The sequence below is a fragment of the Vanellus vanellus genome (assembly GCF_965231255.1).
Source record: "Vanellus vanellus genome assembly, chromosome: 6".
NCBI classification, from domain to species: domain Eukaryota; kingdom Metazoa; phylum Chordata; class Aves; order Charadriiformes; family Charadriidae; genus Vanellus; species Vanellus vanellus.
Genome location: NC_138911.1, coordinates 52,914,043 through 53,033,905, shown reverse-complemented (window position 1 = coordinate 53,033,905; position 119,863 = coordinate 52,914,043). Strand labels below are relative to the sequence as shown.

At 41.6% G+C, this 119,863-nt stretch overlaps 1 protein-coding gene across 1 annotated transcript; it reads right to left on the bottom strand.

The window, feature by feature from the left end:
* Positions 1–55,722: 55,722 nt before the first annotated feature.
* Positions 55,723–119,623, bottom strand: KCNK13 (potassium two pore domain channel subfamily K member 13; the record flags this gene model as incomplete). Its single annotated transcript, XM_082485437.1, has 2 exons — positions 55,723–56,615; positions 119,284–119,623. The coding sequence occupies 2 exons, from the start codon at positions 119,621–119,623 to the stop codon at positions 55,723–55,725; spliced, it is 1,233 nt and encodes a 410-aa protein (XP_082341563.1).
* Between the last annotated feature and the right edge of the window lie 240 nt (positions 119,624–119,863).

The window sequence follows — 119,863 nt, the reverse complement described above, 5'->3', positions numbered from 1 at the left end:
TTCAGAGTAGACAAGGATTTGCCATTTCAAAAAGTGCCTGATGTTGAGTGTCGGATTTAAGTTGTTTCTAATTAATTTCCTGGAGGTCTGGCTCCAAACTCAGCTCAGAGCTAAAAGTAAAATAAGGAGCATATTTCTCTCCTTCTCTCCCAAACCCAGAGTGTCATACAAGCCTTAGCTGACCTAGCATACATTTTATGTTTGTGCTGTGGAAAAAAAAGAAACCAAAAACAAACCCAGATCTGGAAGTATCAAAGACAGGGTCTGCCTGTAAGATTAGTTTTATACTTTCATCAGACAAAGTTGAAAGATGAAAACATTGTTTAACATGTATTTAGCTTACTAAAGTCACTTCTGACCAGAGGTAAAAAATGCTCAATTTGAAGAAAGATTAACAACTCAGTTCTTCTAGGTGTGCTAGGAGTATGTATGTGTGTGCAAAAGATAAGGTAGCTGTGCAACTCTGCATCCAGGGATGGAATTTGAGAAGGAGCTTATGGCAGGACAAGTTGTGGAGGAAAGGTAGCAGTGCCCAGGCTATGTATTGCAAGGGAAATAATGGAAAACAACTGCTCGGACCTTTCCAACTATATTAGTAGTATATTTGGTAGAAAATACACATTAAGAACAAATCATGCATTGTAAGAAAGAGTGCCATGACAACATGACAATATTCCTCTGCAAATGCACATGTGATATTTTATGGTTAGAAGTAAATTTCATCAAATAGTTTAACATTTTTAGACTCTCACTCTCATTCCCGTGATTCTCAAATAGAAATTGCCAGCAGAGGTCTTCATGTGTATCTGTGCTTCTGTCTTCATGAAGAGATGCGCTTTTTGCTCTAAGGTTATAATCTTTTTCCCCTTTGTTACTCATTTCTTGTTTGCTGTTGCTCTTATTGACAGTGCACATCTATGCAGTGGTGATACAATCTAAGTCAACAGTCTCCCTACACAAAAAGGTCACAGCTGCAGGGAAAAATAAGCGATACTTATAGGCCAGTTTAGCCCTAGATACATAATAAAGCGAGAGACTAAACAATGACAGAATGGGATGTGATGATACAAATCACCAAGAAGGAAATATTTAACATTGCAAAAACCAATAATAAATAGAAAAGAAAAAAAGATCACAGCAGTATTTAAAAGTATGTCAGGATATATACATGGCAAGGGTTGAGAAAAATGAACAATAGAAGAATATAACCACTAGGAAGTGGGAGGTAAATAGGAATATCAGGATGACAGAAGAAAGCCAAAGATAACGTTACTTTACAGAAAAAGCTGTCTTTTGAGATGAGCTGTCATCTGAGATGAGTCTGTGGAGTATTCTTCTAAACAGAGTATTGGAATACGGACATTTAAATGGACAACGAGCCAGATGTTTGGGCACGCACCACTGGCAATGTCCCACCCTGGCCTTGAGTGGCTCTGGGTACAGAGGAGGGACTTTCTGCTTCTCAGCAGTATGTGGCACATCGTTTCCTTCTGCCGAAGCCTGCTTTCTTGGAACCTCCCTGTCAACAGGAATGACTCGCTTTGTGGTCTTTTCAGCTTAGGATGCTCCTTGTGTAAATAAAGAATTGGTCATACAGTATGAGTAACATTTGAAAATGGATCTCTTGAGCATATTTAATTGAGACAATACAGCACTATTGCAATGAAATAAATTCAGTTCAGTCTACAACACCTGGAAGCACACTGCATGGTTTGTGTTGCACAGTCCCACAGTTCTCCCCCCTTTTCTGCATTTAGGTGGTTGTTGGAAACCATTTGTTTGTACTATATTATAGTTATTCTGGGCAATTGTATTGCCTATGGCTCTGTAAACTCCTTAAAAACAGTTATTAATGACTCTGACTACAGCTATTTACATAATGACCGCAGAGTTTTCTCAGGAAGTGCCCTCTGAACATGAAAATCTCTCCTCATGTTGCCTGTGTGGTCCCTCAGCTCTGACTGACTCCAAACATCACTTCAGGTTCTCATGTGGTGCAAAAGTACACAAAGAACGAACTGTGAAAAACGGAGCTTTCAAGAGGTGGTGTTATTTTGTTTACACAAAATCCATAAGTACCCCTCGAGGCACTCTCCCTGCATCCTCCTGTCTTGCAGCTGGCCTGTGGGCCCACAGGTGTGGGGCTGTGGCCAGACGGAAGAGTCCCTGCCCAGCTGGTTGGAGTTGGCCCCAGTCACGCAGCAGGTCTGCTGGGGGAAGAGCCTTGATGGCTTCTGTGGGGCAGGGTTACAGAAAAGGTCACAGAAAACAGTCAAGGAGAACCTACCAAATTTCCTTAGTTCTTTAACAGCACCGTCAATCTGTTTCATAGTTCATTCTTCTGTCCAATTTAAGCTTGGAAGTTTCAGGGTATAAGTAAGGACTTCAGTGCATTTTCCTACTAGGTCCAGGCTTTCGTCTGTTCAGAGTGGAGCACAGTTACTACTTTGTAAATTAGAAGCGCGTTCAAGTTTGTGTTACAGCAATTAGATGGGAATTCCCACTGTTTCCCTAGAAGCTAGACAACAACTCTCTCACATTGCTTTTGATTTCCACTGTTACCCCACCTGCACTCTGCTCTGAATGTGAGACTTTGTATGTAGATGAAATGGTTTTCTTCTCTACAGTATGGGTGACAAATAACATTCTTTTGTCTCTTCATTACATCGCCTTCATAATGAGACACTCTTTGCCTTTTTTTTTTCCCTGAAGCATTGTTCCTCCAGAGAAACACGTGAGTCCTTGGAAGTGAGCATCCCAACAAAGGCGAGATCCCTGTGCAAGGACTAGGGTAAATGCAAACCATCTAAAAGCAAATTGATTTCACAGCAGAAGTGGCTAAATAGGACACTTCTCTGAAACCTAGACACCAACAGTGTGTTCCCAGAAAGCTGATAAGTTTCATGAATATCAGAGTGAAAAATTCTCAAATTTTTATCCTGGTCTATTTTTTAAAGATGACAGACTTCTATAACAGATAGTACAGAGCATATCTTAAACACAGCACACCACCTGTGAATCTTGTTCTGTTTTCCTAGGGGAGCCCACACACTCAATTCAAGGTCATGATTTCCAAGAGATGACAAGAGAAAGAATTCACAGTTATATGATTCCAGAGGATTTTGGTGGGTGTTGGAAGCCCAGCTTGGCATTTCCCCATTTGAGGATCTAGACTGATGGCCTTTATCTCTATAGAAACAACAAATTGCCCTGTACTAGTATGAATCATACTCAGGCAGAGGGGAAGTTGGCATGTTACTTTAAGTAATTATCATAACTAGCTAAAACTCTTAATATAAAATATCTGTTCTTTATCCCAGAAAAATCTGTAGCCTGTATAGCTATGGTCTTTTTCACTTATGCTTAGATCCCAAACTATTAATATGCTGTCTTTAAAACATAAGGAAATTTAAAAATAATCTAATATGACTCATTGCCTTGTAAGGAGACTCTCTTTTTATTAACTAACTGCAATCTGTGTTTCGCCAAGGTATTTGGAGTAGCTGATCTGTCTTTCACCTCATGACTAGGTTATTGGTTATACCACAACAGAATAAATGGTGTCAGAATAAATGGTACACAAATGATGTATTTGTATAATGAAGGGCAGCACTGCCAATTAAGGCTTGCGTGGACTTCATTGAAAGTCTGCAAATTGTTCAATATCTTAAGCAAGAAAAACTAGAAGCAGGAATCTCTAGAGCAGGAATTATAGAATCATAGAATTGCTGAGGTTGGAAGGGACCTTTAAGATCATCAAGTCCAACCATTAACCTACCCTGACAAAACCACTTCTAAACCATGTCCATAAGTACCACATCTACCCTTTTTTTAAACACTTCCAGGGATGGCGAATCCACCACCTCCCTGGGCAGCCTATTCCAATGTTTAATAACCCTTTCAGTGCAAAAATGTTTCCTAATATCCAATCTAAACCTCCCCTGACATAACTTGAACCCATTTCCTCTCATCCTATCACTTGTCACCAGGGAGAAGAGGTCAGCCCCCACCTCTCTACAACCTCTTTTCAGGTACTTGTAGAGTGTGATAAGATCTCCCCTCAGCCTCCTCTTCTCCAGGCTAAACAACCCCAGTTCCCTCAGTCGTTCCTCATAAGATTTGTCCTCCAGACCCCTCACCAGCTTTGTAGCCCTTCTCTGGACACGCTCCAACACCTCAATGTCCTTGTAGTGAGGGGCCCAAAACTGAACACAGTACTCGAGGTGGGGCCTCACCAGTGCCGAGTACAGGGGGATGATCACTTCCCTAGTCCTGCTCACCACACTATTCCTGATACGGGCTAGAATGCTGTTGGCCTTCTCGGCCACCTGGGCACACTGCCAGCTCATATTCAGCCAGCTGTCCACCAACACCTCCAAGTCCTTTTCTGCCGGGCAGCTTTCGAGCCACTCCGCCCCAATCCTGTAGTGCTGCATGGGGTTGTTGTGACCCAAGTGCGGGACTCGGCACTTGGCCTTGTTGAACCTCATACCATTGGCCTCAGCCCATCGGTCCAGCCTGTCCAGTTCCCTCTGCAGAGCCATCCTACCCTCAAGCAGATCAACAAGCCCGCCTAGCTTAGTATCATCTGCGAACTTACTGAGGGTGCATTCGATCCCCTCATCCAGATCACTGATAAAGATATTAAAGAGAACAGGCCCCAGCACCAAGCCCTGGGGGGACACAACTTGTGACCGGACACCAACTGGATTTAACTCCATTCACCACCACTCTCTGGGCATGACCATCCAGCCAGTTTTTTACCCAGCGAAGAGTATACCTGTCCAGGCCATGAGCAGCCAGTTTCCCCAGGAGAATGCTGTGGGAAACGGTGTCAAAAGCTTTGCAAAAATCCAGGTAGATAACATCTACAGCTTTTCCCTCATCCACCAAGTGGGTCACCTTATCATAGAAGGAGATCGGGTTTGTCAGGCATGACCTGCCTTTCACAAACCCATGCTGACTGGGCTTGATCACCCTGTTCTCCTGCATGTGCTATGTAATGGCACTGAAGATGATCTGTTCCATGACCTTCCCAGGCACCGAGGTCAGACTGACTGGCCTGTAGTTCCCTGGATCCTCCTTCCGGCCCTTCTTGTGGATGGGTGTCACATTTGTCAACCTCCAGTCAGCTGGGACCTCCCCGGTTTTCCAGGACTGCTCATAAATGATGCAAAGTGGCCTGGTGAGCACTTCTGCCATCTCCCTCAGTACCCTTGGGTGGATCCCACCTGGCCCTATAGATTTGTGCACCTCCAGGTGCTGAAGCAGGTCCCTCACCATTTCCCTTTGGATTACAGGGGCTTCATTCTGCTCCCCATCCCTGTTTTCTAGCTCAGGGGTCTGGGTACTCAGGGAACAACTGGTCCTACTGCTGAAGGCTGAAGCAAAGACAGCATTAAGTACCTCAGCCTTTTCCTAATCCTTGGTCATGATGTTACCGGCCCCATCTACTAGAGGACAGAGATTATCCTTAGTCCTCTTTTTATTGCTAATATATTTATAGAAACTTTTTTTGTTGTCCTTGACAACAGAAGACAGGTTTAGTTCTAGCTGGGCTTTGGCCCTCCTGATTTTTTCCCTATGTAGCCTTACTACCTCTTTGTAGTCCTCTTGAGTGGCCTGCCCTTCCTTCCAAAGGCCATAAATCCTCTTTTTTTCCCAGAGTTGCAACCCTAGCTCCCTGTTCAGCCAGGCCGGTCTTTTTCCCCAACAGCTTGTCTTTTGGCACATGGGAACAGCCCGCTCCCATGCCTTTAAGACTTCCTTCTTGAAAAACATCCAGGCTTCCTGGGCTCCTTTTCCCTGGAGGACTGCCTCCCAGGGGACTTTGTCAACCAGGCTCCTGAAAAGCCCAAAGTCCGCCCTCTGGAAGTCCAAGGTAGCAGTTCTGCTGACCCCCTCCTTGCTTCTCCCAGAGTCGAAAACTATAATTTCATGATCACAATCAGGAGGATTTACCAACCCAAGCAGACGTATGTTTCAGAGATCCTACTGCCAGTTAAAAAGTGATTGGCTATGTAATTACGGATATGATTATGAATATTAGATCAACAGGCTGACAATAATCATGGTAGCCAGATTTTAGTCTCTGGCAGAAATGAGATTAACAATTGAGGAGTTCTCTCATGGAGACTAACCAGATTTCCTGTACGACATAAGCATTCTTTATTAAGCTTGTCAAACGAAAAGGCCACAAGACATCCTGAAATAGCAGTTCTAAGAAAACTATCATTTCATCTGTTTTTCTTTCTCTGAATAGGTCAATGTCTGATGTTCTTCTCTGCCTGTTCTATAGGCTACTCACAGTGTGGAATGGGAGCCAGGTTTGATGAGCGATCCAGACCTAGCAGGGAAGGTAGCAGATCTGGATCACTTCCAGGTGAGGTATCTCATCTGGATGTGGAGCAGGGCAACTCATGCAGGTACTGGACAAGCAGTGGGAGGCTGGTGCACGGGCTGTTCTGGGCAGCAGCCAGGTTTGAATTGCAGTGTCAGAAGTCACCAATGTCCCATGCCAAGCATGCAGAGGTTTTGGCTGAAGGCACAGCAGCCTCTGCGGAGGCAGCCAGCACCATTCACTTGAGGATCTGCATGTCCATAGCACCAGGTATCTTCTGTTCCTGACAGTTTGCAGAGTCCAAACATATAGAAGGCCATATTGGCCACCTCGTTGTTAACCCTGGCAATGTGGAGAAGCTCTCAAGTCCTTTGTCTACACAGCTAATTGAAAATAAATCACCACTGTCTGAGCATGAATACAACACTCAGGACCAGAACTGGATTTGGTCATTGGGCTAATTCAAATGTCTGAAAGCAAATTTACACCAGGGCTGACTGTAAGAGTACGCCTGCAGTAAGCCGTGGCCAAGGCTAAGAGTTCAGATGAAAGTCTAGGAGCAGCAATAATACAAATACTGGAAGTTTTCTCAATAAAAAAAGTGGAACTCTATTACAGGCCTGTAAATTCTTTTAGTTAAGATTAGGAGCATGGGACCAGAAACATTTCATGCTGCTTAAGGATTGTTATTGAACAGCTATTGTTACAATTAGCCTTAATAGAAAAATCCTCCCAAAAGCATATTTTATTTTTTTCTGAACTCTGCCTTTAGCTCAGTTATTCATTTCCTATCTAATTACCAAGTCATATTTCCTCTTCATTACAAATCCCCTGCTATTTTATCCCTTATAAAGAGCTAGTCGGAATTTTTACATTCCTACAGATATATGCCTAACACGTAAATTGCTTCAGGAATTCACTTGGGGCGGTTTAAGCAAAGCTCATTAATTTACTTGCCTACACACTTCTCTGCAGCTGGGAGTGCAGGTGCACGCAAACACTGGTGACCCCATCTTACAAGGTGCTAGACACTCCTTTCCCTGCTTTCACTGCAACCAGCCCGGTGCTGCCTGGCAAGCACCAACTCAGTGAGTACCTTCATTAGCAGCTGCCTCAGAGAAGGAAAATACCAAGTTAGTGTCGAGACTGGAGTTAGCATCAATACTGGTGTTTCTCCTGACTGTGGGATGGCACATTTGGGAACTTCACAAGGATTTGCAGGACTGATGTTGATCTGCAAGCCAGCAGATACCATTTGGCGCTCTCCTTTCCACTGCTCACTCTCTCTCTCTAAGTTACACAGTTGGACTCTTATTCTTTGCTCCTTTTCCAAATTACTGGGACACGGGGTGTCTCTTTGTAGTTTCTGTTCCCTTATCTGTGTGGGAAATTCTTAAGCAGAAAAATCCGTGGAGGCTGAAAGGCTGTATAGAGATACTATGGCATGAAGTCCCCTGGACTTCTGCTACTGACTGCTTTTGGAAGCATGACTAGATCTTTGACCTGACCTGGTGTGGCACAGCTTCATTAAGGCATCTTCCATAGATATTTTTGTCTTAGCTTTTAGTGCATTGTAATATACAGGCTGGCTTCTATACAGGATAATTTTTAAATGAGCATATACTGCTACCACAAAGACACTCACATATTTTCTTCTCTGCTTCATGAGAAATAAAAGTTCGTTCCTAGCCACAGAAAGCATAGCACTATGCAATGAAGGATTCTTTTTGTTTCATTAACAATTCTGTTTTAGGAAGTCTACAAGGGATCCATGTTCAGGTAGCACCGCTTTAGTAAAGGGATGCCCAGGAATGACCAAGCCCTGCCTTAAGAGGTCTCTGGTTTGCAAGTTGTTTCTGAGGAGCAGAAGCCAACTTGTGGGACAGAAGACAAAGAAGTGAGTTCGCAGGGTTGGTTTCCTACAAAAAGCTTATACTAACACAGGAGAAATGAGGGAAAACAACCCCTGCCCATACCATGCAGGCTTGTGAGGGGCAGGAGAATGGGCTAAAATAATCTAATCCTTTTCCCTGCTGGCACTGGTGGTTGAAGCATGTGCTCACTTAAGTCACCAGAGTCAGCTCAGAGCAGAGCCGCATTCCTGTCTCCGGGGCTGGCAGCCACAGCACCCATCTGTCCTGAGTCAGGCATGGCCAGGGCTCGGCTGCCTCTGTCCTCAGGAAATTTAATTCTGGAGTCAAGCAAAACTTTACCTTGTGCATCAGAATCAAAGAGTTACCAAGCAGATAACATATACCAACCAGTTCAAAAAGCTGGAAGGGGCTGTTTGGGTAATGAAATCCAGTCCCTACGATCCCAGGCAGCCACACAATAGGCATTTAGTTCACTGCATTCTCCAGAGCATCCCCTCTGCGCCATAGCTCTGGGCTGGAAATATTTCCCCATATCCTGTGATAAGCATAACTTCTTTTGTACACACTACCAAAAGTCCACAAGGCTGTAACATGCCATGGCAAAAAGGCACAGGAGATACAGAGAGAATCACCACAGCCTGAGGTCCCTGCAGCAGTGGGGCTTTATTGGGTGAACATGCCAATCTGATCTAGAAACTGATGGCAGCTCATCCACCCTTCAGTTTCGGTTTAAATCTACAGATTCTTCCTTTTGTCACACGGGGACATGGAATTTCAGTGACTGTTTTCTCCCTGTAAATTGCATGGATGGTTTTATTACTGTGCCTGTTCCCATCTTTTTTTGCCTCTGCTTAGAAGCTGTCAAACAGCTTCTTACCCAACCACTTCTGACTGCAAATTCCCGATTGTTTGCTTGCATTTGATTTGGTTTCTTACACAAAGCCACAGCCAGAAACCACATCCACAAATGAGAGAACAGGTCTGTCTTGCTAATTAGCGCCCTGCCAATTTATCATATTTTACCAAGCCTAAGCTCCCGGCACAAGTGGCCACGTTATACTCTAAATTTGCCCAAGAGATCAAATTGAAACTACAGTGGTTCTTTCTCAAAAAAGGGAAAATTAAAATTAAAGCATATGTCAAAGATGTTCTGAGGCCCTCTGTCGCACCTAACTACATTATTCCTATTGATTCGTCTAGAGTGCATGAAGCACGCCTAAGCTGTGGCACGGAGTCAATATGAAGTCTGTCAGGAGGAAACTGAACTGTGGAAAGACAAAATGATGGGCAGATGAGCATCAGCCCCCACATTCCCCAGCACTGCAAGCAAACCACAGGGGCACGTGTTGCTCAGGCAGCTAACGCTGATCTCTTGGCAGGGGCTGTGCTAGAAGGCACATGTGTGGGGGGCAGAGAGCCTGTCACGAGCAGAAGTGCCTGTACAAATGACCACCCAGAGGAAACTATAAGACAGTGATGAAGCCCAACAGGGGCAGTGCTGACACTCCCAACCTTTCGGTTGACTTTCTGCTTTATACATTAGTCCCACAGAGATCAGCCCAAGCTTCCCAGGTAACATGCTCTTTCCCACAGCTGGGGTCAGGGCAGCCAGCTCTCTCCCTGCAGTGTCTGGGTGTTGTCTTCCCATTAGGACGAAAAGCACAACTGTGGTAATACAAGGGCTTTTATATTTTGTTGACCCCTGACCTTGCAGCAGCTGCTGCTACTGTCATAGCACCAAGGTGCAAACTCTGAGCTAGAGATGCAACCTGAAGGAATAACTCATTCCTGTAGCAGCAACTTCAAAGCCTTCAGTGTGGAGTGAGGAACGAAGGAAGGAGCACGCCACAGGAGAGCGGGTCCCAGGATTTTGTGGTAGAAGATGTTGGTGCATCTGCCTGTCTGTGGGAGATGTGAGAGTGCTTTGTGGTAAACTGCAGTGAACCACCTTATGTCTTTTTCAGACCTCTAGAAATCACTCCGAGAAGTTAGCACAAGTACATCCCAGCAGGCGTATGTGCCACTACTGCTCATGATGCCAGCTGGGGAGAGCATTTGGATTTGAAACACTGAGGAAGGACTGAACTGCCTCACAAAACTGGGACAGCCATGCCGTGAACATCTTGCACCCCAGGTCCCCAGCCACTCTGCAACATCTGTTACTTCTCACTACATGCTGTGGTGTCGATTTTTATTGCTTTGTTTTCACACAAATAAACAGCTTGAAGAATAGGTGACTGATGCTGGAAAAACAGTTCTGTTTTGTATAATTTTACCAAGTTTGTACATCTCCTTAAACATTGGAGGAAATTTTACATACAGGTGCAGAGCTCCAGACCTCTGGAGCTGGGGTGTGGACAAGAATGCCAAAAAGGGATCAGCAGGGCACAAACATACAGTTGTCCCCCCCCGAAGTGTAGCTACATTGCAGTTGGTAGCAAATGGTGCCATCCATTGGCACAGTGTGGAGAATGGAGGCTTTTAGAGAGAGGATTTCCCTGCTCAAAGGCAAAACCACTCACTTAGATAACTAAAAAGAGCATTCATGTCAATCTGATGCCATTATGTTTAATGGAGCTGAATGTGTGACTTCTGCTGAAATAAAATAGTCTTACAGCAGTGGGAGGAGAGAGAGACACACATTTCATGTTGTAGCAGCCTCATGGGAAGGAGGACAAGACTATAGATGCTGCGAGCCTAATCACAGAACTGTGGTTATTTTGTGCATTGCAAAAGTGAACATGGGATTGATATTTACATAAATTCCCTGGGGGAGCTGAGCAAAGGCAGAGTGACTGGCTTCCCTGCCAGCACAGCCCAACAGGCATGCTCATCTCTGGTTGCCTTTTCTTTCCTTCGTGATTTCTGTTTGCTTCCAGTGTCATTCCATTTCAGAGCCTTTGCAGTGCGGGTTTGGTAAGATTAACCGTCCCAGCACAACAACTTATCTCCTAAAATTTCAGAACTTTTTAAATGAATAGGTTAATAAATTGTTGTTTGGATTCTCTGGTCAGAGGGATAAGTATGAATTTCCCTTTTCCATTCCCATACACAGTCTATGTTGGACTAATGCACAGCAGAAAACTGGAAGCAAAGGAAAATGCTCCTCCTCCCCCTTAGCACATGGCCAGGGTCTCACTCTCTAACTCCACACAAGATCTTTCAGTAGGGTAAGGTTTGACTCTTACTTTTCCCCACTGAAAGGTATCCAGCCAACACTGACCCTCTGGTCCCTATAGGGCAAGACTTGATAGTATGAGTAACAGTTAGATCCACAAAGGATTCGTGTGCCCAAATTCACACAAATGGCCATAGCACAACAATACAGAAAGTCCAAGATGCTAAACTCTAACCACAGTTGTTACCCAGCACTGGAGGAGCCTGGAGTAATTTCCATGGTCATGTCCTCAAAGTGGGTCCATAAGAAGCTACATTTTGGCTGAGCACCTGGCTTACACAGTAGGGCATTTAGATGCTGCTCCAGCTGTTTTGTCTGCAGGTGGAGCATATCTGATTGGGCTTGGGACAGAGTGGACCTGGGATCAACAGCATCTCCCAGCTACCCTCCAAATGTGGCAGTGGCTGCAGCACTTTGCGCACATGCTGTTAACACTGGTTTGCCTTGGATGATGAACAGATGTGCTCTTTTTCTGCCTACCCTTAAAGCCATAAACAAATCTGTACTCGTAGGTGAGATGGTGAGGTAAGAACAGCTAAAAACAGCCTCTCATAAAAGTTACCCAAAATCCTGGTATTTATGGTATGCAGATTATAGATATGCTGTTACTCCCCTAGATCAAAGTCCATCATAGCCCAATTAGCAATTGTGACCTTGCTTTTAGTGCCACGTACGTGGGCCACATCAGTAGTGATGTTGGTACAGGGCAGGAAACATCCCAAACTGAATGCAAAATAGACATTAGCCTCTGGTCATCTTCCACACGATTCACACCACTTTTGGAGGAACTAACGTAGCTCCCATCTGGCTTGGTAGCATGGCTCACTACAATCACTTGTTCCTCAGTGCATTTTTTCACCATACCATTCAAGTAAATTTTGGAACAATAGATGATAATGTGACTGTCAGTCAGCTTTTTCTCTTCTGTTATAGTTATGGGTCTCTGTTCAGTTCCTTATTACTCGAGAAATTTTGGGGGTTTTATGACTATTTAATTAATCCCATTATTTTCTGAATTACAAATCTCATTTTCAATGTCTCCATTTATCAGGGTGGCAAACCACTCAATTAGTTTTACAGTACAGAATTCCCATAAGGTCTGATTATTATAGATCAGCTCTGCATCACTGTGTTGCATCTATCACTTGAGGCTCAATCATTTCAATAACCAGCAGGAAAAGAAAGCATTTTGTATTTAAATTACATCATTTTGGTCCCAGTTCAACAGAGCATTTAAGCCCGTGCTTATGGGCTAGGAGGTCACCAGGACTCAGAATGTGTTTCAGCAAATGAATGATGCATTGCTGTGTCAGGGAAGGACCTGAAAGAGCTCAGCTGTATTAAAACAGTGTATCTGCCCCTTACAGAACGCGCCACACAGGAGAGCTGTGATGCACCTCCAGCAAAGTTGCTTGTCTTACAAGTATTGCACAGATGCTCTCTGCAGGAGTTAGGGGATGCTGATAGAGTCAGCAGCAGCATTTTCATCTGATTCATGTTTCTGAGGGTCTTGGCCCCAGATCAGTACAGCATGAACACATGCTTAAATCCCGCTGCAGATAATTGGGCTGAAATCCATGCGGACCTGAAAGTACACGCTAGCTGGTATTGCTGCCTCCCACTGCAGCCCTGCAGGGCTGCGTGTTAGCTCTCCTGTAGACTTCAGTGGGAGGTACTGGAGCCCTGTAGTGGCTTACTCCTACTCTAAGGCTGACAATCTTAACACATTTTCTTCAGAAAAATATTTGTTTCTTTGTGAGCTTCTGTTCAAAGAAGGAAGGGAGAGCCATTAAAAGCTGCTTTGTGTGTACCCTCCACAGCACTATTTTATCCAGTGAGGTGTACTATGGCAACTGCCAATGTGGATCTCAGGGTACAGGAGATCCGCTGAAGACTGGCAAAGCCTGTGAAACCTCGTCTGTGCCAAAATGTAGCAAATGCCATTCAAAACCTGCATCTGACTGTGGCAGCCTGTAAAAGTCTCAAAGGATGCCACCCAAATTAACTCACTGTTTTATTAACAATTATAATCCTTGGAACTTATTCAGTACCTTGCAGTTAGTAGACTAAAATGCTATAATCAAATTAAAATTCCCAAATTCCTTTTCTACAGTATGGACAAGTTACTGCAAAGCAAGATAGCATGTGAGTTTACAACATGGAAGTGTTGGAGAGCTGGTTCCTCAACAGCAGGGTTTGAACGACATTGCAGTCCCTGCAGGCTTGGCAGCTGGAGTGGAGAGCCATGTGGCTGCTTGTTCTACCCTAGCATACTCCCTGGTAATCCACCTGCTCTGCACTGGCTGAGCCGTGAAGGAACAACTGTGATGCCCATGTCATGGGAGCAAACCTGGGAATGGACTACTAGATCTCATACCCAAGCCTGCAACTCTCTCCTTTGGATCTAAGAGGACAGACATAAAAGGTTTTCTTCTGAGAGGATGAGAAAAATGTTTTTTTGCTTTGTTTGGTTTGTTTTTTGTTTTGTTTTGTTTTTTTTTTACTGCCTGTAATACAAAGTTCTGACATTTTTTTTCTCAGGGAACGCCTCACTCAACCTTGCCAGGAGGTGCTGCATCAGTATAGCATTATCAAATCAGCTTGTATTTGATAAGATGTCTCCAGTTCCTCAGACTATGGGTAAATGTTCTATGAAGAAAGGAAACAGTACTTTTTTACCCTTCACTTATTTATTAGTGTTAGGACTTCACTGGGCATAAAAGCAGATGACCCACTGGCATGAATACCTATTTAAACATTTAATCTGTATCAAGATGTGGGCCAGTCAGTGATTTCATCCCTATGGATCTCAGCTTGACCTTTCTTATGAAATCCTGTCAGCTCCAAGGATCACTGTGTACTTTGTCTGTGGTCTTGTTGCTCCCATGCGGTGTACTTGTGACTTGAAGATTACAGTCAGGTGCAGAAAATACTTATTTAACATGTATCCTGAGCCAGATCCTGCAAGGACACCACGTGCTCCCACATCTTGCTGAGATTCTCATTTTGTAAATCTCTCAATGGAATCATACGACAGCTGCAAATTTAGGGGAAAAAAAGTCTTGTCATTTGGACTCCAGTGAGAGCCTTTTGCAGGTCTTGGCTGCATTGGTCTGACTTAACTCCCCTCATTTGATGAATCAGAGCATCCACTTCATAGAGAAGCCCTGGCACAGTGCTGTCAAAGCAGTGAGATGTATTTGGGAATAACCAGTTGGGACCAAAGTGCTCAGACTTCTGTTTAGTTACAGTCTACATGTCAGTGTGCTGCTCCTGCAGTTCTGAACAGCCCCTTCTGGAGGGCTTTTGGTTTTGTCCAGGGACTTTCAAAACTAACCATTAAGGTCACAGCTACTATGAGAAGAGCTTGTGCCTTTGATGCTTCAACAACTAAGCACACTGATTCCTGAGTGAAATGCACTCTGCTGTTGAATCATGTAGGCTGTATTACCAGGGTTTCTCCCGGACAAGACTGCATTTCCTACTCTCTTCAGCTTTTGTATTTATTAGTCTTAAGAGTCTCAAAGTCTTCAAATCATCAGACAGAAAGGCAAGAACCCACTGGAATGGAGTAGAAGTTAATATACTGTCTCAATAATTATACTCATTTGGGAAGACAATTTTTAAAATTAATTAAATTAATTTTTAAATTTAATTTAATTTTGTCCATAAAATCAATCAAAAGCACTTAATGCACAATTGCAGTGCATAAATGCTATTACCAGTGCTTTTCTTCCACAGGACCCAGTGAGTGCTACAAAAATAAGCTACAATAATCCATTCTACAGGTGAGGAAACTGAATTATAGAGACCTTAAGTTACCTCTCTAAACCACTGCTCTGAACCAACATCATCCAGACAAAGTCCAGGCTTTATAATTCCATATCTGATGCACCATAGTGCCTGAAGTACTAATCACATATAGAAAAGCAATAGAGTTGTGCTCCAAGCCACAGATTTCACATCTCAGTTTGGAGCGCAGCCTACCCATTTCCCAAGCCTCAGGTTCATTGGTGTGTTTGTTTCCAGGTGTGCTGGAAGCTCCCAACTGAAGGCCACTAAATGCAAAATGCAGTGCTGCTTGAGTGCCGAGGTCTGATTTTTCCAAGGTCCAAGGGAAAATGAGAATGAAACGGGTAGTCTGTGTCCTGATTTGGGTCTGCACATCTGAAATTGATCAATTAAAGCATCTAAAGACTCAAGATTCATCTGGACTGAAAGTGAGCCAGGACCAGAAGATACATCTAAGGGTGTGATTTTGCACATTCTCTGGCTCTGGCCTTTTGGTTAGGGCCTGCTAGGATTTCTGCTGCTCTGGTGGATAGACCTTTCTTTTCCCCAATGCTTGGAGTATGGCCAAGAGCCCTCCCTTCCTCTGGCAGAGAGCTGCTGTTCCAGTCTGAGTGGTCTTGACAAGCTGTGTCCTGAGACAGCTTGCACTTCGACTGACTATGGTTTGAGGATCCCTAGAGATGGATATATTGTCTCATAATGCAGAATTAAACACGAAGCAAATCACTGATCTGGTAAGAATCTACTCAAGTAGCTCAAGTTCCTTCAAAGTATTTTCACAAATAAATTTGCACTGGCAGGCTTGCTAACCCTGTATATTCATGCCCATGAAGTCATGAAGCTGCTGTAAACTCCTTATTCTGTGCTGCGGCTAATTTAATAAAAATGCAGTTGCATGTATGTGTTGATCAGTCCAGGTCTGAAGTATTATTGTGTGATATATGGATCTACTGTTAATGATCACAGACCATGATAGTGGGTATGATTACATGAACACTTCCTACAGTCTCTTCCAGCTGCAAGGGTATTCAACAGCTAACCTGTTAAAATAGGTGAGCTATTATGAACTCAGATAACCACAAAAAATACACATTGTTGCACCCTCATTGAGGAAAGAACTCAAATAACTCGCAAAAGGGAACTGTGAAAAAGCCACACAGCCAAAACATGCACATGGATTTATTCATTGTACAGTGGGAAGATAAAATCTCATCTGCTTTTATACTTCAAGCACAACAAGCCTCATTAGGAGTCCATACACAGCTCATAGCAAGCTATAGACTCAAAAAGAGTCGGTGTACATCAAGGGAGGTGTAAAGGCCATTGTCAGTCAGCAAAGCTATAATTAATCATGATCATATTCTCTGGTGACTAATTGGGAATTAAATTATGATTTTATTCTTGTTTTTCAAACAAACCATGGCATCTTTAAATTGCTGAAAGGAAATATTAGCTGTGATCTTAAGTTATTGAAATGCAGTGATATATTCTGGTATTTAGTGTTATAATTTCCGTGTTTGTTTGAAATCATTTACTGCCCATGGCTCACTCTTGAACAGATGGCAGAGATTTTTGTTTCTGAATGTTGCTATGATGACGGAGGGTCAAGAATCCCTCAGTTACAGCAAACCATTGCAAAGGGCAACAGCGACTAGAAAGTAAGTATTGTTGCTTTCCTTTCCTGCGGAGGCAACCAACCAACCAACCACTTTCTGCATGAGCCAGAGCGTGTGCTTATGGCAAGACAGCCAGCCTCTGCTGCTGGCCGTGCACCTCTTTGCTTCCCCCTGTGGTACATGTGGAAGATGGAGGTACAGAGACATTCAATGGGATAAATACGTTTTGGCTACACAAGTAAGATGTCGATTCCCAGAATATTGGCTTGATTAGAGACACCTTGTTGGACAACACTTGTTTTTACAATTGAAGATTAACACTATCAGTCACAATAAAACCTTTACTTAGTCACGAATATCCCCAAATATAGACCCCGAGAAGAGGATTCTAAGGCTTATAAAATGGGACCTAACAGATGACTCATTTGTGTATTTGTTAGAAAAAAATTGAACATTTCTGTTTAAAGAACATCCAGTATTCTTGGTATTGTAGGAAATAATTGCCTAGACAGGCCCAGTGGTTTGGATCAATGCAACAGCCATTATATCACTGGGTACGTTCTGTAATTATTCTATATTTAAACAGTGGCTAGAGTCTCACCCTCTCCCCCCCATCCTGATCAAAGCTACCTGCATATAATGATATCTCTCAAAGCCTCCCTTCTCCTACCATACATGCTGCCAGAAAGCCTTGTTGTACCTTTTCTCACAAGCCCAAGTATGCTTGCTTTTTGCATCAAGTAAGTTTTCTGCCCAAACAGAACACAGCTGCTGCACTGTGGCCTCTCGCCTGAACCCACAGGAGGAACTGCTGCTCTCACACCCTTCATCAGTGCTACACCATCTCACCTATGCAATTCAGCTCCTGCTCCTGCTACCTCCCTCCCTGGACTTTTCTTCACTGTACAAAATCTGCCCCCATGTCCCAGACTGCCTCCGTTCCCCCCTATCACACAAAACACAGCAGTTGGTGTGCTTTTTGGACCATCAGCCTTGCTTTTGTTCTCATGGTACATTTTAGAGGGAGATCTTCCTCAGCTAAGAGCCAAAAGGGACTTTGGCACTTGCTCATGATGCAGAGCCTGTGGCACACATGGGCTGCTTCAAGGAACCAGCTGTGCCAGGAAGAGCCCGTAAGGCTGATGCATTTTTTCCTCCCTGCACTGTGCCTTTCAGTGCAGGTCACCCTGCTCTTGTCTCAATACAAAGACCACAGCAGAAGAGGCCACCATGCTGCTGCTGCTGCCACTCTTTCACCTCTCAGGACGGTGAGGAAAGAGTAAGAGGCAAAGCAAACCCCAGCTTTTGCTGTGTCCCACCGAGGACGCTGTGCCTTGCAGGGTGCTGCCAAAGCAGCAGAAAGGCTGCTGCAGGCAAGGGCCTGAGCGGGCAAGCGGAGGTGCACGTATGGCAAACTAAGAGACCTGCCACCATTAGAGGTACTGGTCAAAGCACCTCACTGAAGGGAATGGGGTTACTGCTGTCACCAGTGTACAGCATTTTGGTGTATTTGTCTGAGGACAAGACTTCCCCTTTTTCAAATTGCCATAGAACAAATTGCCTGCATGAAACAAGGGGTTTGGAGGCTTTACTCAGAAGGGGAAGATTTGCTTCTTGCCAAGCAGATATAGCTTTCACCTGCATTGCCTAATTAGCTTCTGTGTTGTTTCAGAACCTGATACATCCCATATCCGATAAAGTCATTCCTGTTTCCATATCATGCTTCAATTGCCCCAGTTTGCAGGAAGTATTTGGATGTTAAATTTGATTTAAGCCATTATGTTTCATTTTTATTGAGAATCTTAGACTCACCATTTATTTAGCTGCTTCAGTTGCTTGTATGGCAGGTTGCCCATTGCCAAGGCATCTGAGCACCTCATCAACCAGTTTAAAAATCGGCAGACTGACAAGCCCCAAATCCTGAGAGACAGGGCCAGATTTTACAGAGGGCGATTCATCTTTCAGTTGACAACTTCCAGCTGCTGATATTGGGCGGTTTAGTCCTCTGTATCGACAGCACAAATGTCTCAGCCCATCTTAGCAACTTTATGCAATATGAAGATATAATGTCTAAACTAGCTGATCCCTGATGCGAAAGGGCCTGCCAGTGTTTATTGGTAATATCACGAAGGCCACGTACTTTCTCTAGCGCCACTGGTAGCCCTTGACATCAGTGACATGGAGCAGAGGCAGAGGTGTCTCTGTGTGTCATTTTCTTCATCCATGGTATCAAGATTACAAATCAAGACTGAGTCTGAGACATCTTGTAATGAAGCAGCATGGCTGGGGGCTGCAAGGAAGAGCATGGTGCTTTCCTTACAGCCTCAAAGACACAAAATCAGGGTGTAGGTTGTGGGAGATCCTGGGACTGATTTCTAATTATCCTGATGGCAGTCTACTCTCCAAACAGTGTTGCTGAGAGGCAGAATCATTTCACCAGACTGTAAAATGCATGAACAGCAGACAAGATTTATGACACATTGTGTGTGAGCAATGAAGTTGTTTTAGTAGTTACAAACATTGTCGGATACAATGAGTAACTGAGATTTTCCAAAATTAGGGTATTTTGTAAAGTTATCCTTAGAAAGCCTCAGAACCATTAAAAAGAACTGCAAAATCAAATTAAGGACTTCAGAGTAGATTCACAAAGCATGCTTAATGTTAGTTTTAGACAACTATATAAGAAATTTAGATTCTCAAAATGAATTTTCTGTTACTACCCAGCCCTTGAAGACATATAAAACAAATCCAGTAAACACACAGCCTATGGGTATGTGGACAACAACCAAGGTCTGAGTGGCATCCAGCCTCTTCAAGCCTACGAACTGGTGGTACAGAGTCCTCCCTAGCTCACACTGCTTACAGAACCTTCATCTGACAAGCTAAGAGCATTACAATGTCAAAACACCACACATTTGGGAAAAGGTAGTATCACCCTTTTGGGGCAATGCTTAGGGCAGTCTCCATGAAGATTTGCTACATTCTATGACAGTGTACTTGCACAAGCTATAAAGCATATGGGAACATCGGCATCAAAACTGCCAAACACTCCCGAGGCATTGTCCGATGTTTCTGGTGATTCCTGCTCTCCTCACCAGCTGCTACGATGGCTACGCCAGAGCATTAGCCCCGCATAGGGCCATGATCTGAATTTGGGGCTGCTCCTGCGCAGCTTCCTGTCCCCACCAAACCTAACTTTTAAGACAAGGCTGACAAATAAGCATTAGGGCTGTGGGTGCCGAGGGGAATTTGCAAGCTGGTATTCGCATCTGTGCCTGCCCAAATGCTGTCGAGAATCTGGGTGTGAGGCTGTCCCCCGCTCACAGGGCAAACACACCATTTCAGCCTCAAGAGTCAATGTCACAGAAGATAAAAAATCAATAGCATGACTGAATAGCAGGATCTGGGTTCTAAGAGTCGCATAAATTTTATAGCACAAGTGACTACTGACATAAACAGCTGCTGAGTTCTATAAATCCCTGTATAAATGTTTCACAGGATTGGGCCCCCAATTGCCTGCTTAGTGCCAAAAGACTTGCTTGTCACGCACTGACTTAATTCTTGCACTTTTTTTTAAATTTCATCATTGCCTTTAAAATATATAGGAAGAAGATGCTTTAAAACTGTTTACATTGCATAGGAAGAAGATGTTTTAAAACTGTTTACATTACTATTATTTGAAGCATAATTAATATTAAATTTGAGCAGGATGATGAAATCGAGCAGAAAGTAACCCTGATTTTGGATAAATTAACTTCCTAATACCTTCAGTTAGGGAGGGAAAAGCCGATTATTTGTGTTCTACAACCTTTTATAGTGTTTTATTCAAAATCCAATTCAATCACAGCTACATGCAGGCACACAGACTCCATACAAGCTTGACTATTGCTAGCAAAAATTGAAAATCCGTTCAACTAGTTATTCCTAGCGTAGCAGTATAATTTTTTTTAAAGTCTTAGCTCAAGGATATTAAAGTTACCACATGGAAAAATAATTCTATTGGATAACTAACCAAAACCAACTAAAGTGACTTTCTGCCTCTGGACCTGCCTACTTGCCTTCTTTAAATTAACAGCTTCTCAACTCAAATCAAAATACTTCCTAGTGTAAAAGCCACCTGTCCTGTTTATTCACACCTAGCAGGGTGAATAGTTCGCTTAGTAGGCTCAAAAGGAAATCATTGTAAGCATCATCTGCAGCTGGACAAAGGTTGCCCCAGGGCTCTCTGAAAGTCTTTCCTGTCTATGTCTTTCTGAGTCACAATGTGTCCAACGTAGCCAGAAGGTTTGGGGCAGCGGCAGAGCAGACGGAGCAGTGGTCCATTAGCCAGGAGAGCCAGGTGCTGCTTGCTGCAATTCATCTGTTGCATGGCCCTGGCCAAGATACTTCTTGCCCTACCTCCTCCACAGCTTGTCTGGTGCTAGGACAGGGTGTTTGTGCAGCAGGGGCTGGATGCAGCAGAATGAGCAAGGATCCTTCCTGAAGCCATGGAGCAGAGGAACAGGTTTGCCTTACCTGTCAGAGCTGGAGGAGGCCTTTCCACCTCTTGGAGGTGTTCACAGACCAAACAGTAACTCATGAAGTGAGGCTGGGGACAGCTTTCAATATCCTTGAAAGGCTGGGATGTTCACCTGAACAATTCAGAACTTTCCAGCCTACAGGACAGAGATGGGCAGCACTCTGTAACATTGTTCTCCACAACATGGTCTCCTTTACTCTTTTCTTCCAAAACTGTTTTCTCTTTCCAAACATTAAGTACAAATCATATGGAAAATATAGTACAGAGGGCAGGAGGTACAGCTGCCTGCCAGGAATCAGGATAGGAAAGGACTTGCTTGGGAGCAAGAGCCAGGTCCCTTTGCATACAAGGAAAATCATAGAATCATAGAATATCTCAAGTTGGAAGAGACCCATAAGGATCATCAAATCAACTCCCCGCTCCTCGCAGGACTACTTAAAACTGAACCATATGACTAAGGGCATTATCCAGATGCTCTTTGAACTCTGACAGGCTTGGTACTGTGACCGCTTCCCTGGGGAGCCTATTCCAGTGACCAACCACTCTCTTAGTGGCGAACCTTTTCTTAATGCCTAATCTGAACTTCCCCTGATGCAGCTTCATTTCAGTTCCTCGTGTCCTATTGCTGGTCACCAGAGAGAGGAGGTCAGCACCCCCCTAGCACATTCAATTTCTGCATCCAGATCAGTTACAAAAACATTAAAGAAAACTGGCCCTAAAATTGAGCCCCCCAAAATTCCAAAGAGTCTCTCATAACCCCATGAGCACAGAGATTTAACTAATTTTCCAGCTAATCCTAACAGTACTTAATTTAAGGCAGTCTTTCTAAGTTCTGTACTAAGCTATCTCACTGGTAGAGATCTGGGTGTGAAGTGTCAACAGAAGATTCAACTTTCACATTGTTTACTGTAAGTTCAGTTTATAAAAGCCACCTGTTTTGGTATGTACAAGTGATCAGTCCCATTTTGGCTTGGTTTCATAATGCTTTTACTAATGTAATCTTCATTTCACCTAGGCTGTCTGGTTTACTTTTAAATAAGAAAGTCTGTGCTAATACTCTGTTCAGAGAAAATAAGACTTACTCTTAGTGTAACTTGCAACTATTTTTATTAGGCAACCCATGAATCATAGAATTATAGAATCATTTTAGTTGGAAAAGACCTTTAAGATCATCAAGTCCAACAATTAACCTTGCACTGTCAAGTTACCACTAAACCATGTCCCTCAGCACTACCTGTCCCTGTCTTTTAAATACCTCCAGAGATGGTGACTCAACCACTTCCCTGGGCAGCCTGTTCCAATGGTTGACAACCCTTTCTGTGAATAACTTTTTCCTAATACCCAATCTAAACCTCCCCTGGCACAACTTGAGGCCATCTCCTCTTGTCGTATCATCTGTTACTTGGGAGAAGAGACCAAGCCCCACCTTGCTACAACCTCCTTTTAGGTAGTTGTAGAGAGCGATAAGGTCTCCCCTCAGCCTCCTTTTCTCCAGGCTGAACAACCCCAGTTCCCTCAGCTGCTCCTCATAAGACTTGTTCTCTAGACCCTTCACCAGCTTTGTAGCCCTTCTGTGGACAAAATCTCAATGTCTTTCTTGTAGTGAAGGGCCCAAAACTGAACACAGTATTCAAGGTGTGACCTCACCAGTGCCAAGTACAGGGGGATGTTGACTTCCCTAGTTCTGCTGGCCACACTATTTCTGATACACGCCAGGATGCTATTGGCCTTCTTGGCCACCTGGGCACACTGCTGGCTCATATTCAGCTGGGTGTCGACCAACACCCCCAGGTCCTTTCCCACTGAGAAGCTTTCCAGCCACTCTTCCCCAAGCCTGTAGAATTGCATGGGGTTGTTGTGACCCAGGTGTGGGACCCGGCACTTGGCCTTGTTGAGCCTCGTACCATTGGCCTTGGCCCACCAATACAGACTGTCCAGATCCCCTTGTATAGCCTTCCTATCCGCAAGAAGATCAACAATCCCACCTAACTTACAGAGGGTGCACTCGATCCCCTTGTCCAGACAGTTGTTAAAGATGTAAGAGAACAGGCCCCAATACCGAGCCCTGGGGAACACACAGTGAAGAACTTGGAGAAGACAACATACCTTTGCCCTAATATTCTTCTAATTTTCTTGAGGCAAATTCAAATTACAAGAAATCACAGAAGGGGCATCACATTGTAAATTCAAAGAAAAATTTCACCCTTTTTATGCCCTAGACTATCTTTTAAAGGAGAATGTCTAATGCAGGTTCCATTTAAAAATACTTTACTGAATACCTACTGAAGCTGCTAAGCCAAGCACAGAACTGTTAGAAATTCTAGGTCATCTGATCATGATTTTCTGTCCTTATTCAGGTACATTAGGCAAATTTTTTTTCTTATTTCATATGAGTTTTGGAAGAGTTCAACAGCCCCAGTCAGAGTCCTATCTCTGCAAATAAACATCTGTCTAAACTGTCTATAAGTACCTAATGAAACCAAAGACCAGGCCCCGCCCTGGCTCAAAGCAGATGAAGCATACCTACATGGGTATGTCAATAACTAATTAGGGCAAATCAGTGTAATTCCTTTCTACAAGAGGGGACCTTCTAGCTAAGGGAGAAGAGGTAGAGACCATACATCTTTGCAAAACTCTGATGCCATCTTTCCACAATATTTTCCTAAGCAATCTAGGGAAATGCGGCCCAAATGAGACTGCTTAAAGGTGAATCAGAACTGACTGAAAATTGTGTCAGAGACTTGGGCTGTTCTGATCTCATGGGTTGTTTCTGAATAGTGCATGGCAGAAGCAGCCAGGACCTGAGGGCAGAGATATTGAGAGCAGTCAGGCTGGGGCTCCCTCACCCAAAGTTCTCTGGAAATAGCATCATGAGGCTGTCTGTCTCACTGAGAGCAAAGGTAGCTGTTGCTCAAACAGGACAGTCCTGCATTGCATAAATAATTCTAAAAGACCATTATTTTATACTTTCCTTTGTATACAAGAAAATGTGTGCATCAGATGTCAGGAGTGATTATGTTAATTAGATGAATGATTAGGTCAGATCAATGATTGTAAAGCCTCACAGCAATTTACAGATTAAATGGAACAAATTTTCCACCTAATTTTCCTCCATCCAGGTTCAAAAACATAGCTAATATTTTATGTAACTAAATTCCTTAAACTGAGGCATTTGGAACCTAGCCAAATATCTTTAAATTAGATGAGATTAACTAACGGTATCCTAGTACAGTTTTGGAGTTCCAAGTTTATACTGCACAAGGAGCTGTGCTTGTAACATTGACAGTGTGCAGAACACTTCACGATGGTACATAGCTTGCCCTACACTGCAGAGCTCCTGTTTGTGATGGCACATAGCTAAGACAGTTTGGGAACCCCCGGTGTAAAATTAAGGACTTGAAATCCAGAGTAACAGCCTGTAACACTAATGATGATCATTAACACTTCTCACTCATCATTTTGCCTACAGTAAACTATGACATACTGCAAACATGGGATTAAATTTTAATGAACCAGTGCCAAACCCTCCCCCTTCCCACATGTTAAAACTGGAAAGCTGAAGTGGTAAGCACTGACTATATAGTTGCTGGAGCTCAGGGGAAATATATAACAGTATGTCTTTCCCAGAGACTGTCATATGAGCTTAAATTCTCCTCGTTCAACTTAACATTAGTCATCTGCCAATTTCATTACCCATGAGTAAAACTTGGAATTGTGTGTGTAGTTAAGGCAGTAATATAAGGAGACTTTATAGCATAGAACAAATAATGCAGTATTGAACTACAAGTATTTTTACCAAGAACTTTTTATAACAAAAGCCAAAGCTGAGAAAACTTGCTTGAAACCAAGTACTGATGGCAGACTGACTGCAGCACACCAACATAGCAAGTGTCTGTGCCAAAGCAATCTTGTGCTGCTTTGGAGTGTCCCATACTACAACATCAGCCTTTCAGCCCCTAAATTACCCATACAGTGTATATGTGTGTATGCATTTCTGTACTTATTGATAGTGCTCAGAAGCTACCTATTGGGGTTTTTTACTACTCCAGGGTAACACTAGGGAACACAAAAAGACAGTTTTTGTTCTGTAGCAGGTTACATTTAAGTTCCTCCAGGGGCAATAGACACCTTCACATCCCTCTGAATGGGTCACCTGCACCCTTTTCCTATGTGTGAAGCAATGTCCTACTGCTATGCAACATATGGCTTTGCAGCTTTGTAGTGCAAAGAACAGTTTTTAAGCTGAACATTTTTCAGGTTCAAGTCCCGATAGCCTCAAATTGCATGTGACCCTGGGCAGCTCATAGGTGCGCTGAAGGCACTGTTCACAGCCATAGAGAAAGATGCTTCTTTCCCCTCTCAAATGCTGTGGTGGCAACTGTTACCAAGAAACCAAACCAGGGGGAAGTGTATAAACATCAAAATCAAGTTCCAGCTTTTCGTAGCCACTTGCAAGATTACATAAATCAGTATATTGCTGCTTCCTTGAATCAAATGATTTCATGCCCACCATATAAATTTTAGGTCTGCTACCACCTCTAAATGAACTGAGCTGGGGCAGAACAGGAACATGCAGAGATCACTGCTTCAAAGCAATAAAACTATCCTTTGGATGAAGTATGTGCATCTGTTATACTATGAGAAATCAGAAAGCAGTAACTGAAATCCACAGTACAGTCAGACACCTTAAAATGAAATGATTAATAATTTAGTCAGAGTTCATAAAACTTAGAAGGATGCTTTATCAGAAGACACTGAAATACCTTTGCTCTTTTTACTACTGCTGCGATCACCTTACTGAAGTAGTATCACATGTCATCTTGCCTTATAAGAAAAATGAGTACTTTGCCACCAGCTTTGCAAAGTGTGTAGCTGAAAGGGATACAGGTGTTTACATAGGTGTAACAGAAAATAATTTATTAGAAATGAAAATGTGTTTTCCCTGTAAATTTGGAGGATGGGGAAACAGGCAATTCAGTGAGACTTTTCTCAGCCAGCTAGAATACCAAATGATGAGAGTGAAGATGGTTCAGTGCTTTTTCCACAGAAACATCCCAATTAAAGTAGCACTAGCCTTATTCTCCACTGCTTTTCTCTTAAGCACTTGGTGTAGATGTTTAAATGGCACACTCAACCCATAAAACTTCAATGCATTGTTTCTTTTACACAGAACAAAGAAAGATAGTAACATCCATCTGAACAGGACCATTCAATATTAGACATGACAATTTTCTAAGCAATATAAAATGTATTGTTTCTGGACAAGTGAAATACATTATAGACAAGTTTCCCGATAAGCAGATTATTTCATAGTTATCCATTAATAGAATTCAGACAGTCTTCTTGAAGGCATCTTGCATGGGTTGCTGCCAGACACAGATTTGAATATGTCATTCATCTGATCCAGTATTATAGTACTCTTTCCCCATAAAGATAAATGAAAGTCCTAGTTGTTTATTCTGGGATTTTTATGGGGAGTGGGTGCATGGAATGAGACAAGGAGTTGGAGGATTTATGGTTTTGACGTTTTTGTCTCAAGATCACACAATCACAGAATCACAGAATAGTCAGGGTTGGAAAGGACCTCTGGAGATCATCTAGTCCAACCCCCCTGCCAGAGCAGGGTCACCTACAGTAGGTTGCACAGGACAGCGTCCAGGCGGGTTTTGAATGTCTCCAGAGTGGGAGACTCCACAACCTCTCTGGGCAGCCTGTTCCAGTGCTCCACTACCCTCAAAGTGAAGAAGTTCCTCCTCATGTTAAGATGGAACTTCCTATGTTCAAGCTTGTGCCCATTACCCCTCGTCCTATCAATGGGCACCACTGAAAACAGACTCCTCCCATCCCTCTGGCATCCTCCCTTTAAGTATTTGAAAGCATTAATAAGATCCCCCCTCATTCTTCTTTTCTCTAGACTAAAAAGACCTAAGTTCCTCAGCCTTTCCTCATATGAAAGATGTTCTAATCCCCTAATCATCTTCGTAGCCCTTTGCTGGACCCTCTCCAGCAGATCCCTGTCTTTCTTGAACTGGGGAGCCCAGAACTGGACGCAGTACTCCAGATGCGGCCTCACCAAGGCAGAGTAGAGGGGGAGAATGACCTTCCTCGACCTGCTGGCCACTCTCTTCTTGATGCACCCCAGGATGCCATTGGCCCTCTTGGCCGCCAGGGCACATTGCTGGCTCATGGTCATCCTGTTGTCCACCAGGACTCCCAGGTCCCTTTCCACAGAGCTGCTCTCCAGGAGGTCAGCCCCCAACCTGTACTGATGCGTGGGGTTATTCCTCCCCAGATGCAGTACCCTACATTTACCCTTGTTGAATTTCATTAGGTTCCTCTCTGCCCAACTCTCCAGCCTGTCCAGGTCACGCTGTAAAGCAGCACAGCCTTCTGGCGTGTCAGCTACTCCTCCCAGTTTAGTTTCATCAGCAAACTTGCTGATGGTACACTCTATCCCTTCATCCAGATCATCGATGAATATATTGAACAGGACTGGACCCAGTACTGACCCCTGAGGGACACCACTTGTTACTGACCTCCAACTAGACTCTGCACCACTAACCACAACCCTCTGAGCTCTATCTGTCAGCCAGTTCTCAATCCACCCCACTGTCCATTCATCTAGCCCGCACTTCCTAAGCTTGCATGTGAGGATGATGTGGGAGACAGTGTCGAAAGCCTTGCCAAAGTCAAGGTAGACAACATCCACTGCCCTCCCCTCATCCACCCATCTAGTCACTTCATCATAGAATGCTATCAGATTAGTCAGACACAACTTCCCCTTAGTGAATCCATGTTGACTACTTCTAATAACCTTCTTTTCATCCAGGTGCTTTGAGATGATACCCAGCACAAACTGTTCCATCATCTTTCCAGGGATGGAGGTGAGGTTGACCGGCCTGTAGTTTCCAGTAGGAAACTGTAGTAGGATGCTCCCTACCACCTCTTAATTTCAAATGCATTACATTTCTAATAGAAATAGTTTAACTGCCCTTCAGGGAAAAAAAAAGAAAATCATCACCAAATCCAAAGTATTTCAACCCTTAAAGTCATTGGAATTTGGAATTTAGGTACAGCAAAATAAAAGAAAATTATTACATTGTGATAACATTTTCCCTACACAAGTCTTGACATTCTTTAAAACATTGATTCAGTGAGGCATTATTTTAAAAGAGAGATGGACATGACAACAGATTTTGGAACCAGACACACATATGTTGGAATTGGATGGGATCATCATGCCCAGGATGCCTTTATACAGCTTAATTGAGTAACAACAGAAGCAAAGCTATGACAGGCACCAGAGCTGCCTGCACAAGCCTGCCAGAAAACTTTGATATTAACTCTTGCATCTAGGGCATGCCACAATGTTTATACTGAAATTGTTACTCAGACTCACTGTACTGAGGGGGAAGGGGGCCACTAGAGTGACTGCAATGACAGAATTTGTGGCAAACCTCAGAATCAGTGAACTGCAGCCCTTCAAGCATGATATCATCACGTCCAGCAGTGAATGAAAGAAAAGACAAAGCACAGACAAAATCTAAATCAGCTTTTTTCACCTTTCAATAACTAGCTGAAGAACAATTTGGAAAGAAGCAATGGATCTGAAGAATCAGAGGCCTGAGATATCCCATCTGTTGGAGCATAATCTAATTACCAGATGATAGGCTACTCTAGGGTAGGTCTTTTTCTCCCTCTTTTTTATTGCACCTGTATTACATATTAGTATTTGTATAGACTATTTAAACAGTCACAGTGCAATAACTTGACCTTTTAGGTAACCTAGCAGATTTTAAGGCCTTGTTCCGGTGGAAATAAGTGTCTATATATGAAAACTGGACTGTCAGCAAGACACTCCTTGGAGAAGGAAGAAAACAGCTTGAACACTTGGGTACAGGCACAACTTGAAGCTAGATCTCTTGAAAGCAGAGTATATACTGCAACCATAGGAGCTATAAGATCACTATCAAGGCTAGTGATAAGAAAGGGTTTGGTTTTCTAATTGCTCAGTTGTGACCATTTGGCCAACATCTACATTGGCCTACATCAACATGTAACCAGTGGTGTCCCCCAGGGGTCAATACTCGGTCCAATCTTGTTCAATATATCCATTAATGACCTGGATGAGGGGACAGAGTGTATCCTCAGCAAGTTTGCTGATGATACCAAACTGGATGGTGTGGCTGACACTCCAGACGGCCACGCTGCCATCCAGCGTGACCTGGACAGGCTGGAGAGCTGCGCAGAGAAGAACCTAATGAGGTTCAACAAAAGCAAGTGCAAGGTTCTGCACCTGGGGAGGAAGAATGCAAAGCACCAGTATAGGTTAGGGGCGGATCTGCTGGGAAGTAGTTCTGAGGAGAAGGATCTGGGGGTCCTGGTAGACAGTAAATTATCCATGACCCAGTAATGTGCCCTTGTTGCCAAAAAGGTCAATGGAATCCTGGGCTGCATAGGGAAGAGTAGGTCGAAGGAGATCATTCTCCCCCTCTACTCTGCACTGGTGAGGCCATAACTGGAATACTGTGTCCAGTTTTGGGCTCCCTGGTTCAAGAGGGACAGGGAACTGATGGAGCGAGTCCAGCAAAGGGCAACTAAGATGATTGAGGGATTGGAGCATCTCCCTTATGAGGAAAGGCTGAGAGAGCTGGGACTCTTTAGCCTGGAGAAGAGAAGGCTGAGGGGAGACCTTATTGTGGCATACAAGTATCTAAAGGGTGGGTGGAAGGAGGATGGAGCCAGGCTCTTTTCAGTGGTTCCCAGTGACAGGACGAGGAGCAATAGGCACAAGTTGGAACATAGGAAGTTCTGTTCAAATACACGGAAAAACTTCTTTACGGTGAGGGTGACAGAGCACTGGCACAGGCTGCCCAGGGAGGTTGAGGAGTCCCCTTCTCTGGAGATTTTCAAGACCCGCCTGGATGCAGTCCTGAGTAATGTGCTCTAGGCAATCCTGCTTTAGCAGGGGAGTTGGACTAGATGATCTCTAGAGGTCCCTTCCAACTCTGAAACTCCATGATTCCGTGATCTGAATTTTATGACCGAGACAATCAAAATTGGTATTTTTTTCTTGTCAATGTACTGTTCTGTTGAACTTCCATTACCTGAGAAGGTAATTAAGGAAATAAGTGAAGTACCAAGCAATAGATCACCATGATACCAGGAGTTGGCTCTGAGGAGAGGCAGGCTCAGGAAGAGGGTTCCCACACAGTTGGAGCTGTATGGTGAGAGCACAAACACAGCTGCAGAGGTGCCCAAGTGGGAAATGAAGCTGGTGGGGTTGAAGGCTGCATATGACAAATGAGGGCAGTGTAACACACCTTACTGCTGGGACCTGCTGCTAGTCTTACGTAGACAAGCCAGGAGTTCCTGGACCAACAGGAGCCAATGGGGAGGCACCGTTAATACAGGGCACAGGAACGCCACCTGGAGAGCAGCGCAAAGTAATTATAGCTGTTCCAGCCAAGTCAGCCTAAACGAAGACACAGCTGAAGTGCCTCTATGCAAATGCACGGAGCATGGGGAACAAAGAGGAAGAGCTAGAGATGTGTACACACCTCCAAGGCTACGATCTCATTGGCATCGTAGGAACTTGGTGGGATGACTCCTATGACTGGAGTGTTGGCATGGAAGGCTACAGGCTCTTCAGGAGAGACAGCCAATGGAAATGAGGAGGCAGTGTTGCCTTATATGTCAAGGAGCAGCTGGAATGCATGGACCTCAGCCTAGGGATGGATAAAGAGCCAACGGAGAGCCTATGGGTCAGAGTTAAAGGGAAATCGGGAGCAGGGGACATTACACTGGGGGTCTGCTACAGGGCACCTGACCAAGAAGACCGAGTGGATGAAGCCCTCTATAGACAGATAGGGGCCGCATCATGTTCACAGACCCTCGTGACTTCAACCACCCCGACATCTGTTGGAAGGGTAACACAGCCAGGCATAGGCAATCCAGGAGGTTCTTGGATTGCATTGAGGACAACTTCCTTCTCCAAGTGGTTGAGGAGCCAACGAGGAGAGGAGCTATGCTGGACCTTGTTCTTACCAACAAGGAGGGGCTGGTAGACAGTGTCAAACTCAAGGGTAGCCTGGACTATAGTGACCATGAAATGGTTGAGTTTGAGATCCTCAAGGCAGCAAGGAAGGTGCACAGCAGGCTGACCACCCCGGACTTTGGGAGAGCTGACTTTGGCCTCTTGAAGAATCTGCTTGGTGTAGTGCCATGGGATGAAGCGCTGGTGGGAAGCGGGGTCCAAGAAAGTTGGTTAATATTCAAGGACCACCTCTTCCAAGCTCAGGAGCAATGCATCCCTACAAGGAGGAAGGCAGGCAGAAAAGCCAGGAGGCCTGCATGGATGAACAAGGAGCTCCTGGACATGACCAAAAGGAAAAAGGAGGCCTATAGGGAGTGGAAACAGGGGCAGGTAGCCTGGGAGGTATACAGAGGAATCGTTCGAGCAGCCAGGGATCGGGTTAGACAAGCTAAAGCCCAGATAGAACTAAATCTGGCCAGGGACATCAAGACAAACAAAAAATCCTTCTTTAAGTATATCACTGAGAAAAGAAAGACTAGGGAAACTGTGGGCCCTCTCTGGAAGGAAACACAAGAACTGGTTACCCGGGACAGAGACAGACCTGAGGTACTCAATGACTTTTTTGCCTCAGTCTTCACTGGCAAGGACTGCAGCTGCACTGCCCATGACACAGAATGCAAAGGCAAGGACTGGGAAAATAGAGAACCACCCACTGTAGGTGAAGATCAAGTGTGAGACCACCTGAAGAATCTGAAGGTGCACAAGTCCATGGGACCTGATGAGATACATCCACAGGTCCTGAGGGAACCGGCAGATGAAGTCGCTAAGCCACTAGCCATCATATTTGAGAAGTTGTGGAGGTCTGGCGAGGTTCCTGCCAACTGGAAAAGGGGAAACATAACCCCGATTTTCAAAAAGGGAAAGAAGGAAGACCCAGGGAACTACAGGCCAGTCAGTCTCACCTCTGTGCCTGGCAAGATCACGGAGCAGATCCTCCTGGAAACTCTGCTGAGGCACATAGAAAACAAGGAGGTGATTGGTGACAGCCAGCATGGCTTCATCAAGGGCAAGTCATGCCTAACAAATTTGGTGGCCTTCTACAAAGGGGTTACAGCGGTAGTGGACAAGGGAAGACCAACTGATGTCATCTACTTGGACTTGTGCAAAGCATTTCACACTGTCCCACATGATATCCTTGTCGCTAAATTGAAGAGACATGGATTCGACAAATTGACCACTCGGTGGATAAAGAACTGCCTGGACAGTCGCACTCAAAGAGTTGCAGTCAACGGCTCAATGTCCAAGTGGACAGCAGTGACGAGTGGTGTTCCTCAGGGGTCAGTACTGGGGCCTGTACTGTTCAACATCTTTGTTGGCGACACGGACAATGGGGTCGAGTGCACCCTCAGCAAGTTTGCCGATGATACCAAGCTGTTTGGTGAGGTAGACAGGCTGGAGGGGAGGGACGCCATCCAGAGGGACCTGGACAAGCTGGAGAGGTGGGCCCAAGCCAACCTCATGCAATTCAACAAGGCCAAGTGCAAGGTCTTACATCTGGGTCAGGGCAATCCCAAGCACAAATACAGCCTTGGCAGGGAATGGCTGGAGAGCAGCCCTGAGGAGAAGGACCTGAGGGTGCTGATTGACGAGAAGCTCAACGTGAGCCAGCAATGTGCTATTGCAGCCCGGAAAGCCAACCGTATCCTGGGATGCATCAAAAGAAGTGTGGCCAGCAGGTCAAAGGAGGTGATTCTGCCCCTCTACTCCACTCTCGGGAGACCCCACCTGGAGTACTCTAGCTCTGGAGTCCCTAACATAAGAAGGACATGGACCTGCTGGAGCATGTCCAGAGGAGAGCCACGAGGATGATCTGAGGGCTAGAGCATTTGTCCTATGAAGAGAGGCTGAAAGAATTTGGGCTGTTCAGCCTGGAGAAGAGTAGGCTCCGGGGAGATCTTATTGCAGCCTTCGAGTACCTAAAGGGGGCCTACAGGAGAGCTGGGGAAGGACTTTTACTAGGGCATGTCGCAATAGGACAAGGGGGAATGGCTTTAAACTAGAAGAGGGCAGGTTCAGATTGAATATTAGGAAGAATTTTTTCACTTTGAGGGTGGTAAGGCACTGGAACAGGCTGCCCAGAGAGGTTATTGAGGCCTCATCCCTGGAGGTGTTCAATGCCAGGCTGGATGTGGCCTTGGGCAACCTGTTCTAGTGGGAGGTGTCCCTGCCTATGGCAGGGGGGTTAGAACTCGATGATCATCAAGGTCCTTTCCAACATAAACCATTCTATGATTCTATGACCATGACATTTAAGTCTGGCATAGTGACTTCCTAGTTGATACAGGGAAAAATAGAGAAAGGATTGGAAGTTACATGGTGAGAGCAGAGCTGGACTAAAGGGCTGTTGCAGATCTAGTCTGTAGTTGGCAAGGGCATGGAAGGTTTGTTTAGTTTTGCATAATCCCTAGCTCAAAAATGTCTCACTAAGCCTGAGTGTTGCAGAAGTGTTTCCACATCCACTATGAAACATTGGCGTAAGCGTAGAGCACTTGAAGGAAGAGATGGCACATCTGTCCATTGGAGCAAAATGGAACTGGAGCAGACAGCTGCTGCTGTTTCACCATAGTTAGCAGAAAAAAAAGCATCTCCAAGTGACATCAGAGAAGAATATTGTTGTTCAGTAACAGAGATTTTCAAACTTATAGCCTATGGTTAACACAGGCTACTTGGAACTATGTAGCACTCGCCACCATACTTCAGCTGCCTCTCTATGAATGCATATTTGAAGAGTTCAGTTAGTTAATGGGACATCCATAAGCAAGAGGAAGAGGAAGGCAACAGTTTCCTTCTGAAGTGTTTGTCTGAGGAGCAGAAAACACAAATGAGTGATTTAGTAAGAGATGGAATGAGCTCCCTCACCCTTATGGGCCCCATTTTGTAACTATCGGAGCCGAGCCGCTCTCTGACGGCCCAAAGTACCATTGTGTCTTTTTCCCTAGACTCAGATAATTTCTGCCAAGAAAATATTTGGTTGAGCCACTTGAGATTGATGAGATTTCTGAGTCTTGTCAGGAAGAGAAGTAGCTGCTATACTTGGTGAACTGAAATTGAAGGGTCTTACTTTGATAAGCAAAGACAGTCCAGGCTGCTGGGGAAAAAAAAATAATTTCTATAGCTCATTGGCTTCAAAATGCTTCATTAATAAATATAGTTTTGAATTTCACTTGTTTCATATTCAGAAGAGATGGTCTAGCAAGGCCTAAGGATGTTTAGCCAGTTCCTGTCTTTACCACAACATGTGCGCTAGCGTAATGATTAGCACAGAGCCACTTGGCTGTTTCGAGTTCTGATCCTTGCAGACATGACCTTTACTTTTAATGTCTTATAAGGATTTTCCTCTTCCCTCCCCACAACACAACACCCAGAAACTTGTCTATCATCCCTACCCATAGCCCAGTATGTCTGCTAGAACTGGAGTTTGATCAGATCATCTCTCAGATGGTTTGAATGATTCCTTACCAAATACGAGCACAGGCCACTCCAGAGAAACACCAATAAGTATGATGTAAATGCAGAATACTTAATACACTTTATCCAAGTATGGATGTAACCCATTACTGCACATGGTTAAATTTAATTCTCCTCCCTGAGAAGAGTGAGGTAGAGTGGACTGAAAGCCAATGTTCTCAGAAGAGGTAATCGCTAGTGACAACAAAAGAGAAATGTCTTAAATACACCAGGGAACCACAAGCACTGTGGTGCATTATTAAAGCAAGTGCTAGTAAGGTGTCTAAACCAACTTGTCAAGAAGCAGAATATCTACAAATTACTTTGCAGCTTTATGACATATTCTAAGAATATTAGAGCTATTATAGATCAAAGCTATTTTCACAAAATGTGTGCTTAAAATAGTGCTGCTTTAGGGATAATTGTGAAAGTACAATAAGTGTCTGATTATATAGTTAATGGCCAGATACAGGTATTCTTTTAATATTGGAAAGCGTGTTTGGTTTGCTTTTACATTTTTGTTGCAAGTGGAATTGCTTGACTTTGTGCTATATTGATAAAGCTAGAGCAAAGTTAACTCATACTGCTTGAATGAAAGGTAAGCATTTTTGAAGTAGGATGATCAGATTTTTGTCCCCTGTCACTAAGAAATTTCAGATGGCCATGACATGCTGCATTGTGATAACCACAAAGTGCTAGGTGGACACAGGTTTCTTAAAGGGCCTGCATTTAAATGAAATTGTCATCCATTTTTCTACTACAGATGCTTCTGTGTCCAGGACATGAAATGGTAGAGTAAGCAATTTTAAGTATTTTTACCATAGAACTTGTCTGCTACCAAGTCACTGAGAGGCAAACAATTCTGAAAGTTTGGAGGACAGCTACACAGAAGTAAAACCAGCGAACGCATGGAAAAGGATTATGCAAGGTGAACATATTAAAATTTTTTTTAGAGCTAATATAAGGCACACACATACATGCAAAAGATAAATCATGCAGTTTTCAAGGAAGTTTAGCTGAATATGTCTCTGAGATGTATCTCAATCATTCCTCTTGCACAGTCTGGGCTATGAGCTTAAACTGGGGATTTCAGTTCAGCCTCATTTCCTAGACTGCTACAGAAACAATATGAAAAAAGCATTGCCTTACACAGTGCTGCCATTTAATCTATTTAGTATTATCATTCTCTTAACATTTGGCTATCATCCCAGGAAAAGCACATAGATAAGGGAAACATTTGCAAAATAAACAAAGAAGAGAAACCTTGGAGGAGTTAATTCAAATAAACTAAACTGGACTCTTTTCTGCAGGAGTCTTAGAAAATCCACTTGCATAAATTCAAGCAACTTTAATATCTTGGAACAAGCGGATGTTTTTACTGTAGGTGTGACAGTAGTATGTGCAAATAAATCCACTGCTAGTTTTTAAATTAGCTATCTGGACAACAATGGCAATGAAAATGCAACCCTTAAACACATTAGCAGATTGCCTGTACATACAGTAATTGCATGGGCAGAATCCCTAGACACTTCGTGCTCTGGTTCTCAGCTCACAATAAAACACAGGCTGTTGGATCTTTACTCTGCTGTTTTCCCTACTGCGTCACGCCTGAAACTCTTACCTGAACATACCCCAGAAATCCTCAGTGTTGTTACTTTTACAGTTACTTCTTCTTGGAGGGCAAGAAAAAATATCCATTATTTTAGACTGTGTGCTTATAGACTTGCAAAGATGTGCACTCTAAAACTACATAGACATTGTCACCTGTAAAATTGGCAACTCCAAAGAAAAATACTAAATTTTGTCTAAGGCAGAAGACTTGAGGTCAAATCACATGACTCAATATAACTTTTTCCTGTAGCTGTTCCCAGAGAAGACAGAATGAAGTATTCTGTATTTTCTGTAAATAAAGAATGGAAAGGAGAAAAATGTTTCCTTGCTCTTTTTGAGGTCATCTGTCCCATCACAAATTCCATTTAAACAGGTTACAATAACCCTGGTGTAATAATCATGGAGAAATGGAACCTTCAATCATCTCCTCTTCAATCCAGCATTTTAATTTAGAAGCAGAAGACTGCAGTACAGGAAGATATGGAAACTCATTCTGCTCCTGTACATCAGATAATTAATTCATAAGGGTGCTACATCTGCTATATGTAGTGGGAAGAGGGAGTGCCATAAATGCAGAGGAAACTGCCAGTGTACTAAGTAGCAAATTTCCATTAAAAAATAATGGTCAAGAAAGGTAAATGAGACCATTTATATTTATTTTCATCAGCAACAAGTGGTTTTAAATTATCACAGTGGCACTGGCATGCTATGAAAATGTCTGAGTCAATCAGGAAGTAATCAGTAAATTGTGGGAGTCTTAAAAGTAAAAAAGAGGACAAGTTTAGCAGGAAGGTCTGGGAAATTTGACATGAAGGACAATTCTCCTCCCAGATACTCTCAGTATCGGTAAAAACAAATCCATTCTCAAAAGTTAGTTTAATCTATTTGACTACCCCTTAGAGTAAGAACAAGGCTTTCAGACATAAGAGTAACCAGGCAATATAGAAAATATACAAGCTGAAAAAAAACCCACCCAAAATCTGCCTCGCTACTTCATTAGGACTGCACTAATAAGGACTAACAAAAAACAGTCACCCAAATAAATGTCAGAAGTAACACTTTTAATTGGAAAAAAATCACAGAACTTGTGGTTATTTCATCCGAAGACTGAGATTCTTAGAACTGAAAAGACCAAAAAAACCCAACAACCCCAACAAAAGAGGTTACTCACTAAAGGAAGCCAAGTTAGAATGCAAACAAATTAAGAGTACAAAAACTACTGCATAGCCTCTTTTATGATCTTCCGTTATCACGCTAGTGCACTGGCTTTGTCTGAAGATCTAATATTTTGGATAAGCTTTCAATTCCAACTCTAAAGTTCATGGGAATTTATGAAGATTCAGTGTCTGGAAGGCAGGATCCTAAACTTGGTATTTGAACATACCAAAAAGAGTAAAGGGGCAGAGCATGAAGCTTCAATACCTGTAGCTTCCCAGAAGCTCCTCTAGTCTTGTTGGTATTGATATGAGGAAAGGTAATGTCAGGTAATGACAAGCTAGCGTCATGTACTCAAAGCTATTATCATACAAGCCTGCTGCTCAATGTAAAGCACAATACACTCTTAACAGAGGACTTGTGGGTTGGTATCAATTGCACTGTAAATGAGGAACAGGGAGAGGAAATGAAAATAATATTAAGTTCAAAGGTACTGAAAGCCAATGAATGAAGAACAACCAGATTCACACCGACATTTACATGCATTTGTCTAGTCTCAGTTCGGTAAGTACTTATCAGGCCTGCTCCATCATCAATCCATCATGCCACAGACAGTGCTACAGTCAAGACAGAAATGGAGCTCTTTTTTTTGCTGTGCTAGCACAGCAGAGTCTTTCACCACCCCTGCTATTCACTAAAATAGATCACATAGAATTTTATGTCTTAGAACAAACCCTTTCTTGGTCAAAAACAAATGGCAGTTGAGTAACGCCTCCACTGTGACATTAGTTATTGCCTTTCCTCTGTATAATTGTACTAGGAGGATAAAGAAATTGAAGGTGTGAAACATGCTGAGTGGAGGCTATGGGACTGAGCTCTGCTATGACCTATGCTGCAGCACTGGTCCCCCAGCTTTCCCTGGCTGTGCATAAGTGGCACAACCAGAGACAGGGCTTGAGACCTACACTTACCTCCAGGTTTTCTTCAAAAGGAAGTGGTGGCACAAGTGAAGGGAGTGATGTGAGCTGCTCTGCAACAAGTCTCAAGCAAAGCCTGGTGTGGAAGAAAGGGTGACCTGAACTGTGGGACGTAGTAGGGAGAGCTCTTGTCCCACCATAACCTCAACAATGACAACAGCAGTATCAGAGAGGTTAGTTTTCAGATAAATGAGTACCTGGAAGCACCCTTAACAGACCTTCTCCTCACCAGTTTGCCTAATTCTCCTTTGAAATAATTTGAATTTTTTCATCAGTTACTAATTGGAGAACTTTTCAGACCTGTAGTAACATTTTTCTAAGACACATATAACCCAAAGAAAGCAGTCCATGACCCCATGACTAAGACACTAACCTGGGATATAGGAGTCTGCTCTTTAGAAGAACAAAAATCAGGTTGGATCACTTGTTTCCAACAGGGATTTCAATCTGAGTATTTGTCCTCCTCTTACACGAAGTCAATGCATTTTCCTTCAGCATTTTTTATCTTATACCAAGCAAAGCAGGAGGAGAGGCCTTCAGGAATCTGTAAAACACAAACCCCAGGTTAGGCTCTGTGAAAAGTGTAGATCATTTGCTTCCCACATGGGAACTGCATTCTCCCCCGACTCACCACTGATACCATATTTGTCAGGAGCACAAACTCAGCTGTGTAAGAATAACTTCTGAAATAGAACTGAAGACATAAAAATCATCTTAATTATAGCGAGTGAGTTTCAATGAAGAGAAACATCTGCCTTTTGGCAAACAGCATGCGTGGATTTGACACATCACATAAGAAGGAACAAGCGTCTCATTTAGCTGTTTGCTGAGACCATGAGAGCATTTTGACAAGCTGTGCTAACACTCTAATAGACAGGGTTAGAGACACTCTCACACAAAACGGCCTGGGTCTGTGACAGGCAAATTAAATTAGAGAGCATTTAATTGACAGGCTCTCATTTCAGCAGTGAGTACTGACTGTTTCTCCTGCCACAGGACATGGTGGGGCCTTGCAGCGCTGTGAGGGAGCAGCCACATCGTGCTGCACCACACCGAGCAAATGGCTGGTGAGGTATGGGGGGATCACTGGTGGGGCTTCGCTGGGCAACCAAAACTAACTGAAGCAAACTATGAACATCATCATGATCTTGCTGTGCCTTGAAAAGCTCCCACCTAAAATGGCTGTTCTTCAACTCTGCCAGCTGAGAAACCCATGCCTAGGGCCAGCCCTGGCTGTCTGAGCCAGAGCTCTCATCCTGACCAGGCCAAACCCTGCATGAGTCAGGGCACTGAGAGCCTCACTGGCCCTGACCAGCCTCTCCCACCCTGCCCATGGCCCAGGACCCCACGTCAGCCCCCCCTAGTCCATCAGTCCCTGTCCCAGTGACACCACAACAGGGCTGCTCTCCGGCTCCCCACAGCCCTGCCCAGCCATGGGCCCATGTCCTGGCCCAGCCTCAGCCCCCTGGCCCTGCCTGGCCAGCCCAGGACTGTATCTGACCCCATTTTTTCCTCAGTAGGGTCTGATCCAGACCAACCTCACCCTCAGCAGGTCTCCAACAGGGGTCTGTCATGGTCCCTCACAGGCTTGGTTTTCTCCCCAGCCCTCCCTGCTGAGCACAGTCCCACAGGACACAGGCCAAGGCACACAGCTCTACCAAGGGGCCATCTCACCTGGTCAGCTTTTGTCCTGATCACCTGGTGCCTCCCCCAAATGGCTGGCAGCTGTGAGGGGGAAGAACAGGGCCTGCATGTGGGGCTGAGAGCCACCCCGTACTTGGGGGGCTGCTATGGGGGCCAGGCTGGGTCCCTGTCATATGGCAGGAGCAACAAAAAGCTCTCTCACTTGAAATGCTTGGGATCTCTTCTTATACAGCAGCCTTTTGACCTCTGCAAACACTTCCCTTTGGTGTTGCAAAGTGCTAAATCCCAACTTCACCCCAAACCACCAGCCATTAGTTTCTGTGCCTTGTAGCAGTGCTGCTCATCCTGCCCTTACACGCTCTGAAAAGGTGTTTGGGAAAAAAAAAACAGTATGTTTCATAATGTCTCCTGGTTTGTAGTATTAAGCAAGTAGTCATTTTGGTCAGTGTTACCTGAAAAAAATGAATCCACACACATATGATAACATTGCTATCTTTTATTGAATAGAAAAATATTGGTATCTTAATTTTTAAATAACTTACAAACCATTTCTGGGCATGAAAATAAATGGATTGTATGCTATTAATACTCTCATAGCTTCTCGTCTGTAGGAGCCAAACTTGGTGACGATAGTGCTTTTATAGGATCAGATTTTATACTTCCTTATTGCTTTCAGCATACTGCACCAATCTTTCTAATAGCTGGTTGATAACTGAATCTCTATCAATGAGAAAGTGTCATCAACTGAATAGGTAATTCAAGAAATAGTGGGAAAATCACTTCAAAAGTCTTGAATCTCATAAAATGTGAGTTTTGAATGATATATTATCACAGTTACCTATCTTCATTGAACATTAGCCTAATCCCTGATGCTAAGCTTATGTACCAATTCCCAACCTCTGCAAAAAGCAAATAGCTGTTAAAGTAGAATATGGTGATGGAATACAACACTTAAAATGCAATCTAAACGGTTCATACAGCTACATATATTAGCCACACTAGTATTCATTTCCTTACAGGTCTTTTAATGTAAATGTACTTCTACACTGTACCCCTACTGTTCTAATATCTGACTGCTGCAAGAATCAGAAATGTGGGCTCTCCAGAAGGCTTTAGAGAGAGCAGTACGTTATTTTAATGGGAAAGAGCTGGCCTAATATTTAGGCCCCACAGTGCCAAAGGCCAAATCCTTCTTTGGTGTAAATCTGTCAGTTTACCCCCACCTGAAAAATCTGTTCATGTAACTGCTTCGCCCTTAAACAGCTCACAGCATTTACCAAAGCTGAAAAGGAACTTGGTAGTTTGCATCTGTTTGTAACAAACCTGTTGCTTTCCTGAGCATTTGTCAGTGGAAAAGAAAATCTTTAAATGTATTATATGGTTGCAGTATATACACATACATTTTGCTTTTTCAATAAATATTCTGTTACAGAACCTATATTGCTTTTAGCACAGATATATTTCTAAAGTAAATTTGCTTTGCTCATGTACTTCCTGAGCAGTAGCATGGGAAACAGTGCTTAGGCGAACTGCAGAGGCTTATTGGTCTGGTTATAAGTCCTTAATGCCTCCTGCTAAAGAGAAAAGTGTAAAACCTTCACATTCATTTTTATAAAAATGTATGTTTTGCAGGAGAGGTCAATTTTTTTCTTAACATTATCTGCCTGGAAGAACAACAATTCAGAAGCATTATTTTATATCAGATAGCACAATTATTATTTATGTAAACATCATTTTTTTAAAATCTGCTGCATTCTTTGCACGATTATTGTTCTGCATTAACTAAACAGAATCTTAAAAGTGTGTGTTTTTTCCTTTTATTTGCTTTTTTTGGCATTTTATTCCAATTAAATCCTTTTTAAGTCTTTCAATAGCATTAACCAGATGGGTCCCAATATTTATTCTGTTCCTTTTATTCTGCAAGTGGTAACTCTGCTGGGCACTCTGGGACTTGTGTGAGACATGTGAGCCTTGCTCCTGTTGTACCTGACCAGGAGGGAACAGTTGCCCTCCTGAACACCTGGGGGAACTCGTGCTGAAGGACTGTCTTTTCTCAGTCATGCCTAGCGCGCCTTGATTTTTGTCTTCTTTCCAGTCACAGCAAGACTCACACCTCTTTCATGACTCAGATCTGCAAATAGTCCTGACTTTTTGTTTTCCTATGTGCATGCTTGGGAACGAAGCATTTAGGGACCTCTGATTTGAATACTTTTAATTGCTTTTCCTTGGGCTTTATTGTTTTACTTTTGTAATCATCTTTTTGTCAAGCTATTACAATAATAACCAGGATGAGGACATATGTTGGATCCATATAGCACAATAATATATCTTCTTAATACAGTTTAACATGCTACTTGTTTTACACTTGCTTTGCACCTTGAGCATATGTCATCATTCTGCTGCCTTTGGAGACACAGGCAATAGCTTTTTTACTTGTCTCTATAAATATCATTCAAAACCCATCTCATATGGTTTAATGTTTTCCCTTTAAAATAAAATATACTCAAGACGTTTGTGGTATTACATCTGCTAATAACACTGTGTTTCTGGAGTGCCTCAGAGTTATCGCTAGCTGTATGTATGTGAAGTATTATTCTTTGTTCAGATTTTCCCCTGACCCTGAAATATTCTGATATTCTTTCCTGGAATACTCTGATTCTGATTAGTTATTAGAGTATTTGTGCTGGCAGCTGGACTGAGTCAGATGCAGAGTCCGTTCCCTCTACCACAAAACCTGTTTAGTATTAGAGGTTTGTCATGGTTACAGCCTCCTGCTCATACTTTTTGTTGGTAATGAGCTGGGAACACAACTGTTTGGACTCTTTGGAAGCATTCAAGGCCAGGTTGGATGGGGCTTTGAGTAACCTGGTCTAGTGGGAGGTGTCCCTGCCCATGGCAGGGGGGTTGGAACTAGATGATCCTTCAGGTCCCTTCCACCTCTAACTATTCTATGATTCCATGGTTTGAACCCCTTGGTTATTTTCAACCACATTTGATGTAGGGATAGAAATATGAATGATATTAAATTTCTACAAATTTTGTGAACAGAAGTGCCAAGGAGAGAAGTGTGCCTGAGGGAAGGGCAGGGACAGCTGTTACCTGGCCTGTTAGCAGCCTGCCCAACCTGCAGCTTAGGTTGCACTGGCCGGGGGAAAATGTAGGAGACAGGGGTATTAAAAATGTGGGAAATAATTCGGATATCATAGTGGGCTTGCTATGGCTAGAGGAAGGAGCTGAGACTATCTGAATATTGGATATTGGATATCCAATAGGGGTATTGGATTAAGGTGTCATTGGGCATAGAAAGAAAGGGGCTGGATTGCTTTGCTGGTCATATAGGGAATATGTGGATGTTACAGTTATTGCACAGAACAAGTATAGGGGACATCAGACAAAAATCTGTATGCAAACAGGTATTGTTAGTTCTGCTGCTCACAGGAAAACTTGCTTATGGTGATTTATGCTAGCTATGTTAGTAGAGAGGCTTTTTAAGTAAAGGGAGGTCTGAGCAAAATCTTACAATTTCATCCTAAAGCTCTCCCAAAACTGCCCATCCCTGTGAGCATCTGCTCCAGCAATGTGCAGGGGGTCCGGGCACCCAAACCGCTGGCTGGGCAGCAAAACATCTGTTGGACACCGGGCAGACAGCCCAAGGCACAGCATTTTTCTGCTGCCACCATGCCTGAACGCGGGGCTGTGGGTGGGCGCCCTGGGACACGCTGCCTGGGAGACACCCAGCATGTGTGGCTGCCTGGCTGGCCAGCCTGCTCACCGGGAAAATCAGAGCTGGATAACCATGAAAACAAACTGCAAGAGCAGGGAAATGCCTCGCTACTGCAAACAGCAACACTTGAAGGATGGGGCCAAGCACTCCTTTGAACCCTCCAGGCATGGAGAGGCCCCCAGTTCAGCATGTGGAGCAGGAAGCATCTGGTGGCCATGTACAGGTCGAAGGAGGCATTTGGGGTGACACGACCACATTGCCCACTTTCTGTGGAGCTGTGGTATAAGGGGACCATCAAAGCAGGCTGGTGTTGGAAACATAGTCGCTGTTTTAAAGTGGCCTATGGAACCTGACTGAAAATAACTCTAATTTGAGGCTCAGTCACCTACATCATCTAAGTCTTTTGGAAATATTATTTGGGAGTAACCTGGTCTGTTTAAGATACTTAAGTCCTTCTCTTCCCTTTGGAAGAATACTCCATTCCTGTAATAATAGTGTAATGTGCTTTGATTATCACGTATTCCCCTGCTGCAGCTCACTATGGCAATAGGATTGCCAGGATGCTGCATGCAGTAGGCTCTTTTTCTTACACACTTAGGGACAACTTCTTGAAAAAGCAGCCCTAAATCTTCCCACTTTACCATGCGTCTGAAAGGAGACCAGTGCTTCTCTTTCAAAAGTCCCAACCTACATCCAGTCCTCATCAACATCCAGTGTTACTTCCTAAGGGCAGTAAGAAGATGAGGAGTATATTGAGTGAGTTTTCATAATTTTCCTCTCTGCGGTCCTGTTCTACATTGCCTCTGCTGTTTGCTATTATTATTAACTTACATTTGCTTCTGGAGGCCCCATTTAGCTCTGTGCTGTTCTGTGCTGGAAACTGGTTTTTGCAGTTATTACTGCATGATAAAACTCCCCTCATCCCCCCATTCAAAGTTTATCAAAATCCAGAGAGTGATGGCTTTACTGTATTGACCTACTTCCTACAAAGTGGATTTTGTATATTTGATGTGTAACTCTCCAGGGGTTCAGAGCAGGAGCAGCACAACTTCCCTCCAACAAGCCTTAGCTCAGGCCAGCTTCCCTGCGAGGAAGATTTCCTTATGATGGGTATCTGATGAGAACGCAAAGTATATTTTACGCCTTTTTTTTCTGTCAGACAAGCATTTGCTAGTGGACCATAAGCCAAGATGCCTTAGACAAATGAATAATGAACTCTTGCACATTCAGTACATTCATTATAAATCCACAAGGTTTGTTTGGGGATTGAAGCAAGGAAGTTTCTACGATCTGCTGGTCACACGGCTCTATTCCTGCTGTCCTCACAGAGATCAATGTTTCAAAAAGATGACAACAGCCTGACACATCAAGGGAAAATCGTTCTTGAAAAACCTTTTCATCATACCAAAAAAAAGTTGTTCTGTGTTTCAGTACTTTTGGCCAATCAGGTTAAATATGTCTAGCATAATCTCATATAAAATAGGATTTGATGTACAAACTTAAATTAAAATTGAACTCTTATTTCTAGAAAGATATTCTATGCTGATGATTGACTTTTTTTTTTTAAATGGATTTTAATCAGTAGAACAGAAATATACGGTATGGAGGAAAAAAACAACCTAAATCCTACCATGTATTGCCAAAGTACTTCTGTATTTTTCAGATTGAATTCTTCCAGGTAATCTTTGAAGTAGTTTCATCTACTTCTGTAGCTCTGGGAACACAATTATTTTATAAGATGTAACTGTAAAAGGACAGAGTGGAGTTTTGTGTTGGTAAATCAAGATTTAGTTTTGTTTAATTTTAGCTATTTTTTACCCTACTAATCAGTTGTGCAAATTCACTCAGATCTGAAAGTTAAATCTTTTCTGGCTCATATCTCACGACCTGGAATAAAAATATTGCAATTGCAGCTTACTGTCATTTACACTTGATGAAACTAACACAAGATGAGTGCAAAATTGATTGGGAAACAGTATTCAGACAACAGTATGTACAGAGTGATAGTTTAGTTTCAAACCAAAGGAAAGTATCTACTGGGATCTGCAAGACTTGCTCTGGGACAGTATGTTGGACTTGGATGATGGAACAGACAACACAGTTTTTAAGTCTGAAGATGATCCCAGGCAGTCAGAGGTGGCAAAGATACTGAAGGACTAGGATTCAAACTGAAAAGGATATGTGAAAGGGATCTGAAAAAATAGAAGCAATTCAACAACAATACATGTAAGATGGTACATAGGAAGACTGGAGGTATTGTGTAGACTGGAGGCACTGCAGTTTAGGTAACAGTTTTGCAAAAAAGAATTTGGCATTAATAGCACATAACAAACTGAAGATGAATCAACAGTGTTTTAGAAGAGCAAGCACCAGCCTAGAACCTAAATGAATAGGATGCTGTACGTAAGATGTGGAAAATAATTGTGCTACTCCTTGCTCTATTAATAAAATATTTTCTGTGTCACTGTATCTGATTTTGAGTACAAAACTTCAAAGGGAAAAAGGGGTTCAAGCAGGTTCTGGAGCACAGTAGAGCAACTATAGAAAATATCATATATGGAAAGGGATTTTTCTAGTCTGGGGTAGCAAAGACAGAAAGGAGATATTGCAAAAAATAGAATAGGGAATATTCTGTTCTCTGCATGGTTGCAATGCAAACAATGTGCCTCAGCTGTAGCGAAGGAGATTGAAATTAAGCATTTGGGAAAATGTTTAAAAGTAAAATTAATGATGCTCTGCAATAGGTTGCCTGGAATCTCTAATGCTGGAAATTCATTAAGAACACAACAAAGTTCTCCATTTTCTTATCATCATAGACTCTGGTCTGCAGATACTAATTCTTGCTATTGCACAGACCTGTTAGATGGTGTCAAACAAGGACCAAATCTTCTGCAAATATGGTGACACATTTCTGTAGTTTCAGTCGTTTAAGCACAGGGTCTTTAAGCCTTGGGCAACCAAAGAAGGTAACAGAGCTCAGGGCAGCTAGCAAAGAAGCTGATTGAGCTATAAATAAAAAAGTTAAAATCCTGGCAGATTACAGGGATCTTTTTTTTAAGCGAAGCTAGAATATTGCAACACTTTCGTGCTTTGCAAGAACTGGCATTTCAGAAATTTGTAGAAAGGTCAGAAAATCTTACTGCTGATATGAAACAATTTCTCAATCAAAGACAATACTTCTACTAAAAGCCAGATACATTATGAGACAAAAGCACAGGTCTGTGATCACTGGACCACATGAAGCTGTGTTCCCTTCGGGTCTGTGCTGCAAGTCTGGGGAGGTATTAGCTCTGTTTGACACTGTCTTGGCTGTCAAGACATTCGGGACATTCTCTCTTTGTGCCTCATTTTCGTTTCCTCCTGACCTGCTTTGTGTGGCTTTTCTTGTATCTAATAGGTTGCGAGCCTGCCTCTCAGACTTTTTCTCAGGTGGGATGCCACATTTATCAGAAGGTGTAAGAAGTCAATTCTGTGTGAGACCTCTCCCCCTTTGGCAATTCTGTTTCAAACTGGCCAATGTTTTAAACAGAGCAGAGGTGCACAGACACACATGTACACTCTGATCCCATGCACTTTGTTTCCACAAGGCATCAGGCAAAAATGCGTTAAGAACATCTTATTATTGACTCTGATACTGGTGGGAGAAAATCTACTCAAATGCCAGTGAAATCATGGCTGAGAATCTCATGAGTTAAAAACCTTTAACTTCTATGCTGTGGTTGTGTTTCATAGCAGCCATGAAGATTAGTCCTTATCAAAGGAAGAAAACTGAAGTCAAGACTATTGTTTCCCTAATAACGTAGGGAAGTCTAGAGTGTTACTGGTTGTTACTGTGCTCACAGAGCAATGCAGACCCATTCATTTATAAAAAATATAGTAAGCCAAAAGCAAAAAATATCAATACCGTGAAGCTGAATCAACTCATCAGCCTTTGAAGGCTTTGAACGTAAGCATCCATGCAAATTGCAGGCCAACTGGATGCACAAAAAGAGGCAGAATATCCCTTCCAGCTGCCAAGGAGTAAAAGACACTTCTGCTTTTCATCCAAGTACCTGTATGAGATACTTTAATTCCAACTTCCTTAAACCTGTCTTGCTACTTTCAGTGGAAGTAGGAATGAAAAATAATAAAAGCACATCTTTATAATTACATTTAACTGATGAGGCATGGCTCTGAATCCATATTGAATAAAGAGGTGTTTGTTTTACAAGAATCCTTTTTTGACAGTAAGTCCATTTTCAAGTGCAATATTCAACAGCAGCAAACCCCATGGTATATTTGGCTAGGAGAAGGATTTGATGAATGGAGACAAAGATGAATGGAAAGAAACAAAGGAGGGAAGAGGATCTTGCAGGTATGGACTGAGGGAAGAAAGTTGAGGGAAAGAACAAGCTGACAGAGGCAGTCAGCACAGAGCAGAACCTGCCCTTGCAGGACTGCAGGAAGTTTCAGGGAAAATGTGATATTTGTCAGAGTTTTCCAGCTGAGGAAATGAGCAACTACAAAACAATTCTTAGAGATAATAATCTGGATACTATAAATTTTAAATAAATCTTCCTTGTAAGTAGATTATTATTTTATATAACAAACAATGGCCCCCAGGTAATAAACTGCTGCAGCACACAGTACTGCATGAGTAGAATTAGCATTTGCAATGGTAAAAGCAGCGGCAGAAGCAAACCAAAAGGCTAGTCAACATTTCGTTGGATTATTTTGTAAAGTGAAATTACTTCTTGTGAAAAATAACAGACAAAGAGCCCAGTAGCAAAGTCTCCATTGATATCAGTGCAGCAGAATCAGTTCCTGAGCCAAGAATGCAGCCAAATCCGATGTGCAGAGCCAAGCCAAGATGCTATGGGTTGCTTGCCAAAGGGGTAATACCCCTGCCTAGGAGCCTAGGGCTGACAGACTGACTGACCTTTTCAGTCCTTGCCATCTCTAATAAGACCACCAACAATAACAATACCTAGGGATCAAAATACCCATCTGCTATGTACTAGGCTGAGCAAAGCAGCTGCCTAGATGCTATTTACAAAGAAACGTGTCTAACTTAGAGCTACTCATTTGCCCAAATGCAATAGCTGCAGAGGAAGGGCTGTGACTTCCTCTTGGTACGGTCAATATTTCATGGGAAGGGCACTTTCAGCACACTGAGAAGAGAGTGCTACAGGCAGAAGCAGCATCACCCAGCAAATTACAGATATTTCCATTGAGATGGGCAGGAAGTAGCTGTACTTGCTTTGGAGAAGGGTTTGGAGACTAGATGGCATCCAGAGGCGGATCCAGAGTACATTATTCTGTGAATTTCTGAACTGGTGGTTCTGGACAGCATTACCTCAGTTTCCTTCTGGCCCTGTACCCTAGATGCAGACAATATGACACTCAGAGGTTAATAGCCAGCAATTGCTGCTACTGCAGCAATTTGGACTGTACTGGTCACAATGTGTCTACCTGACCATTGCAGAGATGTGAGCAATGGTGAGTCCAGCCTTTTTAACTCTAACAGACTTAGCAAAGCACCCACTATTCAGACCATCAGCTTGTTTCCAGCGTTTAGAACAGATGAACAAATACAGCTTTAAAGTTCTTTGATTTGAACTGTGACTATTCACTAAGAAGACCAAACCTCTTTGGTGAGCTGGAGAAATGAAACTATGACGCAAACTTCAAGTTAGCAAAAAGAGGAGGATTTTAGCAGTTCCAAGCAGTACATGTAAAGGTTACGTAAGACTATTTGAATTCTTCTGCATGTGCATCTTTTTTTTCTAAAGCTATCAAAAAGCAAGGTTAAGTTTTCTCAGATAAGACCACAAACAGAAAACACTGACAGTGTTCTATTGCTTTGAAAAGGGGAATAACTTTGAAAGACATTTCAAAAGAAAAAGTTGAAAACTAGGCCATCTTGCCTCGCTCTGGGAGCTTCTGCATGGACACCTAGTAGGAAATCCATTTGGAATCCAGAAACTGGCACACTTGCTTGGAAAGAGAGCCCGTTAATTCTAATTTTAATCAAACTTTCCCTTTCTAAAAAGCCAGGCAGCCTGAGGAAAAGGATATTTCATTTTAAACAAATCCCACTAGTACGCCTCTCAAAATCTTTGTAAATGTATGTTCTTTATTCTATTATTGCAAATTATTTAAAATAAGGAAAACTATAGGCAAATACTAGAGTGGAACTGTAGAAAAACATTATATAAATTAGTGTATCTATTCCACAAGATTGTTCTTACATTTAGTAATGCTTTTAAAAGTCTGCAGTGACAGGGTTTTTCTCTGGTTTGATGTGAAGCAGCTCTACAAACATAATCCATATCTAAAATCTTCTGACTACTAGGATCTCAAGTGCCATTCTTTGAGTTCACACTGTGTTTCTCTTGACTCCAATAAAGAGTAGGACTGTGTTGGTCCACTTAGATGAGCAATGGCTTGAATTTTCCTAGTGAAATGTGATCTTTTGGGCAGTAAGCACAGAGTATTGCATGGGCATTGTTGACAGGAGATGTTTGGAAAACAGGGAAGAGGGAAGGGATTGTATTCTTATTTCCTGGATTAAGCAAAACACTACTGTGAAAGGTCTCAAATAGTCAGATTGTACTGGTATATTAGGCAGTATTTTCAGCCCAGGGGAAAGAGAACACTTTGTGATTCTCTACAGCTTGTATGTGAAGTTGTACAAAAGAACTTTACTGCCTGAAGAGTTCAAGGAATTAAAGCATTAGCCAAATGTTAGTAACCTAACTCAAAACAACAGATGATGCAAACTGTATTGATTGAAATGCTGACCCTTCTCTCAGCTAAGGCTCACTGAGCTGCTGTTCCCAGAGCAGGGACATCGGCAGGTCATAGCAAACAGCTCCACTTCCACAGCCATTGGAGAGGAGTCATCCAAACAACTTAATACCCTCCACCTCCAGAGGAAATTTATTCAAATAGAATGTTAATCAGAAAGCTGTTTCCCCCACTTGACCTCTTTCTCTTGATTAATGCAGTCTGAGAAATAGAGCTGGTTTGGTTTTCATGCCCAGCCCAACCTTCTCTTTGTTATTCAATTTATAAATGTGTCAAATATAATTAAAACCAGCAGAGGCCAAGATTAAATCAAACAAACTGTAAACATTGCTTGTGCTATTTGGTTGATGCAAAGCTTTCACTATAAAAGGCTTTTAAATAAATGAATTCAGATTACTGTGCTGCAGCGCTGAAACCTTGCTCCAAGTGTTCAAACTTTTCAGGGACACTGTCAGGTCAACTTAGATTCAAAACTTAAAACATGGCTGAGATTTTGAAATTGCCTAAGGGAATTAGGTACCTGACTTCTACTGAAAGTCAATGAACAATGGGAAGTGAATTGACTTTCAGCAGGAATTAGATGCCTTTGAAACACCTATGTCCTTCTAAACAGAGGACCATGTTCTTCATAGAGATAAATTAATGCAACTCCTTTGACACCTACATACCCAGCAAAGCATCCGATACACAAATTTTACAAAACCTAAGACTAGCCAAAAAAAACCCAAAAGCTACCTTTACTTATTCAATTGTATTTTGATTAGTACTAAATATTGCCTTTTAATGTGCAATAATTATATTGTACAATAATGATATTATTAAGGGGTGGCATAACTATAAGTCTAACTTCCAGGAAATTAGTCCATTCAGGACTTTCAGTTTCAGTCTGCCAGGCTGAAACTTGCAGTTTAACCCACTGATTTTAGGGGTACTCCTGACCTGTTGAGTGCAGATTCAGAGCCTCAGTACATCGAATGTTTTCCCCAAAAAATTTTTGCATTAAAACCCCCACACCTTTATGTCATTAGCCATCATGCAAATTAAAAGAAAGCAATGGGGAAACTCAGAAATTTTGAAAGCAAGTTTCTGTCTTGTTCACTAAGATCTCAGTGCTAAGCAATATGACATTAAAAATTAGATTACACAGCTTTGAAAATAGTTCCCCGGGTATTTGACACTATTTCCTTTAATTCCTCATTACTACTTTAAAAAGTCATGCAAGGAATGCGATGTTGTCTGTATTTTTATTGTATCTTATTTTTCATGGAGGATGGGCATTTGTCACTCCTTTGCTAAATTCTGGGGAGTTTTGGCATGTGTATGGTTATATCTCCACATGTTTTATGACTTTAATAAGCTGATGCTACATTATGAAATGAGCTTTTTGGGATTTCCCTGTCCAATGCCTTTAGATAAAACAACTGTAGTAATACCATTGGACTGGAGTCAGAAATTTCCCTTTGCTACCTAAAAAGTCTTATTTATCCCCAAATATTCTCTAAGAATTTTACTGGTCTCCTACCTACAGCGACCTCATTCAATGTTCAGCTTCTAGAGGAGAAGCTCAATGACAAAGTCAAAGGTCTTTTAGGGACAGGATGACATCATGATACAAGACGGCAAAGTCACAGAATGTACTGGTCCTTCATCTCTGAAACAGCAATTCACATCTGAACAGAGATGATTAGACAAAATTAGTGCACTTATTCCCTCTTTATCTTCAGTGGACATGAAATCAGACCACAAAACCGCTGCAGAGTGCCTTGCAACTGGCAGGCTTGGGTCATGAGGAATACAGTCCTTGAGAGAGTAGAAGGTCAGGACTGATCAATGAAGGCCGAGCTAGCGCACACCAAAGATCTCATACAGCCACGCACAACCTGTTTGATCAAGGCTACATATTAGTCCCTTGCTTTCATAACCACAGATGTTTTCAGATCTATTGAAAATAGCTGATAAAGATTCCTCTGTGATGACGAGTAAGCGAGCCCTGGTATCACAGAGAATGGAAAGGAGCAACATAACTGTCTCATGTCTTGGCAGCAATTGAAACTATCTGGAGACCATCTTAGCGATGTGCTACTGGGATGTGTCATATTCTAAAAGCTAAATAATCCTGTTGAATTGACTAAACAGATTGTAATGTTTTATCTCTTTCCACCAGTGTATATGTTGTCTCCTTCAATTTGCTTTCTCACCTCTTTGCTACCAATATTGCACTGTGTTTAGACTTCCAGAACCAAATTTTGAAAGCTAATTAGATATGGAAGGATTTGAATGAAAATCCTATATGGAAGCCAGATCCTTCATTAATGATGGCACAGAACTATATAATAAATGAACTAAAGAAACTTGTATGTTTTAGTTATTTGTCTAAGGTGATAATGTGCATTGCTTCAATCACCTGGAAAAGGGAGAAGTGTTGAGTAACTTCTGCTGTGTTCGGTGCTCAACACAATCTGACATTTGCAACTATGAGTTACTAATGGTCATAAATGGAGAAGTAAGCAATTTTCAAGACCATGGCTGTTCTGCCTGGAATGACAACCCTGCTTAAGCAATGAGTCAAGTCCTAAACTCTTTTTGCTAGTTGGCAGCATAAGGAACACCTTTGGAACAATGAGATCTTTGGGTTATAGGCAGTGAATGGAGGCATCACTGAATGAATTTGGAAAGAAGACTTCAGAGCAGTACTTTTGTCTTTTTATATCCAAGTATTTTTATTCGGTGAAGTTGAGACAAAGAAGGTCTTGGGAGAAAAAAAAGGTGTAACAATGTAATGGATCTTGGGTACTATAACATCATCTAAAATCACTGAGTGGCAATTTTTGCTAATACATAACTCGCCCCCAGAAACAAGTAAGACTGCTTTTCTCACCAAAGTTAAGGTTTGGGAGCTGATTCAGATTTTACATGGATGCAAACATGAAGGGATACTAATAGGGATCACTGCTGCACAGCTGACTTGATACCAGAATTTGGACTAATGGCTTCAGCTTGAAGCTCTCCTTGTAACTAAGGACAGCAGTTTCGACTTTTAATCGGGGCATTTTAGCTGTAATATGTCAAAAAGAGTTTGCAATACTTTTCAATAGTTAAGTACAGTTGTTTAATCTAATATCTGGCTTTACCTTATTATATGAAAGGATTCCAAGAGGGATGATTTTGTTTTCAAAATCAAATATTGCTTAAAATGAGTATTAAAATGTTATCCTACAGTATTAGGAACCTAAATAAAAGAACTTTTGGCCAAAAAAGAAAAAGGATATGATATTAATGAATACAAATTAAACTGAAGAGGCTATCTGCATTGTTCCAAATGAGAGAAATTAAGAACTGCATATTGGTGTTTTAAATTCCCTAAAATTATAGTATTCTGCAGGGTTTTCTAGCTGTGAAAAAACATTTAATCCTGATGCATGTTCTGCGCTCTTCAGGGGGAATTGGATCAGGTCCTTTGTGACCAATTCTGCGTACTTACACTCTCATGTACTGTTTAGCTTTAATGCATTGCATGGTTAAAGGAGAATCGGGAATTCAGCTCAGTCTTCCTTAAATTCTTGCTAGACTTTATGTTAATTTAATGCCTTATTTCTCCAGTTACCTAATACAAAATCACAGTCATTAAAGATCACCTTGTTTCCTGTTTTCATATTCTTCTCACTGTTATTATTCTTCTCATTGAAGTCTCCTTTCTAGTCATAATGAACACTCAGAGCATTTCATTGAGAAAAATGAGGAGTTAAACACTTTCTATTTCCCTAATCAAGACCCTGTTATTATCATTACTGAAAGCCAGAAAAACAGTTGAAGAATGACAGAATTACATGAAAGGTAAAAAGGACACTGCCAAAGGGATTTTGTGATCACATTCGCTTATAATAATACACTGAATGTTGGCATGGCAATCTAACTGCGTACTAAAGCCCGTTGTGTAAACTCAGTTACTAGTTGCATTACATAATGCTGATGCTCAATTGCATCAGTCACAATTGAGCATAATACGAATAGAAATTTGGAGAAGTCTGATTTTTATTGTGGAATAATTCATACAACTCGTCAGCATGGCAGTTTTCAATTTAATTTGATATTTTTGAAACAGAAAGTCACAGTGATTCAATTCTAGAAGAAAAAGTAGCCTAGAAAAAAATCACGTTTTGCAAATGGACAGAAGAAAACAAAAGCAGGACAAATTTTTATTCTATCACTTTTGACAGTATCCTTTTAAAGGGAAGACTAAATTAAATTCTAAAGGCCAAATTCTCTTCTCATTCACATCCCAATAGCTCCAGAGTAGTCCTACCAACTTTCACAGAATTACTCCAGATTTACACAAATATTAATGGCAGCAGAAGCTGCTTTTCAAGCCAAGCTGTTTCACAACCAGAATACATTTTAAGAAGTGATATATAAAAGAAAATAGTTTGTTTTTTTTTTTTACTCCATTAAATTAGATCTGCAATATCACAGAAAAAGGCTGATTCCTCTTTTAGTCTCAGATAAGCTACTTTCAGCAATCAGGTATGAGGAGAGTAAGACAGAAAGCTCAGAACAATCGTCAAATTAAGAATGTGTTCAGTAGACACACTTGGTTTCTTCCCATACTGCAGATTTCTTATCCTGAAATCTGTATTTCACATAAATGGAGGAGAACAAGACATGGAAAGTTGATCTGAGGGCTAAATTAAATTTCTCCTGCAATGACCTGTTTGAGGAACAGAAGGAAGGGGAAGAAGGAAGGCTGAGAATGGTGCAATTAAAGAGCAAAGACATTAAGTGACTGCCCCAAAAAAGTGTCAGAGGTCTTCCAACGGGAGGTATGCCATTCATATCCATCCCACCCTCTGGCAATACTCTCTCCCTAGCTATTTCCACTTGATTCACATTGTTTCTATACTTGTCGAAATGGTTCACACTGTTTCATTGTTATTACTGTTATTATTTTACCACTGTTATTATTTTACCTATCCACACTTGTCTCTGCCAGTCTGTTATTCATAATTGCCAGGGCTCCAACCCCACCAGAGAATCCATTTTGCTTTGAATTAGAGCTCATTTGCCTTGGATAGCCATTAGCAGTTTCTGACAGCTGTTTCTGCATGATGGCCAGTGAGACTTTATTGGAGGCTAGGAAGTCTTTCATGGAGATCATCTCGCCTGACAGCCGGCGTCCGTCTGTGTCACTTTCATTGACAACATCAGTCTCGATGGAGATGTTTCTCCGGCTGCGCACGTTTCCTGGCATTACCACATTCCTCCGTGAACGAAATAATTTTCTTTGGCATCTGTGGCAGCACCTGCAGTCCAGCTTCTTTAATATCCAGTTTATGGATTGTTTGATGACAATAGAGATCACGTTAAATAAGGAATAAATGCAGCACACCCCCATGAGTATGAAGACAAAATTGCCAAAGCGGTAAAGGCCTTGGCTCTCATATTTGATGTTCTGGCTACTGACCAGATCACCGAAACCAATGGTACTGAAGGCCACGAAGCAGAAGTAAAGCGAGTCAAAGTAACTCCACCCTTCAATCGGTGTGTACATTGCAGAGGCACAGCACGAAATGATGAGCGATGCTACACATAAAATCAGCATGACATAGTACACAGAGGGCTTCCAGCCAGCCAAGCTGTCCACCTCAGAGGTTCCTGAGCCCCGCCGGCCATTGTGAGGGAGGACCCCTTTCCTCCTCAGCTGTCTTTCGTGGCAGGACTTCATGACGTAGGCTATGACAGTGATCAAGCGCTCCAGGAACAGGTTAAAGAACAAAATGGTCCCTGCACATCCTATAAGGCCGTAAAATATCAGAAAAATTTTGCCTCCAACGGTGGCTGGGGTGGTCATGCCAAACCCTGGAAGACAAAACAGAACAGTTGAAAAAAATAAACCTGTAGTTATCATGTCAGGAATTTTGTCACATGCAAGACTGAAGAACTGGAAGCAAACCCCTGTGGTACAGCTCAGCTCTGAAAAAAAACAGGATAGTCTCCCCAGCTGTTACCCACTGGTGCTTGACCATGCCCCAGCAGTAAGGGGATGGAAACTCATGCCAGCATTTCCTCTAGAATCAGAATGAAACAGAAAGATGAAGAAAATGCACTGGAAAGAAAAGAAAGTTTAGTGGAGGACTGAATTTTGGTCTGGTTGCTAGGCTTGCTCCATCCCCCTTTGTGCCTCAGATCACTTCCAGGCTTAGGGGTTATTGCACCCGCTTTCTTCTCTCTGGTGCTGTTCTGCACCATGGGTGTGACCCAGGTGTGGCTCTTGCCTTGCAGGGGTCCATCCCCACCACATCTTTGTAACCCAAGGTGAAATTTTTCTGGGCCTCACTTAGTTCTTCCTGTAAGCGCGGGTGGCACATCAACCAGCAGCCAGCACCCACCGCAGCGCAGCCGGGGAAGCCCAGGCTGGGAGCACATACTGGAGGAGGCAGCCCCTGACAGGGTCAGCAGCCCCTCGTGGGGGTCCCCAGCAGACATCAGAGTTGCCCTGTGTCTCACCCTGGTGTCTGCCACCCATTAGCAGCCCTCTTTTAAATCAGCATTGCTGAAGTTTTCCTATTTCTCTGTGGGCCACTCCACAGCTCAAGTCTGTATGTGAGTCTTGACAAAAGTCTCCTCTGGTCTTGTCCCCTGTCGTGGGATTTCTCAGGTCAGAGGTGCTTCAGTCTTCTCTCAAATCCCTCCCTTCCTAAAGCCTGCAAATAGTAATTTTGTTTTGGTTAAAACTGTTGAAATCTTGCTTTAATAAGATATTACTAAAAAATAAAAAGCATGTCCAGAACATCATTGAGCAAATTGGAGTAATACTCATGATAAATAACTTTGCTGCTGTTTTATTAGGATTAATAAAACTGACTAATTAAGCCAAAACAATCTTGCTGAGAGGATAGAAAAATCATCTTGAACACGAGAAACGGTTATTTGTTTCCCTGTCTTTGTAATTCTGAGATGCTAATTATGAAATAAAGACATTGGGCTCTGGGAAATAAAGGAAATCATATTCAGTGTGATATGCTTGTCCTTGGAAGACTGACAACTGCAGCGTGAGGAGACCATGTTTCCAACACTGCTGAACTGCACTCATCTTCCCTTCACTGGAAACCTGCTACCAGCACAGATTCCTCTCTAACACTGCTCCTGCCTCACACAGCCCTCACCTTCACCCCTCCTGCGTGACCCCCTTGGAATGACAGCCCTAAGCGTGGGCTCTACGGGGTCGTCAGGTCTTTGCCTGCATCCACAGCCAAACTGCAACATCCAGAGGACCTACAGGAGGCTCAAGCCTCCTCATCAAATTTCTGTGCTAGAGACAGCTGGACTGCAGTGCTGTGCCATGAGGAACAGCACCATGAGACAAACCACATAGACAAAACGTTCTTTGTGACAAGAACTTTTGCTGTTGTTCCCCTTGACACACAACTATTTCCACTCACTTTCTACCTTCCCGTTCTGCTCCATGACCTGATCCCTCTGTAATCCTAGTTGTGATCCTTCTTTTCTGTGCAGTCTGGCTTATATGCAAGTCATGACCTCCACCCTGTGGACAGACCCATAAAGACTGATGGACGAGGGAAACATCTCGCCAGCTGGTGGGATCTGCCCCAAGCAGCAGGTGGGGATGGAGGTGGGGGCTGTCGTGTCCCTGGCCCACCTTGCGTTTTGAAGAAGAGAACTGGCTGCAGGCTGGGCAGGGGCAGAAAGGTGGGGAGCCTCTGGCACAGGGCGAAGGGTGGTGAGGAGCGGCATGCATCTCCCACAGCATAAAGTGAAGGCCCTGGGAAGAGAAAGGTAGTTCAGGCTCACACCTCCAGTGCGGCATTATGCCTCTGGGATGCTTCCCACAGGGCCCTCTGGGTGGGATCCTGCTGCTAGCATGATGGCCAGAGCCTGAGTGCCTCAGGTTCATCAGTTCAGTCGACTCGATTTTGTCTCTGAGCTCACTTCTGCGTGGGTAAAAACCCACTAGCAAAGGCTTCACAAAGGCACTCACTTGGGGGTTGGACTAGATGACCTTTAAAGGTTCCTTCCAACCCAAACTATTCTATGATTCTATGGATCCATAATTTTGAAACAGGCATGACGGGAAATGCACGATGAGCTATAAATATCAAAAGATGCAGAACATTGATCCAGAGAGGCAGTGAGGCTCTAATGGTGTCTCCACCCCTTGTTAGCTCTTCCTCTTCAGCAGAGGCACTGTTTTGACCTCCTGGAGTAAATGCAATTTTTTTGTTCATTTTTCTATTTACAAATCTCAATATGTAGCAATCAATACTTTCATTTCCAAGAAGCATTAAAATGAAAAACCTAAATGCAGTATAAAGATATTAATTAAACAAGTATTTTCCTTCAAAGATAATTTGTCAAAAATGAGCCATAAGCTTTTAGTTACAGAAATAATTTCAATTCTTGAAATGTCTTGTATTTCCATGTATTGGGACACACTATGCCTGGTTAACTTTGACCATCACAGTGTTTCTATTTGAATTTCTGCAGGACATACTGATGTGTTGTGCTTTGCTCTCTTTTTCATAGGAATTGCTGTGTGTCTTTTTACTTGCTGTTGACACTGAACTGATATTTTCAGCAACCCTTGATGGCTGTCTTGGAGCTCTTCAATGGCTGGCTGTAGTTACAGCTATCTTTTTCCACATGCGTTACTTTGCATGTCACCACTGAATCTCATCTAATTTTTTTTGCTTTTTTGTTCAGTAATATGAGATTCTTCAACAGTTCATTACAGTCAGGTTTAAAGATGTCTATCCTGAATACGTCTCTGTCCTAAGGAAATGTTACCTATTTATTTATCTCTTTTCTTATATTGTTTATGACTGTTGAAACGTGCAGGTGTCAGCAAAGAGCCTCAGAGACACTTCTGAGCAGAGATCTGCTTCCATTTTGAAAACTGAATATTGATACCTAGACTTTTCTTCTATTCTTGTTAAACATTTATTTATCAACAATAGGACTCCACTTTTCATCCTACTAGAGTTTTCTTTATTTCTTTAGAGGCTTTAATGAAGACATTTGTGAAAAAGCTTTTTGAATGTCCAGGTACGCTGTAATGTTTGAGAGATGAGACTTCCCTCTGCAAAAGCGGCATCACATTTTTGAATATCCCAACTGATTATATTCTTGTTTACACTTTCCTAATGTGCCTCTATGGAAGACAGACTTGCTGGCCTGTGGTTTACAGCAACATCTTTGCAGCCTTTTCTAAAAATGGTTGTAAAATTTGCTATCTTTTGTTCTCCTTGCACCAAACCTGATTTTAGGCTATAAACCACAAATAGTTAAGCAGCCGTTTCACATTTGAGTCCTTTTATAAGTCCTGCATGAAAAACTTCAGTCCTGGCAGTTTGAAAGACATTACTCAAATATGAGAAATAGAAGAGAAACCAACAGTCAAATATATAGAGGGGAAATGACTTAGGGAGCAATTAGAGCAACAGTCTGATCCGTATAGCCCAACAGTGAAAGAGAAACAAGTTAAATTGGCAGATTGGGAAGCAAATACAGAATAAAATTATGAAATCACATAAAAGAGGAAATAAAAGCAGTGACTGACACTTGGAGATTATTTGAAAAGATTGCTTCTTGTGATGAAGAAATAAAAACAGGAAACAACTGCAGGAAAACAATGCTAGTGATTTTTTTTATGGTATGACAGAACGCTGATGAAATTTAGTGAACTTTATTTTACAAGTTGGGTGCCATTTCCTGAAAAAGAGTCATTTCAAGTAGAAATCAAGATTATAGTTAATCAAGTGGGAATCAGATCATTCTGAGTTGGGAAAATTGAATGTTTTTAAGGTACTGAAAAGTGTTTCAATTGATTTGTTAGATATGTCTGCAGATATGGCACTATATTATCACCATTGATGCATGACAAATCCTAACTTTACCAGCCCAGCAATGAAGAAGGGCTTCTTAGTAAAAAATTCAGATTTCTATTCTGAAATCAGTATGATACCATTTGCCTGTGTTTCATGATCCATTGACTACTATAAACTGGTGTTGTCTTTCACGGAATCACGGAGTTTCAGAGTTGGAAGGGACCTCTAGAGATCATCTAGTCCAACTCCACTGCAAAAGCAGGATTGCCCAGAGCACATTACTCAGGACTGCATCCAGGCGGGTCTTGAAAATCTCCAGAGAAGGGGACTCCTCAACCTCCCTGGGCAGCCTGGTCCAGTGCTCTGTCACCCTCACCGTAAAGAAGTTTTTCTGTGTATTTGAACGGAACTTCCTATGTACCAACTTGTGCCCATTGCTCCTCGTCCTGTCACTGGGAACCACTGAAAAGAGCCTGGCTCCATCCTCCTTCAACCCACCCTTTAGATACTTGTACGCAATAATAAGATCTCCCCTCAGCCTTCTTTTCTCCAGGCTAAAGAGTCCCATCACTATTTCCTAATATTCAGCTGAACTGAGCATCTACATTCCTTGTAGATTCAATTTTCCTTCAAATATTGTGGTTTGGGTTTTTTGATATATTGCTTCAGCAACAATTCAGATTTGTTTGCTGAATATTCATACTAATTCTGAATTTCTCTGCAGCAGAGCCACATTTTCAAAGGTTGGAAGGAATTTAAACTCCAGCTACAGTCAGTAGAAGTTTTCTAAAGCACTGCATACCTCCTACGCAAAATAATTTTGCAGATTTTGTCCTGGCAGCAAAATTTCTAATATGAAGTGCTTAGTGCACTGCAAAGTGCTCTAAAACCCATCTCTGTGTTCAGGTTATATTGTCATATTCCAAGAGGATACAGATAACTTATACAAAAGAACAATTAAAAAGTGTAAACACGCTGATAGTATAATATAATCATGCTTTATGATTTCCTGAAGCAAGTGCTGGGTATTACCAAAGAAAAGCAAGCAGCTGTAATTCCTATCAATAGGCAGTTTGATAAGAACTGAGGTCTAACAGGAAGTTCTAAAGCAGAAGGTAAATAATGACTAACATTAAGCAAATATTGATCTCAACCTAACAGTTACATGCTTATATTGAAATCCAAGGAAACAGGCATCAACTTTCTATAATTAAGGAACTAAAAAAAATATCTAGTTTCTCTGGTTTCTTTCCTCAGTACCTTGATTTATCAGCCTCTGAAAATCTAGAAAAGCTGAATTAAAACAAGCACCAGCCTCCAAAAGCCAGACCCTTGTGAGCAGGCTGTGCAGCCGTCCCACCCCGTTCTCACTCTGCCCACGTCCCCCAGCCCCATCACATCCCCATTCTCCAGACACAGCCAAGGGGCACAGCCCAGGGGACTCATGCCACCCATGTCCTGGCATGTCACACACACAACACACAGCCTCAGGGAATCCAGCTGCCTACTCCAGGCTGGTTTTAGGTCATTTAATCTTTTCTGTTGTAAACTACTCCAGCGCTACAATTGCTGTGTTTCTCCTGGATCATTACCCACACTGATGTCCCTCTGCCTGGTGGTACATGGTTCAGCACGTGTTTTAATTCTGGATGTCCTGACATCCACAGGTTACATTAATTAAACCTTCAGTTTTCATTTCCTGGTACATTTGACACTGTGAATGAGTGTGAGAAACAGTTCATCAATCCTAATCCCTCATGAACGAAGCCTGGAGCACCAAGTATAATGCGTGTAGGAAGACTAGGACCAGACATACACATTTTACAGTTAATTTTGGATCATGAGCTTGGGTCTTTCTACTGTTCTGCAAAACATCTCTCTTTTCTGAGAGGTTTCCTTTCCTTTTTGAATGTGTGCAGTTTGCTGCTCCTGCCTTTCCCACAAAGAGGAAGTGGGTAGAAAGAGGAGGTAACACTATAGCAACAATAATGAATCATTGTGATGTTAGAAATATAAATATCATCACAAAACAGCTTTGTGGTTTAACCTACAATCAGAGCTCTCTGTCGGTGATGTTGTGGCTGTATTCCTAATGCATTTTCCATTTATTTGATTTAATCTTTTCCTTTTTTTCTCTATCAGCCCTACTTTGGTCATGACTCACTGGGGAAATGATGAATTTCGCTAGTGGAACAGTCACTGGAAAATGAGTGAGGATCATGACAGGTGTAAACCAAGCTAAATAGGACTAAGACTTTCAACTGCAGTGAAAAGATCATCAAGCAAATAGTAATCAGGAAAGAGAAATATAGAAAGTCTTAGATACCTGCAAAGATGCTGACCCTCTGTCCCTCAGAAGCATTCTGCACTGAGCTATCTATGTAAGGATATTTTGTGCTTCTAAAAGATAGGCAGAAGAAACAACTCCAAGAGAAGTGGTACTTCAAAGACTTTACTGAGAAGATGTCCTGTACTGTGTACTGTTCCTACAGTGTGCAGACATTAATAATTTGGCAAAATTCACTTCTGCCATGATAGCCTATGCTGGTGCTGTCAGAGCACAATAAGTAGCCCTAGGAAAACTCTAGTTCTGCTGGAGTAATTGTCACCCATAGGAACTCTTGTAGGAAGAGCTAAAGCACTCTCAAATCATGTCACATTGTTCCCCTTATGACACTGCTACATCAGCAAGCTTGTAAGAGAGTCCTGTTCTGGAAAGGAATGGGGACATTAAGTCCTTCCCAGGAAGAGAAGAAAAAGACACATTTCTATGAAAACTTTCACTGTGTAAGAGGAGACGTCCATGGAAGCAGACACAGTGCTGTCACAGCTACCTGACAGCAGTAAATGGACTTGAGTCCAATTTCTGCTATGAAAAAAAAGTCTAGTGTGGTTCATCCAACTCTAACCATTCTGTGATTTTGCCAAGTGACGGCAGAAAATCACACACATGCATGGATGCACACCCCTCTGATTTCCCATCAGTGGAAGCTCGGCATCTGAACAGCGTGGCTGTCCAGTGAGACATACTTATGTTCATACATGTTGTCAGAACAATTCATTTCAACATCTTGACCCTTTCTCTGACTACAAGGGGAGCTAGCTGCGTCCTGAAACTCTCCTCTACTGCAACAATTATTTCACAAAATAATGTTTTATCAGGGACAGCCTGGTGCATGGTAGCTTGTATTTCACTGGCAATCCTATTTTCTTGTGCAGATGGCTACACGGTGGAGAAGGGCTCAGCCTGCCCAGGAGGGCAGGGAATGTATGGCTATAACAGCGCTCCGTTGTGATATATACTCTTCTGTTTCCAGATCTGCCTGCCCAAGTAAGCTCTGGGCTGTAGAGCTGTAAAAGCTGGAAATGTCTCCAGGGCTATTAGAGCTGAGTCATATCCACAGATAACATCGCTTCACTGAGTGACCGGCTGCTTGGTGACCTGGGACCCTGCCATGAGTGCCACTGCTGCTGCTTCCTTCTGCACTGGTCTGCACCCGCAATGTCATGCTCTGTCAGGCTGAGAGATGTAACCTTCTTCAGAGCTCCTAGCAGGGTTAAGTCCATTCATAAAGGGCAATATTGATGTTGAAACTAATGATACAAGATTATTTTGATGAAACAATAAGTGCATTTACCCAAGTGCAACCTACACTTGGGTTTTTTTCCCTCTCTAACTTGTTTGGAGAGTTCTCAGACCCAGCAGACAGCGCTCTCGCCGCTGTTTCACCAAGGCTGAAGGACAGGAAGGAGATATACTGCTTTGAGGACTGCGTGAGTCCCGTGTTCAGTCTGTCCCACCGTGGGGATACAAAAGACTTGTGTAAGAGATTGTGCGTGACATTCCTTTCCCTCTGAGAAAAGTCTTCTGAGAACCCAACCTTGTAACACAGATGTTGGTTAGCGTCACGCCGAGTGTGTGAATGGGACTTTGAGGGTAGAAATAGCAAAATCCTGGGGCTTTCACTGACTTGTTCTTGGAGAGCATAAGAAAAGCTGGTTTGTGTTAGTGTCTGTGAGGCAAGGTCTGTATTTAACACAACGAAGTTCAGCTCACAGTGAGTCACTGTTAAAACCAGAGTAGAGAGCTGGATACCCGTTACTGCCCTTCTTCTCTCATTTCAGGTATATAAACTGCATGTTATGCCTTAAACAGAAACCTAGCTTAAGGAAAGCTTTCAGTGTTCATAAATCTAAAAGACAAAAGTAAAAAAAAAGCTAAAGGGACAACACTGGCTGAAAAATATAATAAAAATTCATTTTTAATAGACAACATCTTTATGGGTCTGTTGATACTTCTGTTATAAAGTCTGTGTAGTCCTTAAATAATACATAACTCGTTGGAAGACAGCCTCTGTAATTTTCATTCTTGTAAGTTTTTAGTATAAGATAATTTATGGGAACTCTGCCATTCTGCTTTATGTAATTAAGGTTATATTTTATTTAAGGTTCATTTGAGGTCTTGTGTAAGAAATGTACACAGCCTTGTTTCAGCTCCTGTGCTATCATAAATTCAATGTATAAATATTTTACACCTACCTTCTGGTTTCCCTTTGTAATTTTTATGTAGTTTTTGAAGCCTGAGGTGCTATGCCCAGTGCCTTTCTATCATCCCTAGATAGATTTGGAAGTCTGTACAACTTTTGTGTTACTATAGGGATTTTCAAACTTTTTTGGTGACTTGTTGAACAGTCAATTAAAGGTTTGTGTAGTTTTAATTTTGGTGTTAAGACATAGAAACATTTCTCTAATTAAATAATCTAAATTTTATTAAGACATTAGTATTGAATATTTAATTAAATATTGATATTTCATATGAAAAGGTACTCAAGCCCTATATATGGGTGCAACACTGCAATCTGGTACAGCCTGACCACTCCTCAGAGCCAGCCATTGATAGTTTGGCAGGCAGAACAGTATTGATAACTATGCTGGGGCTGCAAGAGTGTCCGAGTACTCAGTTACATCTAGACTCCTACTTCCCAGCCCCTGGGAAAGCAGTAAGGGTTCAGTCCCCACAACTGTTTGCAAACGCATCGCAGAGGACAGCTGCCCCCTCTCTCCTCCACAGGCACGTCTGGCCCCAACAGTGACACCAGTCTCCCCTGGAAAGTGCTCACAGCCCTCTTTGCGTGCAAACCTGCACGTGCACCACCGCAAGATGACCTGACACCTGGTGCCAAAATGTGTTTAGCAGCTTATACTTTGGTATGGGTACTGTAATAACGGCAAGTGTTCATTCTGTGTAAAGTGACCGAGAGTCCTACAGCCACTGTCTGAGACTGTTGGGAACCAGATTTTAGCTATTTCTTTCTAGAAGAATGAAAGCCCTACATTTTGCAATTAAAAAAATAAAGTTCCATTTGATGCCTTGATCAAAGGTGGATGCTAAAGGAGCAGTGTTTCTCTTGTTCAAAGTAAATAAATTAAAAATAATTATATTGCTATTTGCTGGAGGGATGCCCCACCTGTGCCTCAAGGGGAGGGTGCGCCTGTTCGTCCAGCTCAACTGCACCAAAACCAGGGGACTCATCAGACCCTGCCACTAACTCAATGCATCGCAGAAGTCCTCTCCTCTGGGTGGACACCACACGCCCCACAAAGATTGGCAAAACCGTGGTAAATGGGTGTGACTCAAGTTCACACTACAGCAAAGTGTTAATGTTTAACACTAACTGAGTGAAAATATTCAAATGGTCATAACTTTTCTGAATAATATACCATCAAACATTGCATAAAGAAGGTGTTTTCAGAAGCGTGCTCTATTTAAATCATAATACGCAAAATATGCACTTTTCTTAAAGATTTTCCTTAAAATTATAATAGCTACAACATCCTCAGCTCCAAGCTATACACAAATTTATGCAAGGAACAATAAAGAAATATGGTGAAACAAACTGATCCTTTCCATAGTTAAAAAATGCCATGGCTGAGGAGGCAGTTTATATAATGCAGTAAGAATTTGAGGTATCACTAGTTCAATCCCTGTTAAAAAACACCATAAAAATAAAAATAACAAATCAAAATTTTGATCACAATAGGAATATTTTCAGTTTGAATGCCAAAGGCATACACTTGTGGATTTAAGGTCATTGAGCAGGGAAAAGCAGTAACAGTGAGATTTGCAATGTCTATTTGGTTAACATTTAGCACCAAAAGAAGTCCTCCTAAAGACATATTTATAGCAAAAATGCCTTTAAAAATCGTTTTTTTCCTACTGATCCCAGAAGGGTATGTTCAGAAGACAGGAAGATACTGTATACACTGTATATATGAAGTGTCTGTGATGGGCTGAAGAACCAAAACCAGACCCAAAGGTCTTGAAGTATGACTGAAACAGGGATTAAAAATATTGCTTTGACAGGCTGAGGGAACATGAATGGATTTATATAAATACAAAACTGGAAAATATATGAAATTATATCTGCCTCAGATAAGCATCTGTTTGTATGATGAATACATATATGTGTATGTGAACCTTTTTTTCTGTTGAATAGTCTATTAACAATAAGCAGTAACTTCAAGCCATAATTCATCTTGGCAGGATAATAATTTGAATCATGAATGTAATTAACACAGTTTCAAGGGCTTGTTTTCAGTCAGTCAGTCTGTGTAAACATAATAACTTCAGCTATTAAGGAGTAAGAACATAATGTCGTGTACTTATTAAGCTATAAGTTCATCTACACTAAAATTTTCCTTTTAACTAGTACAACTCTGCTTGTATTTTAAGAGTTTTCAAAGGTTACTTTAAATTTGCTTATTGTGATTTTTATTCTTGGCATGTACACACAAAGTATCTTATTTGTATTGGAGGAAAAAAATCTGTGTCTCCTGGAGGGCATTTTTCATGTAATACTGTAGGAAAGGTACATAGGTCTGTAGCTTCTGCGATTTGCTTTTTCAGTCCAATGTGTATTGATACAGCTTTTCTGTGGAGTGCAGTTTAGTGTTTCTTCTTATTTAGGGGTAAAACCATGGAAAGAAAGGCCCATTTTTTTTGAAAAAAAAAAAAAAAAAAAACCCAACCAAACAAGTGAGAAAATGTGGTGTCTGTTTGTATCCTCTTGGTAACATGAGCCTGAGGGAAGTCTGTTAGTGGCATTTTAGTGAAGGGGATTTTGTAAAATCAATGCTTTTCCCTGGCTTTAAATACCATCACAATCAAAGAAAAGCTTTAACTGAAGTACCACCTATTTAGTTCGTAGTGGATTCTGCCAGGGGAAGAAGAAATGCATGAATAACTCCAAATGCAATATACTCGGTTCATTTTAAAACCCTTGAAAAAACAACAAAGTCAAGTCCTGGCTCTTTCTAGAAGTTCTGAAGATGTCATCTGTACTGGTAATAGGTTTAAATGCTTCTAACTCATCATTCACAGTGCTGAACAGCACATTTTACTTTGGAAAAGAAGCACATAATTAAATAATAGGATTTCTCAGGACTTTAAGTGACCAGTGCCATGGCTAACTGTGTGAAAATAAATCCAAAAGTTTTGAGGTAATTTATCAAGTTCTTTCTGCACTAAAAGCATTCTGTGAAGTCTTTTGTCTCTCTATAATGGCGTCCTGGAAGCCATGTCCAAACCAGTTTGCCATACATGAAAAGGAAATAGTGCTTTGATACAGCATATAATGCACATACTTAAAAACAGGTGCAAAAGCTTGTGTCATAAAGGAATCTCTTTTAAAATAAAAAGCCTGTCAGTCAAGTAGTTGAAGAGAGGGAGTTTACCAGACTTCCATTAGAAGCTAATTTTTTTCTGAAAACAAGGCTTGTGAACTACATAGAAAAAAAAAACCAAACATTTTTTTTTCACCCAGCCAGAAGCTGAAGAAATTAATGGTTTCAAAGTTACAGCAACTTTCTTGACAGATAGAGAAATAAGTGACATTCTCCAAAGGACAGTTTTAAAAGAAGGGGAAAAGATTAAGCTTTTGTGTTGTATTTTAAAAAAATTCGAACGTATATAATGCAGAATGATGTAGACAGAGAAAAAATATCACGTTTCAACAGAACAGGCAGATCATAACTGCCAAACACCCACAAGTGCAAAATAAGAAAAAAAAACCAACCACCATGCTGTTGTTGGGAGTGTAGTATGGTTTGAATATGTACTAACATAAAAATGCTACAAGACCAAGGTAGCTGGACCAGTATGAAAATATTTTGTGAAATAGCAAAAGGGAGCTGTGGACCAAAAATTGGTTAGTAATTATTCCAATGCACTCAGCTTCAACATGGCTATTAGAGCTCCTGGGGTGCTGATACTTTAATGAAAAATATGGCTGACCTAGTGATGCCCTATTTTGCCATGTGCATTGACACCTTCCAGGATCTCTGGGAACACCTCTGAAAATCTGTATCACAGACACTGGATTTGACCAAAAAACATCACTGTCCCTTCCTCTCTGGCCTCCTAGAAAGTGAAAATTGGCTAAAGTATTTTTTGCTCAGTATATAACTTTTTTCTACATTTTAAAGTTGGCTTTGAATAAAATTTTGCTTTAAAAAACGTTACGATGAATTTTTTCTTAGAAGCAGCTAAAGCAAAACTAACAAAAAATAATACCAACCACCAGCTGTCTTGTTCTTCCAAGAGCAATGTTTTACTTAGGAACATGACAATTACGTTCTTAACCAGATGAATGTCTTGGCTTGCTAAAACTTGTTTTTAGCTAATCTTGACATGTTTATGGCTTTATGATTTATCTTTTACAAAAAGCACCACTAAAAGTCCTTTTTTAACAGAAGCAAAGAAATAACGAGCTTTAAATATATTCAAATGATAAATCCTTCTGGTTGAGGTAAGAAAAAAACGTCCAATGTTATCCATGAGTAAGAGGTGTTTTAAGTAACCAGTTCAAAACGTAACATAAAATCCACTCTTACTGGAACATTTAATGACTATTCTGGAACAGTAGATACTGTTCAGGGAGAAAGGAATGAAGATGTCCTGACAAGAGAACAGCAAATTAAACTCCATCCGTCTCTGTGAATGTGCATTGACGGATGAGTCCAAGGACAATAAGACACCCTGCCACCCCAAGGAAATGTATTTTGTGTAATACATGTTAATCGTCCATGTAACAGCGATGGTGAGGGTAACATTCAGACAGACGATCTGAATACATTCAGATAACTTTTGGCTAGCAATGGCAGCTGTTTCATATGCATGTTATAGCTGATTCATGTGCTCTTCATTGTATCTCCTGACCTCGAACTGTGGTTTTGGGCATCAGGATCTTTTCAACATCCACTTACAAGCTTCACAACTGACAGCAATATCTGTACAGCTGAAGACATTTTAGGAGATTTTCTACCGAAGACATACCTTTCCAAAACTTGACACCTAGCTTTGACAACTACCTCAAGAATTGCACTGCTGGTAAGTGGTCCAGAGGCTTGAACATCTGCCTGTCATTACCGTATAACCTGTGCAGTATTTATCAGTGAGGAAGGCCTAGCACCACCTTCACCTCCTTCCCAAATCCTGGTGTGGATGCAGCCTGTAGTTCACCACATTTGGTTAGAACTTCACTAACTAAGCAGATGAGTTTATTGCAAATCATACGAATTTCCCCTTCCATGTCATCTAGTAAATTTGTCTTCAGAAAGACTGGTTGTTGCTCACATAACCCAGAAACTCTATTTTTTTCTATGGCAATGAGTTTTACTTATTTCTTAAATCCTGTATCCTACTGTCCACTTCTGCTCTTTTGTGTCACCAGATATATTTCTAAAATAAACCAACAGAAAATTGTTAGGTGAAGTACTGTTGCTTAAGTTAAGTATCAGTCTTACACAGACACTGCATGAGCAGTAGAGGCCACAGAAAAATTCAGAAAAGGAATGGCAATATTGTGCTTAGAAACACATCATTTATACAATTCCCAGGGAAAAAAAATAAAAAGTCAAACAGGATTGCTGATCAGCCTCTGTAATGCTTATACTTGATGCTGGTCTGCCATACAGCAAACTGAAGCACAACCAGTTTGGAACTGGCACACCCTTTAGAGCCATAGGGCAAAACCACACAGGTGCTAAAGGGATTTCTTTTATCCAGGAACTTCCCTCTTTTGCCCAAGCATATTCTGAGACTTTCCTTAATGGCAGGTATGACAGCTTAAAGAATTCAGAAAAACTCAGGTATCAGCATCTTCTTAGCCCAGATCTTTCATGTTATTCAGAAAAGATTGGGCAAATTGATGCATTATATCTTTGGCTAGTTTGGAGATGCTGGTTTTTACATGTTTCCCACTCTCAAAAGAGCTATAACATTGAAAGGAAGCACTGATAATTCCCACTGAACACACCTGTTCCAGACAGCACAGGTGTAGGACATGTCCAGCCCTCTACTTTGCAGTAGGTTTCCACACAGTATAATCCCTACAGATTTTTAGGATCTCGAGTCTTTGGGTTTTAAAATCCTAGTGCAGTGCAGCAACGTTGCTAAAGTAAATGGAGATGTGCCTGTTCTGCTCTTTTCTGAATGGTGATTGTGTGAGGGTTGTGTTTACTTACAAACACAATGCAGTTTGCCATAATAGTTTGTCATGCAGTCTAGTAATGTGTTTATTGTTTATTCTTTAGATGGGAAGGCAATGCAGTAGGATATTTAAAATAATCCTCTATAAGTGGTTGTTACTTGATTATGTACAGAAACAACCAGTTTAAATCTGTATTCATTTTTACTGAAGATATTGGATAAACCCAACAAATAAAATCAATGGATAATACTACACTATTAGTTAGCAACCCATTGGATAAACAGCATCACAGGATTGAAGTATAACCTCACGATCTCTGGGTTTTCTTTCATATATATAATAATGTAGAGTTGAAACGCTTCCCCACAACTGTTGTACCTATTGGGTCATCCAAAGTAATTAATTAAGAAGCACTTTTAAATGGCCTTTTCTTCTCAGCTGGAACATTTTAATGCCTGTCCTATTGGGGGCTAAGTAATTCTTCATTCAGAAACAAGAACTGTTTTACAATCATTATACCTGTATTCAGGACTCAGTCTCTTGCTTAAGATACCATTCATGATGAACAGTTCAGCAGTAAACATCTGTTCATAACCCTTTCAAATACACATGCGATTGTAGGAAGAAGCCCCAAATGATCTGCCTTTGAAAATGGGTTACAGACAGGGCAAACCATCCTCATGGACTCTTTCCTTTCCCTCCAAACATTTGTAGGGAAATGTCAGGACATATGTGACAGACATTTGACAAATTTTGTATTAAAAATCTTACTAATCTTATTAATTAAAATTAAAGATCTTATTAAAATCTTATTAATCTAATTAAAATACAAATTTTGTATTAAAACCCCAACAAAATACTTCTTAGCAAAAGGTGCTGTGGATCAGAAAATGCATCTACATCCTAGAAGTTAAGCTTTGTTTTGCTTCCGTGACTGATGAAGCAAAAGTTTTTAACAAATTGCTTCACAGGTTATTAAAAATGCCCCCTCTCTGTTTAAAATTTTTGGCACATGTATCTTCTTCTAAAAAGGCTTTGAAGAACTTGAGTTCTTCAGCAACAATTCAGTCTTTCAGACCTAAGGACTGAGTTACTTAGAGAAAACTTCTAAAATTTCACCAAAAATGTCAAACTGTGTTCAGTGACCTGCCACCATAGCTGCCTATCACTGAACATCCTTGCCTGAAACCCTTTTCTTTTTAAGTGTATTTGTGCTGGTGCTTACAGTGGAAGGCTCCTGGCTTGAAAACTGAGTTGTTATTTACCTACTATTATAGTAAGTGCTTTTTGGTTGCTTGTAAAAAAAAAACATTCCCTACTTCAAAATTCCCACTTCATCTGAGGAATGGTACTTTTTCTTTAAAAATGCTTTCTGTATAAATGTATCTGGATCTGAAATGTTGTTCGCTAGTGAATATATATTGGTTACATAGATTATAAAAATATTAAATAATAACAAAAAATTATTAAATGAGAAGATAATATATAGTGTTTTACAGCTGCTTGATAAAAGCAATCCCCTTCCAAACCATGGTAATACAGTGTTTGAGGAGATTGTCATCATTTATTTCATACTCCGAGTGTCCTTTTAAGCACCTCTGTCAGGCATGACCAATGATGGCGGGTGAACACTATATTCACTTTAGCAGGATGGCCAGTGTGTAGTTTCTGAAAGGCCTTAAAAGTCATCATCCAGCTACTGAGAATGAAGAGAAGAAATAATAATAAACTACAGCTTCTACTTTCATGCAGTTGATCAATTGCTCTCCCAGGTGCACGCTGCCTTTCACTTTTAGCCCCTTTTGCTGTTTGTTACCTATTTGCCTGTGTCTCTGTTCCTTGGTTCAAGCCATTATATGGATTCACCAAAACATTTCTTCAACAAGGGTTCAGACCAAGAGGAGTCTTTCCCCTTGCCATCTGGGTAGCTGTCACTGATCGATGGAAGTAAAGTGATGAATTTGTGATGATTTTACAAAAATGCATTTTCTCATCTCCTGTAAACCAAACCTAAACTTTATTTCTACCTAAAAGACTGTTTAAGGACAGAACAATGCACTTGGCATTCCCACCTTGTGTCTTATCACTGCGCATAAGGTCTCACACCCAAAGAATTCTTATATTCTAGATAAAAAACATAACGTGACAGATACACACTTCCCAGATTTAATTTAATAGAAACATCAATGTCATGGGAAAAGTAAGTGAATTAAATGGGAAGACAGATCATGGGTCAATACACCTATATGCATGTGCAAACCCTTCCCCAAAAATGTACTGGTGGTAAGTAAGAGAAGCAAGTTAAATCTTTCAATTCAACAAGAAGCTTTGGCATTAGAAAATATTTGCTCTGTGTTAATCTGAACACCAAGGAGAATTCTGAATTATTAGTACTTCCTTTTACATTTGCAGCCCCTTCATTATTGAAGCACTTCCGTATAAATTGTCCTTGCCATCTCCTTCCCATCCTTGCAAGAAACACCCTTCCATTTCAGTAGGATGAATGTCAGAGGGAGTTAATCAAATTGGATCTAATAAGTTTAGGCTGAAAATATGTTAAATGCTTGAATTTAGTTGCTCATTACTTTTATTTCCAATAGGCAGGAAAATCCAGTTGACCAAGCAGTAATTACATGGTAGTTTTAGCCAGATTTCTGTACCCTTTTTGTATGGGATGTCATAACAGAGAAATTCACTGGGCAATCAGATTTTGGCCTTGGTACAAAGCGTATTCTACAAATTAGACAAAAATCTATTAAGATAAATGGTATTATATTGGTTTTGCAGCACTAACAGTGAGGTAAAATTTGATCCACAGCACTGGGATTCATTGGGAGCTACCTATTTATAATAAAAATATCTTAATAGAGAGAAGCATAAATGCTAAAAATAGAGTCATTACTTTTGCCAGCATTTTATTGGGGGTTTGCCTGCTGTTATTGACGTGAAATTCCTGGAAATTGCTACTCACATCTTAGGAGGTGAAGTTTTGCCATTAATTTTTGTGATGACAGCAGATATATCGCAGAAACAAACTATGAAAAGCAAAGGAAAAGCATAGACTGGGAGCCATATATACTGATGTTGCATCTCTTGTCTTTCCCTAGGTTTGTATAACCTTGCCAAGATCATTCAGCTTCTTAAAAGCTGACAGCTAATTCTGAGGAATGAATGCAAAAGCTACATGACACCCAATGATGACTTGAGGACTCTGTGTAAAGCAAGATAGGTAAGTTCAAAGGTAAGTTTGCAATTGTATAAAATTGTCTGTCTCAATATGTAGCAACTCAGCTTTGGGCTGACACATACCAACCTCCTCTCTGGAGAAACAGAATAAAACAAAGAAGAACTTGACTTCAATAACCAAATTTTGGGTAGCTGATGAAGACGCCAAGAAGGGTCCAAAGCCAGAAAATAATCAGTTTCATTCCTTCCCTTCTCAGGGAAGGAACAATGTGTGATGGTAGGTCCTGCAAAGGAATAAACAGAACTGTTTTGAAGAGAAAAAGCCAAAGGCTGTCAGCAGAAGAAAGGTCTTCAAGTCCCCAGAGAATGGGCATTTCTGGGGGGCAGAAGGAGACATGTTTATGTAGAGGAGAAGCCACGATCAGGAAAGAAGTCTAAATTAAAAGGTGTAGGATACTGGAAAGATAGTCCACCTTAGCAAACAGGTATTTCAGCTCAGTTTGAATATTTCTTCTGCTCTTCAGAGAAAGCTGTGATTGATTTAGAATAGAGAAAGAGTTTATGTGGGATGTGCTTCACTGTGTGATCCTGGAGAGGTAAAACACATGTCAGAGCTCCCTAGGGCCGGAGCTCTGGGAAGGGTGGTGCTTATGCTGACAGGGTGTCTTACGGGATCAGTATCAGTCTTGGAAGCCATAGAAGCTGAATAGTGAGATCCATGAAATGGAAAAAATCAGTCCTCTCCTAGAAACGTGCTAAAGAGATCAAAATGGTTTCAAACTCAAATTCAGGAAGCTAAAGCCCAGGAAGCTGGGTGCAAGCACAGAAATTTGGTGAGAACACAAAGGAGGTCATGTAAAGAGGGATTACACAAATTGATGATTTTTCTTGGGGGAAACAAAAAAGAAATAAAAAAGCACATAACCTTTTCATTAACATTCTCTGGACATCAACACAGCTGGGAATGTACTTGCCGAAGTAAAAAGTCCTGCGCTGTGAAGAGCACCCAGCAGTTGGATGTATGTCAAAGAACTATTGGCAGAAGACAAGAGGATATATTAATTGTAAAGTAAATCTTTAAATACTAACCAAGAACCAAAGCAAAAACGGTACACCAGTACCTAAAGTGCACTTCATGCAAAATTTAGGTGACAAAGTCTAAGAAAGAAATGCTCAAAACTCCAGGTATTGAACAGTCTAAGGATAATTATGTTCCCTCTCCCGACACTTCTCTAGATGCTTAGTTTTGCTCATGTGTGCCTGTAGATGCTGTTATCTCCAATGGCCTGAGCATTTCTGGAATGCAGAGGCGAGACAGTCCTCTGCCAAGGCACCCGCAACACTTGAATGACTCACTGTACTCTAACCATGGCTAACATGCAGCAGCAGGACCGTGTTTAGCACGAAACACAACAGCTATTGCCGCTTCCACTTAACCCAGCAGGCGATGTCTGCTTGTTATGGGAAGTCTGAGATTTGGATTCAGCCCTCCTGACATCGCTCACTTGTGCAGGGCACCAGGGTGGAAGCAGTGTACACAGACTTTGTGTAAATTGTGCGTTGTGGTTTGGGCCAGACTGGCCACTGAGGTGAATGACAGATGCTCTCCCCTCACCTCTCTCTTCAAGGAGAGGAGGGAGAGAGAGAAAAAGACTTATGAGTTTAGAAAAAAACTAAACTACTTTAATGAAAATATTAACAAATTAATAAAAGATTTTTAAAAAGAAAATCATAAAATCTATACAATACATACAAAACCACATCAAGCTGCCAGGATGACGATCACGTCACCAGCAGGAATGGGGAAAGTCCCAGACTGGACTCAGTGATGGATGGGGTCTGAATTCAGGAATGCACAAATCGGGATCAAAGCCAGATGAACAGAGTCCTCCTTGGACACTGGTCATTGAAGAAAGAGACTGACCCCTTTGATCCCTCAGCTTTTATACTGAGCATGATGGAGATGGGATGGAATAGCCTATTGGTCAGCTTTGGGTCACCTGTCCTGTCCACTCCTCCCCGCAGGTGCAACCCCTCTATGCTTTTTCGCTTGCGGCCCTCCAACAGGGCAAATAACAAAGTTAGCTGGCCTGGCATGTTATACCAATAAGTGTAACCAAGAGCCTATCTGCATACCATTCCTTGACATAAATTACAAATAATCAGGTCTTATCACTCTGAGAACGAACAGTGTCTCCACAATAAGCTGTTACTTTCTGAGAGATCAGTTAGGTAGAAGAGGCTTAGCTAAAAAGTAAAATTACAGAACAGAAAATCGGTTCTGTTTTACCTCAAACCAAGACAGCACAGTATGGGATTCCCCTCCATGCTGGGAGGAGCAAAGCTGGCGTTAGGCAGCACGGCATCCCAGTCCAGCTGCTTACCAGCACTCCCTGCCCCAGCACAGCTACTTAGCAGTTCTCAGCCGAAGCAGTTGAGTGCTGTAATCGCACAGTTGTGGCTCCTTTTTCCTCTGCCTGCACTTAGTCTCGGAGCACACTGAGACAGGGAGCCCCTACTCATGCTGCTCGAGAGGACTGATGGAGTGGCTGCTGCAGGCAAACCTGTACATTCCTCCTTCGCATTGCCAGCACCCCGTAATCATACTCCACAGGTTTTGCTGGTGAGTAGGTGCTGGCAGAGGAGGTTCTCTAGATAAATTCAGCTCTTTGTGTTACCCACATTTAAACTGACCTTTATAGCACTATGAGAAATGTGTCAGGCTCCTGACATCCACTGAACCTGTCCTGCATTTAAGGTGCCATCAGATACACCTGCACACCAACTAGATTGCTTTCATGAAGAGCAGCATGCCAGGTGTCTCCATGGACTTCAGAGCAAGCCAAGAATAGGGAGAGGAATAAATCACGATTGCTCTAACAAAGTATGAGGTTGCACACCTGATTAGAGGACTGGAAACAATATTAAAAAAAAATAATAATCATCAAATATATACTTGAAGACTCTAACTCATAGTTTTGTTTTAGGTTTGAAGAGTTACTTCACATCCAAACTATTTTCCTTCCTATATTTCTTCTTTACTAGATATCAATGTGTCCATCTGAACCTTCAAAGTGCAGCCAGCTTAGTTCTTAATTTTTTATCATTAAGTCACTGTCAGCAAAAATATAGAAGAGAGATTCTGTACACTGATATAGACAGGAGATCTTCTGAATGTGCCAATCCCCAGAAATCATTATTGGGACCAGTTTTATTTTGCATCTTCACCAATGCCCAGGAGAAGGGAGTGCACTGCGAGACCCCCAGGTTTGTGGATGACACTAAGTTTGTTTGGGTAATCAAATGCCACTGACAGCAAGGAAGGATTTCACACAACAGAGTGAGTTTGCAGAAAGGCAGCAGATGAACTTCAGTGTAGAAATGCAGGGAAACACAGCAAGGGAAAAAGAACCTAAACCATGCCTATACAATGCTGAGCTCAGACCTGGCCATTTCACCACGGGAAGATCTTGGAGTTCACCATTGACATTTTAAATTATTGGCTCAATGTGCAGCAGCACTCGATGATTAAGGGAATGAAGTAGCTTTTTTATAAGGAAAGAAATTCTCTATTTAGAGAGTAATCAACTGAGGCTGGATATGATTAAGGGCTGCAAAATCCATGCAGTGGAAAAACGGACTTGGGGTATGGTATTGACTAGATCCTGAAATACCAGAACTTGCACATCATTCAATGAAACAAGTAAGAAACTGCTTTAAAACTTAAAGAAAGTTCTTCTTTACATGAAGGGTTTTGAATGTCTAGAATCTGCCTCCAAAGGAGACCATACAGGCAGACAGTATGAGCAAACTCAAAAAAGAGTTGGACAAATTCATAGAGAAAGGGTCCATGAGTAGAGAGTAATTGGAATGGGTCAGAACATACTTTCTAACATCCACATCCAATGACTGTGGATGCTGAGGGACTACAAGGGAATGGACCTGTGACTTTGACCAGGCTCACACCCCCAAATGGCATCACCTCCTGCTGCTATTGAAACATGACACGGGACTAAAGGGACCATTGGTCCAGCTTTGTTGGGAATTCCTCGTGTTTTTATAGAAGCCTTCCTTCCTTCCTTGCCCAGTCAGGGTTTGGATGTTACTCCAACTCTGCTGAAAATTTGGAAGGTTCCTTCTGTCCTTCCTCCCACCTTCTCCTTTAGTTTTGCATTAGGTATCACATTTCTACTGCATTCCATTTGCAAAAATATTCATTCAAGCTCAGAATATCATTTTTACCTTGCTTCATTACTTAATAAAGCATATATCTCAGAAAATATCTATGAATATGCTATGAACATCTCAGAAACATCTAATTAATCAGCTTCCAGCATTTCAGAGATCAAACATGATACACTTACTGACACAATAAAAAACAACACTGAGATGAGGGAGGCTGGGCTGACTGACATCACACACATGATTAAATTTTGGGTACCTCCTCCCAAACATGTTTTGATGCAAGAACTAATCTGTTTTCATAAAATTATTAAGGGACATTAGCAAGCCAGGATTACTTTACTGCACGTCAATTTAAATTTGAGTACAAGATTCTATGGCTAAAAATAGTTTGAATTGCAAATCACTGCAGTGTCTCCATACGTTATTAAGGTACATATTTCCCTTCAGCACAGAATAATCATGACTTCATGTATTCTAGTTTTTGTTCACAACTCAATCAAGAAAATACACAGTGCTGTGTAGATAACCTCCTACGTCTCTTGCCACGGTCGAGTCCTTGGAGCTTGTGAGGAAGAGGATGTGCAGTTCTTGCACTCTTGTCTTTCCACAGAACATTCACAATTTCAGTTGAAGTCACTGCTATTTTTACCTTGAAACAATTGAGTCTGAGATCTCTGATGATTCAGGCAAAGACACCATTTGCTTTGAGACCATTCAGCATGAGGAACGGTAACTGCTTTTCTCAGGGACTTTGCTCACTGTAGGTTTATTGAAAGCATTGATGCCTATGGTATTCTCTAACTTTGGTACATGACAAAATGCAAATTAAAAAAACCCCAAACTGCTACCTTTTCTATAGCCCCATAAAAATCAAATGATAAAAACCTGAATTCATCCTTTTAAGGAGACTGTACAGTTATGCTTCTTATACTACAAATGAATACTGTTTTACTTGTTCTACTCAGATTAGTAAATTCTGAGTCTTTATTATGGCATCCTCCAATTAATTCTGTTTTAAATAGGATGAAGTGACTGCTTATAAACTCAGTGGTGTGAGGGCAGTAACTCAGCACAGTCACAACTTAATGATGTGATCAGGTGTGGGGAAATGACAGGTTTATTCCAGTGCTGTACGAGTAGGCACATGCTAAAGCAGCCTGCTCAAGGACCAGGTCTTCCACAATGTAATGATAGCGACTGGTATAGATGTCTTTTAAAATGAAACATCCGTCACTGCTTTGGCTTGTAAGATGCTAGTACATCATTTAAAACCTTCCGAATTCCTCATTTTACACAACCTTTTATTGCAGCAATACTCTCTTTGGAGTGAGGGAAAGCATGCAACACTGCCTGTACTGACCCCCTAACAGCTGGAACAGGCATACAATTTGGCAGGCTGAACTAATTTCAAAACTTAAAACAGGGGTTGACTGCTTTGAGTAGGAAGGTATCTGTGAGTATTTGAGCTTTTCTACCCACTGCACTGGCTAAGGAAAATCTAGGCTCCCACTACCATTTCCATAAGCTTCTCCTCCAGGATTTACACAACTACTATGTATTTTCCAAGTGTCTCTAAAACACATGCTTTACATAACAAATAGAAATTCACTTTCAGTTTGAAAATCTATAATATACTTCTGTATACCGTGTTTATTACAGATCTGCCACATAATCTTCTTTTCTAGTTTGTATTTGGACATGAAAACAGCCATAGCTGTAAGAACAGAAATAATAAACTCCCTCCTATTAAGATAAATTCAGTATAATGCACACCAAATAAGAAAAGGAAGGCATTATTAACCTTGATGAGGGGCAAGCTTGAGGACTTTGAAGCTTCAATGCCCAGCTTTGAGCTGCACTACTATTCTGAATTACAACATACTCACTTCAGCATTTCTTGCTCAGAGATGTCAGTGCGTCGAGCCTTGCTAAATGCTGTTGCAGTTTTGCTGTTTCAGCAAATGGAATTTGTGTAATCTGATGGGTTAAAAGCTACAGAGCCATGGCTTCACATAACTGGCAGGTGGTGGCATATGTTGGGGAAGCAGGAAAGAAAGAGGATGCAGAAGGAGGTTGGTGTGAGCATAAATGACCTGATGTAGAGAGCTTAGATCTGAGTCCAAACATCCCAACATTAAGGTTGGAAAAGACTGGGACTTGGATCTCCAGAACACAGACTTGACAGATGCTGGCTCCATATCAGCACCAGGTATCTTCTACCAAATCCTTTATACTTTCAGGTGATGGCAAATTTGAGTGCAGGACTCCAGGGCAAGTGGATCCCACCTACCAAGTATCTAAAGGGTGGGTTGAAGGAGGATGGAGCCAGGCTCTTTTCATTGGTTCCAAGTGACAGGACGAGGGGCAATGGGCACAAGTTAGAACACAGGAAGTTCCGTTCAAATACACGGAAACAGTTCTTTACGGTGAGGGTGACAGAGCACTGGAACAGGCTGCCCAGGGAGGTTGTGGAGTCCCCTTCCCTGGAGATTTTCAAGACCCGCCTGGATGCAGTCCTGAGTAATGTGCTCTGGGCAATCCTGCTTTAGCAGGAGAGTTGGACTAGATGATCTCTAGAGGTCCCTTCCAACTCTGATAATTCTGTGATTCTGTGATTCTGTGAAGTTCTGTCTGAGCCCTGTTGCTGCAGTTATGCCAGCATTGCCAGCATAAACACAGAAGTTGTCAGCTATACTGACAAAAAAATGTAGCTTTCTCAGTTTACACAGAAATTAGATCAGCATTTATCTCAATGGCAATGGCAGCAGAAGCAGCTCTTGCTGCAACACCACTTGACCCTGGTGTTGGCTTTCTTGTCATGCCAGTGCAATTGTCTGTGGCTATATATTGATCCAGAGGAGAGGTTAAAAATAACCCTTTTGTCAGAGCATTTTTAACTAGATGAGTTCCTTTATCCAGCTAACTGCACAGACCCACAAAAAACAGGTAGGTGGGAAAAATGAGGTGGTACTGGGTGTTGGACATGGAAGGGATTCAAGGCTACAGGTGCAGCACTGCCTCTGAAGAAAGATGCACAATGTTAGGGATGTGGTGTTGCCACCAGACTAGCTCCTAGTGAGTAAGTGATTCATCAAATGCTTTTGGTTTTGGATATGCTGTCCTCTCATTCCTGGAAACTGTTGTGTTCTAAAGGTAGGTTTCCTTTGGTCCCAGCTCAACAGGGGAGGCAAGGAGAGCTGAGCTCCTCTAGTGCTGCTGCTAGCACTGGCAGAGCTCCCCTCCAGAGGACCAGAGAGATAGCACCGGGGGCCTTTTCAAATGGGTGTTGCTATGGGCAACTGTACATAGGAGAACGTAGGCAGAGGCAGAGAAAGCCAGGGGGATGAAGTAGAAACAGCAGCCCAGCAGGAACAACTCTCAGAGAGGGTATAAATGCTGATATAATGGCAATTCAAGCGGTCTGCCAGCAATTGCAAAAAATCACAGCCAACGCACCAACAGGCTAAAAGTTATCACTCCCGGCAGCAGGTAAGTTTTCATGCTTCCTAAAATGAGGGTGCAAAGGTGCTTGTTCCTCTGAGGACAGGGAGGTGATGGAGAGGTGCAGAGACTCAGCAACACAGTCAGCTCTGTACCGTCCTCTGCTGTCTTCTCTCCTCTCATGAAAGATGAGGAGGAGCTGACATCTGCAGAAGGAGAGTTGCCCATCATGATCAATTTCCTACCTGCCTCACATCTAGCTGGGCAAATTTTTTTTTATTTTTTGAAACCGTCAGGGAAATTCATGTTTAGTTTCTCTAAAGGTACTCGCAGCGTGTCAGACAGGCACCTGTACATGCCAGTTTAATCTGCATAGTTTAGCCGTCCAGGAAAAGGGCAGGTAACCTTCTGTGGAACCCTCCATTGAAGAAAAACATTAGTGCTTTCCATTAACACAGAAAGTAGCAGGAACAGCTACTATAGACCTGAGTTTAAAAGCTGACTTTCACCTCCAGTTGCTTTGCGATTGCATTTAGGAGTCTAAGAAGGACAACTCTATGCATGCCACCAATGCCTCAGCTTTGGTAACCTTCCCATGACCGTACAGCAGCAAGCCAGAAAGCTCTGTGAAACCAAGATATCAGGTATGTCAATGCTACTGCTGGAAACCCATGACAAAACTCTTTTTCCTCTGTGTCCCCCAGTTTGCCTTCCCCTGCTGCCCTAGTCTCACCCTCAGATTACCAGCGCAGGTGAGCCCGGAGTGCAATACTGCCGCTTCCATCTCAAAGGCCACCTGGACAACCAGGTAATTTGATGTCTCTTAATTTAATATTCCATCCTGTTGCTGTTGCTTTTCTCTTCTCAGATCCAAGATAAAGTATTACCTTGCTTGCCTGTTTTACTTTTCCTTAGGCACTCCACTGACAAAGGTCCAGCCAGCTCAGCAGGAAGGGGCTGAACCAGGACATTACACAGACAGGTTCCTTCAGGACACACTTGTCCAGACTAGCCTCCATCCACCTCTGTTTTATATGAAGGTGGTTCAACTAAATCAACCTTTTTTTCAAATATGGCAAATTACTCACTTTTTAACCCAAACCCAAATGAGACTAAAGTCTCCTGGGATCTCATTCAGCCAAACATTATTCATGCGCAGCTTTGAGTTTCACACGTTATGACATTCGTTTCTGAGGCAAGAAATCAATTGCAAAGATATACAAGAACTTATCCTGAAATTTTCAAACAGCTTTTAAATTTCTATCATTTATTTTAGTCTTCTATTTCCCAGAGGATAGAAGCAAGCTCTATGAAGAAATAATAGTGAAAAAGTCATTGCCAGTTTATATTTCACTGCCATTTTTTTTTCAATAAAGGATGATTTTATCCAACCCCAACTTTAATAAATTGAACTAAATCATATCAGAAACTGTCACATCTTCATGTCTCCAATTATTTTCTAGCACCATTAAACAGGACCAGTAACAAGTCTGCTAGCACCTCATGGAAAAACCTGAGACATCTTCTAATTAGGTGTGGTTCTACCTAGATAACATCCAGCTTTCCTACCCCTGTTTTTTCTCTTTTCACATTTGATACAGGCATAGTCTGCTAGAAATGAACAATCTCATTTGCTTAAGATTTCAAGCTTCTCTTCCCTCCTATTTATGTACACGTAAACTAACTGGAACATTGCAAGAGAGAATTAAAGCTTTATATAGGAAATACAGACCAGGACAAAATTTCACTTTAAAGCAGATGTACAGCCCATGTGCATCCACCAATGAAGCACTGAGTTTTAGCACACTGGATAAGATGCAATTGTTGACATCAATGATTAAGAAGCAACTGCTAATGCTTTGCACTGTAGAACAAGTGAACGACTCCATTAATACAAGCTGGGTCTTGCCAATTGAAAGTAACAAGATGCACAAAATTGCCATATTTGCTCTGCACGGAAAGTTAAGCATATCTCCATGGGTGATGGACACTTTTGAGTCTTGTTCCCACACCCTGAAACTTCTCTTTTCCTGAAAAAGTTCTTTCCTGCCTTCCAAGATGAAGCCCACTGAATGTCAACGAACAACATTGAACTGCTATGAAAAGATGCTTCCTTTTAGCTTGACAGATAGAAATTAGAGCCTTGTAATGCACTGTGCACAGATGGTGCTCATGCCTTGAAAAAGTGAAGTGGTGACAGGAAACAGGAACTTCAACTCTTAAAAAGAAAAACAGTTGTTGATGGCACATGGGGATAAGAAGTGACTGTGCAATGTGTGCAGTAAGGCTGAGTCTCAAACACACAGACTTACCCTTGAGTTTCTCACCAAAAGGTGAATGACTGAAAATATTGTCACTGCTTTCAAAAACTTACACATTTGCTTAGTTTATCCTATGCTGGGAAATCACTGGCTTGAAGCCATGACAAATTGAAGGGCATGGGTATATCTTTGAAAGGCAGATGAATAAATCGATGGATGGCCATTCAACCCCACTGATGATTTTTTAGCGCACTTTCAGTTACAATGGATGGGTCTGAAATTTTCTTTCAGTCAAACAGATATCTGATGCTCTATGCTTTTCTTTTTTTAATAGTTTAAGTTGATCCTGATAAAATCACAGTTGGTTCTCCCAGAGATAAATTTTGTCTCTACAGTTCAAATCAAAACCAACTCAAAAGTATTTCTTTTTTTTCTTCAATGTTAATAACACAGTCATAGACCACTGAAAGTGAGAAAAACAACAACAAAGCATTTCCGTAATTGCTATCTGTGGCCCTTCTGAGGGGTTTTTCAGTTATTTTGCAGTTTGTGAGAACAGGTATGAGTTCTGCTTTTATATCTGGGCAGATTCTCAGGCAGCAATATACAGTGCCATAATATTTTGGCTGCAAACACTACAGGAAAATAAAGATTTAAAAATATTTCCATTAAATAATCACCATGCCTGCCACAATAATCTGTTCATCAGCATATGGAATGGTAATTAAAGGCTAGAATAAAACATTAAATTAGCTTTCTTTCTATGATTTAGATTGTCCCTGGAGACAAATACCTTCCGCAGAGCATCTTCTCATGCATTTTGATGCCTAGAATGCAAAGGAATATGGGAGGAGTAACTTTTTTCCCCATGTATCATATGAAGCTCAGAAAACATGGCAAATAAAAAAAGGAAAAACTATTCACGTCTGAAAGGGAACATATTATGTAAGATAGAAGATTATGTTTAAAGAAATAAAATTATTTAGATTAAGAAAAATAATACATAGTTGTTTACTTTCAGTTATATCAATGTTCTTGCTGACATTTCTTCTTGACATGGGAAGGTAATGAAATCTTCAGCAGGCAAGAAAATCCTTCTTCATAAATTCTGAATGAAAGAATCGCTAATTGTAAATGCTGACGGACAAATTCTGCCTTAACTAAAACAGCTAAAATGAAACATTGAAAGCCTGAGCTGGCCAAAGCACACAAACCAATCTGCTAGACTGTCTACCTCTAAAATCAGTTTTCTGTTCCTCATGTAGTCACAAAAGCATCGCACCCCCTCCTTTTCCATAAATTAGAATGAACTCAAGACTCTCCTTAGAAAACAAATCTCATGATACTCTACTATTCTCATGACTCTTTCCAAAATTTTATCTTCTCTCCCTATTCTTTGTGTAGTTTGAAGCAAGAAAGACAAAGCATAGACTTGACCAAGGGACAGAAACCTGGAAAAGAGTTTAGTAATCAGCGCCTGGGTGTTACTTACTCTCAAACCAGGTGAGGCAATAGGCATAGAATTTACAAAATGTTTCTCTGTAATTGTAAAGCTGTATAGGGTAAGCTAAGAAATCATTCCATTGGGTTAAATGTATAAAAACCCCTGCACTTACGTAAAATCTTGGCTTGGCTGAAATCAGTGGCAAAGCATCACCTTGAAAACTGAGGAAGCTAATGAAAATGATGATTAACACCGGTATTTATTTGTACTTTTCATAACTCATAAATTCAAATATCACATTCCATTACATATGTGATTAAACTGAATCTTGCTGCAGTTGTATTCAATAATTAAGCATTTTTGCCTAACTTGGCAGGTGTCTAAACTGAGGCACAGGAGAGGCAAAGCCTGTCTATCAGTTAGTGACAAAGCATCAAATAGATGCTAAAAGCTTATGACTCCCATTTCTTTAAACAACTTACAGCCCTCATTCCTTGACTAAGCAGCTGTCCTACGAGTATAAAATGAATGCTTATTAGGAAAACATATTAAAGTACTAAATGCAACAAAAAGACTCTGGAACTCATATCATCTAACAGATTAATTACATTGGCATAAGTCGTCTTATGGGGCTGACCTCTAACTGACTTCCCAGGGACAAGTTATTCTACCTTTGACTCCACGTACACTTCCATAGCTAAAGCTTCGGTACACTGTGGCTGTGGCAGAAAGGATGAACTGCAAAAGGCCACAAACAGCAACAGCCTCACATCCTTCTGGTCTATATACTGTGATTTATTATTTTTTTTTGTCCCAGAGAAGTTGTGGAAGCTCCATCCCTGGAGGCGTTTAAGGCCAGACTGGATGGGGCTTTGAGCAACCTGGTCTAGTGGGAAGTGTCCCTGGTGTTCCAACCCAGGGGGGTTGGAACTAGATGATCTTCAAGGTCCCTTCCAACCTAAAACATTCTATGATTCTGTAATTCTGTGATTCTATATTCCTGCATTTCCAGCCTCCCTAACAAGGTCGCACGTTAACCCTGCAGCACAGTTAAGATCTCCACCCGTCCAGATTTGGAGGCCAGTTTCAGTGGCTGCCCTCACCCTTGTGTGCTGTTCCTCATGTTAGCATTGCCTAATTACATCTGCGGTTTTAGAAGAGACCCAGGCATTGATGTTCAAATATTCTGCCTCTTACACAGTACGAGGCAACATGCTTAACATGGGAGCCATGCACTGGGTTACAAGCTGGAAAAGATTCTAAATGGCATTAAACAAAGGCGAGAGCATGTTTTTAAAATTGCATTCATTTCACCACTCTTGTGCTACTGTTTGGTTTCCCAAGGAACATAGATACAGGATTCTGGTCTCTGAAAATAGCCAGATAACTAGTCTTCAGAAAGGGAAGGGCTGCTGCGATTGACTGTAAGGCAAGTTGGTCACAGAAAGTTTCTGTCTATGTCAGTCAGAGAGCAGTTTAGATCCCAAAGCATAACTATTTGCACAGCTTGTTAAAAAAAACTCTGAAAATTTGTCTCTATTTGTGTTTATTCTCATTAGCCACGCACAGATAAAATATAGGAAAATTTTACACCAGCGAAAGAGTTTGGTCTAGTGCTACGTTACTCCTTCCTTGCACCTTTGTAACTCCATTACAAATAATCTGTTTGCACTGGGGAAACACAATCATTAGTCAGACACCAAGATAGCAAATTCAGTGACATATAAATGTGCTGTAAACAACAGATGTAAAACTTTGCACAAATGACTCATTATCTAGCAAATAAAATAAATATTATCTGATAGGGATGACAAAAATTGGGGGGAAAACCATCAAAACCTCCAAATACTTTTAATAGCCTAGTTGAGTAATAAGCTACATAGTATTTCAGCTACCTTAATTTTATGTCATATAGAAAAAATCTGAAAAGATTTAGTATTCTGAAAGCTACTCATTGGGCATAGCTTTTCCACTAAAATAAAGTTACATGGTATTCCAGAATTTAAAGTGTGATCCTTATTAAATCAAGACTTCTAACCCACTGAAGTTAGTAAATTGGCTAAAATATATCATGCAGTGGGATGTGCATAACTTCCAATCAAATATTCCTCATAGACTCATAACAGATTCAAAAATCTTTTCCTGTGTAAGAACCACATCGTACTAGAAGAGATGTTTCATAGGTGGCTCTTCTACTTGTGACTGAGCACATCAGTTCCCTCAGCATTTGCAATCATAGTCCATCCTCATGCCCAGCTTGGCACAACTGCAAACTTCAAAGGAAATAATAGGAAGAGATCCACAGAGCCTTTAATTGCCTTGAACACAACGTAACAGATCCAAGTAGCTAGAACACTTAACAGCAAGCATCTTCTAGACCACTGCTGATTCAAACCCACAATCTGACGGCTAATGGTTAATAAAATTTCCATTTTTTTCCCCGATATGCATCTTAAATGTCTTCTTGCTTAATTTTAGCCCATTACTATTAATCATACTTTTCTTCATGCTAAGTAAATCTACTCCTCCCATACGTTTACATTTTCAAATATTTATAGATCGTCACCAGTTTATCCTGTACTATCAAATATTTACAGGCTGTTACTTAACTGCCTCTTATCTTGCAATTAGTATTTTTACCTTGCATATGCTCTCTCATCTATCTGCACCTTGACCCCTGGAAATTTGTGTGGGTCTCCCCTGAACTCCCTTTATTCTGAAAAATTTTGCTTAAAATAGAAAAAAATATTAGTTGAAAGAGTCCAAAAAGCTATGTGTTTTTACCCAGATGAGGTTGTGGGCACACACTTCTGGGCCCCAAAAGGCTCCTCCACTTTGGCCAGGCACGTGGAGGGACTGGTTCAGTTGAGGAGCTGCCCCAGCTCCATGCCCACCCCCCGACACCGTTTGCCTCTTCTCTGCTTTGCTGTGGACAAAGACAGTGGCAGACGACCTGTTTGCTCCTCTGCCAAACCAATACCTCAATGAGTTTCTAGGAGGCTTCAAGAAGCATTGGCTTGAAGGTTTTCTAGAGAGGCTCAGTGCTAGAGAGGCAGTATGAGAGCTGGTGCTACCTTGCTACTGAAATAATGGAGGGTAAGAGCTGTTGGGTTGTTTTTTAAAGAAAATACTTGCTGGAACACTTTCTTAGAAAAGGGAGGGTTTATTTTAAAAAGTCTGTAAAAGTCACTTAGAATCCTCACAGTTCATTCAAAATGCTGAAATGTGTGATACATTCATACGTACAACACTCGCATGAATATATTTATTAGGAAACTCATGCTGTCTGCAGCCTAATACCATTTCCACTGATTTCTATCTCCTGACCAATGATCTATTAGCAAAGTAAACTTAGGGCAGCTCTAACGAGCACTTAGGAGAAAAGTCTGTATGTAGGTCCCTGTTAAAGTTTGTGGTGACTCTCCAAAATCCAAACACAGCCTCAGTGATAAAATGCACAGCTAGCAGTAAATTTATCCCTCAAGGTGGCCCATGTTTTAGATTAAGTGGCATTTTTTCAGGTTTTCTCTGATGAAGACAGGCTCTGAATTAAAACTTTATTTCCAAGCATCAGTTTTAAACCACCATTCACATGTATGCATTACCACCACTGTCAAGGGCTACTTTAATAAACCATAGCCTTTCCAACTTCATTATATAGCCTGGCCACAGGCAAAGTTAAAAGGCATACCAAATGCTAAAATGGCAATAATACAAAGAATACAGAGTCTGAGTTAATTTTACCACTAGCAATTTTGCTGTTACTATGGCAAGTGTGAAAGCATTCCTGTTATTTAAGGCGGGATTTTGCAGTGCTGTAAATCCTCATGCTGTTATCCTCCCAATTCTGTAAGAACAAACCATCCCAGAGATACTTAAACCCCTCTTTCATATACAAACCACTTCTACATCCACCTCTGGCTTTTCCCTTGTGGAAAAACATTGCCAGCCCATGTCCTTGCACATCAGTCACAGTCCTGAGGCTTTCATGACAGCTTCAGCCCAGCATCTGGATCTGATCCTGTCTAAAACCATGTGCATGCACTGGTTCTTCTCCTGATTTCATCCTCATCCAGGGAGACCAAAATTTGGTCTTGAATTTTGCCGAGGCAGTAGTTCAGTAAAGAAAGCCCCCGAAGAAACACAAAATATCATCAAACAGTGGAAAAAAAATAGGAAAATATATATGAAAGAAGAGACATAAACTAAAAAAAAAAAAAAAAAGAATAGTTAATGAACTAAATTAGTCTAATACAAATGTGTCCAATACTAGCCAAATACCTCCAGAAGGCATGACAAGAGAGGACACAGAGATGCTGATTCACCATACCAAATTATTTTATCATTGAAAAGGTGTAGAGCTGAGTGACAATCAAAATAGCTAACAAATGCTAGAACACAAAGAACAGGAGATAAGATCCATCTAAAATACAGTACAGGCTAAGCTACTATATATAGAATTAAAATTAAGCACTTGTGTAAACTGCTGGAATTGGGGATCTGAGTGTGCAGCCCTGCAAAGCCCCAGTCCACATCACTGGGGTGATATCACCATTATTATCCTCAGCTTAGGCTTCTCTCAGTGGAGGAGAAAGAGGATTCGGAGTAATAACAATAACGATGAAAAGCACGGGAAAACTGCTGAACAAAGAGAGATTGAAAAGGCTCTAGCTGTTAAATTTAAAGGGAAGATATAATATGACAAAATGAAAAAAAAATACTTAATGGTATACAGAAAGTGAAGCATTCTTGCTTATGTTTTCTTGTAACCCAAGAACAAGAGAGAACTTATTTAAATACCAATACTGATGAAGAAGAGAAAATATTTTCGCACTATATAAATCACCGGAGACAGGGGTTGCCCTTTACCACACACTTGCACAAAGCAACCCAGATGTGGGTGCATCCTTTGGATGTAAGAACTCTGTACACAACTGCAATTTAAATATGAATTAACCTCATCAGCAATAATATATCACAGAACAGTATCATTAAAATAAATAACAGTCACTTAGGTAGCACTGCTGCAATACTCACTGCTTTATAACATGAGGTTAGCGAGAATCCAAAAATTACATTTTTACTGAACCAGGTATACTATCTTGTGAAATGCAAAGAATGTAAAGGATCACAGAATCACAGAATTTTCAGAGTTGGAAGGGACCTCTAGAGATCATCTAGTCCAACTCCCCTGCTAAAGCAGGATTGCCCAGAGCACATTACTCAGGACTGCATCCAGGCGGGTCTTGAAAATCTCCAGAGAAGGGGATTCCACAACCTCCCTGGGCAGCCTGTGCCAGTGCTCTGTCACCCTCACCGTAAAGAAGTTTCTCCATATATTTGAATGGAACTTCCTATGTACTGACTTGTGCCCATTGCCCCTTGTCCTGTCACTGGGAACCACTGAAAAGAGTCTGGCTCCATCCTCCTTCAATCCACCCTTTAGATACTTGTACGCATTAATAAGGTCTCCCCTCAGCCTTCTCTTCTCCAGTCCCAGCTCTCTCAGCCTTTCCTCATAAGGGAGATGCTCCAAGCCCTTAATCATCTTAGTTGCCCTTTGCTGGACTCGCTCCTGCAGTTCACTGTCCCTTTTGAACCGGGGAGCCCAAAACTGGACACAGTATTCCAGTTATGGCCTCACCAGTGCAGAGTAGAGGGGGAGAATGACCTCCTTCGACCTACTGGCCACACTCTTCCCTATGCAGCCCAGGATTCCATTGGCCTTTTTGGCAACAAGGGCACATTGCTGGGTCACGGATAATTTACTGTCTACCAGGACCCCCAGATCCTTCTCCTCAGAACTGCTTCCCAGCAGGTCCGCCCCTAACCTATACTGGTGCCTAGCATTCTTCCTCCCCAGGTGCAAGGACCTTACACTTGCTCTTGTTGAACCTCATTAAGTTCTTCTCTGCCCAGCTCTCCAGCCTGTCCAGGTCATGCTGGATGGCAGCGTGGCCGTCTGGAGTGTCAGCCACCCCACCCAGTTTGGTATCATGAGCAAACTTGCTGAGGATACACTCTGTCCCCTCATCCAGGTCATTGATTAATATGTTGAACAAGACTGGACTGAGTATTGACCCCTGAGAGACACCACTGGTTACAGGCCACCAACTTGACACTGCTCCATTAATCACAACCCTCTGAGTTCTGTCACACAGCCAGCTCCCAATCCACCTTGCTGTCATCTCATCTAGCTCACACTTCCTCAGCTTCCTAATGAGGATGTTATGGGAGACAGTGTCAAAGATATATGTATTTAATGCTTTGAGGTACAAGCAAAAGCATAGACCCATTGAAGAGTGGAAAATAGGACTGGAAGGACCCAAAAGGTAACCTCATCTATTACTCCACTCAGAGCAAGGCTAAGTAAGGGTTTCTAATTGCTTAGGAAGATCCAAAAAGCACTGAAATACATTTCTCCGAACATCTAGCCTGAATCTTTCTCAGTGCCCCCCAACACACCTCGCCTTGCCCCCCAGACCGCTCCCTCTGCCTCTGCAGGTTCCTTTCATGTTAGTGGAAGATTCTTATCCCATTTTCCTTCCTCTTTCTTCAGCACAATCTTAAATCTTCAGGTTTTGCTAACAGGCAATGTTTTAAGGCTCTGATAATTCTCAGCCATCTTCTCTGGAGTCTTTCCAACTTAGTTCCACTTCTTTCTCAAGGTGCAGTGCCCAGAACTGAGGAGTACACCAGTAATTGCAAAGAGGGTCCCAGCAGACAGCAGTGGTTGCTCTGCACACCTTACAAACAATATTCTTGCTTATACACCAAAGAAGGAGACCTTCCTTTTTTTTTTTCCCTCCTGCAGCATGATATTGTTTTCTCATGTTCAGTTTGTGATCCTCTGTAACACCCAGGTGTTGTTACTGGAGAATTTCTATGCAACCTATTGTCCAGCTTCTGTACTTGCATACTTCGTCATTCTCCAGTGCAGGATTTTGCATTCCCATGTATTAGATTTTACCCCATTCTTACAGATCTTTCCTCCAATCTGAGTTCTCATCCTGCCATTGGAAAGGCTTGCACCCCTCCCACCATTATGACAGCTGTGAGTTCAATAAGTAAATTATCTCCCTTTTCATAGAAAGACTTCCAGCAAAAATACTGACTAATTACACTGGGACCAGATTACTCTGCCTCAGGAGCAGCACCTGATATATGTACACGCACTCACAGTGATGACTTCTGTCTGAACAGTTTTGCAACCTGTTTATACCCACTTTACAGTAATTTAATCTAGACCATGTTTATGCAGGATGTGCATGGTAGCCAGTATCAAAATTTATGCTAAAATGATGACCTCTCCGTTTTCCCACTGAAAAGGCCCATTACCTTGTCATGGAAAGAAATTAATTCACACAGGCCATCCTTCATACGTCAGCTCTCATGTTTTTGCCCCTCATTTCCTTCCTACGCAATTTTTCTTGGATTATAGGAAATAAAATTATTTTCTTTCTCTTCCATTTACTGTCAGTATATCAGCATATATATATAGCCTGAAATGTATTTCTGCCATTCTGTACTCCATACTATAAGAAGAAAGGAAGAAAGAAAACATCCAGTCCATAGAGGAGAGGAAAGATTCTGGCTGTACTGTACATAGTATAGCACAGCATGGCATAGCACAGCATAGTGTATAAAATCTCCTGAACTAGGTTCTTAATGATTTATTTTATAAAATCATCATCATTTAATTAAGAACATTTTATTTCATAAATAGGAGTTGGTCAATTGAAGTTCACTTGTATTTTGTACAGCTCAACTTGTCAAGATATTGCATAATTGTTTCTGATGTCTTCCTTTTTAGTGAAGTTACCATCAGATCCATAACCACTTTGCTGCATTTCAGTGCCTGGATAACAGTAACTCTCCAGCTGTCTGTCTGTCACTACAGCAGTCACCGGTCCACTTCAAATCTGTCTTTGAAGCTGCTACTAATATTCTAGTATTTTCTTTCATTATAACTCTCACTGTGTATTTACCTAAGCTGCTTATTGTATGCCTCTTAACTAGCTAATGATGCCCAGCTGTTCCCTGCCAATTTGTTCAGTCAAACTCCATCCTTCCTCTTCCAGGAAAGCAATTGCAAATATTCTTTCCATGGTTCCCTGTTCTTCTACACTTCTACCTACTAATTTTCAGTGGATAACTTCACACTCTTTTATTGTCTTCCTATCATCTTTAGTTTCCAAGTGAATGAGGGGTTATTTCATACAAAGCAAGCAGCAAAGCTGTCACAGGAGGTATAAATATCGGCAAGTCACAAACCTCCAAATGCTCCATTTTGTTTGCCTACCTGTCTTTTAAGGGTATACCTTGAAGCAAAATGCTTCATCACTGTATGGGAAGATGTGTGATGACAACCTCATGAAGGTGACCACTCTTTTTGCCTTGGCAGAATATCACAAATTATTCCTTTGGGGTTAGAGAGTTTCTTGGGGAAGCAGGGAAAGGTAGCACCAGCAGATCATTATTCCCATTGCAGTAAAGGCATAGAGGCTCAAACCAACAGCATTTATGCGTGTTGCAAAACAGTGTGAGGAATGTGGGTATAATACTGATGTGTTCACCCACACAAATACTTCATAAACACTATATATACACATATAGGAAAGACATGGACCTGTTGGAGCGGGTCCAGAGGATGGCCACAAGGATAATCAGAGGGCTGGAGCACCTCTCCTATGAGGAAAGGCTGAGAGAGTTGGGGTTGTTCAGCCTGGAGAAGAGAAGGCTCCAGGGAGACCTTATTGCGGCCTTCCAGTACCTAAAGGGGGCCTACAGGAGAGCTGGGGAAGGACTTTTTACAAGGGCACGTAGGGATAGGACGAGGGGGAATGGCTTCAAACTGGAAGAAGGTAGATTTAGGTTAAATATTACTAAGAAATTTTTCACTTTGAGGGTGGTAAGGCACTGGAACAGGTTGCCCAGAGAAGTTGTGAAAGCTCCATCCCTGGAGGCGTTCAAGGCCAGGCTGGATGGGGCTTTGAGCAACCTGGCCTAGTGGGAGGTGTCCCTGGCCATGGCAGGGGGGTTGGAATTCGATGATCTTCAAGGTCCCTTCCAACCTAAACCATTCTATGATTCTATATATAGACATATATATGTATACATATCTTATATATCTCTTATAATACATGTACACATACCTTAAAAGCATGTAGGCATTTTTTCTTTGTATTTGCATTATGTACTTGGCTGATTCATGAAACATATTCTCTGACCGTCTCTGACAGTTTGGTGTCACATCTCAGGTGTGCTCAGGTCTTGCCCCAGTGCGGAGCCAGACCCGGACCCGTGGGCGGGAATCAATGTCCAGCATGCAGCTCAGCCCCAGCCCCTCTGTCTGCTCCAGGAGAGTAACACAACTCCCCCAGTTCAGATGGTTGCTACAGTACTGTGGTGATGGTGGGCCAGATCAAGACCATTAAAACAACCACTGTCTTCATTTTTAGCAGAGATAAGGGGCAAATAAATAAATAAATAAATAAATCTGAGAATGGTTCCTGTTTTTCACTTCTAGCAAAACACCCTGTTAACGTCTGCTTAAATTTCTATGGCATCTTCTTTTGCATACTCATCTTTGCCTCCCACGGACAGTGGACTTAGTACTTTCTTCTCCGTAGTTTAACCCTTTGGGATCCCACGCTACCCAAATTCTGCATTGAAAATTTTGTTTAGGTTGTATTAACAGAATCTAATTACTGAATATTTTGGCCCTGTCATAATTTGTAATTGAAGGATTGTTTTGCTAATGAACTCAGGTTTTTTCAGCTGCATGTCAGCCCACAAAATATGAGCTAAACTTGAGCCCTCTTCTTTTCAACAATATTTTTGCACGAGACAAACTCAATTTTCTTTCCTTTTCCTGCTCACACATGTAGGTACAGACTGTATAGTGCAGCATGCAAGATCTCTATGGTAGGGCCAGCTGACATTATATTGTAGTAAAGACAGCAATTTCTGAGCCAGAAACATAGGACAGGCTCTCCTTTTTATACAATACAGTTAACAAGAACTTCCTGTTGAAATAACACCAAATACATATATTCTTATTAACGAGGGCATGATCTGGTAAGCTTTAAATGAGGTAGCGATGCAAAGTACGGTGTAGTGTGGTATCTGTGGCCGTGAGTACAGGTTACTGTTGCATGATTTAACTGTGCTGTTCAGATGACACATAGGAAGAAGAAGACATCAGAAAATCTTGGGTTTGAGTGTCCCTAGCACAACTTTCCTATATGATGCGGGTATACATGGGCCTCGGTTCGTTGCAATTAAATCTTTAGGCAAACAAGATGGTCTTCCAGTGAAGCCAGTCTGCCTCTATTTCTGTTTCTATTTTGAATTATTCCTGCAAGAAAAGATGAGCAGTGCTTATATAAGGCCAGAAGGCAACAAATGCTTCTCTTCATGCTGAGACATTAAGCCAGTGTTTCTTTTATTCATGTATGGCTGCTGCGGAGGTGGGATGGAAAGATCCCACAGCATTTAAAAAGCGTGGGGAAGTCCTGCAGTCCTAATCATATTCTCATCTTCCCATCTTCCAAGGCACAGATCCCCCTCACTCTGATAAGGGGAAGCCCCAAATATCAACATAGTATGAGGTCAAATTTGGAAAGACAGAAAGATTGGCAGGAAAACATCATTTCAGAGCTAACTAAACACTAACTTTCAGTAACTTGTAAATCATCCCTGACTTTATATAAATGGGAACTCTGAGGAATCTGAAACTCAGATGATAGCATAGTCCACTTCCATTTTAATGTTCAGGACCATTTGTAACAAATTGACAGCAACAACTTGGCTGCCACATCTGTCCAAATGTGCAAACTAATTTCAAGGGTCTAGTCTCTTGCACTGAGATAACCAAGTCCATATAGTTCAAAAGGACAAATGTATTCAATTTTCTACTTAAAATACCTTGTCAAGAGAGGCTCCTTTGCAAGAAGATGCCGTTTGCAGTATTGCAAAGATCCCAGTCAACTCATACTTTTCCGCACTACCTGGCAACCGTATCTTGCTGATTTTTCCCATTCCAAAGCACTGATCCAATCTTATAATATTCCAGGATTAAATACAAATCACCACAACTGACACAACTGGATGCATCATCATGAAAACATGAAATCATCCATTCCTTACAGCCTTTTTTTTCTTCCAGATCACACATTTATTTTTAAGAACAAAGCACCACTTCTCAAGGAATAAATCCAGTAATACTGAGTTTGGAATAAAGAAAAAACACGTAATCCAAACTTGTGTAGGTGAGAAAGTGTGGTATCATTTCCTTTTTCTTTCTTCCTTCCATATTATGAATTAACCACCAAGAAATAAAAGTGTGGCTGAGTTTCCAAATTCAGGACTTTCTGGACTTAGATAATTACCATCAAGCTCTAATCTAAGACAGTAGACCTGTGGCTCAAAGCACATCCAGTTCCCAGCCATAATCAGTAACACTGCCTCTATCAGTGAGGAACTAAAATCAGCAGAAACAGCTAGTTTCATATCCTAATGTGCTAAGCAAGAACATTAGCATTGTAAAAAGTGCAATCACCATTTTTTTCCTAATGGCAGAGCTACTACTTTCGTTGCTATATGGTTCCCGAAGTGAGGACAGAAGTCTTAGGATGATTTGCATTTAAATATGGAAACCAGAAGAACCTGACAGCTGCAAACTCAGCTTCATAAACTCATATTGCCATGGGTACAGGAGTGCATTAGCAGTGATATTTTCCTAGCAACTAACAAACATTATCAGGACAGCAGGCTTTCTTGCCTATGCCTGAGACACTATTCTTTCTAGTTGGCATTATATGTTGGTTCTAAACGATGGTTCCATATTTTTAAAGTTATCGATACCTGAGTGAATCAGTGAATGGTTTCCATCCTTTGCATTTCGAGGCTGATTATTTGTCCTGGATTTTTCTTTACTGGGTACTGAAAGCTCTGATAATTTGCGAGCCCCAGGATTATACTGGGGGGTGGAAGAGTGAAAATCTTCCCCGCAGAATTTTCCTCAACTGACTCAAAGGCTGCTTCCTCCAGTAACTCTTCACTTAGGCTGCTGAGGAATATCTATCATGCTCTTGATTTTCATTAAATGTGATCATGAGCAATGTGTAAGAGTCAAAAATGATACACTGGATTTTAGGGGGGGGGGGGGGGGGAAACATGGCTGCTCCATTTTTACCCAGCAAGGTTTTTCATAGTCCAATAGCAATGAGGAGAAAAGGAATTTTTCAGCAGAAAAAAAAAGGCTGATGTAACAATAACGATGTCAGATGATCGTGTTTGAAAGATGAAAGTAGAGCTTTTTCGTACTCATTTTCATAAAAGATTTCAGTTTTGTCTTACTCATTTTCATTTGCTGCTCAGCAGTTGCTCAAGTTTTAATCCATGTGTGTGTGAATGTCCACAGTCTCTACCCTTCCAGCTCATCCTTTACATTCTAGTTTCTTTAGAGATTATTTACAAAGCAAACACATATTTAGGCAAAGATTTTACTTTGTAAAGATCTAGGACTGCCTAATTCTGCTATGAGAAGCCCTCTGTACCTCTGTTTAACCTATGTATGTACATGTAAAACATGCAAATGCAAAAACATTCTTACCATGCCTAGCCAGGAATTAACTGCAAAGCAATTACACCCACAGACATGTTGAGAAGCTCAAAGCTTTCAGAAATCTAAAGAAAAGCTTGATATAATAAAGTCCAGTACTGACTGCAACTGAAAGAATAAGCATATATATTTGGTTTTAGTTGGGGTCTACAATAAAATGGAACTTATGTGCCCACCTGCCCAGCTCTCTGATTGTCTGTCAGTCATATTCTGCTTGAGTAATTTTTGGAACTGTTGGTCAGTCTCTGTCAAATCTGAAACAGGACTAGAAGTCTCTGAGATAATTATGATCCTACAGATTTTCTGACAGTAGCAGACAGAGATGCTAACTCATGTTCTTCTAAAACAAGAGCAGTCTGAAAAAACTTCTATACATTTTGTTTGACAGCGATCAGCATATACACATTGCCCAGCATTTAACAATGTAGCTCTTGATATGACATAGCATGTGCTGACTTTTGTCAAATTAAGGGGATCAGAAGACACTTGACAGTTACTGTAGAGTGGGTGGGCTGAGGGAATAAAAGGGACAAAGTAAAGTAAACTGAGTTAAAGTAAAAAATTAAAATAAATAAAGAATCAGATATAATTGAAACAATCTTAATACAGTGTCAATACAGCCTCACAAACATCTAGGCCAGCTGGGATGTTACACACTCACAGTTCAGTTGAAACCTGTTACAGCCTCAGCTTTGTTTCCTGAGGTTACTACCGGATATGAGTGCATCAGGTACAGCTGGAACCATCTCCAAAACCATCCCTAAACTCATTTCCTCTACTAGACTTCACAGTCATCACTGGTCTCCTCTATGACTTTGATTAGATACACAAATTTTGATGTTCATTATAGGAGTAACAATCAGTCAGGTAAATTACATATGGTTTGTACAAGTGCAAAAAGATGAAAATCCCAAATCAAACACTGATAAATTTGAGAAAAACTTTGTGGATTTGGTTCATTTCTGTTTATTATTTCACTTGCTTGTGTGTAAGCGTGTAAACGAATACAGGTCTTCTGTGGCATGTTGTGCATCAGATATGTATATTCACATAGAGATGTCCCAATAGCCTGGGCAGCTCTTCTCGGTAACTTAAAGGAAGCATTCTGTATGATTAGAAACCTTCATTCCTAAGTGCTGTTGCACTGAAAAAAAGTAATTTCTACCCAAGTCTAAGCTAATATCACAACCCTGCACTTGCAGATTAGCACAGTTCACCGGCACAATGGACCTGGTAGCCAGGCTCCTGGCAGCACGTCAAGGCAGTCCTTGGCACTGCAGCATCTTGTGCCCAGACCTTGTGATTTAAGGGCAAAAAGCCACGCAGTTTAGGCTTCACACTTCATGCATACAGCTGACTAATGACCACAAAACTGTTATTGTCATGGTTCATTATGTTATGTCAATGGGGACAAAGACTGTTTTCCCAACAAAGTGCTCTTAATTTAGTGAAACTAAACTGGTATCAATTACAATCCAGAGAGTTTCAAAGGAGATAATAATCTCTAAAAAGCTGCAGGGTTGTTGTTTTTTATTGTTAATTTGTGCATGTTTTGACAGTAATCACTGAACCCTTTGATGTTTCCAGAGGTTCCCATGGTGCTGTTATGAGAAGTTTTGGCAGATTCTGCAGTCCTCAGATCAATAGCAGGAGGATTTATTCAACAGCAAGTATTGGGTTTATTCTTTTGCATCACACGTCAGAGCTACAAGCCTACATAATTTTGTCATAATACCTTAAAAAGAAAATTTAAAATGCAAAATTAAACAGATACTAAAAACTTGAAATCTAGTTGATCTAACAAAAGAACCCTTTTGTCCTTCTGAGAAGGACTTTACTTGCTCTTCTGTTTCACCTTGTTGTAAGAAATGCCAGTACAAAGAAAACTAGATATACTTCACTGTCCTGTGAAGAAATAAATGGGAACAAAAGGATAAAAGAAATTTCAACTACTTAACTATATGTTTTATGTGTAACTGCAGAAAAAAAATTCCAAACTCATTTCTGCAGAGACCTGTTTATATGTATTATTTGCCCAGAATAAGAAAGTAAGTAGTTCCATTACTTCAGGGTCATTACTGAGGAGATGCAAGATTAAGCATCAGCATAAGCTTGGATTGTATGTCATACACCTGTCTACAGCACCATCTATTTTAAGCATATTTTCAATACAAAAATTCAAGGCCACTATTCAGAATCTCTCCCCTTTGCGTATACCTGACTTACAAAATTCCTAGAGCCTCATTGGTCCTCCACAAAGTATCCGAAGCACCTAAATGTGAGTTGCAATGAGTACTCTACAGCAACTCAGCCTTGATTATCCAAACCTTGCATTTCAGAAGTCATGCAAAGAGATGCCTAAACTCTCTTGACATCTCTTGACTTAAATTTGTTGACTTTACTAGGCAATGGCAATTATGAATTCTGTTCAAAATCACTAGTGGTGGTGCCTAATTTTATTGCATATGACTGAAGCAACCTGTCACCTGGGAAGTCAGAAGCTTCAACACTAAGTCCTACTTGGCTACAGAGAGGTTTCAAGCATTGCTCTCATTCCACGGAGTGGTATATAAACCACCAACTTGAACACAAGGCTGAGACAGAGACTTTTCTTTCCATTCTTAGGGAACCTGGGCCACAGCGCCAACTATGACAGGAGGAGAAATGGAGCGTGGACATAGAGCTGCCAGGGAAGACAATAATCGTGTCAGGAAAAACTGCTCCTGCCAGCCCCTTAGCTTATCACACCAGACAGCTGGCTCAGGTAAAGGCCCCCATGGGCTTCTCCAGAGCTCTGTCCTAGAAGAGCACTCTTCAGAAAAGACAAGATCTAGTCCAACACAGCCTGAAAGCCTCAGTCATGCCTGTTTTGTCATCAGGGACAAGGTAATGGTCCAGAATGAATGAACAAGTAGACAATAGGAAAAGAAAGGAGGGAAAAAAGAAGGATCAGGTGCAAAGTCTGTGGTAGTTGAAAGTGATTTTATATAAAGTGGAAAAAGCATCTGAATGAAACCTGTATCTGTTGGACTCCTGCTGTCGTCAGACCCCACGGCTTTACTGAGTCCTGAAACAAAAAACAAGACCCAGAGAGGCTCTGAGGGAGATATACTTCTCTGAATGGACTATTTGTAAACACTACATTCTCCATTTTAGAAATAAACTTCTGAAATTAAAAACCGTACTGCTTCTATTTGACCAAAACTGAATTCATGATTTTAGAAAACAAAACCTAACTGGTTCAAGGTATGTTGGCATCTGACCTATCTTATAGCACTAATTGTGCAATGCTTAATTATGCATCTACTTTACTGAGTATCTTTTTCTTTACATTGCTTCGTTTTGTGCGATCTTGCACAGATTTACTTTTTTAGATGTGTTCTGAAAAGGCAAGGGTTAAAGACAATACATTGCTACAAAGTAACTAGTCATATGATTCAAAAGTCTTTGCCTATTCTAAATACTTAAAAGTCATATTTGATGTAATTGAGGCTTTTGCTTCTATCTATAGGTCTTTTGATCACCTCCTCATTAATGAAGTAATGACAACCAATTATATTTACGTCTAACACAAAGCATATTGTTAAAGGTTGTCACACCCACTTAACTTTCCTTTCTTGCATGTTAACACAATGTTTTAACCTTAACATTTTCTGCCTTTCTGCCTCACTGCTGCTGGGAGCATTAATCAGTAAAGTTATTCCATTTTAACACTTTAATTAAGTGGCAATTAAATAGGAAGAGCTGAAATGTCTGCGTAACTCATGTCTCTCAGGATGCTTCTTCCAATCAAAGTCTACAAAAGACTTAAAATGCATTAGAATTCTGTTGGTTTGCTATGGCCAAAGCCTCACTGAAGCCATGAAAGGGAGCTACACACCTCTCTGCAGGGCTAAATCCGTGTTTTGTCACTGATTTGAGTTATCTGTTCTCTGAGTCAGAGCCCTGCAAGAGCACAGGCTTCAGAAATGGTGGAGAAGGCCCACTTCACTTTCTTATGTTCACGTCCATCAGCACTGTCGGGTTTTTTGCCAAGGAGAATTTGAATTTGGCTCTGTGGTTAGGGCAGAGGTTTCTGACATCCTCTATGGAACAAAAAAGTTTGTTTGTTTTCTCTGGATTCAAGTAAAAATCTGTTGGCCATTGTAGATGAGCTTCACTGGGCAGAACAAACTGACTTCTTATTAAGTCCCATAATAGTTACTTGACATGAAGAAAAGCCCATGTTGCCAGATGCTTGATTTGTTTCTAATTTTAAAAATAGAATATCTTTTAAAAATTGAAAAACAATAAGAGAACAAAGACAGAAAATTACTTGTATTCTAATTGTTTCTGTGTAGTGGGATTAACTAGGAATTTTCTAACAAAACATTTTTTCACAGGGAAATAACAAAGCATCAAACCCAAGTGCTTCACAGAAACATTTTGGTTTTGACATATTTTTCCCAAAACAGAAACAGGATTCTGGCAATTGAGAAGCCATCTTCCTTAGCGGTCTGCTAAAGATCCTTGGTTTCCTCGCATGTGGCTGAGAGACAGCCCTGCTCTGTGGGTTGTTCGTTGACAAGTGACTTGTAACCCCAACACAACCTGTCGCAGAGCCAGAGGTTCATGACAGCCCAGCTGTGCTGGCAGCTCTTGGATGCACAGCGCTCCTCAGGCTCCCTTCGGCACGGGGAGAAACTACACTTATTTTGAGAAAAGGTCTCCAACTGTCTCAATGTCAGAAAATTTCCAGAAACCACTCTCCTTTTTAGATTCAGCAAGTGGAGTCCTTGGTGCACTCAGCAGTGTGCAAAATCCCTGATATTACATATCTGGCTGCTCCATGTTGCTTTGAAAAATGAGGGGAGGGGAAATATTCCTGCAGACAACTTTTTCTATATGATCTGTAGAAACTTTTGGAGTCTCTGTGCAAATAGCGTCTCGAGCCTGAACTAGCCGCACCGGGTCACCTGCTTCCCCTAACTATTTTGAATGTGCTGCTATTGTGAATTGTCCTCTAGCATTCTAATTGAGCACTAACACTGTGTCCTGGGACAGTTCCAGAGTTCAAGCATTTAGTGGGCCAATTACCAGCTAGCTTCTTTCTTAATAAAGTTAAGTGTCTGTTTTGTACAGAATTCTGCTAAGAAACACATTTTCATTTTATAACTTGGTCTGTAATTCTGAGTTATGCAGTAGCACTGCAGAAGTGAAGCCACAGATACCCTACAGCCTAATATACCACTAAAGGGTAGATAAAACAGTGACCAAATGTTTGATTTATATTATTCCTGGTCAGAAGCTGAAATTCAGCTAGATTCAGGAGGAGATTGACCCCTTAATATCCACCTCTTTGTAGCTGGTTATCTGCACTCCGTGATTTTCGCATTACAGCAGGAAATAGGGCCAGGGCCCACCAGGCATTACATGGAAAATAAGACTTGCAGAACAGAACAGAAGAATGAGGAAAGAAAACAATTTGTGCAGAAATTGTGCAGAAATTGTGCAGAAAACAATTCCTTTCTCAGGCCAAGAGGCACTATTCGCTGGCAGTGGGGGAACAGCAGGCTCAATACCGTGGGACAGTAAGACAGGTCCCACATCCCTAGTTACCAGAGACTTTTACAGCAGCCAGTATTAGATAAACGCTACATACTGCTTTGCTGACAGCATCTTCCTTCTCACAAATTGAAGGCATCAGTGAAGACATGAGGGTTCAGTTTTTCCAGTTACAGAATTTGGGCAGGGTTCCAGTTAATAGGTAGGATAACAGTCAAAACAGCACAGGGGGTGGCATTTGCAACCAAGACACTGTTTAAGTTGAAAGGGAAATAAATGATGTGATTTTAATGTTTCAGCCCAATCAGATGAGACTCCCCTGCTGTGAATACTTATTGTTTTCCCATAAATTCATAGCCCTTTGCATTTATTCCTTTCTTCCACAGCTATTTTAACATACAGCTTCATCACCAGACCTTTCTAATACCACAGCAAGGCAAAAGCTGGCTTCTGGCACCCATGGCCTCCTTGCTGCAGACAGCTGTACCAGGAGCACATGCTGGCAAGTGCTGACTGAAGTCAGAGCAGCTCTTCTTCTCGCCCATATTTCTTGCTTTGATTTTTCTCTATGCTGATCAGGGGCTGATTCTCTGTCAGCTCTAAGATATCTCAAACTAATACTTAAATGTATTTCACTCTTTTTTTTTTTTTTATTATTACTCATTATGTCAGGAGTTGACATGATTTTGTCAGGATTGCAAACACTTGCCAATGCTCCCTCCTTAATCTGCTGGGGAGGCAATTCTAGGTATGAGACTGTTGTATCTCACAGCTCTTGCAGCAAATAAACACATCAGAAACTGAGCTGATATTTTTGTATGCTTCTGAGCTGCTCATTTTCATGTTAGATTTGGGCTACTCCCCATCTCCCCATTACTTCCTTCTTGTGCAACACATTCTGTCATGGAAAAACTATCTGTTTGCAATTGAAAGTGCTGCTGATATAATGCACTGCTCTAAGAAAAAAAAAAAAAAAAAAAACAACAAAAAACACCCCACCACCCCCCATAGATTAAGAAACACTACTTTATTCTAGCCAGCACCTGATTTACTCTAGTATGGACAGACTTAGACCTTAGACCCCAAATAGTCAGAGAGATTGCTCTACTGCAAGGGAATTTTCCCCATGAGCAACTTGGGGGGAGAGTTGTGTGTGAATGGCAGCAGGATCACCCCTGGGACCCCATCAAACCAGAGCAGTTTTGAATTCCAGCTGGAATTGCACAAGAGACTATGAGAAAAGATGCTCCAAAGTATGCAGAATGAGTGACAACACACTTGTTCTGCCCTTTTCTCAGTTAACATTGGTGACTGCTTGAATGCCAACCTGACTGTTTCGGAGCAATGTGACTCCTTATCCTGCAGGAGAATTTTCTGCCACCAAGGTAGGTCCTGTCAGTGGCACTCATGGCACAGCTATAGAGATGTGAGCTAGATGTCTGCAGCAAGGATTGTGCAGAAATCTGCATAATTTTTTAAATAATTAGGGAGGTTTCCGGTGTGCTAGGACAGCACGGGAGAAGGTTCAGAGCGGGACTGCCAGGCTGAAGCTGAGACAGAAGGAATCAATGTATAGACAGAGATCATTTTTCTAATTAGGTTCCTGGTTCACATTAGTTCCTTATTCAGAGAATTCTTACAATGGTCATAGGATGCATCCCATCTCTATGCATACATACAGATGAAGTTTTAACTTCTGTGCTCTTGATTAGGATGAGATTACGCACATTTTAAGCCTTTGCCACAGGCAAGAGAACATACCGACCGTACCCACTCCAAGTGACTATATTTTCTACAAATGTTCGAAGTGATTAAAATGCTTTCCACTGAAGCAGTGAGAAGAAGAACAGGCATTCCATGTGTGAAATAAATGCACAGACAGCATTAATGAATGGATCCTTTTGTTACATTAAAGTCTTTCCTCTTCAGGAACTACAAATATGCCAGTTATCAACAAAGTCCTTAATGCAGAAATGAAACGGTGTAGGAACAAGCACCTGTGTGATGCCGGTAATTGTCATGTGTAAGGTGTGAAATCTATCTTAGGGCTCATTAAAGCAGGCAGTCCGGGAACATGCAAGCCAAAAGACTCTGGAGCGTAGTTTCATTGTTGAAAGGCAAGTGTCTATATTCAACATGCTCTTTAGCCAGACCCATATCTTCAAAATATTTGGAATATCTGTAAATAAGGGACAAAGGTATTTAGCTGAGATAGTATTCAATGGCACTAAGAGACAGCTAGATCACTTCAGTTTGAGCAAGGAGTACTGAGTACCTGTGCTGCTGCTGAAGCTGAGCAGGTAACTCTAAGCCTGTGATCCTCATCCTCAACACTGGCCTGCCCACTGGCCCTTTATGGGGAGCTCCTTTTTCTCTGCAGTTGCCTTGATCACTTCTACTGGCCACCTCCTCCTCATTTCTGCCTGCTCACTGCCCAGGCACCTGCTTTAAAAAGAGTGGTGATACCTAGCTGACTGCAGCTCTGCCTTTGAGCATGGACAGATTAAATATAGGAGTTCCATCTTCTTTTCTGATGGGGTATGTAGGTTAATGAGCCTCAGAAGTAATGGAAAAGAACTTTAGGAAGAGCAAATACATAAAATAGCACTAATAGATGGTATCTGATGGGTCTGAAACATGACTGTAAAATCACCTAGTAAACAGAGTAGATCTGTTCTGTGTGTATTTTGAGTCATGGTGATGTATTCCTTATGGTGAGGAGGCTCTGAGGACAGGTGGTATAAAACATTGAATTAGTCCCTTGAATGCTGATAAAATAAAAAATTAAAATTATCTGCCCTACAGTGCAACAGCCTCTTCAAGTTATGACATAGACTTGTAGACTAAATGAAATGTTATTTCACAAAACATGATTTTGTCCTTGATTTGAGTAGCCAAACACTTTACAATCCATATAGAAGTACACTGCAAAAGATGGCTTTTAAACTGATTCCAAACTCACCCACCTTGTTATTTACGTGCTCAACAGGGAAACAGTTCCAAAGTTTCTGCCATAAAACCTCATCCAGTTAATTTCTTTTTCCAGTACCCTCCTGAATCAGTTCTCCAAGATGGAGATATTTCTTTCTGGAGAAGCGACAGAGAAAAAACTTTGCTAACAAATAGGAGCATGTCTCCTTATAACAGGACAATTTGCAAAGCAGTAATCCAGTTCTTGCTCCGTAAATTACAAAATATTTAGTATTTAGTTATGAAAAGACTGTTACATGCTACCTCCTACTCCTCTGCTCTTTCAGATTCCAAACAAAGAAATTGGAAGGAACAAATGGGGAATCTTGAAATTGTTGCTAACAGCCTTCAAGAGTAAATGAGGGCCCTCAAGAGTAAATGTTTTATTTCTTTGCAGTACTTTAATACTAATAACTTCTGAAACACATTTCCTTCCAATTTTTTTTTTTAGATTATCTAGGGGTGTCTTGTCACCAGCACTGAAATATTGCAGTCCTGCCATAAAATGAGGCTGTAATGCAATAGCAAAAAAAAAAACCATGAGGTATCAGAGAACAACCAGAATACAGTGTCCAGCTGAAAATGTGTGGATAATTCCTTTTATGTACCTGTACTGGGAGCATCCAAACTAGAATACAGGCAAGGCTAAAGTCTTACTCTTACAGAGGGTGCTGGGACAGTTCTAATGACACAGGGCTTTGGTTTACAGCTCATCTGGAAGGCAGGGTCTCTTTCAGCACAAGGATGTTTGAATTTGTGGTGAAGTAGCACTTCAGAGAAAGGAACGGCCAGTACTGCTCCCTGGAGCATGTAGGACAGTCTTAAGGACCTTCTCATTAAGCAACAGACTAGGATTGCACCTGCTTACCCTATGAATGAGGAATATTACAGCCTCAGATGGACAATACACACTCTAGTTTTTTGGGCAGACGAAAATTCCTATTTAAAGCATTATACATAAAAGATGAAAGGAAGAAAGGCAGCCTGTATAACAAAATTAACTCCTACTTAGAAAAAGATAGAAACCGGCCATTACAAAATATAATTTTTCTTACAAGAAACAGCAATGCAGTGCCACTGCACATCATACAGGTAATGGAAAAGAGATGTCATGTAGGGAGAATAGAAAAGAAAGGGAATTAATCTGCAATATGAAAGAAAAGTTGCGTTTAAAGAGAAGAGTCAACCCTAACAGCACTATTCCATTTATATTTTTATAGAAATAACTTCAGAAAAAAAAGTAGTTTCTGCTTCTAACTGAACTAGAACATTTCCTTATGTCCTGGTTTGAGGACATTGAGGACTTTTCAAAGCATTTCACAGAACATACTGGTTTTGCCCTAACTAGCTTTAAGATTTTTGAGCTTGCCTATATAAGTAACTTTATGTGTGTGTTTAAGAACATGGAATTCAGTATCATGCCTGTTTGCTAAGTATCATCCTCTACCAAAAATCAGCAAAGTTCAGCTGCCTGTACAGGCTCCACATAAACTTCTGGCATGAATAAGAGAATCACAAGTACAGATGTACACAAGGAACAGTCTATTTTAGCAAGAGGGCTGGACAGCTGTTGCTGTGAAGTTCTGACTAATTACTGCAAAAGAGTGTTGGAGAAAAGTACAAAATGGATGCAAATACATGCTTAAAATAGAAAACTTTTTTTAGTCTGCATCTTCAGTACATTTAAATTTAATGGTTTGCTACTTGTTTTGCTTTTATAATGTTACAGTTTTACACTGAAGTGATATATACTTTCCACTTCTTTAGTTTTCTAATAACTGAAGACTATCAGATTTTCAGCAGCACTGCTCTTTATTAAAAAGTGTCACACTTAAAATAGTCATCGTTTCTTTTGTGTGAACAGAATCACATTGGGGGTCTTATTAACATTCTTACTGTGAGAACAAAACCACCTCAAACTTAAAATTGGTTTGAGGTTGCAAGAAGCCTGGGCTATATTTGCAATCAACAGCACCTTCTGATATATTGAATTTTCACAAGTCAGGAAGACTGAAACACTTCCACAAGCTATATTCTTCCTTCAGGGATGGCAGTGTGAAATCAATGGAACACTTAAGCCACATGAATGCTATAAAAATCCCAACCTTATAATGCAAAATATTTGTTTCTGGCAATCTAAATAATATAATAATATTTCAAAGAATACTGTTCATATATAAAAGTAATTTCTTCAGTTTTAGTATTGAAACAATTCTGTTTTGAAGTATTTTTTACTGCGCTGAAAAAGCTTTGATACATTAACTGTTGGCACATCAATCACCTGAACAAATGCTTCACTTTATCAGCTGAAATAATTCCTCTAAATAAACAGTACTATCCATATGAGTAAACATAAACAGTAATCAAAGCCTTTATTTTCAGCATTTTGTATCTTGACTAAATTATTCTAAAATTCAGTTAAGACAGTCAGCTAATACTGGGATTTAATTCTGCAACCCTTCCCCTCAGCATTTATGATTTAATTAGCACAACTTTCACATTCTTTTTATATAAGTGGGCAAATCCAAGTTAAAATAATTATTTTATATTAATAATTATAATATAAATCATTATTTGAACCAACTAGTTTTAAATCACTTAAGTCAATGTAGTCTCTTTTTTTTTTGAACACTACTTGGTATACCTGGACTCTCTTTCCTCCTGGCACTCATCCACATCGACTGGACAAATTAAGACTGCTCCCATAACCACCAAGTAATTTTTTTAAATTAGTGTTTTCCTTTTCTCCATCCAATCATAGAATCATAGAACAGTTTGGGTTGGAAGGGACCTTTAAAGGTCATCTAGTCCAACCCCCCCAACTTATCCCACTTCATAGCATGTCTAATGTTCTCAGCCCTGATTAGGCTTTTGCTTTCAATTAAAAAAGTAATTTTCCCTCCAGGAAACAGAAAAACTTAGTACTGCATGTGTCACCACTCCAGTCAGAAACTCCTTATTTGCTCTGTGCTCCAATACATAGAATAAATCTCCAGCTCAGCTTGAAGCATGCTCCTCAGGAAACTCCTGGCTTGGAAAATTACAGATGATCAGAGAGCTGTGGAGCACCTCTCCCATGAGGATACGCTGAGAGAGTTGGGGTTGTTCAGTCTGGAGGAAAGAAGGCTCTGAGGAGACCTTATAGCAGCTTTCCAGTATCTGAAGGGGGCCTACAGGAAAGACAGGGACAGATTCTTTATCAGGGAGTGTAGTAGTGATTGGATGAGGGGTAATGGTTTTAAACTGAAAGAGGGTAGATTTAGGCTAGATATTAGGAAAAAATTCTTTACTCTGAGGGTGGTGAGACAGGTTGCCCAGAGAAGTTGTGGAGGCCCCATCCTGGAAGTGTTCAAGGCCAGGCTGGATGGGGCTTTGAGCAACCTGGCCTAGAGGAAGGTGTCCCTGGCCATGGCAGGGGGGTTGGAACTAGATGATCTTTAAGGTCCCTTCCAACCCAAACCATTGTATGACTCTGTGATTCTGAGAAGTACGTATTAGGTAGAAGTAGTAGAATTATAGCAGGGAGGAGATCTTTTCACAAGGTGAGTAGACTGGAGAGTAGCCTATATGGAAAATGGACCCATTCACCAGTTGGCCCACTGGGAGAAAGCCAACATCTACCACAGCTTTCCTTGGCCTGATATTTCTACACTCAGACTTTGCCAGGGAGCTGCAAAAGCAGCCATGAGCATGGAGCGTTTCCTGATCTACTCACCCTTCTGCAAAGGGCTGCAGTGTAAACAGCTTGGGGATGGACACTGGGCAGTCCAGCACTGCCTGTGATGTTCCTTCCAATGTTCACCTAGCAAATGCACAACATTTCCTTTGGACACACAAACCTCCTACAAAGGTCCCTGCTACACGCCCACTTGAAGGACTATGTTCCATTTTCAGCAGTGCTTCGTGAAAAAAATGCCTTGGCTTGGGAGTGTACGGACTTTTAGAAAGGTTGTGTGAAATCACTCCTGAATATAGGATTTGGCCATCCAAAACATTAAGGCCTTCCAACAATTTCAAATTTTGAGACTTATTATCTGTTTGTGTCTGAAAGGTGGGATCTCAAAGCAGTGGTCTCAGACATGTTCTGCTCCTATGTGAAGGCAAGATCTGGGCATGCCTAGCCACCATTCCTCACTTTATTTCCCCCCCCCCCCCCCTCCCCTGGTTTCTGTAGGAAAACAATGCAAGTGTAGAACCCCAAAGTGAGCAACGGTTTATTTTGCAAGGTCTCTCTTTTGAACAAGTGGCAGATGAAGAGAGGAGTGGAGGACACAGTGGAGAATATCCACTGCTCAGTTTAAATGGAATTTCATTGCCTTAATTCTTCATCTGTTGAGGAGGGATAAAAGTACTTTCCTCTTGCTCTTTGTCTTTAAGTCATACTAGTATATGTGACACTAGCAGAAGGAGGTACAATTAATCACAGCTGCCAAACTTCAGTACTTCAGGGAAGTACTTAGACCCTCACAGGATCAAGTTCTTCAAAATAAAGATCTGTTTATTTTTAGCTATGGTTTTGATGAATCTTTTTCCACCCTTTCTTTTTTTTCATTCCAGCAGCAGTAAAGATATTGTTATATCTGATTTTGCTGCTTTAATTGTTTCTCAGTGCATGATCAGTTCTATTTCAGGCTGGTTTAAAGTTTATTTGAGACATATACTAAGCAGGGTAACATAATTGCATATGTCAAAGCCTGTTTCATCCTAATATTAAAATGTTGGTTTGATTTTCTGAAGGTTAAAAAAAAATAAAATCTATGAAGTTGCCTGTAAATTTATCACAAAATTATTTTTCTGTATTCTAAAAATACAAGTGAAAAATTGCCAAAGTGCAAGAGTCTATACGCAGTGCATTGAACACCTTGCTTTTTTTTTTTTTTTTTTTTTTTTTAGGATAACAGGAATAATGAATACATACTATCAGAGAACCTGGGGAAAAAAGCTCTGGCAGAGTAATAAAAAGGTCATCTCATCCCTTCATTGCCCAATGATGCAACTAAAGATTCCAGCATCATTCTTGTGGGGTGTCTGATTAACCTGACTGTAAAAGACACCGATGATGAAGTCTCTACAGCATTCCCAGGGAGACTGCACAACTGCTTCACTTTACTTAGTGTTAGGAAACTTTTTCTAATGTATAACCTGAATCTTTGTTGCAATTTAAGCCCACTAACCTACGTCGTAGCCACCATGCACTTAGAGAATAGTGTGTTCAATCCTTCCTGCATCATATTTTCATATATTATGTTCTCCCTCACTAATTCCCTTCTTTCAGGGGTGCAAGTTCCTTGGCTTTTTCCAATTTTTGCATAACTTCCATTTTCTAGATGTCTGATCATACCAATCATTTCCTTCTAGACCCCGTTTCTAGAAGTGAAGCAGCCCAAATCTGAAAACTGTATTCCAGACAATGCTTCCCAGTACAGTATATAGTGGAAACATTATGCTGCAAGCTTCCTCATACATTTCAATGTTAATTTTCAATTTTTTTTTTTTTTTTTTTTAAGAAAGGCATAGCAACAGTTCTGGGCTAGAGGCAGATGGCAGGCTCCTGCAGATCCGTGGTTTGAGACATCCCTCTTTCTGACAGTGATCCAGTGAAAACTAGTCAATGAATACAATTCCCAGCTGATTCATTGCTAGTATATCGCAACCACATTTCCTCAGGTTGCTTATCAAATGTGAGGCAATGTCAAAAGTCATGATAAAATCAAGATATCTGATATCAGTTGCTTATTTCTTATCCACAGAGCCAGTTACCTTGTTATACAACAAAATAAACTAAATTTGACAAGATCTGCTTTTGGTAATTTCATGTTGATCATTACTTGACTCCTTGTTTCCATTTTGATGTTTACAAATAGTTGATCTGATTACCCATTCAAGTAATTTTCAGTAAATTAAGGGTAAATTGTTTGGGCTATAATTTTCTTTTTTAATTCCTTTCTGTCATCAGACCTTTTTAAAAGACTGGCAAAATAGTTGCTATTATAAGTTGCCTGGAATTTCAGCCCCTTCTATGAGTTGCCAAAGAGCACCTTATCACTTTAATCACTTTGAATATTTCAAAATGCAATTGAGTTGACTTAAATGATTTTAAAAGATCTGACGGATTTAGGGATTCTAACCCGTTCTTTTACTTTCCCCTTTATCACAAGTGTTAATTGTACCACACATCAGTTCAGAGTTGACCTTTTCAGGAGACTAACGCAGAAAAAGGCATTAAAAAAAGGCATTAAACATTTCAGCCTTCTTGGAATCATTTGTTGAGAGCTCTTCCTCTTTTCTATACAGCAGACCAATATTTTTCTTAGTCTTTCTTATCAGTATTGTGCTAATGAATGAGTTCACATCACTCTTGATACCTCTTGCTAATAGCATCATGTTTTGAGAGGCTGAACTTTTTATTCTGTTCCTGCGTTTCCATATTATTCCTTTTATTTGTCTTCACCAGTCTCATTTTCTATCCACTTTCTATATGCTTCCTTCTTGTGACTGAAATTAATAACTAACTTAAAATTTAGACATACCAGTCTCTTATTACGGTTCCTGCCCTCCTTCTACATTCGGATCACTTGAGCCAGCGTCGTTCATATCTTTTGTCCCAGAAACTGCTAGCCTGCCTTAACTCAACTTTTTCTTTAGTTTTGGTTCCTCTGAGACTGCACACTGCAGATCTCTGAGTTTATTAAAAGTTTTGCTCTTGAAATCCCCTGGTTTTCTGTTCTTCCTCCTTATCTTCTAAAGAATAATGAACTCTGCCACTCTGTCATCACAGAAGTTGCCTTCTGCACTTCCACTGAAAAAAGGCTAAAGTCAAATCCTGAAAGGTTTCCTCTTAAGTTGCTTATATGTTTCAAAAACTTGCTAGAAAACCTGTGCTCATCTCCTAGCACGTACACCTGTAAATAGATAAATCCCCTATTATGATCAAGTCATGCCCTGCAAAATATTGCCAGCTTGTCACAAAAAACCTAATCCAAATTTCTTGAGAGGGTGTAACTGATAAAATTGTTTCCTCTACAGATTTCAGAGTGCTTTTAACTACTTACTGATCTCGTTTAAGAAAGACAGAACCTGTGGCAGAGAAGTTATAGTCAGTGTTGCAGATGGTGCTGTGCTGATTTGGTTCTGCTGCTGCCTAGGTGCCCATCTTCAGATTGCTAGGATGGAATTTATTTCACCTAAATTTCAACACCAACAGTATAAATATCTACCTTTGCATTTGGCACCTCAGCTGTTTTTTCTGGTCAGGGAAAGGGAATGGACATGTTAGGATGCATTAATTCATCTGACCTGTTTTAGGTATCTTCTGTAAAACTGGATGACTTGACAATCACTTGAAGACTCTTGCACTAACAGAAGTAATAAAATTTACACAGGATAACTAACCTGGCCTCTCCCCTAACCTTGTGGGTTAAAACCATGTGGTTTAACCTTGTGTTTTAACCACTGTCCAAGAAAGAACATGCTAGGCTACCACTCCTGTAACTATTTTAGATCTTGCTTGTAAAAGGATTTTCAGGTTGATTTAATGCCATACTTCCTTTCTATTATTACATGGTTTGCTTTGTTTGAAGATTTCTACTTCGTTCTGTGTATAGCAGAGGCTGGTGGCCATCTTGATCCAAGAAATTGTACCTCATGGGTCTCAGGTAATGCATCGGTGGGCAAATCCCTTTTCCTCACTTTGCATCAAGACTTTACATCTCCAGCCCAACATGCTGCAGCTTCTTGCAGAGAGGAAGGATGCAAATTTTGACAATTTCTCCAGAAAATGTAGCTCATTTTGTGAAGATTATATAATTTCCTCCTTTGCCTCACTGCTTATAAACAGTTCACACAGAAAAGACAAGAGGCATCAGGCACATATTGAAATACAGGAAATTCCATTTGAACTGGAGAAAAAAATCCTCTTTTACTGTGAGGGTGGTCAAACACTGGCACAGGTTGCCCTGAGAGCTTATGGAGTCTCCATCCATGGAGATAACCAGACTCCAACAGCATCCAGCTGTAGCTGAACCTGCTTGGAGTGCGGATCCAGAGATCCCCTCCAACCTCCACCAGCCTGTGAAAAGGGCAGCTGTATCACATGACAATTTGAGGAGTTGCTTTCTTTAGGCTATGCCTTTATGACAAGTATGCTTTATTCCATTTACAGTTAAAATAAACAGCTTTTAATCAAGATCACAATATGGACTTGGCTGGGAATAGGTGTTTTTTTAAAAAAGAAAAAGGAAACAAAGTCCTTTCAATTTTGTTAAGTTATTCAAACAAAAACAGCAGCACATGAGATAAGGGTGTCTTGATGTATTGATAAATTCTTCATTTGATGCAACCGAAGTCAATAACTGTTTTCATCCAATGGTTTCAAAGAGCAAAGGAGGCTCTAGATGCTGCAAATATCTCAGTATGCTAACCCTCTGTATTGCTCAAGGTTAGTAGTGTCCAGTGGAACTGAGGGTGCCCAGGTGTCTGCCAGGAAGGATAAGCAGTGATCCAATGCGTAGGTCTTCAACCACCTGGGCAGCAGCTCCCTACCTCTTGGAGGCCCTACTGTCCCAAGGTACCACAGAGGGTCTTAGACATCAGAGTGCCTGCTGATGGTTGTAACCTTACAGTCCAATGCTGCTGAGCACCCAGAGCCTACCAAATGCTGTAGGGCTCTCTGTATAAACGGCATAAACATTCAATGAAGTGCAAATTGGGACATAGATCTTGTTTTACTTTCTGGTATGTAGAATATTTTATTATTCTATGCAAAATGGAAGAGTTTCAACAGAAAACACTGACAGTCCCTGCCTGAAATTACTCCCCAGACCGGTGGTCAGGGCACTCTGCTGAGACACAGGGGTGTTGCTTCAATTCTTCACTGAGAAAGTAGTTGCTTCTATCATCTGTCACATCCTGTGACAGTACTACTACCACCCAATTTCTAGGAAAAAGGGACGCTATATTACGTGCCAAAGAGCTGATCAGAAATCAAAGTGGACTTACAGAGGAGCCCACTTACACACATACGAGCTCCTCCCTGCAGGTTAGAGTTAGGCACCTGCCTACATGGGATGGAGAGGCTTCAGCCCCATCTTCTTCCTTGGGCTATCCTAGCTCATCTCCCAGTTGGGCAGGTATTTGTGGCTACCTTCTTACATCTCTGATGTTTCAACAGTAAGCAAAAGACACATCAAAATTAGGAGTTACAGGATAAGCACTGATAGGAATAAACACTTTTATGGAACAAACTAAATTACTAAACTGAAAAAAGATAAATTATTTCTTTTTTATTAGCTGAGCTCTGTTTAGCTTTGTATTTTCTTGACAAATGAAAATAGGCTGGTTACATATAGTTTCAACCTCTTGACTCAATGCACTCATATCATGCTCTGATATCTAGGCGATACACATTTTATGTGAAACTTAATTAGAAAGACAGTATTATTGCCTTAGATATTGCAAAACTCTCTTCTTTCCTCTCAAAGCCAAAAATACATGATGGTATTTCTCACTGTCTAGAGTACAGGAGGCAATTGATGCTACAGGTAATGTTTGAATGATGCTAATGATGCTTTAGCAGTATATCAAAGTGGTTAGGTTCACCTTATTTACTGCAGAAAAAAAAAATACTCTGGTAAAGTAGCAAAATAATTTCCACTATGTAAAAGAGAAAAAAAATTATAAAGTTTATTAAAGAAATAAAAGATGACTACTTTTATGACAATTTAGCTGCTACATCAAAAGCTTCTATAGCAGTATATAGTACTGACAGTGGAAGGTTAGATGATATTAGGAATATGTCATAAAAGTACCTATTCCTGAACGAGTGCTTTTAAATGAAGGCACCAAATTTTATTCAGCTGTAGAAATGTGTATAGCCACCAGAAGTATTGACTGAAAAACACATGGAATAATCCATCCACTTTCCTCTGAACTAGCAAGCTCGCAGCTGAATACATTAATTTTGGGACACTGTACTGGGGCATGAAAGAAGATGTGGACCATTCAGACAGTACCAAGACAAGAGCAAAAATATTGATTTGAGATGTGAAAAAAAAAAAAAATCTATTCTTAAGACCCCAATATGGTTGATAAAAATGAGTGTGTGGTTGCAGAGCCTGCAGAATGCTCCTGCACGGCACAGCTGAGGGGAACTGGTTGAAGCACAAGTGTCTTGTGAATGCCTGGAGAGCCCAGCCGGCAACACAAGAGGAGATAAAGAGCTGAAATGAACAATCATTCTCATAAAGCAGCAACACTACTGAGATTAAGACAGAGGGATGCCATGATTGAAAAAGTGCAATGCCACTGATGGGATTAAGAAAGAATGATAGAACTGATAAAAGACACTGAGAAAGTGACACTATTGATAAGAGCGAGAAAGAGCAATGCCAGGTCAAACAAAGGGACAGGATGTGAATCGCCAAAGTCTACAGACCGTGCATAATCTGAAGGAAAAAGGGTTCTTGAGGACATTTTCTGCAGAAACATTGATGGAGCTCTAAATTGTGGGCAATGGAAATCCGCAAGCCAGAGAAATTACCAGAAAGTGCACATGGATAAGTGGATTGTTTGTGTTTGCAAGCAGATACAGTTAATAAGACCTCAGATACCCTTCTCCCCTTAACAATTTCATATATATAAGATAAATATTAATGTTAAGAACTATTGACATCAGTCAATACATGTGAGAAAACTGTATCACTGCAAAGGGAGTTACAACAATGTGGCTTTCTGAATTGAGAGAAGACTGAAGGGACACAGGACAATGGTCTTTGAGTAGCTAAGAGGCCACTCGCTGGGTATGAAGGATGGTAAGACAAAAACTTGCAAGTCACTGAACTGCAGTAAGGATAATAATGCACAAGGCTGGATACCTTGTGGAAGTTGTGGGATCTCTGACAGCGCAGGTTCAAAGTAGGAGCTTGGACAAACATCAATCAGGAAAAAAAGAAGTCGCATATAATTGACCTCCTCTAAGAAGAGAGATGGACTGGGTGGACTTTGGAGATCTGGTCCCAGCTCTCTTTGGTACGATTTTACGGCTGCAGCAAATGATAGCATCAACACCCTATTTTGAAGGGCATACATGAAGGACACCATGTTACAATGCAAACAAACTACAGCAGTTCACAAAAATGGGCTTAACAATGTTAAAAGTTACTTTGAATTACCAGTTCAGCAGAACATTTAAGCATAGTTCTTGGGTCTTACAGACTTAAGGTCTAAGGACACAAAACATCCAAATCTTGATGCCCCGAGGAAATATAAAACCAGCCCGATGACATCTTTCACAACAAAATTAACTCCAGACCTAAGAGACTCAGCATTAGGGAGAGGTTGAGCAGAACGACTGGAAAGCATCAGGTATTCTACAAACTGCAGGACAGCACAAACTCTCACACATCCCACATAAAGCAAAGCATCTCAAAACTCCTCAGGGAACAAGCGTTAATAGAGGTTTCCTGAAGAATTGCTGTTGGTAATTAAACAATCATTCCTCAGTGTGAGTTTTACACGTGGAGGGAGACTGATGTGAATTGGAGATACCATTACTAAGATTTAGTGATCCCATTTGTAACAGTGGTAAATGCACACAAGATTGCCCGTCTTTAAAGCAAACTCTGTTTCTCCGGGGCTTTTAGCTGTCTGCAGCCACCTGAACTAAGCGTTTCTGTTGACACCCACGGGCTCCCTGGGGTGCTTATGTCAGTTCCTGGTGCTCTCCCTCTTCATCTTAATGTACCCTCGTCAGCCCCCCCGGAATTTCTGTTCGATACCACTTTCACCTGAAGGCTTCTTCAATCTGAGCAAACTTGGGTTGGGGTTTTGTTTTGTTTTGTTTTGTTTTTCACAAACGAAATAAGCAGCGTCCACCGACTTGTTGATTCTGCCTCAGAAAGCCAGAAGAGCAAAAAGCCGAGAGGCTTGAAACCCAACCTTTCCAAGTTGTACACTATTCCGCTGAACACCGCAAAATCTATTTTACGGTTCTTGTTAGGACCAGACTAGAGCCTCAGAAAGGTCCCTTCTGAGCTTACAGCCTAGGAAGCCACCTACCTCCAGACTTAAGATACGCTAGGATAAGATTTCCCCAAATTTAAAGACACACGGCGTTTGTTTAAAGCTTTCGGCCGTGGCTGCGACTTGTTCTCTCACAAAGTCTGCCACCGCATGTTCCTCGGCGCATGCAAGCGAAACTCCTGGGGAAAAGTCCGGCAGCCGCTGCCCGGCCCGCCCGGAGAGCGAGTAGCCTGCCGGGCTACCGGCCCCGGGGCTCCCAAGCGCTTCTGGGGCGCTCAACAGGGGAGCGCTTTCCCCAAGCGTGAGGCTTCCCGCGGCAGCGCCTCTTTGACGGGAGGAAGATGGGGGGGCAAAAAAGGAGGAGCGCGGGGACAGGACCGTGCTCGGCACCGGCACGAAGCCGGGGAGGAGAGAGGGGGCTGCGCGCCCCCGCCCGCCCTCGTCTTCGCCCCCCGCCGCCGCCGCCCCGGCCCCCGCCCGCCCCTCCGCGGCCGCCGGCGGTTCCCGCCGCTCACCGATAGTGGAGACGACGGTGCCCACGAAGTAGAAAGCGCCGGTGAAATCCCACCGGGGTCGGATGTCATCGACGCGGATGCCGGCCACGCTGGCCTCCTCGTACTCCCGCAGGAAGCGGCGGAGCTCGGCGCGGCTGAGGTTGTGGCGGCGGGTGAAGTTCTCCAGCCGCTCCTCCCAGCGCTCCTTGGCCTCCCGCTCCGTGGGCAGCTCGATGGCCGAGAAGACGGCGGCGCCGCACAGCATGTACAGCACAATCAGCACCGCCAGCAGGAGGAACCGCGCGTTGTCCGCGTTCAGGCGACCCGCGCTGGAGCAGCAGCCGCCGCCGCGACACGCCATCCTCCGCCCCGCGGGACCGGGCTACCGCGCCGCCACCCTACGTCGGGGCCCTCCCGCCACCGCCGCCACCGGGCATCACGGCGCCGCCCGCCCGGCGCGCTCAGAGCCGCGGCCGCAGAGCCCGGCGGCGGCGAGCGGCGCTTCCGAGAGCCGGTCGGCACCTCCGCCCCGGGGGGAAGGCGCTGCCCCGCCGCGCCCGCCACGGCCCCGCGGCCGACGGGCTGCGGCCCATCCTGCGGG